Here is a 143,539-nt window from a genome sequence, read left to right on the forward strand (position 1 = left end):
ATATTTCCAAAGACACTCACCAGCAAGCAGGGAGAAAATGCAAACAGTAAAGCCCCACATGGTCTTTCTGAGACTGGTCTCCGGACTGCACAACCAGATATGAGGTTCTTTTTTTAAAAAGGGTAAAAAATGAGTTACCTCATCCTCTGATGCTTGAGCAGGATGTGGGATGGCCCATGGAGAATCATGAGACCTGAGTTGCACGAAGCCAAAGAGCAGGCAATCCCTGCCATCTGTGTTGCTGCATCCCACTGACTTCCCCAAAGCCACAAGTCTCTGTCTTCAGCTGGCTCCGGGGTGGCTGCATGCGGCAGATGAAAGGAGAGCGCCGCAAACTGGGTTGCCAACTTTCCAGCTGAACTCTGTGGCTCTGGCTTTCGCAGCAGCAGCTGGATCTGCAGGCTCCTCTGTAAAATAGGTTTGCCTGCTGATTTCTGCAGGTTTCGCTGTGATGAGGGACTCAAGAGGAGCTTTTTTTTCCTGGTCAGTTGGCACCCCTATCTGTAAATAATATTTATTCAAACTAACAAACAAACATGCATTCTCTGCCCGTCTCCAGCAGACACATATACCAAAACTGTGAATTAAGTCTTCCTCTTCTCTTGTTTCTCCTACTGTCAAAATGTAAAATATATTGCTCATTGGTGGCGAGAGGTGGTTTTTTATATACATTAAAAAAATATTATTTATTAAATTTCTAAACCATTCTTCATCTGAAGATCACAGGGCAGTTTACAACATAAAAAAACCACAAATATATATATCATGATAACAAACAAAAACAATAAGTGCCCCCTCCCCAGTTTAAAAGGCCATCAATTGTTTAATTAATTGTTTCATTATCTCTCCCACCCTCTGGGGGCCATGTTTGACAAGGTTGCCCAACTGTCAATCACTGGCTGTCACAATGATGTCAGGCAACCAGCTTTTGCCCACACAAACAGTGTCCATGCAAGAGAGCCAGTGTGGTGTAGTGCAGTGTTTCCCAACCTTTTTTGGGCAAAGGCACACTTGTTTGATGAAAAAAATCTCGAGGCACACCACCATTACAGCCCCGTGACGTCAGCGCGCAGCGTCACGCCGGGAGGGACGCACGAAAGTGTAAGTTTCAATTTTTTCCCCTCCCCCTTGCCGGGGAACCTCCAAGCTTTGGGGGTGGGGGGGAGGAGGCAGCAAAGCGAGGCAGGAAGGAGAGCGCGGCTTGGCTGGGTGAGCTTTGGCAGGGAATGAGAGCCGCGAGGCGGGCGCTGCGGACGGAGGCGCTGCCCGCCGAGCTCGCAGGCAGCCAGGCAGGCAGACGGCGAGAGCCCCGCGCTGGGCGGCCTCTCCTCGCCGCCGCCACCCCGCCTCTCGCCGCCCGACTCGCCCGCCTCCCTCCAGGCAACATCTCGCGGCACACCAGGCAACATCTCACGGCACACTAGTGTGCCGCGGAACAGTGGTTGGGAAACACTGGTGTAGTGGTTAAGAGCGGTAGTCTCGTAATCTGGGGAACCGGGTTCGCGTCTCCGCTCCTCCACATGCAGCTGCTGGGTGAGCTTGGGCCAGTCACACTTCTTTGAAGTCTCTCAGCCCCACTCACCTCTCAGAGTGTTTGTTGTGGGGGAGGGGGGGAAAAAACAGTGTCCATGCAAAATCATGCATAAGAGCCATCAGTAATTAGGTCCATTGGCCGGAGGTTTCCCATCTGTACTGTAGGCAGTACAAAGCCATCATGACCTTGATAGCCTTATCTGTGGTTTTATCTAATCCCCTTTTTAAAACGGCTTAAATTGGTGCCCCCTCAGCTAACCTACTGCCCTTCTATATCCAGAGAGCATTTCTGTCCTGTTGCCATTGATGAGCTGAGATTCTCTCTATTTAGTCTATGAAACGCTCTTCATTAAAATCAGTTCCAGAATGGGGTTGTTATTTCTTAACTTTTATATTCGCAGAGAAGCCTATCAAGACAAGTCGTGATAACTGGGTGCTACCTCCAGTAGGAAGGGAGTACACTTTGGAGTATGAGTTTCTGGAACCACAATATCATGGGAAGGTTTGCCTGCTGAACAGCAGCCTGAAGGGGGAGAAGGCAGAGGGTCTCCACCTGCAGCCGATCAGCCTTCAAGGACTCAAAGGAGAAGGTTCTGATGAGAACCAGCTGACTTCAGCCTCGGCCCAGTATACCTGAAGGAGCATCTCCACCCCCATCGTTCTGCCCAGACACCGGGGTCTTCTGGCAGTTCCTTCACTGTGAGATGTGAGGTTACAGTGAACCAGGCAGAGGGCCTTCTTGATGGTGGCGCCCGCCCTGTGGAACGCCCTCCCATCAGATGTCAAGGAAATAAACAACTCTCTGACTTTTAGAAGACATCTGAAAGCAGCCCTGTTTTTAATATGTGATGTTTTATTCTGTTTTTAATCTGTTGCAGCCACCCACAGTGGCTAGGGAAATATTTATTTATTTATTTATTTATTTGTTTGTTTGTTTATTTATTTATTTATTATATTCTTAAGCAGAGCTTCCAGCCTCAGTCAGATGCTGGAAGCACCGCTTGTCATTCCTGACCTTGCTGTTTCCTCCTCCTCCTCCTCCTCCTCTTCTTCTTCTTCTTCTTCTTCTTCTTCTTCTTCTTCTTCTTCTTCTTCTTCTTCTTCTTATCATTATCATTATTAAAGATTTTCTTGTTTTACAGAAGTGTAATGTCCCTCTATTTTTTCCATGTAACATTTTTACAAATCCATTTCATTTGTTGAGACATTAGGGGGAGAGGGGGGAAAAAAGAAGGGGTGGAAGGAGGGAAGATGGGTGGGGGTGGGGTCGGGTGGCGATGTTTCTGTTATGCTTAATGTATGTAGGGTTTGGTGTCAGCTTGTGCTGTTCACTTGTGTTCCTTTGGTGGTGAGAGAGGTTGGGGTTGGCCTAGGGTGTGGTTGTTTGTTTGTGATTGGCTGTGGTGATCTTTGTTTTTGTGTGTGAGTGGGGTGGGTGGGTGTTTGGTTTCCTGTTCAACTTGATCATTGGATTCCTTGACCTCTGGACTGTCCGACCATGCTGGGACTGCTGTTTGCCCAACCTGACTCTGGATATTGACTCTGCCTCAGGCAAGTACACCTCCAAGACTCTCATGGCTGGCTGGCCTCCCACTACCCTGAGCTCTGCTCCTTGTGTGCTCAGCACAGGACGATGACACACAACTGGAGTGTGTGCTGTAGCACTTGTGGGCTTCCCAGAGGCATCTGGCTGACCACTACGGCAACAGAATGATGGACTGTACATCTCTTTGGCCTGATCTATCAGGGCTCTTATGTTCTTAACACTGCTCAACTTGGCTTTTGTAAGCAGATTGTGGAAGGGTGTTTAGCCTCTGACACTGTCTGCCAGGGGTTTCCCACCTCAATTCCCTTCTGTTCATTCCAACAAGGGCTTGGCGAGGAGAAATTCCCAATAGATGGTGCGCCATCTGAGCTGCAGAGGGGAACATTGCTGAAACTTATTCAAGCACCAAGCTAGCTAGTTTAGGAAAACCCGACATGAATCAGCTTGCTGCCCTCCACCAGTTCAGAGACCCTAAACTTTCAGGAGTTTGACAAGTCAAGAGATGAGTGCTGGGTTTCTGTTTCTGTCATCGTTCCTCCTCCACCTTCCCAAATGTGAGGAACTGCAAAGCCCTTCGGTTGTTTATGGCTGCCTCCTACCCCTCCATTTCCTCCCTCTTCTCTGAGTAATGAGGTGAGAGACCACCAGAGTCACCCACAGCCCCTCGCTGTTCCCATTTCCTGTTCACGTCGCCAAGTGACACATCACTTCCCCTTGTTTTCAATGCATGCTATAATTACCGCTTCTATAAAATGCAACTTTTTAAAGTGAGGGCAAATCAGTCTGTCCAAGGCAGTTCATGTGGTGTAGACTAGAGTGGGGCTTTCTAGTGTGGCGCAACCAAGGCCATAAAAATGGTGGGCATGGACAGTTGGGACAGCAAATAAGCCTGGGAGAAGGTTCTCAAACCTGGACTGTCCTTCAGGAGAATGAGGTGATTCTGATGAAGAGGGCAAGTGGTAGAAAGTACTGTACCCCTGGGCACCTGCCTATAACCTTGAAATTATTGTCTGTCGTACTGCTGCATGTGTAGGTCAGGCCTAAGTCAGGAAAGAACTCTGTTAAGTGAGAACGGTGCCATGTCATATCTCAGAGGCATTGTTTGTTGTTTAGTCATGTCCAACTCTTCATGACCCAGTGGACCAGAGCATGGCAGGCACTCCTGTCTTCCACTGCCTCCCACAGTTTGATCAAACTCTTGCTGGTAGCTTTGAGAACACTGTCCAACCATCTCTTCCTCTGTCGTCCCCTTCTCCTTGTGCCTTCAGTGCCTTTCTCAGAGACATATTAACCCTCCAAAACAGTATAAAATAATTGGTGCATCATTCTATCTTCTGAAAATATAAACAAACAAACTGTCCCATAATACATTTGTTAATCTTTAAGATGTCACAAGATGGTTATTTTTGGTACAACAGACTAATGTGGCTACCCCACTCAAAATCCCACTGTTTGTGTCTAACAATTAGAAAATACAGGAACATTTAATGAAGCAGTTGTCAGCATCATGGGTTTATAGGCAACTTGAGAACAGAGATGGGGAAATCTGAGGTCCTTAAGATCTTGCTGGACTACAACGCCTATCAACCCCAGCCACTGGACACAATATAAGAAGACCTCTGTGGATAAGGTTCTCTGGTTCTCATCTGGTTCATCTGGTTCTCATACTGGCCAACCAGAGGTCAACTGGAAGCCTGAAAGCAGGTCCTGGGTGAAACAGCACCTTTCCCCACTTCTTTTCAGGGCCTTCCTCTTCCAACAAGCCTTTCATGCGCCTTAACTGCCCCAGTTTTGCCCTCACAGCTTCTGACTTGAAACCAGGCATCCTGATTTCAAGGCTTTGTTTCCCTCCCTCACAGCACTGCACTGGCAGCAAGTGAAATCACAGAAGCCACATGGGGCCTGACTCTCCAAAGTAGGTGGTTTGGATCTGATCCTCACCCATCCTGCCTCTCTGCCCCTCAAAACATGGCAGCCAGCTCCAAGCTTGGTGGTGCGGTCTGATGTTATTCACCAAGGTGCCACTGGGAGCCATAGGCAGAGAGACTGAGAGAGAGGCTTAAAGGGCCGCGGTGCAGATTGGAAACAGCAGCGGTGGTGGTTGAGTCTACAGCAGCTTGTGGGATCGGGGAGAGGTCTAGGGTCCCACCCAGTAACATGTGAAGTGATGAAGGAGTGGCAGTAGCAGCTTTAGGCATGTACAGATTGGGCGCACATGTATCCCCCCTCCCATCCTGCTTTTTCCAGAACCAAAAATACCTTGCATTCCTCAGATGAAAATATCCCAACTTTCATCTGAAAAGTTTTGGAGGGTATGGCCTTCCAAGCAGAGACTGTGGCTAAATATTTTGCTGCTGCATGTGAAACTTGGGCCAGGGACTCATTTTACAAACTTAGAATTTTGTTCTATACACCTGGCATTTTGCATTGCGATACAGTTATTAGCAATTCTGCCTTTACGTTTCTCTATCTTGTTTCGTTTGGTACTGTTCTGTATATCTGTGCAAAGTTCCCTTTTTTTTGTGGAACAGTAGTCATTGACCATATTCAAGAGATGGGTTGCTTGGGCAGAGATCTTCCCCAGTCGGAATTGCGTTGAGACGTTTTTATCGTTTGTGTGTTTGCTGCCCTGGCCCCCTTTGGGAGGAAGGAGTGGGCTGTAAATTTAATAAACAATCATAAATAAGTGTTCGAGAAAGGCACTGGACGGAGCTGGAATTTCTCTGTACACATCTGCCTAGGGGATTTTTACTTCAACTCCCTAGACCAAGGGCACATTCACAGGAATATACTGAGAACAGCCAGCATTCCCAGCACCACATTCTCTCTCTCTCTCTCTCTCTCTCTCTCTCTCTCACACACACACACACACACACACACACACACACACACTCCCTGGAATGATGCTCAGCCCAGGATACTGCAAATGGACGCCAGAAAGTAAGCCTGGGTGTCTACAGACCTGCTGCTGCTGCCAGTGGCAAAAGGGCTGAGGGAAAAGAAGCCTTGTTGTCACAACTGCTAACAGCGAGCCTAGCCCCTGACTGAGCTGTTGGGGAAATTTATCTCCCCACCCCGAATAAATTCTGTGAAATTCCCGCTGACCAACAGGGCTGAGAGTTTTGAGAAGCCGTTTGTGCCAGTGTTCACATAGTCCACCGGTTTCTCAGGAAAGGAGGAGAGCTGTTTGTGAATTTGAATGCATTTCTTAGAAAGTTCAGTGGAACAGAGTAGAGGTTCTGTGGTCAGGCTTGGTGAGCTGCCGTTACAGGTGGAGGCCTTATAATGAGTCAGACCCATTGGCCCATCGTATTGTGTACACTGCCTGGCAGCGGCACTCCAGCACCCCCTGGAAACGCTGCCAACTGAGCTTTCCAGGGCTCTACCAGTGAGCCACAACTTTTTCCAAGTCAAATGTTATACGGCAGGTGGCATGTTCTCTGGGGCTGTTCCTCCATATTCACTGTGATTATGCAGAAAATTCACACAAATATCCACAAGGTGACACTGTGGAGCACCACTTGCCTCATTACAAATTTTTAATCTATTTATTTTCTGTTGATTTCAAGCTGCTGAGAGCATTTTCCAATTCTCCATCAATCCTAGAAATTTGCCTTTAGAATTTTTTTATTATTTTAAACAAAGAAGAACATTCCTGGGTCCTGAAGGTGACACCTATAAAATACTCCATCTGCACTATGCACTTAAAGCAGCACCCTACCACATTAAGCAGCCGTGGCTTCCCCCCGCCCAAGGATCCTGGGAACTGTAGTTTGTTAAGTGTGCTGAGAGTTGTTACGAGGACCCACCCCCCTCACAGAGCTGCCGTTCTCAGAGTGGGTTTACAGTCAATCCCTCCTCCCAGGTAACTCTGAAAACTTCAGCTCTGTGAGGGGAATACAGGGTATCCTAAAAACTCTCAGCAACCTTAATAAACTACAGTTCCCAGTTCTGTGGGGAGGGGCTCGGGGAGGGCCAGTGGGGAGACTGAGTGATAAATGTCCCTATTTTCATTTGGGGAATGTTGGAGGTTATGCAAGAAAAGGCTGTCCAGTGTCACTGCTGCTGTTTACATGAGCAATAGAGCCTGTAGCCTCTTAGACATGAACCAGAGACACAGGGTACAGTGGAACCTTGGCTCTTGAACTTAATCTGTTCCAGAAGTCCGTTTGACTCCCGAAACCATTTGAAAACCAAGGTGCAGCTTCCAATTGGTTGCAGGAGCTTCCTGCACTCAAGCGGGAAGCCGTGTCTGACGCTCAGCTTCCAAAAAATGTTCGGAAACCAGAACACTTATGCCATGGGTAGGCAAACTAAGGCCTGGGGGCTGGATCCAGCCCAATCACCTTCTAAATCTGGCCTATAGATGGTCCAGGAATCAGCGTGCTTTTACATTAGAATGTGTGCTTTTATTTAAAATGCATCTCTAGGTTAATTGTGGGGCATAGGAATTTGTTCATTATTATTTTTCAAAATATAATCTGCCCCCCCCTCCCCACAAGGTCTGAGGGACAGTGGACCAGCCCCCTGATGAAAAAGTTTGCTGACCCCTGACCAGTGGCGTAGCGTGGGTTGTCAGCACCTGGGGCAAGGCAAGTAATTTGCGCCCCCTAACCCATGGATTTGCGCCCCCTAACCCCCAGATGTTGCGCCAGGTGCGGCCAACCCCCCTGCACCCCCCACGCTACGCCACTGCTCCCAACCTCTCATAGCTGAAGGTGCCGGCGACTCAACCTGGGGGCCTTTTGCAAGGAAAGCAGCGCTCTCCCATGCAGCCACGAACTGTAGTAGACCGGCTCTTTTGAGAAGCAAGGCAGCCTCGGCTGAGGGACGTGGCTGGTCTCTGCAGGGGAAGGAAAGGAAGAGACCGCGGGGTCTTTTTCTTCCAGGCATCCGTCCAAGAAGGAGCTTCTGCCTCTGGTTTAAACCTGAGCGGGAAAGCAAATGCGGGGGAAAGTCTCCTGAGAGGCGCCCTCCCTGCTCTCAGAATGGCGGGATGATGAGAGGCGCCCTCTAAGGGACAAGAGACCCGGGAAATCCACCTCCCACTGAACTGAGCTGGGGTGGGGGACTTAATTGGAAAGAGGATCGCAGCTTCCTCGAAGGGAGCCTTTGACCTTGAAGCTTGCTGCTGGCAGGGTGGCTTTTTGCGGTCGCCCCAATTTGGGGCGCAAATACCCGGCGGCTTCGCCCCCCAACCCCCGCGAAGATGCGGCTTGGGGGGCGCGCGAGCGTTTCCACCTGACTCTCTCCCTCGCCCCCTCCCCGGAGCGTTGCAGTGAGAAAGGGAGAGTCTCCCGCTCGGCTGCCGCTGTTTCTCTCCACGTGTCCGCCTCCAGAGGCAGCAGCGTCGGCGGCGGGCGGCCGTGCCTGTGCGAGCAAGTCTGGCGGCGGAATGGTGGCGAGGTGCTGCGGCTGCCGCCGGGCCCTGGAGGTGGTGCCTCCCGGCGCGCTCTGCCTGGGCGCGGCGCTCAGCGGGCTCTTCAGCTTCGGCTTCTTGGCCGTGGCCCTGGTGCTACAGCCTGCGCCCAAGGCTCTTCGGAGACTCCGGAGGCGGCGAGCGCGCCCCCTCAGATGTTGCGCCCGGTGCGGCCGGCCCCCCTTGCACCCCCCACGCTACGCCACTGCCCCTGACTTACGGCGTTTGAGAGCTGATTTGTTTGTCAACTAAGCCGTTCGATAAACAAGGTTCCACTGCACTGGATTAAGAAACGGTCAAATTAATATAGCGTTGCCTGTGGGTGATATAATGTCATCTCGGGAAAACCCAATACTATTGCAGTGTTGTGATTTTAATGTTATAGAAGCTTTTGGGCCTGTTTCTGAGTGTGATGAGAAGAAAAACAAAACAGAGGTTATTGCAATCAACCTTGATGCACAGGATAAACTACAGATCACGCAGTCATATGAGTTAGTTACCAAAAAAGCAGTAAAGTGCCTTGGGGTTAAGCTGGTAGATGATGTCAATAAAATTGGGAAGATCAATTATGATCCTCTGGGATAGGCGGCGAAGTCTGATATAGATAGGCAGAGTAAGCTGCAGTTATCTTGGTTAGTGCAGGATTAATGCAATAAAGATGAGAATATTACAGAGATTTTTTATTTTTGTTTATTACATTAGCCCTGCTGGTTGTCTCGAGAGAGCTGAAAAGCTGGTAGAAAAGTCTTGAGAATTTTATTTGGCAAGATAAGCATCCTACAGCAGATAGTAACAGCATGCATACATCAAAACGGAAAGGATGGCTCGCAGTCCTGATTCTAGCTAGATATTGCGAAGCAGCACAGCTATTACAGCTGAAGTTACGGATTTCCCAGAAGAAAGAGGAAGACCTGCATCAGTAAGATAGCTATTTATAGATTTTCCCCTCCAGCAAAACTAATGTGGGTATAAAGGAAGGATGGAGGGGAGGATCAGGGAGGGTGAAAAACCCCATAGTTCCTTAGAAATTATTTAAAAAAAAGAGGGATAAGTATGAAACAAAACTGAGTTCTTACATTTCATCCATGACATGGTGATTTGGCATTGCAGCTTTATTAGGAGAAATCGGATTTCTCGGATTGGTTGAGAAATGGGATGTTGTGCTGTGGTGAGTTTATTCCAGATGGATGTCTATTAACAAGACATGAAATATCTTTAAGTCCAGGGAGGTTGCTACCATCCTGGCATCGATATTTTCAAATGATGGTTTTCTTAATGGAGTTGCAGCGGCCTAGGTTGTCCCCCAGGCTGAAGACAGCATGGAAGAAGAGTATCAAAGCTGATACAAAGGGATCTGTTTCAAGAAACTATTAGGTCTTGATGGATACAAGAGAGTGAAATAGTCTGTGGACTGAGATGGGAAAGAGAACCAGGAAGCAATATCAGAGAGCCATTCTGGAATGAAGTGTGGAACCAAGTAGATAACTTATCTTTATCAATTAAAATAACATGGTATCAGCTGCTATTGAAATGGTATCTAATGCCAGCAAGATGGAAAAGAATTTACAGAGCTGACAACTTTAAGTATCGGAAATGCCAGGCAGACTACACACAGCAATACACACGTGCAGTGAAAATGTCCGTCCGTAACAAATTATCGGAGAAAAACCCTGCAATGTGTTCCAGATATAATTGGCTTTTGTAACAGGGCCCGCAATATTGCTGATCCTGTTGATAAAAGACAAATACTTTCAGTTTCTATCTTAAGAACAGCTGCAGAAATTGTTTGGGCTGGGAAATGGATGGGCAGGACTGGTCCCTAAAATGTATTGAACTGGCAGCTATGGATAAACTGTCAGAATCTGTTTGGAAGAAGGCATTGTACAAGGGGCAATCTTGAACGTTCTGAGGGATGGAACTGTTCGGTGGCCTATTAGAATGAGCTATATGGAAAGGAAAGGCTGGGAATAGACAATAAAATTTAGTACAGTAACAGTGTAATGCCACACTATCCTTGCATACTTGGAAATGCATCTTGTTGCTTTCCCGTGGGGCTGACTTCCATTTTAAGTGTGCATGGAATGTCAGCCATAACTAAACCGCAAACATATTAAGCTACTTGTTTTTAGGTTCTGACAGTCATGTATTGATTTGGACAGAGATGACTTGGCTACTCCATCCTCTGGTAGATAACCTTCAAACTGGGCCTGGTTCAAGGTGCTCCAATTGGTCTTTAAGCTGTAAACATCTTTGACCCCAGATACCTGAAAGACTGCCTCCTTCTCCACAGACCTCCTCAAGTGTTAAGATCGACAGAGGAGGCTCTCTGGGCAAATCACAGCATTCCCCCTTTTTAATACAGTGGTACCCCCCCCCTTTTTAATACAGTGGATGGGACGTGGGTGGCACTGTGGGTAAAACCTCAGTGCCTAGGACTTGCCGATCGCATGGTCGGCGGTTCAAATCACGGCGGCGGGGTGCACTCCCGTTGCTCGGTCCCAGCGCCTGCCAACCTAGCAGTTCGAAAGCACCCCCGGGTGCAAGTAGATAAATAGGGACCGCTTACTAGCGGGAAGGTAAACGGCATTTCTGTGTGCTGCGCTGGCTCGCCAGAGTAGCTTCGTCATGCTGGCCACGTGACCCAGAAGTGTCTGCGGACAGCACTGGCTCCCGGCCTATAGAGTGAGATGAGCGCACAACCCTAGAGTCTGTCAAGACTGGCCCGTACGGGCAGGGGTACCTTTACCTTTACCTTACCTCAGGTTAAGTACTTAATCTGGAGGTCCGTACTTAACCTGAAACTGTTCTTAACCTGAAGCACCACTTTAGCTAATGGGGCCTCCTGCTGCCGCTGTGCCGCCGGAGACCGATTTCTGTTCTCATCCTGAAGCAAAGTTCTTAACCTGAAGCACTATTTCTGGGTTAGCGGAGTCTGTAACCTGAAGCGTATGTAACCTGAAGTGTATGTAACCTGAGGTACCACTGTAATAATGATGATGATGATGATGATGATGATGATGATGATGATGATGATGATAGTGGAGATGACTTGCCCAGGAGGCTTGGTGAGGCTATTGCCTTGGGTGGCAAATTCGGGACAGCTGGGAGGGGCAACAGATTGGGCCTGCAAGGAGCATGCCACTTGCCATCTCCTGCATTTTCCTCCTCCGGTTTTGCTGCCAACTTCTCTGCTGCCACCCCTGCCTCCTCCTCCAGGGATGATAACAGTGACTCTGCCACTGCCTCCAGACCTCTTTTTCTGCCTCCTTTTTTTCTCAGAAGGTGGCAGGTAAGCGGGAGGGAGGGCAGCAGTGGCGGGGGAACCATCAATGTTGGAGGCAGTGGCATAATTTTCCCTCCAGTGGCAAATGTGCTGGACCAGCCTTGGATCAAATCTATGCTTCTAGGTGTCATAAGAAAGCTGCAGAGACAGTGCAGGATAGTGCACACCCCAGAAATTATCTCTTTCACCTTCTGCCTTCTGGAAGAAGGTACAGGGTTATAAAGACTAGGACTAGCCGTCTGAGAAACAGTTTCTATCCAAATGCAATTTTGGTTTTAAACGCAGTATAAGGTAGTCTCTATGGGAGTATATTGTATTTAATTATGGTGTATCAGAGTTTTTAGGGGGGCTAACCAGGCTGGGATAGCTGGGATAACGGGCTTGTTGGTTTTTGAACGTCTGATGTAGATTTTTTTCAATTTCTTTGTTCTGTATGGGAGACAATGACAGTAAAGATTATTGTATTGTATTGTATTGTATTGTATTGTATTGTATTGTATTGTATTGTATTGTGTCGTGTCGTGTCGTGTCGTATCGTATCGTATCGTATCGTAAAGGAAGCATTGTTCCACTTAACAAATATTAAAATGAACTATTGTGCGCATATATATATATATATATATATATATATATATATATATATTCTAAATAAAATTATATGAAACCAGAATGAATAAAAACTAAGTGAAGATTCAGAACCTCCCTTGCAAAATACAGCATTCTTTCTTAAAGATTTTTTTGCCTTCAGCCTCCCCTCCACAATATTTCTGGCTCTGTGGCCACACTGCATGCTCCCCTTTTTAAAAAGTGTGTTATTTCTAGACAGGTGGGAAGGAGGCGTGGTTCTCTTGAAAGGGGCTGTGAACCACTTCCTCTCGCTAGTATAAACTGAAGCTTTGCTTCCTCTTCATGAGCTCAAAAGTTCCTTTGTGAGACGGCTGCCTTGTGTCAGAAGCAGCAGAGGAAGGTGGCGGAGGAAGGGAAAGGGTCTGGTGCCCCACAAGGGCTGGAGATGGGTCTGAGACTACAGAAAGGTAAGTGGCAGATTCCTAAAGAAGCCTTGGGTTTTTCGGGGAGGGTGTAATCGGTTTGTTGACTGTTCTGGGGTGTAAACAGTCCCCTTTAGATGTAAAATAATTGCTTCAGCTTTTTTCCAGACAAGGCTTCTTATTAACAGCTGCAAGGCAGGCAATTCAACAGGTGACACTTTTCCTTAGGATGGGCTAAAAAGTTTCATTCGTTGAATTTCTGCCTGCTTTTGCCAGTGTTAAAGAGCACAGAAGCCGACTTTCACCGTAAAAACTTGCTAAAGGAAGAGCTAAACCAATGGTAATCTGGCAGTCTGGCATCTGTCCATGGGATTATGTCAATGCAAATAAACAGAAGCTAAATATGGCATAAGCTTTTCTCCAGCTCTGGGATAGACCTTGTTTTTCTACTAAAAACACAGCCGTAAACATTTTTGCCTTCCCTACGTGTGGTCCTGAGTGTGGCTGTTTCAAGCTTATTATTTTTGCTCCTGACGTGTTAGGACTACTGGATGCAACTAAATATTTGTATCAGCACTATTACTTACCTGCAATACTTGCACTCAGAAATCCATAAATAAACATTTGGGTGGGGGGGTGGGGGAGAGAATGCCAGCACAGAAGCCCTGCCAGAAAGGAAAGATTAGCAATCCTCACTGGCAAGCCTTCTTAAAAGATGGATTTGGTATACTGTAACATTTCACAATTAGAAGTGGACTCTCTCTCCAAGAGAAGATCATTGTGGGCTTTTCGATTAGCCCTATACTGCCTTGAGCTCAGTGCAGTATTTATGTCCATGCTGTGCTGGAGTTGCCCTCTTGGCATGCTAAGGGTATGGCTACATTTTGCAATTAGAGATGCAATGGGGGGTATACATGGCATGGAAATAAAGGGATGTGGGAAACTGACTTAGCCACCCTAAGAAATGCTTGTTCAGAGGTTCCAGTCCCCGGTAAGAGCATTTAAGGTCGCAGGCCTACTCTGCTGGAGGGTGAAGTCGCTGTTCGAAGTAACAAGAGCTAGGAAACAAAAGCGATGGTGTTCTTCAGAGGTGCCATCTACTTTCCACCCATCACGTTTTCATGTGACTCAGCTAGGGTGCCACACACTCTGGTGGTCTCTAAACAGTGATTGCCTGGTCCTGTCAATCTGGTTCCTCACTGCATGAAGGGACATGCAGTGGTGATTCACTGACATGCAGACACTCTAATGTCCCCCTCCTTTGCAGCCATGTCTGTTATGGGTCACATCCACACCATACATTCAAAGCACATGACTCCACCCCCCCAAAAAAAAAGAATCATTGGATCTGTTGTTTATTCCCCAGAGAGCTAAAATCCCCTGCACCCTTCAGAAACTACAATTCCCATGATTCTTTGGAGGAGGGAGTTGTGTACTTGAAATACAGTGGTACCTCGGGTTAAGTACTTAATTCGTTCCGGAGGTCTGTTCTTAACCTGAAACTGTTCTTAACCTGAAGCACCACTTTAGCTAATGGGGCCTCCTGCTGCCGCCGCGCTGCCGGAACACGATTTCTGTTCTCATCCTGAAGCAAAGTTCTTAACCTGAAGCACAATTTCTGGTTTAGCGGAGTCTGTAACCTGAAGCATATGTAACCTGAAGCGTATGTGACCCGAGGTACCACTGTATACAGTGTGGAGGTGACCCAGTGCCCTTTGTCCCCAAAGGAGCAGCTTGACTTTGGGAAATCACTGCTCTAAAATGACACATTTATAGTTAGATCAGGAGACTGATCTACGCTCTCACATGTCACCATGCGAGGGTAAAGGTAAAGGTAAAGGGACCCCTGACAGGTAGGTACAGTCGTGGCTGACTCTGGGGTTGCGGCGCTAATCTCGCTTTATTGGCCAAGGGAGCCGGCATACAGCTTCCGGGTCATGTGACCAGCATGACTAAGCCGCTTCTGGCGAACCAGAGCAGTGCACAGAAACGCCGTTTACCTTCCCGCCAGACCGGTACCAATTATCTACTTGCACTTTGACGTGCTTTCGAACTGCTAGGTTGGCAGGAGCAGGAACTGAGCAACGGGAGCTCACCCCGTCGCGGGGATTCAAACCACTGACCTTCTGATCGGCTCTGTGTTTTAACCCATAGCGCCACCCATGTCCCTCCATGCCAGGGTTACTGTTTCATAAATAAACAGACAGGCCTACTGCGGGAGGGCATTTGTGCTTGGGCTCCTAAAACTAGCAGATCAGAACGCAACTGCATTTGCCAGACAGGTGTGTTTACCTGCCGTACACAATTTCAAGTGGCACCAGCCCCATGGGGAGCCCAGTCCGGCATAAGAGAAGGAGCCTCTTTGCGCAAGCCACATTATGCAACATGAATTGCATCATTCTGACTCATGGCTTTCAGTGCTAAAATTAGAAGCACTGTGGTACCTTGGTACTTGAACGGCTTGACTCCCAAACAAATCAGCTCCCAAACACCACAAACCCGGAAGTAAGTGTTCCGGTATGCAAACGTTTTTCAGAAGCTGAACATCTGGCGCTGCTTCCGCTTGAGTGCAGGAAACTCCTGCAGCCAATCGGAAGCTGCGCCTTGGTTTTCGAATAGTTTCGGGAGTCAAACGGACTCCCAGATCAGATTAAGATCGAGAACCAAGGTACCACTGTAGTCGGGGGGAGGCTGGCCTTTCCTGGTGCCCCCTCACTATGCTTTTAAAAAAGATTATTTGGGGGGGGGTACATTTTGGCTATAATCGGTAAGTGTCTGGGGTTTGCCACAAACTGATTTCTACTCCGATTACACCCAGTTAAGTTAATGAACCAAATATCATCATTCCCATTAATTTCAGTGGATCTCCTCTGAGTATTGGATACAACCCTGGGTGTGAACCTAGTATATTTATTTCATTAAGGACCCTCTACTTCCCTCCTGCTCCAATCGCAAGTTGAAAAAGCTGCTGCTGTACCTTTAACGAGCAGCTTGATGTGTGCAGGTATTCAGGAGCTACTGTGTTGTGAAAGGCTTCAGGCTCTGCCACCTGCCATCCAGCAAAGTGTTGCCAAAGGCGTAAGAACAGATTGGGCTGTTGTGTTTGAGTGTCCTGCTTTTGGGGCAACTTGGCAACTAACACGCGCAAGGAGCGATGCTGCAGTAAGGACCCTGGATGTTGTTAGTCTCGGGATGCCCTCGGCTCAGCCAGGATGGCCGTCAGTGGTGGGTTGATGGAGTCCAGCAACATCTAAAGACCCACAGATTTCCCCACCCCCTGGACCGCTTGTGTATTCACAGCACAGCTGTCAGCAGGCACAGGAAGAGAGCTGTATCAGCAAAGGATGCAAGCGTGGGCCGTTGATGTTCCATTGATTGGTGGGGGGACAAAAGAGCCAGGACGCCTGGGTTCCTGCTCCTCTTGCTTCAGAAGGGACCTGGGCAGAGTCAGCCCCTTGAGATGGGTGGCTTCCCCCAGATCTCTCCCCCCCTCTCTCTCTCTCACACACACACCATCTCAAGAGATCGAGCCATCTGGCCACTTCCAAGAAGACAGGAAACAATCTGGGGTTTCCCAGTGACGCGTCGCTGGGGATTCCATTCTGCACGCGGCCTCTTTGCCGAGTGCGGGGGCTGATCACACATGGCCACACACAGCAGAACACTTTGTCTCTTTCCTGCCACCGGGGGCAGGGGGGCAATGGTAGTCCCTTGGCCAGAAAAAAAAAGAAAGCACTGGGCTCAGAGCCAAGCCCAGATGTCTGCCAGTCTGCTGGTTAACCAGAGACTCGGAATCCCCATGTCCTCCGGCTTCCCCATGAAAGCCCCTTGCGCTCTCAGGGTTAAGTCTGGGTCTCTGGGGTTTTGACTCCTCTGCCCGCACCAAGTGGGTGGAAGTTCTTCTCTCAAACCACAGGTGGTCCCTCTGTGCCGATTGCAACACCATCGTTCAAAGAATTGTAGAGTTGGAAGGGACCACGAGGGTCATCTAGTCCAACCCCCTGCAATTCAGGAATCCTTTGCTCAACGTGGGGCTCGAACCCACAGACCTGAGATTAACAGTCTCGTGCTCTGTCAACTGAGCTATCCAAGGGAATCTGTTGTTTCACAGACGCCCTGTAGGTTAGAAAAGTAATGTGGGAGGGAAGAAAACTGGGTAGAACCCATTGTCCTTGATGGGCTGGTTTTCTTCCTGCAGAGATTTCCTCCCCCACAAAACAGCAGTCAAAATTCACAATTGTTACCTAGTTTCCATCATCGCTGGCTATGCTGGCTGAGGCTGAAGACTGGATATACACCTGGATTTACAGCACATTTAAATATTTATGCCACCTTTACTCCAAGGAGCTAAGACTGGAAAAAATAGTTCTCCCCCCCACCCTTGCTCCACTAGGCTGTGACATAGTGACTGAAGTAAGGTCACCCAGGGAGTTTGCTGGCTGAGTAAGGCTTTTAACCCTCGTCCCCATGTCCAACTCTAACACACTAACCATTACAGTGCTAGACAAAGGGGAGATAGGTAGATTCTCATTAATACAGAAGCAAAATCAACTAATTAATGATACTCTATCTAATGAGAATCTCCCTAGTTCACACTTGGTGTACAGTTCAAGAACTGAAACACAGCTATCTTCTGAAATTCGCATTTCTCTGAATTTTGCAATGGAGTTCTCCAACCAACCAATGTTTACAAATGTGCATATACTGGGGGAAGTGTACATAAAAATGTATATATTAGTTAAAAATATATACAAATATGCATTATAATAGGGGAGAATGCTTGCAAGAATCTGTATATTAGTCAAAAACTGCATAGAAATATGTGCTTATTAGGGGGAATTTGCACTAAAATGCGTATCAATCTTCCCAATAAATCACAAATTGCTGTAGAACTGAACGTGAGATTGGAAAAAGGAGAAACTGAGAAAACCAAAATCAACAGATTCATCCACACCTATAAGACATACCAGCATGCAGAGGGGCACAGGTTTCCCACCGTAATAAAATATGCTATATCTGTTATATTGACCTCTTGTTCAACAATTTAAGACTAGAGAAAGACTGGCATTTCCTGCATGGGTAGCCTTGATGATACGAGACAAGGCAAACACTGTGTCTGCAACAGCTGCTTTTGCTAGCAGTTTGCAAACAACATAAAGTTCATTCAGCTAACGGATATTAAAATCCCTTTCAAATAAGGGCTCCTCCAGGTGATCTATTGAATCAGCATTCATAGCCATTTGCTTGTGCAAAGCTTGTGCACTGGGTAGCTTACATCTGGTCTTTATTGTGTATGGGTTCTGATTCATTGGTGGGGAGGTGATAAAGCAATGAGCATTCATCCTTATTTGCTTTTGTGATGGTTAAATGAATTCCCGTCGATCATTCTCCCCACACTTTGCAATACACTTTCCCCATCACTTTCCTAACTGCAAAAAAGTCCTCTCTCTCGCTTTCTCTCTTTTTTAAAAGTGGATTTGTTCTGCCAAGGTGACAGAGTGCTTAAACCCACTTGAATTATGCAGACCTACATTTCCAGCATGCACGTCAATCCCTCCCGCAAAATTCAGGCAGTCAGGAGGTGACCTTCCGTGTTTTAAGTTGGCACGAAAATAGAAGCAAGCAAAGGTCTCCAGGGAGATTATTCCATAGCTTTGGCACTGCCGCTTGATGGTTACTAGCTGAGATGGTTTTCGAAAAGAATTGAGCGATCTCAAGAGGGATAGGTCTCCATCAACAGTGATTAGCCAATGATAGCAGTGATCAGCCTCCTCTAGAGGCTGCTTTTGTAGAATAAGTTACCAAGGAAGGACCTTCTTAACTACTTCTGGGGTGGGGGCACCTAGAGTAGGATGAGGGCCACTCGAGTGGGCTAATCAATAATATTAAGATTATTTAATGATATAATTTTGACAGCTGCACTGTTGGGAACGCTTCCTAGCATCTACTCTGGATTAACAGTCTGCTAATTGGGGTCAAACCAGGTCATACATTAGCTTCAAACCTGTGCTCTGCTATGGCCCCAATCCAAATCAGGAGCCCTACATTCTCCATCCATACAGCGGTGGGTGGAGACAAGGGGAAGGCAGCGAATTCCATTGGAGTAAGTGAAAGAAATGTGGTGTTTTTTTTCTCTTTCCTATGCATTCTGCAGCCACAGCAGGGAGCCTGAAAGAGATCAAGACGATAGCCGAGGGCAGGGGGTTAAAGCCTTCTACTACCATGCTAAGCTCCTAGTCTGGACTGGAAGGCCCAGACTGCTGGATTGTGTTTTAACAACCCTGTACTTAAGAGCACAGATATGTCAGGCTAGTCAGCCTTGGTTCCCCAGATGTTGCTGGGATGGACTACAACTCCCATCATCCCTAGCTAGCTCACCCAATAGTCAGGGATGATGGGAGCTATAGTCCACCAACCCTGTCCGTCTAGTTTCCTCTGATGCAGTGGCATGGCGTGGGTTGTCAGCACCCGGGGCAAGGCAAGTAATTTGCACCCCCTAACCTGTGGATTTGCGCCCCCTAACCCTAACCCCCAGATGTTGCGCCCGGTGTGGCCGGCCCCCCCTGCACCCCCCACGCTACGCCACTGCTCTGATGGCTCCCAGTTCCAGTATAAAGATAGAGAGGTTATTCTCCCTCCCCCAGTCATGATTTACAATGGCGAATTATTGGAGGGCATTTAATCTGGCTCTCACATCTCTGTGTATACCACTTTCAATTCCTTTCCGCTGATTTATTTACCGCTTGAATGAGGCAGGCAGCCAAAGGAGAAGGTGGCAAAGCAGTCTAGATCACATTAGACTGTAGGTGGATGGATCTCCTCTTTTGAACAATGTCAGAGGTGGGGATTCATTTCCAGCCCAAGGGCCACATTCCCTTCTGGGCAACCTTCCAGGGGCCACATTACAGAGGTGAGCAGAGCCAGGGGCAAAACTGGGCAGAGCAATTAAAGCAAATGGTACCTTTGTGCATTAGGTGCACAACTCTCTGTGTCCTCCATCCAGGAAGCAAGAGGCATGATCAGAGTTCAGGGATCATTCCAGCCTGGCAAAATTCATTCAATGGCTCAAAGCCAGGCAAGTATGTGTGGCTGGAGAAGGGGTGTGGCCTGGGGAAAATTCCAAGGGCCAGATAATGGGGCTTTGAGGGCCACATTTGTTCCCCAGGCTGGAGATTTCCCACTCCTGGTTTATGGAATATTTGCTGCCATATTGGTCCACCATAATTTTTTAAAATTCAAAACACTGGCAAGATAATACTTCTATAAAGACCAAGAAAAGCCTAGTAGGACTTGTCTCCAGCCTGGATGTTTCCTGTGAGTGTGTAGGATAGCTGAAAGTGAAGGGGTATTTGGGGATATGGCAAGAATCCCCGGTCTGGGCCAAGATACAGTTTTCAGAACTGTTGAAGGTGGAATTTCTGAATTAAAAGCAAACGTTAATTTCAAGCTCTCAGTTAAGATATCATTTTCAGGAATCTAGATGTTAATTTTTCTTTCATGGTGCATGAGATTGTATGTGTAGGATGGGATTGTGTGCAGGAGGGGCCCCATTTTACTGCCTCCCCAGAATGATGGCAACTTGAAGTGCTGTAGCAAAAGAGGAATTTCCATCACAAACCTCCGTCTCCCAAATCTAGTACTCTGCTTCTACTATTTATCTAAACCAGCAAAGCTTGCTAGCAGGCCTTGGCGAAGTTCCTAAAGAGACTTGAAGTGGAACTCTAGGAAAGGCAAAAGGTATGTCCAAGAATGGACTAATTGTTGCCACCCTCAAGTCAAGCAGGAAAGTAGTGTTGCAGAGAAAACTCAATTCGGTAAACATTTAAAGGTGAACTTCTCAAATTTTCACTTTCCAAAACAGTAAGAGTATTGAAACCCAGACATCCTTTCTAAATTCAAACTTCCCCAAATTTAGCAATGTATGGGGGATAACCTGCCTCATTTAACCAACATGCTCAAGTCTATTTGATGCATAAAGGGGTTAATACCATAGAGTAAGCTGTCTTGCCAGCTGTCCTTAGCTGTGTTCACTTCCCTTACCTTAGAGCAGTGTTTCCCAAACGTTTTTGGGCAACGGCACACCTGTTTACCGGAAAAAAATCTCGCGGCACACCACCATTAAAGCCCCGCCCCGTGACGTCAGCGCGCAGCGTCACGCCGGGAGGGACGCACAAAAGTTAAAGTTTTTTCCCTCCCCGCGAAGCAACGAAAGAGGGCGCCTCAACACCGGGAGGTGGGCAGGGAGCGGGGGGAGCGGCCAGACGGGCTCCGCTGGGGGACTTTCGGCTGCCGGAGCCGGGGAAGGGGCGGCTGCAGCGGACCCGGAAGTGGTTGCGCCCATCGGGGGCGGTGGGAGCGCGCCGTGTGGGTTGGTGGGTGGGGGAAGGAGAGGAAGAGGAGGGGGTGGCGGCGGCGGCCGGAGGCTGGACGGATCCGCGCAGGGACGGCGCGCGAGCCGGGAGGAGGCGCGAAGAAGGAGGCAAGGCGAGAGCAGCGCGGCTCGGGATGCATTTGGACTGCCGGCTGCTGCGCCCGAGACGCGGGGTATGGTGAGCAGCCCGGAGCGCCCGCTCCCCCGGGGGACCCGGCCGGCGCTGGCCTCCCTCCTCCTCCTCCTGTTGCTGCTCAGGCGGGACGCGGCGGCGCAGAAAGGTGCGTGCGGGAGCCCCGCCGGGAGGGGAGGGACCAGAGCCTTCCCGCCTTTCTTGCTTGGCGCCCACCCAAAAGCCCGCCGGGTTTTCGCACCTTCCTCCAGTAGGCCGGCCGAAGCGAGCGGCGATGGGATGTGGGAGCTCGCTCGCTCGCCGCCCCGCGTGTGCTCGCCGCCGCCGCCCCGCCTCTCGCCGCCCGACTCGCCCGCCTCCCTCCCACGGCACACCAGCCGGTGTCTCACGGCACACTAGTGTGCCGCGGAACACCGGTTGGGAAACACTGCCTTAGAGGATATAGGTAATCAAGACTATTGTACCTCCTCTCAGTTTACCTGGTGATCTCGGTGTGTGAAGAGGCTAAGCTGGTTGCTCCAGCTTAGGTGAATGGCTTTCACAAGTCATTCTTGTGTTCCATACCAATAATTTACAAATTTTTGCAATTTTGGAACTAAACTAAGTTTTACTGCCTGTGCAACTTTTCCTGAATGTTGTATGGTATGGAAAAGCACATGAATCCGGCCTTTGGAGAGTTTGTAAGTAAACCATTTTAAACTTACCAGATGTGTGGGGTTAGAGGGAAGTTTTGGAACTCGCAGGGACATATTTTAAAGGCCTAAGCCCATATTTCCATGGTTTACTTTATTGCATATTTTATTATGTTTAAATCTCTGCTGGGGTTCTCTCATTGCAGAGTACTTGTCCCAGCCTTGGATCTTGGCATCCAGAATTTCTCCTTTTATACCTATATTTTTCCTTGCACCAACAATGTAGTTCCCCAGCCAAGTCATGTGTACATGAATGCATATACTAATGCAAAGTTTGTATTTTAGAAATGCATGTATTTGTGATAATAACATAGGGAAAAATGCATTAATTGGGGGAGATTAATTTTCCTGAACCCTTAAAAAAAAAAGAATCACACAAACTGATGTGGAAATGTGGAGAAATGAACTTTAGGTTGGAAAATTGAGAAACAGAGAGAATCCAAATTGGACATGGGCAAGACATACTGTTCAGACTAGGGACGGAATCCTGGATCTGCAGTACCTGCTCTGACCATTACAAAGGTGGCGCTGCAGCACGGGAAAGATCAGAACAGTAACTTCTTCCGCCCACAGGGATTTGAAGTGCTGAAACACTGCCTGCGCCCCCGATTCAAATTTCCCAATGCCTGCCTTGCACTGTTCTCCTCTTTCTATAATAAAATTACAAAGGCAGTCTGTTTCCTCCGCCCAACATTAAGTGTTATCTCTAGTCCAATGCTCCAACCACTACACCACGCTGTAGACTACAATTCCCATTGGCCTTGGCCATGGGTCATGCTGGCTGAGGCTGGTGGGGGCTGGAGTCCAGCAATAAGAGAACACTCCTTTGACTTACACACTTGCATCTGCACCAGGGGACTCACCCTGAACCTTGCAGGTTTAGGTCACATGATCCGGAAAGGAAATGTAGTTGAGTGGAGGAATAGCTCTGACCAGGAGCCCTTGCCGGCTGAGTTTTTCTTTCACATCATTTCCTTCACAGTGTCATGCCTTCCGTCAACGGAAGCAACGGCGCTGCAAGTTGCCTCGTTTTTTACACCAGCAGCCAGGACAACAACCACAGCACATGCCTTTGAGCTGGCATGCTGCCTGCCATTCCCCTCCTCCTCACATTGCTCTCAGAAGGCTTTTAACAAGGGACTGGGGAGGTGGGGGATGGCCACAATATCTGCGTTTGAGCATCACCTGCTCTGGAAAATATCCCTTGTGCGTCGAGAAGGGAAACCACAAGTGACGGAGATGAAAGGCCGAGGTTGGGTCAAAGCAGGATTCATGAGCAGCACAGAGCTGTTATTTTCTGCCAGCAGCTTTGTCCCAGTAGCAGGCAGGGCAAGCTCTGAATCATGTCACAGGAACGCTCAGGAATTTAAGAGGGGCCTTCCGAGACTTGTCACTATTTTGCAGGAGGAACCCGAGCATGTACTGAAACTTTAGGTCTCTGTAATAAAAAATTGGATCAAATCGCTCTGTCGCCCGAGCACAGGAATTTTCAAACTGGGGTCTGCAGACTTCATTCATGTTTCCCCATTAAAGATCCGCCTTGATTTTTAACTGTATTTTTATTGCTTCTTTTATTTCTTATATTGATCCTTAATTACCTTTTTATTGCTTCCTTATCGCTCTATGGTTTTTAATTGCTTCGCCGTTCCCTATGTCGCATTTTACAGCGTTGTATTTTGAATTCAGCGGAACTCAGATTGTAATGCAGTCAAATACAGCACATACGAAAGAAAAGAAACAATAGAAATGCAATTAAAAATCACACAGCACTCTGAAATTGCTACAATGGGCAGAAATGTTCCACTAAGACCCTCAGCAATTATCAAGTGCTCCATTGGTCAGGGGGTGGGGAGTTTGTAATTACAAATGTCCTGGTGCATTAATCTGTTTTTTTAAAAAAAACACATATATTTTGCACTTTGGGAAGGGAGGAGAACATGCACTGAAAAGTGTGAGGTGAAATAATGAATAACAGGAAGACGTCTGAAGACCCCAGAAACAAATCAAGACGAATGCAGGATAAATACTTGTTGTCCATCCCATAAACAAGTCAGAGCAAATGCTCAAAAAAGACCCAGCATTCTAGCCGCGCTGCAAGTTTTGTGCTAGCGAAATGAGGGTGAATGTTGAATATACAGGTTGCCTGGAGGAAAGATTAATTTGCTGTCAAGGCTTGGGTCTGGAATATATTGTTACTGGCACTGCAGATCCGCTGTTCCTTTGTTAGATTGCTGGTAACAGCCCAGAATGGTTTGCTGGTCTTTTTTTCAATGGGCTGTATGACATAGTCTCCGGGTAGCTAGAAACCTCTCTCCATTTTTGAATGAGAAACCAGAGTTTGGAGGAGGTGGTGCCCCACTGATGAGGCAGCTATGCATGTGAGATAGGGGAGCTGGCTGGTTGGTAAGGACAATGGCCATGTGTATAGGTGACAGACAGACAGACAGAGACACCACATGCAAGAATTTCTGGAAAGCTGAAACAGACAGTCTTTGAAGGATCTGCTTCATAGGAATATCTACTTTTGCTTTGATGTACTCTGCATCTTTACGTTGATGAATAAAGCAAATACTTCAAGGGCACTTCCGGACTGTTGCTATTCTTGAATGGGATGCAAGCACGTACTAGCAATTTCAGGTTGTGCAATTGTAGTTGAATTCTGCAAGAAAACTGCTTCCCCAAAAGATCAGGGTTTTTTATATATAAAAACAGAAAGGAAAGTGGTGGGGAAATGGCCTGGGAGGTATGAGATAACACTTTCGTTGATGTAATGTCATCTAACCTCCCCGCAAACAAATCAGAATGAATGCTCATTGGACAGCCATCATTGTCTAATCCTACAAACAAGTCATGACTTCCCCCAAAGGATTCTGGGAGCCGTAGTTCATTAAGAGTACTGGAAAAACCCTATTCCCCTCACAGAGCTACAATTTCCAACAGAATGGATGAGGAAGCCAGACCAGTCTCAAGACCACATTCCCACCATGCATTCAAAGCACTAGGCTACCACTTTAAAAAGTCATGGCTTCCCCTGTGAGCAAAGGATTGTGGGAGTTGTAGTCTTATATTATCTGGAGGGCCACAGGTTCCCAACCTCTGACTAGGGAAGGGGGAGAAATTTGATTCAGTTCACATTTAAAGGAGAACCTGCCTAATTCACACTTTCCGAAGCAATATGCAAATCGAAGCACCGCTGTCTTTCAAAATCCACACTTCTCCGAATTTTGCAATGCTGTTCTCCAGCCAAGTAATAGCATATTTTTCTGTGTATAAGACGCCCCCTATTTTTGGGAGCCCAAAATTAAGAAATTTGGCCAGAGCCTAAACCCAAACCCAAGCCCAGGCCACCTGCACCAGAGCCTGAACCCCTAATTTTTGGCTATTTTTTTAGCAAAGAACATTGTCTTATACATGGAAAAATAAGGTATGTACAAAAAGCATATACTGTGGTAAAGTGCATGTAAAAATGCATAAATTGGTGAAATAACATATACAAATGTATTATATTAAGGGAAACTGGCTTGCAAGAAATGTGTGTAGTAGGCAAAATTAGATACTGAAATTTTGTTTGTTGGAAAAATTCACACTGAAAGGCTGCTGAATTTTCATGAGATTAAAAAAAAATGCAGGCCAATATAGAAATGTGGAAAAGTGAACTTCAGATTGGAAAAGTGAGAAATGGAGAGAAATAGGCATTGACATATTGTTCACACATCTCTGCCCCTGACATGCTGAAACAGTGGAATCAGAGCAGTGTGAGAATTCTGCAGTTGCAATGTGAAAATGCAGTAATTAGCACTAGGTCCAAAATAGGATTTCTGTTAGTTGCAGGGTAGAGCTACTTTGCCCTGCAATATGCAGTGGAAGCAGAAAGTGGCAAAATAACTCAAGATGTGCTGGTCTGAAAATGTTCACCATCTTTTCTGCACGAAGTGCAGATATCAGCTTTTCTCAGTGCAAGGTTTGTGCTAGCTGGGTGCAGTTTTGCTAGGTGCAGACTATAAACAATTCTGGTGTACGTATGCCATTTAACTTTCCTTTTAGACTTTGTGCAGGGAAGTTGTTGCATCATAAGGAAGATGCTTATCCTTTTCTTGACAGGTTAGCTTTCTGCAAGCAGGGAAGCTTTGCGGTGGGTCTGTTTTCAGGTAGACCAGGGATGGGAAAATGGATTGGATTAGTAGATCAGATTCTTGGCTTCCTCATCCCCAGTCAGGCCAACTTTGACAGGTGTGGTCACCTACCTGTCAATCACCTGACATCCTCTGCCTGGCAAATGCACAGGGCTTTGAAAGAGCCAGCATTCAGGTGATTGGCAGGGCCTTCAAACCCCATTTTCAGTAGGAATTTACAGCTTTACCTCCCCTACACCTGACTGATATCATATGTTATATCAAGAGTGGTGTAGTAGGGAGTGCCATTTTAGCTGCTGAAACTTAATTTTTTCCAAATTTCTTCAGTGATGGGTCTTACAAATAGGTTTTGGGGTGTGAGAAATTCAGAGCTGTTATTCTTTTTTGTGACTGGACAACATTTAGCTTGAAAGTCTATGTTTGACAAAGAAGCACATGAGGCTTTCGGGAAAGCAAAAAAAAATCAATTTTGTTTTCTGAAAATGTCAGGTAATCCTTAACAATAAGAATAATAGGAATGTAATCTAACTTGGCAAATCATTTTTAATGATTTCTATGCAATTTTACACACCTTTTACTTACCAAGCAAAACTAAATTATGTTAATTTAACCAAAATATATTTTGAATTCCCAAGTCATGTTACAATGTTTTAGCACCCTTCGTTTTTTGAAATTTCAACATGCCCTAGTGGGGTACGTCAGTATGTCTTGGCAAAAATGGCCCCATGGGCCAAATGGTCAGGCCTGGTGGGGCTAACTAGGCTGTAGCTTCCCCACTGATGAAATAGACCAGGGGTCAGCAACCTTTTTCAGCTGTGGGCTGGTCCACCGTGCCTCAGACCATGTGGTGGGCTGGACTATATTTTTTGGGGGAGTGAACGAATTCCTATGCCCCACAAATAACCCAGAGATGCATTTTAAATAAAAGGACACATTCTACTCATGTAAAAACACACTGCTTCCCGGACCGTCTGCGGGCTGGATTGAGAAGGCGATTGGGCCAGATCCGGCCCCCGGGCCTTAGGTTGCCTAGCCCTGAAATAGACACTCTGAAGGTGGGATGCTTGCATGCTTTTAGGAAATGATCTGATCCCAGGCTAGAGCTGTCCTTCCTCTCAATCCTGACAACCCCATTTGCTCTCTCTGCTTTCAGGTTGCAAAGTTCCACGCAGCAGTTTAGCACCCCAGACTGTGCGGGAATTACTGGAACAAAAAAGGCAACAGCAGATGGTCCTTGGCCACAGCACTGGACCCCAGGTGAGTCATCCGCTGAAACCAGTTGTGATTGTTCATTGCTTCAAGCAGCCCCTTCCAGCTAGATGTCTCCAGGAAACTTCCCAGCAGGACAGCAAGGCAGCAGCCCTCTCCTGCTGCTATTGCTCCCCACAGCAAGCATTCAGTGGCTGTTGCTTCTGAGCATAGAGGTGTCAGGAGCTTGTCCTGCACTCGAGTAGGACCCTGGCAGAGACACATGCCCAACTGGCATGTTCTCTCCCTCCTGGTCAATCGTTCGGGAGCTTCAAAAGCTTTCTTCAGCCCAAACATCACAGCAACCGATGCCAACAGACATCAGCACCCTTAGGGATCCGCAGAGTCTTCGCAGTTCGTGTGACAGACCTCAGCAACTCAGCATTTTGGCTAACCTACTTTATTTACATATAAACACACATGGAGCACTGCAACATGGCTCCCTCTCTCTCTAGCATCAGACTGCAAAGAGAAAAAGACAAAGGACAATAGTCCCACTTCACAGAACACAGTAACACAAACATCCAGTCTCCATCACTTCCCACTTTGTGGAGTCAAAACATACACTGTCATGTGATAGACAACAATCCCATGACTGCAACCACGGAGCAGGAATTCTAACAAGAGGTTCCATGTGGCCATCATGACTGGTACCTATTGACAGCCTTCTCATCCAATGAATTTGCCTCAGCCTTCTAAGTTAGGGTCCATCACCTAGGCTAGCTGCACCTGCTTTGCATTCTTTGAGACGAGGGCTGTAGCCTTGTGTTAGAGCATCTGTCTTGCATGCAGAAGGCCCAGGGTTCAATCCCAAATAAAATCCCCAGCATTTCCAGGTCAGGCTGCGGAAAGATCCTGCCTGAAACCCTGGAGAGCAACTGCCAGTCAGTGGAGAGGCAGATGGACGAATGTTTCCCCCCCCCCAATAATTTTTATTAAATTTTCTGTTTTACATTTTAGAATATTCATTTAAACAACCTTAAAATATCAATGACTTTCCCTCTTCTCTTTCCATGGTTCATTTTGCATAGCATAAATCCCTCCATATTTTATATAAACTAAACCATTCAGTATTCCATTATTATTACATCCACCAAAACTTATTTACACTGTTGAATTAATCTTAATGCTGCCCACGTTTTCAAACATACACAATTTTCCCCCATATATTCAATAAACATTTTCCAATCTTCTTTAAACGTATGTTCTTCTTGTTCTCTTATTCTATATGTCCTTCAGTTTAAGTTGCCATTTTTCTTTAGCTGGGACTTTGCTCGTTTTCCATTTGGGGGCTAACAAAACACGGGCCACAGTAGTGGCATACATAAATAACCTTTTTTGACATCTGGGAATTTCCATCTGAATTATCCCCAACAAAAAGGACTCTGGTCTGTTTGTTTTTGAAAAGTACTTTTAAACATTTTTTCCCAACACTTTTACAGGTCCAACACGTAGGGTAGAACGTACCCCAAATGTTCATTCACGTGATCCCCAATTCATAACATAGGAAGAAGTTACCTTCTGCTGAGTCAGAACATTGGTCCATCGTCCATGAGGGTAGATGGACCATTGTTCTGACTCAGCAGAAGGTGGCTTCTTCCTACGTTATGAATTGGGGACCATGCAAATGAACATTTGGGGTCAGATTAAGGGGCAGCCTAGTCTAGGGTGGCGACCATAGCATGCTTGGATTTGGATTTGATATCCCGTTTTATCACTACCCTAAGGAGCCTCAAAGCGGCTAACAATCGCCTTTCCCTTCCACTCCCACAACAAACACTCTGTGAGGTGAGTGAGGCTGAGAGACTTCAGAGAAGTGTGACTAGCCCAAGGCCACCCAGCAGCTGCATGTGGAGGAGCGGGGAAGCGAACCCGGTTCACCAGATTACGAGACCACCGCTCTTAACCACTACACCACACTGGTCCAGACACAACTGCTTTATTACCTTTACCAGGCTCATTACTGATCCTCTTTTTTTACTCTTCCTCTGCAGGTACCCCCAGGAGTTTTCGAATCCAGCCGAACAGGTGAGTGCATATGGACACACGGGGATGCTTTTCTTCCCCCATAGAGTCGGTGCGCCTGTAACGGCTACTAACGTTCTGTCTGCACTGGTGGAGGCAGTATGCTTCTGCGTCCCAGTTGCTGGAAACCACAGGAGTTGTTCTTGAACTCGGGTCCTGCTTTCGGGCTTCCCATGGGCATCTGGTTGGCCCCAGTAAGAACAGGATGCTGGACTAGAGAGACCACTGGCTTGATCCAGCAGGGCTTTTCTTCTGCTTCTGTATTCTTTGCTCATCTGAGTCCCTCTTTCTTAGAGCCCTCCAGAGCAGCCGAGGGAAGAGGACCTACTCCAGGACAGACCGCCGCTCCTGAGTACCCGGTTGCGGCCTTTCCCACCTGGCAGCCAGACACCTCAAGCCAAGCGGCCTTCCCTGCCGACTGCCACTACCAGCCAGTGGACCCCACCAAGAACTACCTCCTTCCACCTCCAGGGCCCCAGTATGGCATCATCAACCCCTTTACTTCTTTGGAAGCCAGTGTTTATGGGCCTGCAGGACCTAGTACCACCGAGGCAGTGTACGGTTCCAAGATGGCGTCAGCGGTGGATTATGAGGTGAATGTGGAATTATGGGATGTGGGTGGGTGAGGAGTGGCTCAAACTGGAGACAGTACATAAATAAAGACACTCACAGGACTGAAATAAAACTCATAACATTTATTGTAAACATTTGGTGAGACCACAATATGTAATGCTGTAATATAATAAGGAATGTACAGTGGTACCTCGGGTTAAGTACTTAATTCGTTCCAGAGGTCCGTTCTTAATCTGAAACTGTTCTTAACCTGAAGCACCACTTTAGCTAATGGGGCCTCCTGCTGCCACCACACCGCCGGAGCATGATTTCTGCTCTTATCCTGAAGCAAAGTTCTTAACCTGAAGCACTATTTCTGGGTTAGCTGAGTCTGTAACCTGAAGCGTATGTAACCTGAAGAGTATGTAACCCGAGGTAACACTGTATGTCTAAAGTATAATAGAAAAAATTGTTAAGGAATTATAGACAATTATAGAATGTATATATAGTAATCACGCTTAAGTAAGAGCAATGTAGAGAAGCCAGAAGAGGGGTGGAGGGAAGTTAATTCGGATAAGATATAGATTGAAAGGAGAATAATATTGTTAAGCTGTATTGTGTTTAAGATATATGGGGGAAATTAATAAAAATTATTGGGGGGGGGGACAAAAAACAAACTGGAGACAAGGAAGGGGCTCATGCTATCATCTTAATCTGTTTTTTAAACAGCAGTTTTCCTGTTCCAAGAAAATCCTTGGGAATGTATCTCCATTCCCCGTTTGTGGAATGCTTGCCCCAGGGAGGTTCAGAGTCAGAAGCTGTTCCCAAGCCTAATTTGCTGCCAAGGAGTGTGGTGGAGTCTCCTTCTTTGGAGGTCTTTAAGCAGAGGCTTGACAACCATATGTCAGGAGTGCTCTGATGGTGTTTCCTGCTTGGCAGGGGATTGGACTCGATGGCCCTTGTGGTCTCTTCCAACTCTATGATTCTATGATTCTAATTTTGGTGGGAGGAGGGGACCCTGGAAATGCCTCTGTGAACATATATGTGCCCACATTGGCAACCCTAACGTATATCTGGGGGGAAATTTGGTAATATTGCAATGCTTCTTTACCATGGTTTCTTCCACACAGACGGCGGTCTCTGAAACCGGGCCTCTGGACCTCTTCCCCGCTCCTGGGGGTGTCTGCCTGCAGCAAGAACTGAACAACCCCTGCCTCCTTCCCGAGGAGAATTTCCCCGCCTCATCCCTGGAGGTGGATCCAGGGGAACTGGCCCAAGCTCGGGCGGAGATCCGGAACACAGAACTGCCTCTTCTGCTACATCAAGATGAGGATGGAGACACGTAAGTCTGTTGCCGGTGGTGAGGGCACTGATTCTCCCTCCTCCCAGGAAATCGCTTTGAATACCATCCCATTCGGGTGCTCACTTTGTCCCCTTTGAAGTAAGGTGGCTGTGTGTCCTATTTTCTAGCAGATAGTCCTCTGTCTGGCCCAGGGTCACATTCATTTAAAAAAATTGTTTTCCCCCAAAGAATCATGGGAGTTGTAGTTTGATATGGGTACCGGGAAATGCAGCTGTAGACTACAGTTCCCATGATTCTTTGGGGGAAGGCATGTGCTCTAAATGTATGATCACATGTGGATATGACCCTAGTTGGACAAATAAATACGAAGAACCCTAAGAAGGGAGAGTAGGGAAATTGCCCATGAACAACTTAGTGACTCTAAGCAGGTATGCCTCAGCACAGTCTTCCCCACTGTGGTGAAATGTACTCTTATTTCTGTTTATAGTCATTGTTTTCAAAATTTGTTTCTTATACACGTACAGATTGTTATATTGTGTTATTTGACATTTAGATGCCACCTTTCTACACGTGGTTCTGTCCCCAGCTTTTATCCTGCCAACAACCCTATGAGGCAGGCTAATTCTGAGAAAGAGGGAGAACCAGTGGCCCGTGTGAAATCAATGGCTGAGCAGGGATCAGAACCAGGGTCTCCTTAGTCCTAGTCCGAGACTCCAGCCACTATGTCAGGCGGTTCTCTCACGGCATTGCCAGGGGAGAAGAGTCTTGTCTGCCGATCGCCAAGTTCTTAAACTATTCCGTGCCCCTCTCCTCTTCAGGTTTCTGCATCTATATGTGGCCAAAGGACACCGGCCATTGGCATATGCTACCGCTGAGGTATTCCGGGAGTGTGGCCAGCTTGATGTCAAAGAGCACAGGGGGAAGGTGAGGATGAGGCCTGGGCTTAATTCTCCTTGCATGGAGGAGACACATGAATATCTTTCTCCAGCTGTCTCATAGGGCTGTCTCCAACTAAGTCCTATGCATAGAGTCATAGAACTGTAGGTGAAATATACTCGGAGTCTCGCAGTGATTTCATGCTCTTTATTGCAGCTTGTAAAACGGTGATTGGATTTCCCCCCAAACCTTACGCTTTTATATACAGTGGATGCTCGGGTTGCGAACGTGATCCATGCAGGAAGCACGTTCGCAACCCGCAGCGCCGCATCTGCGCACACGCGGTTTGCGATTCGGCACTTCTGTGCATGCGCAAATCATGATTTAGCGCTTCTGCACATGTGCAAGCGCCGAAACTCAGAAGTAACCCATTCCGGTACTTCCGGGTTCGGCGCAGTGCACAACCCGAAATCGCGCAACCTGAAGCGTCTGTAACCCGAGGTATGACTGTACATTATTTGCACGATGAGTCCTGTCTGACTGGCTGATTCTGCTTCCCTCCTGGAGCCTGATTGGTCTTCTCCTGCAGGCCAATCAGTTGTTGCATTCTAGGATCCTACCTGCCTATTGTTCTAGGATCCAAGCTTAGTACATAACAGTAGGGTTGGGAGGGACCCAGAGAGGTATCTAGTCCAACCCCCTGCAATACAGGAAAAACAGCTGACATATGGCCACCCAACTTCTGTCTTAAAACCCCCAAGGAAGGAGAGTCCATCACCTCCCGAGGGAGACCGTCCCACTGTCAAACAGCTCTTACCATCAGAAAGTTCTTCCTAATGTTTAGTCATAATCCCCTTGCTTATCATCTGAATCCAGCATACTCATCTGAAATTAATGGTTCTAAAGATAGGCTTAACGCATTAATTTGAATGGGTCTACTCTAAGTAGGACTAGCATTGGCGACAGCCCTATAGCATTTAGAATTTATTTCATAAGCTATGCATTTGCTATGGAATATATCCAAGGTCAATCAAACGCCAGTCCATGGAGTTATATCCATTCATTTCAGAGGGTCTGCTATGAGTATCTAAGATGAATATCACTCTATTCTTTCCTACAGCTATTTGTTGTGACTTTCACTGATTATTCTGATTTCTTTTCTTGTGTGTGTTTTCAAATGCACTTACTCTGCCATTCTAACAGTATATGTACTTCATTTATTGCTCATACATGTTTAGAAATTCAATTTATATTCTCTGTTATTCCATATTGCATCCCGCTGTGACAGCTATTTTAAAACCCATCAGGCAATTTATAAAATAAAGGGATAAAAAGTAAATAAATGTCAAAGAAAGAAACAACTATCTCACATTTAGAAGACATCTGAAGGCAGGCCTGTTTAGGGAAGTTTCTAAAAGTCTTTTAAAAGTCAGAGAGTAGTTTATTTCCTTGATATCTGATGGGAGGGCATTCCACAGGGCAGGCACCACTACTGAGAAGGCCCTCTGCCAGGTTCCCTGTGGCTTCACTTCTTGCAGTGAGGGAACTGCCAGAAGGCCCTCAGTGCTGGACCTCAGTGTCCCTCCCTGTGAGAAGCCAAGACATCTGAAGGTAGCCCTGTTTAGGGAAGTTTTTAATGTTTGATGTTTTATCGTGTTTTTAATATTCTGCTGGGAGCCGCCCAGAGTGGCTGGGGAAACCCAGCCAGATGGGTGGGGTATAAATAAATACAGTGGTGCCTCGCAAGATGAAAAGAATCCGTTCCGCGAGTCTCTTCGTCTTGCGGTTTTTTCGTCTTGCGAAGCAAGCCCATTAGCGGCTTAGCGGATTAGTGCTATTAGCGGCTTAGCGGGCTTAGCGGATCAGCTGATAAGCGGTTTAGCGGCTTAGCGGGTCAGCTGTTAAGCGGCTTAGCGGATCAGCTGTTAAGCGGCTTAGCGGCTTGGGAAAAAGGGGGGGAGGGAAAAAACCCCGCAGGAACTCGCAAGACATTTTCGTCTTGCGAAGCAAGCCCATAGGAAATTCGTTTTGCGAAGCACCTCCAAAACGGAAAACCCTTTCGTCTAGTGGGTTTTCTGTCTTGCGAGGCATTCATCTTGCGGGGCACCACTGTAAGTAAATAAATAAATAATGATGATGATGATGATGATGATTATCTCTCTGCTCTTCACTAAATGTGCCTCCTGTCCAGCTTCCCTGTAACACCTTGCAGTCCACTAATGCCTCTTGCTTGTTGGGATGGGTGATGGGTGTGCAGAAACTTAGCCTATGCTACAAAGGTGATATTTGCATTCATTGCTCCACCCACTTTTGCCTATGGCCCCTCCCACCGTTGGCATGTGGCCCTCAGAAGGTTGCCCAAAAGGAAATGCAGACCTCAGGCTGAAACAGGCTTTGCATGCCTGGTGTATATGCATTGAAGTAGCGAATGTTCCCTTCTGTCAACTGCTGCCTGTCGCCTATCAACTGCTGCCCTAGATAGCTGCCTAGAACCAGGCGCCTGGCAAGGCTGAGCTCTGCCACTCCCAGCCACAGCCACTCACTGCTATTCCTCTCTGTGTGCCCAGACTCCACTGCTAGTGGCGGCTGCAGCAAATCAGCCTGGGATCGTGAAGGACCTGATCGTGCTGGGAGCGGATGTCAACGCTGCAGACCAGAAGGGGCAGACTGTGCTGCACCTTGGCGCCACCTATGGGCTGCCCAGTGTCATTGAGGTGAGTGTCCCTATTGCATAGCCAACATTTAAGAATGATGGGAGTCGCTACCCAACAATACCTGGAGCGCCACAGGGGAAAGGCATAGCTCAGTGGTAGGGCACCTGCCTTGCATGCAGAAGGTCTCTGGTTCAATCCCAGGCATCTCCCCGTAGGGCTGGGAAATCAGGGTGTAGGAAGTGGGGCGTGGGAGGTGCGGTCCGCCCCGGGTGTCATCCTTGAGGGGGGTGACAAAATAGCACACCATGGGTCAGCACTTACCACGGGGCATGGCCTGCAGCACGTCCAAGCCACACGTCTCTCCTGGGAGTGACACAGTGGCTCGGGGCCCTGTGCTGCCCGAAACAGCAGCATGGGGCTTGCGTCCACCAGGAGGACTCTGTGGGCAGCTCGCCATGCCACCCCTGTGTGCGGATCACCCCGTCCCCGCTGCTCCAGGTGCTGGAGCAGCTAGCTATGCACCTGTGGGAAATATTCCCTGCCTGGAATCTTGGAGAGCCTCTGGCAGTCACTGCAGGCAATATTAATGGCCTGATTCAGTACAAGGCAGCTGTCTATGGTCCCATCGCTGCTAGCAACGCCAGCCCTATCATCAGGCAAAGTGAGGGAATTGCCTCAGGTGGCAAAAGCTCAAGGGCAGCAGCTGGGCCGTTCCTTCAGAAGAAGAAGAGTTTGGATTTGATATCCTGCTTTATCACTACCCGAAGGAGTCTCAAAGCGGCTAACATTCTCCTTTCCCTTCCTCCCCCACAACAAACACTCTGTGAGGTGAGTGGGGCTGAGAGACTTCAGAGAAGTGTGACTGGCCCAAGGTCACCCAGCAGCTGCATGTGGAGGAGCGGGGAAGCGAATCCGGTTCACCAGTTTACGAGTCTACTGCTCTTAACCACTACACCACACTGGCTCTCCACTATAGCACCCAGCCACCACCAACTCCAACTCCCATGAGCAAGCGGGGCCAACAGTTGGGGTTGGCGGGAGATGGGCCTCACGGTGCCTCATCGCAGAGTTCAAATTGCAGCAGCATTTCTGTCATTTGTTCCTTTTTATACTCCTGCAAATGTTAGCAGCACGATAGCACATACAGCAGGCCAATGCTTTCCCTTGATCTCCATGCATGGACAATGGGTGGCTCTCCATGCATGGACAATGGGTATCTGATAAAAAACTATTTATTCGTTTTGGAGTATTTATAGCCTGCCTACCAACTGATGTTCTTGAGGCAGCTTACAACGCCTTTAAAACACAATGAAACAGGCTGTGATGCAATAGTCACTACAGCAGGGGAAAGGTCTACAGTGGTAACTTGGGTTGCATATGCTTCACGTTACATACGCTTCAGGTTACAGACTCCGCTAACCCAGAAATAGTACCTCGGGTTAAGAACTTTGCTTCAGGATGAGAACAGAAATCGTGCTCCGGCGGCAGCAGAAGGCCCCATTAACTAAAGTGGTGCTTCAGGTTGAAAACAGTTTCAGGTTAAGAACGGACCTCCGGAACGAATTAAGTTCTTAACCCGAGGTACCACTGTATATATTTATAGTCGTCCTCCTGCCCTTTTTCTCTGCTTTTCCAACAAATACTGTTGAAGGAGCTAGGCATTAGAGCCACTCGGTCCAGGGCCAACATCTACTTGCTGAGCTTTCTTTAGGTTGGGATTTAATCTGTTCTAAGCACATGTCAGAATGACGATCTCTTCTGGATTCTTTCCCAGGCCGTCATGGTGACTGGTATCCCAGTCAATGTCGATGCCAGAAATTTCGAAGGTAAGATGATCGGAGAGTGCTGTGTATCCCCAGAAACATTTTCAAGTTGAGAATGCATATTATTTTGCACACTGCTAATGTGTGGAGTCTTTGACATCCCTTTCTGCACTGTAGGTCTGACCCCCTTGCATTGTGCTGTCATAGCTCACAATGCCGCCTTCCAGTCCCAAAGCATGGATCCGTTGTCTCAGCAGCAGCTCCAGAACTTCCTGCTCTGTATTCGCTTGCTCCTCGAACTCGGGGCCAACTACAAGAGCCAGGTAGGTGGGTGGGTGGGCTCTGAGGAAGGGTTCCTTCTCCCCAGGCCAGGAGACCAAGGTGGCCACTTCTGCATCAACCAAAAAGAGAGCACAAGAAGGAGACATAGCAAAGCATTGGCAAAATTTGGCTATTGTTGCCATAATTAAAATAGAAAAATAGATCTTGCCATGGTGGGGAAGAATGTGACCATGCAATGTATACCGCTTAGGGTGCTCTGTGATCCTCCAGATGGCCTGTTTATTGAGCATTCACCCTGATTTGTTTGCACAAAGCTTACAAGGAGATTAGACTGCGACCTGTCTTCACTGGAAATTCCTTCTGATTTATTTAACAATTAGCATTATTAATCTGCTAGTGTTTTCCCATTTGTTCCTCTCACCCTTTTCGGTGACTTCCCTCATCACTTTCCTAACTGCAAAAAGTCTTATACAAATGTGGATTTGTTTCACCAGGGCAAGACAATGCTTTAATTCACTTTAATTGCATAAATCTAGATTTCTCATGTACACTTGAAGCTCTCCCACTGACATCATGACATACTAACAGTATGGAAGCACTTCTAAACAGGACTGGCAAAGTGCCTTACCCTGAGTCAGACTGTTTGTTTATCTAACTCAATATTGTCTACACTGGCAGGCAGCTGCTCTCTAGAATTTCTCCCCCAGTCCTACCTGGAGGTGCCAGGGATTGAACCTGGGATCGTCTGCATGCAAAGCAGATGTTCTCCCACCCAGAACGGTTCAAAGATAAGACTCTCTTTTGTGATTAGCCAAGAAAGCTTGGCCAGCCCATCCTGGAGATTGCATCTGGCCTCCTGACAGTTTCCTCCCTTTTCTAGGAACTGAAGAGCAGCAAAACTATTCTGCATTTGGCCGTCCAAGCTGCAAACCTGCCTTTGATCCAGTTCCTACTCCAGCTGCCTGAAGGAGAACTCCAGAACTTTGTCAATATGAAGGTGTGCTTCTGGGTTTTCTCAGCTAGGGGGCGCTGTTGCCCAAGGTTGGGGATAGAAAGGAGTTTTTCCATTATGGTGTTGTTGTTGTTTTGTATCATGAAAGGCAGACGGGTGGGTAGAACTGGTGGCCCTCGGAGAGCAGATCAAGCCTGCTCAGCACCTTGCAGCAGAGGGCCCAGCTCTGAGAATCACATGTCACGTGGGTTCATTTGGGCCGTAGCAGCTGACATGCAGGTTTTTGTCTATGTCAGTTGCAGCTTTGGGACCTTAGGAAAGGGAGAGGGAAAGTTATATTTTTTGTTCCTCCCTCTCTCCCATGATGATCTCTCCAACGCTGCTCTTTGCATTGCGAGGGTTAGCGTGCGACTCTTAATCTCAGGGTGATGGGTTCGAACCCCACATTGGGCAAAAAGATTCCTGCATTGCAGAGGGTTAGACTAGATGACTCTGGTGGTCCCTTCCAACTCTACAATTCTATGCCACTGATGCCAATGGATGCTTCCCTTGAAAAGTGAAGAGGAATATTGGGGAGGTGATTCGCAGCTGCTGTGGCCCAAAGGCTGCTCCAGCTTCCCCAGGACTGATCCTGAGTAGCACAGAGGCTCAGCTAAAAGGGCAGAGGGAGAAATGGCATGTTAAACAAGTGTGCTGCTGAGGTGTCCTGTTCCTCAGGGATGTAAGAAGCCATCGTTTTCTGTTCTGCCCTGTACAGTCGTACCTTGGAAGTCGAATGGAATCTGTTCCGGAAGTCTATTCGACTTCCAAAATGTTCGGAAACCAAAGCATGGCACTGCAGGACACAAAGTAAACACAATTCAAGTGATGGGGGGGGGTTAATGTAATCAATTACATGTCATTTGTGGACTGAAAGCAACAGGAAACAGCAAATGCCCATTGTATTCACGGGACTGAGTTCCCTTCTGGCCATGGGATGAAGAAATGAACATTTCCAATTTCTGATTCCATTTCTTTCTTCGTCAGAATTCTCTGACATGTCCGTCAGCATTTTCTGGAACTTTGGAAAGAGTTGCAATGGACCTGAGGAACTGCCTTGACCATAAGCTGTCAATAAAAGGGAAAAGTTGACAGCTATGGCCTTGACCCACACATCCATGTCCAGCAATTGTACTCCCTAGATGGGGTACCACTGAGAGTACCCACATGCCCCAGAGATGAGCTGGGTGTGCCCTAGAGACCAGGATTTTAGTGTTGCAGCTCCAGCCGCCTGGAATCAGTTATCAGGCAAACTGGCAAACACCTAGCCTTTTAGCAATTAGGGGGCTATTGAAGACATTTTTTTTCTTTAAGAAGTCTTTCCCAAAGTGTGATGCAGTTGCTTATGTGAAAAAAACAATAGTTGCACAATGGTAGAAACTGCTTTACTGCTTTTAGCATCGCTGAGTTTGCAGTCTTTTTGCATTTTGTCTTATTTTATTGCACACTGCTTCAGTAAGTTTGGGTTAATAAATCTGCAATAAATGGATATTGTGCAGGCTAACTTGGAGGGGAAATCTCTGTCCTCAGGCCCACGGGAACACCGCCTTGCACATGGCCGCTGGTCTGCATGGACACCCCTTTCAGGAGCAGATTGTGCACCTCCTGCTGCATCACTGGGCTGATCCCAGTGCGCGGAACCTGGAGAACGAACAACCAGTCCACCTCTTGGCACCAGGCCCAGCAACAGAACAGGTCAGCTGGGGGCGGGTCTATGGTTGGTGGCAGTGGGCAGGGGGAGCTAAATTTAGTTCACTCTGCATTTTCATCAGGACGTACCAAATTTGCAACACGCAGCTCAAAATGCAGCTGTCCTGAGAAATTCGCGCTTCTCCGAATTCTGCGGTGGAGTTCTCCCACCTGCTCAAAAAATGCATATGTTAAGCGAAAGGGGGCATAAAAAATTGTGTGCTTAGAGGAACTAGCGTACCCCACGAAAAAATGCATGACATTAGGGGAAATTGCTTGGGGGAAAATCTGTACGCCTACAGAAATGTCTGCGTTAGGAGAAATGCACACTAAGAAGCTGATAGATTTTCAAGTGCACTTGTTGCAAAAAAAAAATTTAAATAAACTAGTAGACTGATGCAAAAAAGTGGAGAACTGAAGACTGGAAGGATGAGAAGCTAGGAGAAACCGAAATGGGCAGATCTGTTCATCCCTAGCTGCATCAGGACAGGGAAGAGCCCAAGAAGGAATAGCTATGCTTCATCTTTGAATGATTGTTGTCTCCTTCCCTCTGCAGCTACGCCTGTTGCTTAGGAGCCGCCGTTTGGGCCCTGGACCAGCTCATCTCCCCCCTTGCCCATGAAGACCTCCTGTCAAGCTACACTCCTCGGCAGAACACCGTCTCTTTTTCAGCCGCCCAGGAAGTGAAGGAGGGTCAATTTGGGGGGCGTTGTTGTTTATGCTGTTTTATCTTATGTGACAAGGAAACTTTGCCTTGTGCTGCCTGTATTTAACTAACTTATTGGATAGGGAGGGTTGTGTGCCTGACTTTCCTTGCTGATGCCGGCCAATAGTCTATCCCCAGTGGTGCCAGATTATCTCCCACTGCAATGCTGGCAGTGTGGAGGGCTTTGCCTTCCCCACTGTCACTGCATCCTTTCAGCCCCAGGCTAGTGATCAGGCAGGGAACAAAAGTACTCTTCCACCACCACCCAGCACCACTGGGCTCACCCTCATCAGCAAGGAAACGGTTCATGCTCCGAGTGCGAATTCTGTCAACCAGCTGCTTCTCCCACTGGAGTTCTAAGTGCTCCTGTTTGGTATCCTTGCATGCAAGGGAGGGGGAGGCAGCTGCCAGGTCCGCCCCTCTCTATCCTCTTAGCTGCCGCAAGTATCATTTCTGTGAAATGGATCGTTGTAATTGAACCATATTGGTTTTTGGCAAAATTTGGATCGTATAGTAGCACAGGGATGGCCTTTGCCGGAGGAATTACTTTGGTGAAACTGAGTTCCTGTTTAGGCCACCTCTGGTGTGATCCACTTATTGATGCTACGTCTTAAAACCTAAGAGAGTTCCTGTAACTTTTTAATTCAAAGAATTGCACAGAAGGGGGGAAGGAAATTCCACTGGTTGGAGCTTCTCGCGACTGTGGCATGGGAGTGATCTTCCAAGCCACAGCTGCCGAAATTATCCCTTCTGTGCAAATCTTAGGACACAGGCGGCTACCTTGTGGTACCCAGATGTTGTTGAACCACCACTCCCATGAGTGGAGTCCAGCCTGGCCAGAGATCAGGGATGATGGGACTTGAAGTTCAGCAACGTCTGGAGGGCTACGGGTGTCTTGCCCCCGCCTCCAGGTATTTCTCTACAAAATTAACCGGCTTAATTGTTGTTCCTTCTCTCTCCACAACCGGGGAAGCCTTGGAACTGTACTTCCAGTGAGAGGTCTTTTAAGAGGCGCCTCAGCTCCTTCACCCAAATGACAGTTCCCAGGAGTCCCTGTGTTGAGGCAGGAGCTGCAACGCTGAAGCCAGCCTCAAAACAACGTTGTGGTAGAGAACTGCCCTTTTAAGAAGTTAGAGGTGCCCTCTCAGGAGATGAAGTTGGCAGCCGACTTAATTACACCTCACAATAACCTGAGGCAAATGACAATATGCACACTTTTTCAGTGCTGCCCCTCTTGGAATCGGTTTGGAGGCCCTCAGGCAAGGTGGGGGCCTTCCGTGTTCTAAGCTGCGGGGATAAACACTGCGTGTTTTTTCTCGATTTAGGCTCCGGCCTGTGACGCACCCGCTCACAGCATCTGTGTGCAGAAACCTGTAGCCAGGTCCCTGGCTTAATTGAGAGAGCTCTGTGTAGCTCACACTCTTATCTCTGGCTCATTGCCAAGGAAGCAGTCTTTCTCTCTGTCTCTCTCTCTCTCTCTCTCCCCATGACTGCATCAGCTTGTATCCCCACAAAGTGGGGAAATTAACACACCTCCCCTTTCTTTTCCTATCCTCCCCACCCATCCCATTTCTTGGCGGTCTCGCCTTATTAAGCCATGCTGTCCCACCAATTCCTCCTCTCCACAGCTCTTTGAGGAGTTTGACTTTCTCTTCTTTTCCCCGTTGCTGGGTAGGGAGAAATCAGATCCTGTTTGCATTTAAAGGCAAGCCAACCTAATTCGCCACCTTCAAATGTGAATGAACTGCAAACTAATGCAGAAATGCAAAGAACTGACCTTCAGATGGGGGGAGGGGAGGGAAGAGAAACCAAAACGAGTAGATCTGCCCATCTGAAATTGCCAGACACCCAATCCAGTCTCCCTGGGATTTCTTAACTGTTGTGAAGAAAGGGAGAATTCTGGCAGTTGCAGCTTCTTCTGCCGCAAAATACTGCTGCAGATTCAGCTGCTGCAAGAATTATTCCTGCTCACTAACTAGGAAGGAACCATAGCTGTCAACTTACAGATTTGAAAATAAGGGACCAGCAGCCAAAATAAGGGATCAACAATTACTTTGATAAAATACATATTTTGTTGCGTGCAAATGGCTTTGGATACCTATTAAGTCCTCTAAATTACCATATAGCATATATTCAACACACAAAAACAGCAACAATTTGTTGTTGACAAAGGACAGCTGGACATAGAAAGGGCCCCATTACCTTCAGTAGCTTATTTAAGGGACATCATCAATAAGGGACAGCAGCGGGACATGGCCCTGGGATAAGGGACTGTCCTGCCAAATAAGGGACGCTTGACAGCTATGGAGGGAACCCTTCCCAAAGTGGTAGGACATCTGCTTTGCATGCAGAAGGTCCTAGAGTCCATCTCCCTGGAGGGCTGAAAAAAATTCACCCTGAAACCCTGCAGAGCTGCTGCCAGTCAATGCAGACAATACTGAGCTGGATAGACTCAGTGGTCTGACTCAGTAGAAGGCAACATCCTATAATCTTGTGTTTATCCCTCCCCTTTCCCATCTCTCTCTCTCTCTCTGTCTGGCAACCTTTCACATGCCCTCCTCTGTGTTCAGCTTTATAAACACTCCAAGCTTGTGCTAATGGAATATTTAAATGGAGGCGAGGACATGCCAGGGTTTATGATGAACCATATGTTATTGGAACAGAAGCAAGCTAATTGTGGCAATAAAGAAGCACACTTTTTAATCTTTTCCGCTGTCTCCGTCTCACACTGCCTACACTCTGGCCCCGGTGCAGAACCTGTGAACCCATCAGCGCCTGCCTGCTTCCGCTTTTGTCTCACTGCCAGCATTCTTGGACCACTCAGCCCCATGACCAAGGAAAAGAGGGAATAGAAACACAAGCGAGGGAAGGGTTGAGGTCTGCTATCAGAAGCGACTTCATGCCACGCAGCCAAGCCCCAGATAATTTGTTCATTTTGCTACCAGCTGTGTACCTGGTGCTTCTCAGAAACCCGGAGAAAGCAAAAGTGCAGTGTAGCTTTGAAATCAGCAGTTGAAATCAGGGCAGGTTTGAATGGGTCGGTCCCAGGCACACCAACTCTATGGGGCCGAGCTGTCTTTGGCCCCCTCAATATTTGTTGGCAGGGGACCGGGTCCCCTCAAGGTTCAGGGGGTGGAGGAGGCCAAACGCAGGGAGGAAGAGGAAGAGGAAGAGGCAGCTCTCCGTGAATGAAGAATGCCAGGAGCCAGGCTAAGGGTTTGTGGAGGGAGCATCTTGGGCTGCTAGCAAGGAAAGGGCTGTGTCAGGCAGGAAGCCACTGCCGCTGGAGAGCAGCAGTCAGGGTGTGGGACCTTCTGCTCCTGAAATGTACCTCTGGGATGTGGGGAGGCTGAGTAGAGCTGAGGTGATGCTGCTGCCGCCTGCATTCCCCCTCATTGCTGCCAGAGGGGGAAGGTCCAGGGGAAGAAAAGGAAGGTGGCATGTCCCTGAGGAGGTGGCAGTAGTAGCCAAGGAGCAGTAGGGGAGATGGAGGCACATGTGGAGCAGCACCTTCTCTCCTCAGGTCAGGTATGGGGGCAGTGGCCTCCTCTAGACAATGCAACAGTCACACACACACAACACATGCTGGGGCCCCTCCATATTGGGCGCAAGTCAGCGCCTCTTTTCAGTCCACCATCTTGATTCAAAATGGCACCTGATTGTATCCAAACGTAGATAGAAAGCTGCTCTTCAATCTCAGAGCCATCATCTGAAATTGGGTTGCGGTGTCTTCCAAGGTGTCCAAATTCATAGCGAGCAAACAAATCACTTTCAAAAATATATGGTAGATTTATTTATTGCAACCTTTCCTCCAAGGAGTTCACTTTATCCCCCCCCCCCCCGCTCCTCATTTTAGCCTCACAACAACCCTGCGAGGTAGGTTAGGCTGAGAGACGATGCCTGACCCAAGGCGTCACCCAGCAAAGCTTCATGGCTGAGTAAGGATTCGAATCCTGGGTGACGGATCAGAAGCAGCCTTGCTGCAGCTTTTGCTCAGACCAGCTCCCCTCGTTGCTCAAAAGGCAGCTCCCCATCCAGGGGCAGAAAATCTGCCACAGGGTCGTAGACCTGTGTCACTTCCGCATAGCCATCCACTGATCTTCTGCTTCGCTGATAAGCACCCTAGACATAAGGGAAGAAAGACCTGCTGAGGTTCCCTACCATCTCCCAACTGCAGGAGACAATGGGTGGAGGCCAGAGGTGTCAGTGACTCACCACCGCTGTAACTAAATGGAGCAGCCATGTGTGGAAGCACTCTACCTCTGAACACCAGCCACTCAGGCCAAACAGCAGGAGGCCATTGCCTACATGTCCTGCATCTGATTGGCCCAGGTTGACAAACAAGAGCTGGGCTAAATGGATTCTGGCCTCATCTATCAAGGCCAAAGCCCCAGCCCCCATTCCTTTCATGAGAAAGGGCACTGCTTGGTGGTTGGGCATCTCATCTGCTTTGTGTGTTCAATCCTAAAACAGAAAAATATAGCAGGTAAAATATCCCTGTGGATAGCTCAGTCGTTAGAGTGTGAGGCTCTTAATCTCAGGGCTGTGGGTTTGAGCCCCGCATTGGGCGAATGAATCCTGCATTGCAGGGGGTTGGACTCGATGACCCTCATGGTCCCTTCCAGCTCTACAGTTCTAGGATTCTAATCCCAGCCAAGATGTGGCAAGACTCCTGCTTGAAAGCCTCAAGAGGGGCTGACTGTCAGTGTAGACCAAGAATGGGGAACTTGTGACCCTCCAGATGCTGTTGGACTGCGACACCCATCAGCCCAAGCTGGCACGGTCAATTATCAGGGATGATGGGAGCTGTAGTTCAACAACCTCAAGAAGGCCACAGGCTCCCCATTCCTTGCACTGACCATACTGAGCTGATGGACCATTGGTCTGACTCTGCCTGAAGCAGCTTCCCAAGGAGGCAGGGCTATAGCTCAGAGGCAGAGGGCACCTTCTATGTGCAGAAGGTCCCAGGCTCCACCCTGGTATCCCAGCTAAAAGGACCTGGGGTGGTGGGAGAGACCTCTGCCTGAGATGAATCACTGCCTGTCAGTGTAGGCAGTACTGACCTGACTCAGTATAAGGCAGCTTTCTATGTTCCAGACCTTGTTTTTCAATCTGAAAAAAAGTTTGTGGGGTCCTTTTTTCTACCAGTCCAGCAACTGCCAGTCTACTTCCTCTCGTCATTGGAAAATCTGGTTGCTGGTAGAAAGGTCCCAAATTTAATCCCTGGCATTTCCAGATAGGGCTGGGAGAATCTCCTGCTTGAAACCCTGGTGAGCTACTGCCAGTCAGTGTAGACAACACTGAGCTACATGGACCAATGGTCTAACTCAGTACAAAGCATCTTCCTATCTTCCTGTATGTTGTACACTATGGGGCTAAGATGGGACACTCTCTGAGTTCCTTTTGGGTGTCTGTTTTTAAATGAGGAAGATGGAGGAAACAAGGGGATCCATGACTCACAATGAAACATACAAGAGAGGACAAGTCCTGTGGACTTGGTTCAGAAAGAGAGTCCATTGTGACTCTTCCCCCACCGTTAAGCCTCTTCCCCAGGTACTCACAGCATACTCATAAATCCACGGTTCCTCCTGAGGGTACCATCTCTCATACAGAGGCTTCATTTCTTCATACTGCCGGGGCAGCCTCACTTCCTCGTACTCGTGCTGACCTGGAGAACCAAGCCCTGTGGGTGCAATATCGGGGTCTGCCGTGATGAAGGAAGCCTGCCTTCAGGGACCTGAGATTGTTCCTCAAGAGCAAGGATGGGGCCACTCTCTGCCCTTGGAATTCTCCCCAGGCCCCACCTCTCAGTGGTCCTGCTTCTCCCCCTGAGCATTTTGCCTGGTTGGAATGTATCCTTGAACTCTGATGGTTCCTCTTGCTTGTTTGGATGAAGACAGCGAGAGAGAGTGTAGCCTAATGTACAAAGGCAGAAACTAAATGTGCTGCTTCTCCCACCACTGACACATGACCCACGGAAAGTTCCCCAGATGGGAATGTCACCCTAGTGCTGAAACAGAGCACTGATATTTGGGATTTGCTGTGAATTCAGATTATGGTACTATGGCCTAGAGGAAAAAGCGGGCAGAGGAGAAATAACATGTCAGCACCCACCCACCTGTGACACTAGCATCCATCTCACTGTCAGTGTGGTGGCCTGGCTGGGACCAGCCCCTTGCAGTAGCCTCAGAGCCGGTTGATGTTGTCTTGGGAGAGCTGCCCTGCAGAGAGAGAACAAACCAACCAGCTCTATTCCCAGGAAAAAGGACTATATCTACTGCCTGTATCAGGTCCACTGACCCCCGTCCATTGTCCCTTCTTTGTCGGCTTCCAGCCATCTAACTTTCATACAGGGGACTTCTCACGTACTAGGCAGTTTTTCAATAGGAATCTATAAGAGCCCCTTGTTGGCAGCTCAAAATCCTGTCTACTGTGATTTTCCCCCCCAAAGCAACATCAAATTTCTCGCACTCCTATGAAGGTTGACCCTGATGGTGGAGAGTCTGAAAACCATGGTCTACAACAGCCTTGGCCAACCTGATACTCTCTAGATGTTTTGGGACTGCAACTCCCATCAGCCCCAGCCAGCACTGCCATGCTGGCTTGGGTTGATGGGAGTTGTAGTCTAAAACATCTGGAGGGCACCTGGTTGGCGAAGGCTGGTCTATTGGGAAATGACTCTCTTTAGTATGAAACTATCTTGCTGCATTTTCTACCCTACAGTATTTTGCCTGTGTCCTCCTTGCCGCTGCATGGAACATGGTAACAGACCTTTGAATCTGTAAGTAAAATATTTTAAATTTACCCACACAAGTGGGTAACAAAGATTCATACATTTAATTGCCTCCCACAATTTGCGCTAAACTTCACTGTCTGGTGTAAATTATCACTATTACAGAAACTGAATTGACTGATGCAGAATTCTGAAGTCCCTGTAAAACTGACTGTGAATTGTACCCAACGAAGGGTGGAACCATTGAAATGAATGGGCCTACATTACTCATGTCCATTAATTTCAATGGGTGTCCTCTGAGTAGGACTAACATTGAACACAACCTTGTTGCGCAACACTGCAATGTTTACTTTTTCGGGGGCTGAAGCCTTGATGTTGAATGGGTTTTACCAGTGAGCAGAACCAGTTGCCTTTGTTTCAATGTCAAGTTTGCCTCCCTTGGGGGAAAAAACAGCAAACTTAAAAAGAAGCTCTGGGAACAAAGGATAGAGCTGTTCCCCACCCCCACCCCGATGGATTTACTTTTCTTTGTGGTTGTTGTATTCCTGGACTCTTGTTGCCATGGTTGCTGCTTTTTGTACCAGCTTCTGCACCCATGCATCTCCAGACCATCTGCAGACCACAACAGGCAGTCTATATTCTCTGTATCATGAAAAAAATTCACCTACTAATCTCAGCCAAGGAAGATATTGCTGAAGGCACAAGACTAGACCTGGCTGGGTTCTTTTCTGGTCCTACGTGCTACCTGGATGTTGTACCCACAATTCCCAGGCCCCAGAGAGATGTGCTTACCTCAGAGCTGTGCTTCTCCAGCTGAGCTGGCCGTGTGCCGAGTTTCAGCCACTTGCTCACTGCGTAGTTGTTCCCAAATCTCACCTTTCCCCTGAAATAGCAACAACATTCTGGGGAGGGTGGTCAACTAGGGTGAATGGGGAATGCCCCAGTAATCTCAGTCTGCCTTCAGTCAGCCCCTGCCTGCCCGTCTTACTTACAACCAATCAGAGGGTGGCTCTTCCTCTCATTAGCTCCACCTCCAACTCTCATTGGCTCTGGATCCACCTACCAGTGGTTTCACCGCCTTCAATCCTCTGAGTCCTACTGAGCCACTAGCTACCACTCAGTGCCCTATAAGCCTTTTCAGGCTATGGCACTGGTGTCTAGTGGTCAAAGCAGTTGATTTCCCCTAAAAGTTTTTTTTGGGGGGAGGGAGATCTCCTGGGCCCTTAACAGCCACATAACCAGGAAAGAAAATTGGTCAGTGCATTGTCCCTCCAGACATGCTGCTGTGAAAGGTTTCACCTGAAGAGCTGTTCGATGGTGGAGACTGACTCAAGAGGTGGTGGAGGCATTTAAAGCAGAAGGTTGACCGCCACCAGTCAGGGATGCTCTGGTTGCATCCTGCATTGCAGAGCCTGAATTTAATGGGGTTAGGCTAGATGACTTCCACATCCCCTTCCAACTTGATGGTTCTATGCAGCGTCTCCTAGTCTCACTGTTGCTATATGTGCAAAAGATAATTCTGGGGGAAGTGGTGGGTACTCCCCCCCCCCATGGCCTCCTTCCCTCCTGCCCAGTTAATACTTACTTGACTTCTTCTTGGGTTCCATCAACTGCAAGGAGAGAGAGAAACAAAAGAAGGGTCATACAAAGACAGGCGGTGGGGGGGGGGAGTCAATGGAGTCCAATGGAGTCAATGGAGTCCAACAACATTAAGGGGAAGGGGGTGAGTTTAGAGAAAATGCACATAAGGGAAATGGATGAGGGAAACGAGATTCAATTTGCATCTAAAGGTAAACCCAACTAAGTCACACTTTCTGAAATTATCCCAAAGCAAAATGCAGACATTCTTTGACATTCACCATTCACTGGGTTTTGCAATATACCACGCAGGACATGGGTACAAAAATGCATATACTGGTGCAAAGTGTGTGCACAATGCATACCGTATTTTTCGCCCTATAGGGCGCACTGGCCCATAAGATGCACCTCCTTTTTGGGGGAGGAAATGAATAAAAAAAGAATTATTTCCCCCCCAGCCGCAGAGCTGGGGCGGGGGAAGCCCGAGCTTCCCCTGACCCCAGCCCCCAGAACAAGGCTTGCGGACACCTGCGCGAAGCACGGGGCGCCCTCCGGAAGGCACCCTGTGCTTTGGGCTGCCCACAAGCCTTGCGAGCCCGTGGGAACTCCTGCCGGGCTTGCAAGGCTTGTGGATAGCTTCCTGAAGCCTGGAGAGTGAGAGGAGTCGGTGCGCACCGACCCCTCTCGCTCTCCAGGCTTCAGCGAAAGCCTGCATTCGCCCCATAGGATGCACACACATTTCCCCTTCATTTTTGGAGGGGGAAAAGTACATCCTATAGGGAGAAAAATACGGTATATCCTTGAAAATAATAGATTATTTTAAGGGAAATTCCTTTGCAAAAAATGTATATCTCAGGAACAAGATGCATAAACACAGGTGTCTATTAATATAAATTCACACTAAAATGCTGATGAATTACACTGGTCAACAACAAATTTGTTGTCTGCATTTTTTCAGCTGATTTAGGATGAATCTGATGCGCTGAATCCAAAAATCACATTGGTTTTGCTCAATCAGGTCAAGTTTTTGAGCTATGGCCACATGTCTTTTTTTACGTTTTTGTTCACATGTACGCTTGTGTGGAGCATTTTAGAAGAAGTTGGTGGGGGTAAAATGCCTTGTCAAATAATTGTTTTGATTGGAAATGATTATTTTAATGACAAGAAGTATTCAGGTCCGATAGTTCTGGGTGATTATGTCAAAAAGGGATCAGTTTGATGTCATAAAACCTCAAAATCTTCCATAAATTGGTCCAGCAAAGCATAAAGTTGGGGGATCAAAACTAAGTTAATGGGGCAGCCGCCCCACGAAGTATCCTGATCTTCAATCAGCACGTCGTCCTGTAGCTCATTGTGATGAAATTCCAGTGCCTATCTTCGGAGAACTTCCTGACATTAGTGACGAAGATGCCTCCAGTGTTGAAGGACATGAAGAAGAAGAAGTGGTTCTTGAAGATGATGCTCCACATCCATTTTCCCAAAAGGAGTTGAATGATCTAGTTCACGACCTCAGCTTGTCAAAGGACTCTGCCGAACTGTTGGCATCCAGATTGAAGGGAAAAAAACTCCTCTCTGACAGTGCTCGCATCAGCTTCCTCCTCAACAGGCATCAAGAGTGCCTCCGTTTTTTCTTGGAAGAGAAGGACTTGGTGTACTGTGCAGATATTGCGCAGCTTCTGCTCAAGCTTGGAGTGCCACAGTACAAACCCAAAGATTGGAGACTGTTCATTGACAGCAGCAAGCGATCACTGAAATGTGTTCTGCTACACAACGGCAAACAGTTTGCCTCTATACCCCTGGCTCATTCGAGTACACTGAAGGAGAACTATGAAGCGGTGAAGTATGTGCTGGAGAAAATTGGTTGTGATCAGCATAAGTGGTTTATTTGTGTTGACCTGAAGATGGTGAACTTTTTGTTGGAACAACAGTCTGGCTTCACCAAGTACCTAGGTTTTCTGTGCATGTGGGATAGTAGGGACCATGGAGAAGTTGAAAGCTGGCATCTTTGACGGTCCTCAGATCCGTCAGCTCATCAGAGATCCAGAGTTCGGAAACTCAATGAACGAAGTGGAACTGGAAGCGTGGAAGGCATTTGTTCTGGTAGTGAAGAACTTTCTTGGCAACAATAAGGCCAGAAACTACGCAGAACTTGTCAACAACATGCTGACTGCTTTCAGAAACCTGGGCTGCAACATGAGCATCAAGATGCACTACCTATTTTCACATATGGACCGGTTTCCTGAGAACCTGGGTTCAATGAGCGATGAGCAGAGGGAGAGATTCCATCAGGACATGAAAGAGATGGAGACCAGGTATCAGGGTCGCTGGGACGCAGTCATGATGGCTGACTACTGTTGGACTCTGAAGAGAGACCTCCATGCTGCTGAGCATTCCAGGAGTTCCAAGAAACAGAAGTTCAAGCCCTGAAGTTTGAAAAATGGTGAAGCAACATGCAATTTACGTGTACTTACCTTTATCAATGCCCACCATTCAGTTTACAGAAAACCTGACCTGATGGACAGAAACGGATGCCATTTCCTGATTCAGCAGTGCAGAAATACCCTAAATCAGTTGTAGAAATCTAGACAACATTCAAAAAGTAAAAAATTGTTGCCCAGTGTTATCATTTGGGCTTTAAAATGACATCACAAGCTGATGTGAAAACAGGGAGAGCTGAACAGAAGACTGGGAAAATGAGAAATGGAGAGAACCTAAAGTGGACAAATTCACTCCTTGCTACTTAGGTGGGACATGATAGAGGTGTATAAAATTATGCAATGGCATGAAAAATGTGGATAGGGAGCAAAAACCTTTTTCATGTTATTAGAACTGGAGAGCCATCCAATGATTCTGAATTTACCTTCAGTGCCCAGTGTTTCCAGGGCTCTTATGCAGAGCAGACAGTGTGAATCTCCCCATGCCCCATTCCTTAGTAGTGAGCTATGGGTTTGCTTACCTTTGAGAGTTTGGACCTGTCGCCGGCAGAGTAAACAGCCCAGGAAGGACAAGTTGGAAACTATCAGAAGAACCCCTAAGGTGCTGAGGAGCCCAACAAGAGGAAGAGGCAGCAAAGGGCTCACTGGGGAAGAAGGAAAAAGTTTAAAAGGTGAGGGCACAGAGGAAAGCAGCTCCCTCGCCACTACCATGATGATGATGATGATGATGATGATGATGATGATGATGATGATAATAATAATAATAATAATTTATTATTTATACCCCGCCCATCTGGCTGGGTTTCCCCAGCCACTCTGGGCGGCTTCTAACAGAACACCAAAATACAATAACCTATTAAACATTAAAAGCTTCCCTAAACATGCAGTCCTCCTTTTACTGCAACCACCTCCATCGTTTTACTCCACCTCCATCATTCTGCCAGGACACTGAGGTCCAGTGCCGAGGGCCTTCTGGTGGTTCCCTCGCTGCGAGAAGCCAAGTTACAGGGAACCAGGCAGAGGGCCTTCTCGGTAGTGGCACCCGCCCTGTGGAACGCCCTCCCATCAGATGTCAAAGAGAAAAATAACTACCAAACTTTTAAAGAACATCTAAAGGCAGCCCTGTTTAGGGAAGCTTTTAATGTTTACTAGGCTATTGTATTTTAGTGTTTTGTTGGAAGCTGCCCAGAGTGGCTGGGGAAACCCAGCCAGATGGGCGGGGTATAAATAATAAATTATTATTATTATTATTATTATTATTATTATTATTAACAGGAGAAAGGACCCCAAAATCTTGAAACTCCCTCACCCACGAGTTAGAATCTCCTTCCAGATTCTTAAAAGTCAAAATTAATCCCACAATAGAAGAAGAGTTTGGATTTGATATCCCGCTTTATCACTACCCTTAGGGGTCTCAAAGCGGCTAGCATTCTCCTTTCCCTTCCTTCCCCACAACAAACACTCTGTGAGGTGAGTGGGGCTGAGAGACTTCAAAGAAGTGTGACTAGCCCAAGGTCACCCAGCAGCTTCCTGTGGAGGAGCGGGGAATCGAACCCGGTTCACCAGATTACGAGTCTACTGCTCTTAACCACTACACCACACTGGCTCTCAGCAAATAGCCTTTGCTGTGCACAGCAGATTTGGACAGAACTGTTAGGGCCGGTTGTACCATGAGACATTACTCGGGCAGCGTATCACAAGGAACAGAGCAGGATGGGAGAAGGCAGAGCTGTCCCATTGTCATGTGCTGGCCCTAGGAATAGTTTTACTGCAGCCTTCCTGCTGTCTGCCCCTCTTCCCCCCAAACCTGAGTGTCTCATATACTCCAGCTGAGGAGAGGGAGAGGGCACAGGTTTGAAAGAAAAGCTTTTTTTTTTCCTTAAGGGAAATTAAAACTACACTGGTTTGCAAAGTGGTATGATAATGCGCTAAGTGATACAAGTGGAGAAGAGAGAGAATTTTGATTTCATTTGCATTTCAGTGAGAAACTGCCTACATACCAAAACGATATATTATAGGAAAGTGTGCACATTAAATGCATATATTCATGAAAGCACATACAAAATGCATTGTGCTGGGGGAAATCACTTGCAAAGATGTGTAGGCTGGTTAAAACCGCATACAAAAAATATGCTTGCTAGGGTTGCCGTTTTTCGGACAGCCGAAAAGAGGACTCATTTGCCGACTTCTGCTTTTAACTATGGATTGCTATGATGACTCTCAATTTACACACCCGGGGAAAAAGAGGGCATGTCCTGGAAAAAGAGGATATATGGCAACCCTATGAGAAATCTGCACTGAAACCCTTACACGTTTTCACGTGGAATTCAGTATTTTTTAGAAAAATCTCGAATGGCTGCAGAAAGGTGGAGAAGTACATTTAGGGTCAGAAAAATGAGAAACTGAGAGAAACCAAAATTGACAGATTCATCCATTCCTAGTGGTAATTGACTAATGACTGGTTTATCAATTAAAAAAAATTTCCTGCTGGTGCCAGCGAGGAGGTTTGCCAACTGACCATACAGTCTGGTGTGGCCTGCTTCTGTGCTTTTAATCTGTGTGTGACCTACAGAAATCGTCACGTGATATTTTACACAGTATGGAGCATTGTCACTTGCTAATGTCTACAGTTCCCAAAACTGCCTGGGGGGAGAGGAGCAGGTGCGGCTGAAAACGCTGGCAAACCTAGCCAACATACTTGCATTTCCACATCCCGCACAGTAGACTCTGATCAACCATTGATCCATTATCTGGCAAAAGCAACCTGTATAAAAGATTGAAGACTGCCTGGAAAATGCAATATCCCTGCAACAGGCTCACCGCCTCGAGCATATCGATGGAGCGTGCACATCAAATGGAAACTTTTACACATTCATTGTGCAATAAACTAAATGTGCCAGAAGCCGTATGCAATCGACAATCAAAGCTGTTTGTACTCGGTGCCAAAATGAAACCGAAAGCAAAATCCAAATTGCAGAGAGAGGGAGAGAGAAGACCTGGAAAAATATCAGCATTGTGTCTTTGCAAATTTTCTATTGTTCTGCTTCTATACTAAACACTGGGGACGTCACAGGGCTCAGGCTTCAACTGCTAAGCTCTTCTCTCACTCAGGCTCCCTCTGCATTCCAAAATATTCCTGTGTACAGTGGTACCTCGGGTTACATACGCTTCAGGTTACAGACTCTGCTAACCCAGAAATAGTACCTCGGGTTAAGAACTTTGCTTCAGGATGAGAACAGAAATCTTGCTCTGGCGGCGCAGCGGCAGCAGGAGGCCCCATTAGCTAAAGTGGTGCTTCAGGTTAAGAACAGTTTCAGGTTAAGAACAGACCTCCGGAACGAATTAAGTACGTAACCAGAGGTACCACTGTATTAACATTGTACGGCAAACCTATCTCTGTAGACTAGAAACATAGGTTTGCATCTGTTGCTGTTTTAAGGAACACAGTGGTTGTTGGGATACTGACTGCTGTATCACACACCGACATTTTGACTTGAGCAATTCAGCAATTGTTAATAGATAACTAGAGGTGGAAGGTACCCTGAGGATCATCCAATCCAACCCCCTGGGGACTGAACCTGCAACCTTGGCATTACCAGCAGCAAACTCTAACCAACTGATCTATCCATACATTCAGCCCTAACTGCAACAGAGCATCAAGGCAGAGAGGGCCACAGCAGGAAATGGCTCTCTCAACAACATGGACTTCAACTCTACTAGTTGTTAACATTTTTGTACCTGGTTCAGGTAGAGATGGTGTTTTGGGTTCTCTGTCAATTGGTTCTTCCTCACTCCCTAGAAGAGAACACATTAAACCACGATGGAACATAGTGTCCAGATTCTGATAGCATTAGAACAGGACTAATACAAGGATGGCCATATCAATGTGGTGCTATAGGCTGGATCAGGAAGGGGAAGTAAAATCCCATACCTTCAGGAAAAAAGAATCGAAATCACAGAAATCTGCCACTTTCCAGTACTTGAGTCACTGCTAACCCGCTCTTCTGTTGTGACCCAGCTCTACAGCATGCTTAGCACAACAGTTAATCCAGGGTCATTTTGCCACTCTGTTTCTCACTTTTTACATGCTTATACTTTCCTTTAAGGATGTGGGTGGAGCTGTGGTTAAACCACAGAGCCTAGGGCTTGCCGATCAAAAGGTCGGCGGTTCGAATCCCCGCAACAGGGTGAGCTCCTGTTGCTCGGTCCCTGCTCCTGCAAACCTAGCAGTTTGAAAGCACAAAGTGCAAGTAGATAAATATGTACCGCTCCGGCAGGAAGGTAAACGGCGTTTCCGTGCGCTGCTCTGGTTTGCCAGAAGTGGCTTAGTCATGCTGGCCACATGACCTGAAAGCTGTACGCCAGCTCCCTCGGCCAATAAAGCGAGATGAGCACCGCAACCCCAGAGTCATCGCAACTGGACCTAATGGTCAGGAGTCCCTTTACCTTACTTTCCTTTAGGAACTCAGAGTAGTTTACCTGACTCCCTCTCCACCCCTTCCCATTTTATTATCCTCACCGCAACCACGAGAGGCAGGCAAGATTGAGAGAGCAACTGGCGCAAGGTCAGAAATTGATCACTGGACAGAGATTTGAACCTGGAGCTCTCCAGTTCAAATGCAATGCTCAGTCTACTACACAGCACTGCCTATTGCTTCTTGAAGTGCAGGCCACTGTTAGGGAGAAAGTGGGAGTGGCGTTCAGAGCATGGGCAGCTTCAGCTGGAAGTGCCGATAAAAGGAGCACTTCTGTTTTCACTTTTTGCAGACGACTGACCAACAAGTGCTGTCTGCAAGCTGCTGCGTCATGGCTGCTGATAGACTGTGTCTGCCTACATCGTTGCTAAAGAGAAAGAGGGACTGAAACATTACAGCTGTTGCTATAATGAATGTAAACAGTGCTACCGTGATGCGTTTATGACCAATCAAGCAATAAATCACTTGACTGAGTTTTACGGCGTCTCTGAGTGTTTCTTCTCAAGGTGTAGCTTCAGTTGCTGACCACTGCTTCCAGAAACTCTGCTAAATGGTTGAAAGCTTCTAACGAAGTGCCTACACACAAGTATACTCACGCAGTGAAAGTGTGGTTGAATGTGACCTTTAATAGCCACACCCTTGTGCTGGCTCCATCCTTGCTAAGCAGCACGGTGCTCCTTACCTGTAGTGGTGACACTCAGTCCTGCCCCACCATCAGCAAAGTCACTTTCACCAAGGGCATTGCGGGCATTGACGGAGACATTGTAGATGGTGTTTGGGCGCAGGCCCATCAAGGTGAATGCAGGAGACTGCGGCGGGAAGACATCCACATACCTAAAGCTGGGAGCTGCTGGCCAGTGGTACCTGGATGGAAGTGGGCGAAAAAGAGGCGCAAGTGGAAAGTGTCATTTAATGTCCAACATCTCCATAAGAACATACAATCAGCCTGCTGGATGAGGCCTCTTTTAAAGCCATCCGAGTTGGTGGCCGTCACTGCCTCCTCCCTCCTTCCCATCATAAAACTGATGTGGTACTTGGTTCAAGAAACATGCTCAGGTAAGTTATTTTGCTTTTCAGGCAGATAGAGGAACACACAACTGCAGTTCTGGCTTGCTTGTCCTGACTACCAATCAGTTTCAAACCCAACTCAAAGGGTTGTTTTTGACCTCTGAAGCCTTGCATGGCTTGGGACCTCAAGGACCACTTTTTCACCATATGAACTACCTAATCCTGAGGTTGAGATTTAAGGCCCTTCTCTATGTGCTCCCTCCAAAAGATGTTTGGAGGGTGGCGATGAGAGAATTGTCAGTTTGCATTTCTTAGTGCAGAAGGTATTGATCTGATGTGTAGAGGTCTTTCCTATTCTACTTCATTCAAGCTTCTCTGTGTGAAAGAAACAAGCAGAAGGTTTGTGATGTTTGGGTTATTCCTTCAGGGAAGCTGAGTACAGCTGGTTTACACTGGTTCTGTTATCTCTTTCAGTCAAGGTCATGCTGACTGCAATAATAGGCCAGAAGGAGCCTGGGTCTTCACTTTCTCTTTCTTTCTTTCTTTCTTTCTTTCTTTCTTTCTTTCTTTCTTTCTTTCTTTCTTTCTTTCATCTCTCTTCCTTCTGGTGTGGTGTTCTGTACATAGTGTTAGGGTTTAGTCTTATATAAGTTATTGTAAGTTTAAGTTATGTCTACTGCAACTGGATTTCTTATGGACTGTGCCAATCCTGAATGTATTGGATTTGTGACCATTATGCTCTTTTGCCTTCAGTAGCAGTAAAGCTCTGCTGGATGAAATACAATTGCCTCTGGTCTATTTTTGGGGAATCCTGCAACGTGTTTAAGTTGTTACTCTGCTAACGATACATTGGAATCTACTCTGAATCAATACTGAGTATTTTCTGCAGTATCCCCACTACTGTGGAATGCTTTCCCCAAGGAAGCTGCTCTGGGATCGACTTTGTCATCCTTCTGAAGCCACACAAAGATATATTTACTTTTGATCTAATAGTGCAAGGGTGTACACTGTCATTTTGGCTTTTTTTTTTTTTTACCAAAGCTTATCCACAAGGGAGTCTTTGGAACTGTTAGGGAGCCAGGGGATCTCCTCACCAAACCGATTCCCATAGTTCCCTGTTTTAAACAACGGACCTGTTTCATTTTTAAAGATTCCCATTTGAGTAATGTTTGTGGCTTTTGCCAAATGACTCCTACCTGACACGAAAGCTTTGCTGAAGCCCTCCGTCGAAGCCAGGGCTCCACTCCAAAGCCAGCCAGTTGTGGGCAACACCTACAACCTTTAGCCCTGATGGTGGGTCAGGGCGGCCTGGTGAGAAAGAAATGAACTGTTTAAGAACTTGTAAAAAGGGATAGTGAGTCTTTGCCCCTCATATTCAGTTGATACACAAGCCAAGTCTACAGCTTAGATCTTAGCAGCCCATATGTCCTTACTGGTACTAAGTAGCTGGATGTCAAGGGTATCTGTGCCCAGTTCATTGCTGGCTGTGCAGGTAAAGGTGGCATAATCAAGAACGGCGCTCACATTGGCAATGGTTAAGGTGCCGGTGTGCACGGAGCCCTCATGTTCTGCAGCGGCAGTATACCTGGAAGAAGGTAATGACGGCAAGTGATCAGGTAGAAAAGAATAATAGAATCCTAGAATAGTAGACTTAGAAGGGACCACAAGGATCATCTAGTCCTCCAGGCATGAATTTGACAACGAGTGAGTGCCCAGGCTCTCCAGGGATATCTACTCTCTCCAGGGATATCTACTCTCCAGGGAATCTGCCAGCTGGACTTCCAAGAGTTGCCAAACCTGCTGTTCATCCACCAACAAGTTTTCTGTGAGTCTTGCAGGTGACCAGGAGAAGTTCCCCACCCACCCAGCTTTCGGTCACTGCTGCTTCTACCATTCCTCAGCTACCCCTTTAAGAAATCATAGAGTTGGAGTGGTTTAGGTAGACTAGCGTGGGGCTCAAACCCACAACCCTGAGATTAAGAGTCCCATGCTCTACCAACTGAGCTAGCTAGGCAGTCTCCTACCGATTGACAATCTTTCCAGATCTTTCATAGAGGATAGCGGTATCAATGGCTACCAGCCACGATGGCTATGTTCTCCGTCCATAGTCATTGCTCCCTCAGTGCCAATTGCTGGGGGTCACAAGTGCGGGCCGTGGCCGTTGCTCTAAGTTCCTGCTTGCAGGCTTCCTGTAGGCACCAGTTTGGCCACTGTGAGAACAGGATGCTAGGTGGGGGTTGGCCGTTGGCTGATGCAACAAGGGCTCTTCTCAGATTTGTACTTCAAGATCAAAACACAAATGATATCTCGCCCATTGAAAACAGAAGCTGAAGGCAAGTTGCAATGTAATGAAGCACTCTGTCAATAAGAACTCAAGGACTTCATTTTCTGCGGGGACGGAGATCAAGAGCTACTTTTACAAAGAGAGAAGAGTGTGTCCTTCTGCACTGCTTCTGTACTGCTGATCCCCCCCCCTCCCTTATTTCTTAAGACTTCACTGTTAGATGTGTATTAAAGTCAGGGCTTTTTTCCAAGTTGGAGCTCAGTTCCGACAACTCTCATGTGGGCGCCATTGTCATTATAACAAGGGAAGGGTTTGTGGTGAGTTCTGGCACCTCTTTTTCTAGAAAAACAGCACTGATTTAGTTGTACCTGAGATGAGTAGGTAATAACTTAGCTTAGGAGAATCTGTATTTTAGCATCCATTCCTTTTTTAAAAAAAATAATTTTTATTGGTTTTTCACCTTTTATGAATACATAACAGACACAGAAAAGACAAAAAACAAAAACATGTATAATTTCAGAAAATCCTACTTTCTTAACCTTGTTCCTTAACTTCCCCCCACCCCCCTTCATGCATCCCCATTCCCATAATTATGTCAGCAAATTGGTATTTCTCCTCTTAACCATCTTAATATTACCTCTTTTATTAAAGAAAAAAAGTTTTTCTAAGTTGGACTCAAATTCCCTTCCGTCGATTTCCCATTTTGTCTTAGGTAAAAGTCAAATTAACTAAACCCAAAAGTCCTGAGTGTTTTTAACGTTCTATTCTTCCCTCCCTCCCCTCCCCGGTTTTCGTCCCTTCCCCAGTACATGTCCAAAATAACAGTTCTTAGCCTGGATTCCTCACGTCCGAGGCTTTCAAGTCTCTTTCAGTCCCTCTCCGCCGGTCTTGTTGGTAGTCCTTTATATTGGTCGTCGAATCTCGAAGGAGTTCTGTCCCCATCAAACCAGGTTCTCTTCCCACAAGGACATTTGAAAACAACTGCTGCAAAAGTTCCTCAAGCCATGCATCTTCAGAGTCAGTGTGGAGGCCCCAAACATATTTATTCTTTATTTTGAGTTCTTGTATTCCATATACTCCCGGGGCCTCCTCCTTCGTCTTTTGCATCTTTCGCAGATTTGTAGTGAATGTAATCCAAAAGTCTCCTTGCTTATATTCCACTGGTGTAAGCTTCTGGTTGGTACTTTCCATCTTTGCTTTCAGTTCTCCTTGTTTAGTCTCCTCCACTTCTTGAGTTATCATTTCCGATTCAGCTGCAGATTCTTTCTCATTCAGGTCCTCAATACATTCAGCAGAGCTGCTTGTTCCAGAAGTCAAGGTCATGAGTTGTTTATTCATAGCCAGACTCTGCTCTTGTAAGATTCCCACCAAATGAAACATTCTTTCGATTTCCACTAGTAACTTTCCATCCACAGCCATTGTAATGTCACAGAGTTCCCCCTAGAGGGAATCTGGTTACTTAATAATCTTTCTCCAATAATCCTTTGACTTGTTGTTATTACTTTGTTTCCAACAATTTTAGTTCAATTTTAACTGGTTTTAATCCAGAGGGATCTTAGATAACAATTTTTCAACTTTAAACTGTCCGTTTGACAGCTTTGACAGCTGTCAAACTCCGCATTCCTCTTCCACAAGCTCCAATACAGGACGCTCCCGGGCCCGGGAGGGGGGGTTGCATACAACAGAGAAAAGGCTTCTAAAATTCCACTCTTTCACTCCAGCTCAAAATTTCTTTTTGCCAAATCTTGGAAGTTAAAGTCTTTTTAACTCACCCCACAAAGGGTAGGCTCTCCAGCTTAGTTCTTCTATTGTTGCTTTAGATCGTCTGCAAGAGGGGGGGTGCGGACTTCCTTTTAGCACACACCCCGGTCGTCTCAAATTCACAGGAAAATATTCTTAAAGTCCAATTTCATCTTACTCACGGGTTATTCTTTTCAGTCCAAATTTCAAGGAAGGAAGTCAGCACTCTCCAGTCATGGCTCGCGGCTCCGCTCAACCGAGGTAGCGATCGACTCTCAGCGCCACGCCACCCTCCGTACCCTCTCCGCAGCCTTTAAAAAGGCTCTTCGTGGGTCGGGGGGGCGCTTAAGGCACCCACCGAGTCTTCTAGTCCGCAGGCTTCAGCGCCTGCGGTTTCTAAGGGTCCCCGCGTCGCCGGCGCGGCAAGACCCGTCCTCAGTTGAGCCGATTCCCTCCGCAGCTCGGAGGGAATCCGCCATTTCCAGATCGCGCCAACCCGGAAGTCCCATTCCTTATACTTATACAGTCATACTTCATGTTACATCCGCTTCATGTTATGTTCCTTCAGTTTACGTCCCGCGGCGACCTGGAAGTACCGGAAAGGGTTTCGCCACTTGCGCATCCGCAGAGGCGCAAAATGACGTCACACACATGCGCAGAAGCGGCGAATCGCAACCCACGTGTGCACAGATGCACCACTGCTGGTTGCATTCCTTTCATGTTGCAAACAGGCCTCCGGAACGGTTCCCGTTCACAACCAGAGGTACCACTGTAATTGCATTTGCATGTCAGAGCCCCCAAGCCACCCCCATGAGAATAACAACACAAGGGCACAGAATTTTAGGTTCATGTTAATGGGCGCGAGGCTGAAGGGGCGATTCAGCATCACGCCGTGGTTTAAATTGGCCCCGGCCACTCCCCCCAAGCCGCCTTATTGGCCCCTTGGCTACCTGGCATGGCTGGGCCTCCCCAGTGTAAGGCGGGACGCTGTCCTGCCACCACACTGAGGGGGGAGGCTTGGCGGCTCACCCGCAACGCATCCCCACAAAGAGGTGGAGCCGATTTATATAACTGGTTTGAGGATATTTTTGGTGTCGTATAGATATAATGCTAATGGGACGCGGGTGGCACTGTGGTCTAAACCACTGAGCCTTGGGCTTGCCAATCGGAAGGTCAGCAGTTCGAATCGCCACGACAGGGTGAGCTCCCGTTGCTCAGTCCCGGCTCCTGCCAACCTAGTAGTTCAAAAGCATGCCAAAAAGTGCAAGTAGATAAATAGCTACTGCTGCAGCAGGAAGGTAAACAACAATTCCATGCGCTGCTCTGGTTTCGGTGTTCCATTGTGCCAGAAGCAGTTCAGTCATGCGAGCCACATGACCCGGAAAAACTGTCTGCGGACAAACGCCGGCTCCCTTGGCCTGTAAAGCGAGATGAGCACCACACCCCCAGAGTTGTGTGTGACTGGACTTAACTGTCAGGGGTCCTTTACCTTTACCTTTTTTAGATACAGTCATACCTCGTGTTACGGACGCTTCAGGTTGTGCTTTTTCGGATTGTGGACCGCCGAAACCCAGAAGTATCGGTACGGGTTACTTCCGGGTTTCGGTGGCCACACATGCGCAGAAGCACTAAATCACACTTTGTGCATGCGCAGAAGTGCCAAAACTCAACCCACGTGTGTGCAGACACGCCGCTGTGGGTTGCGAACGCTGCAGGTTGCGAACATGCATCCCGCACAGATCACGTTCGCAACCCGAGCGTCCACTGTATAATGTTATGTTTGCACATATATATATTTGTTATGTACTATGATGTGAACTAGGGGACGCGGGTGGCGCTGTGGGTTAAACCACAGAGCCTAGGACTTGCCGATCAGAAGGTCGGCAGTTTGAATCCCTGCAATGGGGTGAGCGCCCGTTGCTCAGTCCCTGCTCCTGCCCACCTAGCAGTTCGAAAGCACGTCAAAGTGCAAATAGATAAATAGCTTCCGGCGGGAAGGTAAACGGCATTTCCGTGCGCTGCTCTGGTTTCGCCAAAAGTGGCTTAGTCATGCTGGCCACATGACCTGGAAGCTGTACGCCGGCTCCCGCGGCCAATAAAGCGAGATGAGCGCCGCAACCCCAGAATCGGTCACGACTGGACCTAATGGTCAGGGGTCCCTTTACCTATGTTGTAAACTGCCCTGTAGTTTTTTTGACAAAGGGCAGTTTATAAATTTTAATCATCATCATCATCATCATCATCATCTGGATCAGGCCAGTGGCCCATCTCATCCAGCCTCCTGTTTTTACAGTTGCCAGCCAGATGCCCAGGAGAAGCCAAAAGTAGGACCTGAGAATAGCAGCCTCCTTCTCTCACTCTGAGGTATCTAGCAAATGGCATTTGGAAGCACACAGCCTCCAGCAGTGTAGGTAGAGCAAAGACATCTGGGTTAGTAGCCAACAATAGCTCTTGCCCTTAAAATGCCTAAAGCAGGAAACAGGATAAAAATTGCTTCAAGGTTTAGGAGTGGAATTTGCCTGAAATGTTTTTTTCAAAAAATAAATAAATAAAATAAAACCCCATTTTTAATTTATATATAAAGCATGAACTTACAGATAAGTGTTCTGGTTATTTTTAATTTCAGACATGCTTCATACTATTTATGGGTTATGGCTGACATTTAGCTGGAACAAATTAGACGTGTTAAGCTGCTCCACCCCCATTCTGCTATGCAAATCAGCACAGGAACATTAGTGGTATTTTAAACTTTTCCCAATTCAATGAGAACTGGGCCGGTTCCAGGTGACTACCAGACCTCTTGCCAGGTCTTTATTTGCTTCGACTGGCCAGCATCCATGTCAGAACAAACTTCAGGCCAGAACTGAATCTGAGCCAGAACTGAACTGAACATTTTAGTAGCACGGCTCCCATTATTCTCCTTCTGTTTCCCTACAGCAGGGATGCAGCCCTTTGGATGTCTCTGGACTGCAGCTCCCATCATCCCTGACCATTGGCCATACTGCATGGGGCTGATGGGAGTTGGAGTCCAACAACACCTGCAGACCACAGGTTTTCCTTGCGCTCCCCCCTTCTGAGATGAAAACAACTCGGGTCGCATGAGCATCCCACACCTTCCCCTGAAATAATGTGAGGGTCCTATACACATGCTCAAGAAACCTCGAGAACACCTGCCATCAACAGCATATAAATTTTCCCTTGGCTTTTTTGCTAGCCCACATAGGACCAGCATGGATAGCTGGCTCAGGTGAATATCTGATGTTTCCTCCCTTTATGGTCTTGATTTGTGGGCTACACTAAAATGAGGCTGCATTTTAAGCTGTATTTTAAGCCGTATTTTAATTGTTTTTGTTTTTTTCTATTATGTTTTATTGTAATTTATATTTGGTGTTAGCTGCCCTGAGCTGGGGAGGGCGGGGTATAAATAAAAATCATCATCATCATCATCATCATCATTATTCCTCCTTCTGCTGTGTCAGGACAGAGGAGCTTACTTTGGAGTAGGTGGAAGGGGGAGACAACAGAGGCCTGCAGGATGAAGGTAAGCCCAGCCCTGCAAGCAAGGCAGCGTTCCCCAGGATTGGCGGAAGGATGTTTGTCACTAGATGCTTGCCCCTGCAACACCTTCGAATCAAACAATATTTGACATTTCAGATGCATCTCAGAAGACTTGCGCATTAGGCTCCTGCAGATGCCAGGGTTATTGGGGCACTTAACTAGGAGGGCACCAGGGGATGAGAGTGTGAGATGATGCTATAGCCTTTACACTATAAGACAAACTAAGGACATTGGGAAGGCCATGATGCAGCAAGCCAAAGATCCATCTACTCCAGCATCCTGTTCTCGCAGTGGCCAATCAGATGACAGAACAACCTAAGAGCAGGACATGAACCTCAACAGCATCCTCACATATCAGCAGTGGCCCACCCAGCGGGGGCAGACCCAGCACACGAACCTCCCATCAGCAGCGTTGCTGGTGTGTACCAGAAGGAGAGGGGGGAATTGGCAGAAAGGTTGGGGCGATGCAGATGCACCAGCAGAGCCGATCTAATGTGCCCACCAGGGCATCTGTGCAGCCGTGTCCTCGCCGCTGCCCTCACCACAGCCCCTTCTTGGCATACAGCAGCAGCGCTTTCACCAGGAGGTTGTTGTTGTGGCTCTGTCTCACAGGATGAGCCACTCCTGGCTAAAGATGGGAGGAGAAATTTCATTCAGTTCGCATTTAAAGCCAGATTTGCTCCTTCCGAAACACTACAAGAACCAAAACACAGGCAGGCCTTGAAATTTGCACTTATCTGGATTTTGCAGCGCAGTTCTCCAAACAATTTTTACAAAAATGCATATATTTGGGGGAAGTGTGTGGATATGCAAATGGGCATTATATATGGGGGAATTTTGTTGTTGTTGTTGTTGTTGTTGTTGTTGTTGTTGTTGTTGTTGTTGTTGTTGTTGTTGTTGTACCTGGCTGGGCTGCCCCAGCCACTCTGCAAATTGCTTGCAAAAATGTCTACAACAGTCAATACTGCATACAAAAATGTGCTTATTAAGTGAAATTTGCACTGAAAGGCTAAAGAATTTCCATGCACTGTTTTTCCTTTTTTAAGCAGGGGCGGGGGAGCAAATTGCTACAGAAAAGTGGAGAACCAAGTTTAAGATTGGAAAAATGAGAAAATGAAAGAACCAGAATTGATGGATTCGTCTATCCCTTCTCATGCCTGTTATCAGGTTCCCTGCTCATGTACCTACCTGTTCACCTGCGAACTCTCACCTGGGGCTCTGAAGGTCAAGGGACACACCATTCTTGGCCCAGCTAAAGTGCACAGTGGGAACACCTTGAGCTCGGCACTGGAGCGCTGCCTGGCTTCTCCCATCTCCTGAAGCAGCCACTTTCCTCAGTCCAGGGCTCTTGATGATCTCTGGTGGGTCTGGGGTACAAGTGAGGGGAGTAGAACAAGGAAGAAATCATGAGAGTATTTGCAGCATTCATAAAGGAATGATCTGTGAGGAGACTGAGCATATTTGCAATGGCCACCAGAGTTTCAGCTCCAACTTCAAAAGCAATAAAACCACAGTATTTAATTCTTGTTTCAATTTTACTGCGTAAGTTCATGTAAATCAGTGGGTATTATGAATTATGAGTTGTGTCCGATGAGAGTCCTACACAGACCCACTGAAACTAATGGGCATTTCCAGTGGACCTACTCTGCGAGCTCAAGGGGCTGGATCCCAAGTTAGTCTGAGTGGACCCTGTAAAAGTAATGGACACAAATAACCATTCATTTCAGTGAGCAGAACTGAGTTGAACACAGTGCTATGTATTGTGGAGTTTTATTACATGGGTTCAGATTTAAATTTTGTTGCTTTTATCTGTATCTTTGGTCATTTCATAACACATGTTCATTTTAAAACAAAAAGGAATGTTAATTTTAGCTGTAATTTTTGATAAATATTTCACACCATTTTATGACAACTGCTTGGGGGCTTTTGCTTTTTTTTGATTAAGCAATCTATACATTTTGTTCAATAAGTAAAAAGCCCAGCCGGCCTGCATAATTTTGAGCACTGGGTTGCTCTGTTACTGTTTGCAAGCCTCCTACTATTATAGATCTTGATGGGTTCTAGTCAGCTACTCAGGGTAGGCCCATTGAAATGAACGGACCCAAGTTAGTCATGTCCAGGAATTTCAGTGGGTTTACTCTGAGTAAGACCAGCATTGGCTACAACTCAATATCTTTATATCTTACTCTTTATATAATTGGAATGAAATAAGTGGTGGACATCGGACACAGGGAAGGTGGGGCAGGGCAAAATATAGAGGTTGGGGTTGCAGAAATACTAAGTAGGAAACTTACATCGAACAATCAAGCGGGCGCTACTCCTTGCTGCTGGGGAGATCCCATTGTCCGCCTGACACTCGTAGAGTCCGGCATGGGCTCGCTTTGCCTCCTGGACTCGAAGTCGCCCTATCAGCCCGTCCGACAGCAGTTCAATCCCCAGCTCTTCCAGGCTCTGCTCCAAATCGTTCTGGGTACAATATCAAGATAAGAGGGATCAGTTCTTGGTGCTGACTGGAGCACACTTGAGAACTGAAGCCTCTCTCCACAGAAATCCGGACTGCATTCTGGATATTAGTTAGTTGCTATCCTTCAATATCACTCATAAGAATTTTAATATTTAATACTCATAAGAATTTTAATATTTTTAAGGCAAGGTGCTTTGCAAGCCCCAACACTGTGCTTACAAAGCCCCGTGCACAGCACTTTGCAAGCCCCAATGATCAGCTTCTTGTCAGAGCTTGCAAAGCCCAGCCCACAGCTGGCCTGCAAACCCTTTGTGGCCCAGCTGCATCTTTACCTGCCCATCTGATGTCATACACATTAGGTATAGGACAGGTGAACGTACCTTCATTGAAATAGCCTCATGGAACAAAGGGGGAGGCTCCCTGTTAATCTGGGCCCATCTAGGCTTGCATTCTCAGCCATTATAGAAATGTTAATGCACACCATGGTGCAGCCATAATGGATGAAGGTGGACAACGCCATCACCCGTCTTCATCATTTTTGTGTAAGCTGCCTGGACCTTTGCAGAAACCTTTGCTGCTTTAGGCACTTTGAGTGGAGAGTCGCAGCAAATGGCCCCGAAGCCAAGGCAAAAATGAAAGGCAGCTATTTTGGCAAGCCAGGGCTGGTATCAGGAGCCAGAGTCAGGAGCAGCTCAACAATAAAACACCTGGGACTCAGCTACATTAGTAAAAAAAAACACCAGTGATTTGAATGTGTTATAAACATGCAGCACCAGATGGTGCTAGAGAGCAAAAAAAATTCTAGGCTGTTTTCCATAGCAGTTTTTTTCTTTTGTTATAACTACTAGATTTCTGACTAACTTATTTCTCTAGTCAAAGAAATCAAAACAGCTCAGGACTAGTGATCACAGCAGCTCTTCCCAGTAGGTCTTGGCCCAAAGAAGCAGTTGCGAGGACCAAAGGTCTCCATCTTCCCATCACTCTCTAAGACTCCTCCCCTGGTTTCTTCTCCAGCACACCTTCGTCTTATATTGCAATTTTATACTGTGAACCACCCTGAGATGGGGAAGGGGAGGGGAGCTGATAACAGCAGCAGGAGGAGAAACACCCCCCCCCGGCTTCTTCACTAGCCTGACTCATCTCTGCCTCTTGCCCCCCCTCCCCACCCTCTACTTCTGCCCCTCATTCTGGACTGTTCTCTGCCACAGCCTCTTCCCACTCACTAAACCCTGTTGCCTCTTCAGCTTCTGACACCTCCTTCTCCTCCCAGTCTGCTCCCTCTTTTCCCTCTGACCACTCATCATCATTCCACCATCAATTCCCTGGCTCTGAACCTTCTTCCCCTGGAGGTTTCCTTGGGGGTTCCCAGTCAGCCCATGACAGTTGTCATATGCCCATGTGCCCTGCATGGAGCACAAGTGATACAGCAGGTATCTCAATTACACTCTTTTTTCTTCCCCCTTCCCAAGTAGATTATGGCCATTCATGTTCCACATCTTATGACGATCTGCCTACACAAGTAGTGAAATTGTGCAAAATTGATGGAAAAGACCAGCCCCATTTCCAATTACTGATTGATGCAAAAATGTCTATATGTGGGGGGGAGGGATTAGTTAGTTCTTTGAGGGCATTGTGGGAAGGTTGGTTGTATGATTTATATTTCTTCCTCTTTCTTTCTGTCTCCCGCCTATGCACCTTTGTGTGTATCACCCAGCTGAAGTCTGACCTATTGTCTTGGACTGGTAGCTAAGAAATTTATTGATCTACTATACTATGGAATAGTTTTAGAACTAGGTGGAGGGGGTTAGGAGGAGACCGTGTAACTTGCTCAGATCAGTTGCTTTCTTGGTGCTATTTATTAGCTCACGCTGGTACTAAACTGTTAATTAATTTATGCAAGTGACATCAAATTGCTTTACATTTCATCAAATGTAAATTGCTTTATTTTTGGACGTTCTATTTTATATCTTTTGTTTTATTTTCTGTAAGTCCTATAAACTTTCAGAAGAGCATTTCATAAAACTGTTCAGCTTTGTACAATAATAAACCGAGCTATTAGATCCAGTCCTAATCTTGAACCTGTGGGTTTTGCTGGTTAAGCTTTACTCCTTGCTCCTCTGGGTCGCCACTGAGCAAATTCAAACCTTGACTGGGGGGACCCAATGAGGGCTAGTGTATTGGACAGGGTTTGGCATGGCACTCACTGGCCTCGACTGGGTCACCAAATCAACAGTCCGTATCACTATTTTAATTGTACTCCAAAGCATCTGGGGGGCACCAAGTTGAGGAAGGTCCTACAAAGCAAATGTGGGTAACCTCTGGCCCTCCAGATGTTGCTGGACTATGATTCCCATCAGGCCCACCAAACATGGCCAATAGCCAGGTATGATAAGAGTTGTGATTCAGCAACTTCTGGAAGGCCAAAGGTTACCTACCCCTGCTATAAAAGAATATCAGGTCACACAAAACGACACCATATCCTTGGAGCCTTTCCTGCCTGTTAGCTACAAAAACTGACTTGTCACTTTCACTGGCAATAATCCTTGCCCCTCACTTAAGAAATGGGGTTGTGTCAACAGGCTAGGAGTTGCAGGCAAAAAAATATATAATTCCATTAAAGTAAGCATCTTCCAGCTGTCAGCACCCAGGAAAGAAGCATGCACAATCGTAGAAATATACTGTAGAAACTATTTTATTTTATTTTATTTATTTTATTTTATTTATTTTAGTCCATAGAGCCTGCAATCTTTTGTTTTATCTCATTTGATCTTATTATACAGCACTTATTATACAGAGCTTTTGACTGTGAAGTGGTTTATAAATAAATAGATCTACTATACATTTTGGAAAAGGGGTTGTCCATTGGTTCTCTATATGTTCAGCTGCCTTTCAAGATACCATCATCAAACTCAGCACAAGCGTTCCCAAGATGGCGGGGAGTGGTCTATGTTGAAACTTGGGTTCTGGGAGCCGTTTGAATCAAGATGGCAGAACAAAACATGACTCTGGTGTGACTTTGCCCATTTTTTTGCAAGGGTTTGCCCCACCTCCAAGTTATTGTAGCAAAACTTGACATGAGGCTTCCTGGGGTGAGGGATGGCAGTCTTTGCCAACTTTGGAGTGCCTAGCACCGTTCTGATTCAAGATGGTGGACTGAAATGTGACTTTGGCATGACTTCACCCATTATTTTTTGCTATGATGGGTCTAAGCTTACAAATTACACTAGTCATTTTAAAATCACAGTATTTTGGGGTTCCTAAATATTCCTTGGCAGTGCCAGACACTCCTCACTAATCTGCAAAATAAGAAAGAAAACCAGGTTTACTTGCTATTAAGTTAGGCAACAGCTTGGAGGAAAAGTATACCTGAAGGAGCGTCTCTCCCCCCCCCCCTCATTCTACCCGGACACTGAGGTCCAGCACCGAGGGCCTTCTGACGGTTCCCTCACTGCAAGAAGCCAAGTTACAGGGAACCAGGCAGAGGGCCTTCTCAGTAGTGGCGCCCTCCCTGTGGAACGCCCTCCCACCAGATGTCAAAGAGAACAACAACTACCAGACTTTTAGAAGACATCTGAAGGCAGCCCTGTTTAGGGAAGCTTTTAATGTTTGGTGTATCACAGTATTTTAATATTCTTTTGGAAGCCGCCCAGAGTGGCTGGGGAAACCCAGCCAGATGGGCTGGGTATAAATAAAAAAATATTATTATTATTATTATTATTATTATTATTATTATTATTATTATTATTATAATAAAAGCTCACCTCGCTGAGCAAAGCCACATCAGCTTAACAGGGTAAGAACTGTCTGGTTCTCTGCAAAAGCAAACTAACCATGGTGCAGTGGGTTTCATATTTTTTTACCGCCGCAACGGAGCTGTCAATATTTATTTGTTTATTTATATCCCTCTCTTCTGCTAAAAGTACCCAGAGCGGCAAATAACCTAATAATAAAAGCTGCGCAATACAATCAATATGAATGCAAGTGCGATAAACAATTTCTAAAAGCATTAATGAAATGGAGAGCAAACAAACCCACAAACCTATTGGCATCGAGAGTAAAAGATGCTGTACATTGCATCGGCGTTCGGTATATATTGCAGTCAAGTGCAGAAATAAATAGTCTGGTGAGACTATTGGCTGACAGAATAAAACAGCTTAAGGTTTTGTTGCTGGTGTACTTTGAATTCATGTCTTATGGACCCTGAGTGTGCTGATGAGTTTGTACCATTCCTAGCCTGAATAAAGATCTCTCTCTTACTCACAAGTAACAGCCTCTGTTGTGGCATTTTGGATGGCAGTGAGGACAAGCAGGGGTGGAGGACTTAGAGACAGCCCAGCCTGTTTTGCCGCCTGAAGCGAAACAGGAAGGTGCCGCCTCCAATCCCCACCACTTCCCCCTCTACTTACCAAGGTTGCATGGCAGGGACTTCTGGTGAGATCCTACACAAACTCCACAAGCCGCTTTAACTATATGACTCTGGCAGTGGCAGAGGAATTATCCACAGAGGCACCACCCTGAGGAACTCTGCCGCCCATGGCAGCTGCTTCAGTCCATCTCATGGGTAGGCCAGTCCTGTCCAGAACCTCTTCACCTGGTCCTCAGAATTTTCTCTAGGCCACAAAACCACACCCTTTACCAGCCCTGCTCCATACCTGCCTTCAGTGCTCTTGCCTGTCTGGACTGTGTCCTCAAACTGTTGACACAGTTGAACTCATGTCTCTTGCTCCTCTGCATCAAGGATGTTTGAATAGCTGGAATGTCGATTAGAGTCACATCCATTTCTCCACCCAGTTTTGGCTTTGGGTGCACCTAGGACTGTCGTGTGGCCCCTATAAGGTTACCCACAAGGGAAGTGCAGCCCTTGGACTGGAAAGGTCAGGAAACTGCAGCCTTCCAGATATAGTTGGACTCCAACTCCCATGAGCCCCAGCCAGCATGCCCAACGGTTGGCAATAATGGGATTTGTAGTCCAGCATCATCAGCAGGGCCACAGGGTAAAAGCTTGAAGCAAACAGAAAGTCTTTTTCCACCCTTAACCTCAGCTTCTGGTCTAGACTAGCCACTTACCAGCCATCTCCACTGGAACATGTTTGCAGGTGTGGGGTTGGCATCCACCTGGCACTCAATCTCAGCTGTGCCCCCCAGGTCCACATAGGTTGGGTCTCCAATGCTACGAATGGATGGCGAATCTGTTCACGGGGTGGGGAGGGAGGCATGTGGCATGCTATCAACAGGCAAGAATTTCAATTTGGTCCACATCTTAATGCAAACCTACCTAATTCACACATCCTGAAACAATAGTTACTCCCCCAAAGCAGCTATCCTGCAAAATGCACACTTAGCAATGCAGTTTCCCAACCAAGGAAGCGTCTAACAGGGGAAAGTATGCACAATAATAAATAAAGAGAATTCATAAACATTGCATATGAAAGTGAATTACATTAGTGGCCAAAATGGTGGAAACCTTTTGGGGAAAGTGTATTTCCCAAGTTTGATTGCTCAAAACACCTGACTGGCTCTCTAAACACTCACCCTCATTGGCTAGACTCAGATGAAGGAAACCTACTGCATATCAGCCTAAGCAAGTTGTGCTTCCTTTTTCTGGTTATTCGGCTATACCTTTTTATAGAATACAGATAACTGAACAAACTTTGTTGTATTACATTATTCATTAAATTATCTTTCCATTGATATGTAATTTTATGGTATTACTTTTTTTAAAAAAGTGGTGTTATGAGCCATCAAACCTCAGAAATACACTTCTTCCAAAAGGTTTCCACAATTTTGGCCACTAGTGTACATTAAGGGAAATTGCTGGGAAAGGTGTGTTCATTAGGTAAGATGGCATTCAAATATGTGTGTATTAAAAGAAGTGAACTCCAAAATGCTGACAAATGTCATAAAGAGGAGAGAGAGAGAGAGAGAGAGAGAGAGAGAGAGAGAGAGAGAGAGAGAGAGTGAGTATACGTTGTTGGCATCCAGCTGTTCAGAGAGAGAATGGAGCACACCTCTGGGAGTGAACTCAAACCACCTCTCTGGGGCAAAAGCCTGACCAGGGTGTATGGAGGTCTTGGGCTACCCAAATGTTGAGAACCCCTCTCAGCTTTGCTGATGTGGTCCAAAGGAAAGCAGAGCAATATGTCTGGCACTGGTTGGGCTTCAGGAGTTGCCAGAAGGAGGTGAGCAAGGCACCATCCGACCGCCTTAGGGATGCACGTGTGCGTGTGTGTGTGTGTGTGTGTGTGTGTGTGTGTGTGTGTAACGGGAAATGTGACAAATAGCACTTCAGATTGGGGAAATGATGGAAACTGAAACCGAAGGATTTGCCCATTCCTATGTTACACCACCGCACAAAGAGAGCGTGTGATGTAGCATTGGTTCCCAAGAGCAGGCATGAAGCTAAACCCAGGCCAGCTGCGAGAGGATGTGTGCTGAGACACCAAGAGAAGGAAGGCAGAGGAGAGCATGCCAGAGCTATAATCACAAAGGACAGAAAATCACAGATGAGGCCCCTCATCCTTCAAGTGACGGAATACATGGTATGCCCTCTCCACCTGATACTCACACTGCACATCCAACAAGAGGGCCGTTTCATTGTGGCCTTCTGGGTTCTCGCAGTAGATCTTGTACTTGCCAGCATCCGCCCTGGTCAGGTTCCAGATCTCTAGAGAGCCACCATCCCGCAGGTGATACCGTGGGGAACCCTCTAAGGAAGACAGAGAGGCGACCAATCTTAAGGAAAGCATTGCAGACAAGAAGAAGAAGAAGAAGAAGAAGAAGAGTTTGGATTTGATATATTGCTTTATCACTACCTGAAGGAGTCTCAAAGTGGCTAACATTCTCCTTTCCCTTCCTCCTCCACAACAAACACTCTGTGAGGTGAGTGAGGCTGAGAGACTTCAGAGAAGTGTGACTGGCCCAAGGTCACCCAGCAGCTGCATGTGGAGAAGCGGAGACGCGAACCCGGTTCCCCAGATTACAAGACTACCGCTCTTAACCACTACACCACACTGGCTCTCAGCAAGGGCCAAGGACAGTGGTGGCTGTTGGCTATTGGACCTGGTGGGACAGAGGTCAGGGAGCCAGAACCAATGACAGGGAAAGTGAACTAATTCTGGTTTTTTGTCCCTGTCTTTCGCCCAGCTGAGCTCTACAAAGGCAACCCTGAGACTCAGGAAGAGGAAGCTGATAGCCCTTGCAATTAAGGAGGTAAGCAAGTGAGGGCTAGCCAAGGACAGCTGAGCTTGGTGGGGCAAAGCCCAACTGGGCCTAATGGACCAGTCTTCACTGGGTTAGGAACAGGCGAGCAACAGACCAGAGAGAGAAAGAGAGCAGGCTGTCTGTCATGGACTGGCTGGATGCAGAGGAGTGGCAGGAGGCAGCAACTGGGGAACCCCCAAGGGAAGAAGACTCAGAGCCAGGGGTTGGTGATGGGACGATGATCAGTGGTTAGAGGGCTGAAATATACTCAGAGTCGCGAAGTGATTTCATGCTCTTTATTCAGCTCATAGTGGTGAGGAGGAATGAATGAATGTCCCCTCAAAGTATCTGCTTTATATACATTATTTACACAATGGGCTGCACATGATTGGCTAATTCCGGAATTCTACTGTAAGCCAATCAGGTTGTGGATTCACTTCTATCTGGAGCAGGATTGGGTGGTTCCTGCCAACCAATCATACTGCTGCATTGTTCTAGGACCAATCAGACTGCTGCATTCTGAATCCTATTGTTCTAGGACTAATCAGACTGCTGCAATTTGGATCCTATTGTTCTAGGACCAATCAGACTGCTGCATTCTGAATCCTATTGTTCTAGGACTAATCAGACTGCTGCAATTTGGATCCTATTGTTCTAGGACCAATCAGACTGCTGCAGTTTGGATCCTATTCAACTCAGTACATAACACCCCTCCCCTCTAAGTTCCAGTCCTGCCCAGGAGGTCGCATTCATAGTCCTCGAGGTATGCCGGCGGCCTACGTGTGCGTTGCGGCCTGGGGTGTTCCCTGGTCCGGGCTCCAGGTTCTGGCTCGTGTTCCAAGGATGCTGGCTGTGATGGGGCTGTTTGGTCTGGTGCAACCGGCTCGCTCAGTCGTGGTTCTGGTTCCGGTGTCCTTTCGGCCTCACGGGTCCTCTCTGTATTTACTGATTCTGCCTCTCCTGCTGGCCCCTCCTGCTCTATGGGCCTCACTGCCCCGCTGTTCCCTTGGGACTCCTCTGACCTGTCCTCCTCCTGGGTTTCTCCCGGGAATCGTCGCCGTATCTGGTCGCAGTGGCGGCGCCAGCATTGCCCCCCATCCGTTAGCACCTCGTACGACACTGGGCCAGTGACCCTGGTGACTGTGGCGGGTACCCATGCTGGGCCTGCCCCAAAATTCTTTGCGTACACTGGGTCCTGGGCCTCGAAGGTCCGGGGGTTCCTGCCTTCCCCCACCACTACCTCATCCTGAGCTCTATCGGGGTGAAGGCGGTCCAATCTGATTGCAAGGCGCCGACCCATTAGTAGTTCAGCGGGGCTCCGGCCAGTCGTTGAGCTGGGGGTGCTGTGCTGTGCTAGAAGGAATGTGGCAAGGCGGTACTCCCAGTCCCCTTGCGTCATGCGGCGAAGGGTGTCCTTGGTGGTCCGCACCATGCGTTCTGCTTGGCCATTGGTGGCAGGGTGGAACGGCGCCGAACGGATGTGGCGGATGGCGTTCTGTGCTGTGAAGCTTTGGAATTCTCCTGACATAAATGCAGTCCCGTTGTCTGAGACGAGAGTGTCAGGGAGCCCGTGGGTTGCAAACAGCCTGCGTAGTACCCGGATGGCTGCGGACGTGGAAGTGGACGGTACCAGTGCGACTTCCAGCCATTTGGTGTAGGAGTCCACCACTATGAAGAATGTTTTCCCCTGAAAGGGGCCAGCGAAATCCACATGCAGGCGTGACCATGGTGCTCGGGCGGACTCCCAGGACTGGACTGGGGCCCTTGGGGGATCTGGGCGGGATTCTTGGCAGGCCTGGCAGTGTTTGACCCAGGCCTCTATCTCTCCATCGATCCCCGGCCACCACACATAACTCCTGGCAAGGGCCTTCATTCTTACTACCCCTGGGTGTGTCTCGTGTAGCGCTGTGAGGACCCTTTTGCGGAGGGGCTGGGGAACGACGACTCTGCTTCCACATAACAGGCACCCCTTGTGGGCCGACAATTCATGTTTGCAGGTTGTGTAGCCGGCGAATTCTGGCCCAGGGCTGCTGCTGGGCCATCCCCTCCACACCCAGTCCAGGACTCGGGAGATGACCCTATCTTTCTTGGAATGGTGGGCAACTTCTTGTGCCTGAATGGGGCGGTCGGGAAGCAGCTCCAGGCTCATAACCTCTTGTGCAGGTGCTGGGTCAGGGCCTGTTTCCGGTAGTGGTAGCCTGCTGAGGGCGTCCGCATGGCCCATCGCCTTCCCAGGTCGGTGAATCAGTGCATATTGGTAGCTGGCAAGGAAAATTGACCACCTGAGGACGCGAGGAGACAGCACTTGGGGGGTCTGCTTTTCAGGGGCAAACAAGCCAAGCAACGGCTTGTGGTCAGTCACCACGGTGAAGGGCCGCCCGTACAAGAAATCATGGAATTTTTTTACTCCCTTCACGATTGCCAGACCCTCCTTGTCGATTTGCGAGTAGTTCCGCTCGGTTGCATTGAGTGTCTGGGAAAAGTACGCCACCGGTACCTCTCTTCCATCCGGGAGTTGGTGACCCAGGACAGCGCCAATGCCATAGGGTGAGGCGTCACATGCTAGCACCACCGGCAGCCTCTCGTCGAAGTGTGCCAAGACAGAGTTTGAGACAAGCAAGTCCTTGACTGCCTGGAATGCGGCCTCCTGGCGCTGGCCCCACACCCAAGGGGCCCGCTTGTCCAGGAGTCTGTGTAGGGGCTCCGCTACCGCCGCCTTGTGGGGAAGGAAGGAATGGTAAAAGTTCAGTAGTCCCAAGAAGGCCTGAAGTTCAGTCTTGCTCTTGGGCGCTGGGGCATCACAAATGGCCCGTACCTTGTCCCCAGTCGGGTGGACCCCTTCTGCGTCCACCATAAATCCCAGAAAGTCCACCTGAGGCACTCCTAGTAGACATTTTTCCCGCTTCACCTTGAGACCCGCCGTCTGGAAACGGTGTAGAACGGTGCGGAGGCGGTCCTTGAACTCCTCTGGTGTGGGCCCGGCAATCAACACATCATCGAAGAAGGGGGTGACGCCAGGAATCCCTTTAAGGAGCGAGTCCATTAGATTCTGGAATATGCCTGGTGCCACGCTGACCCCGAATTGCAGCCGCTTTACCCTGAACGCTCCTCTGTGCGTCACAATCGTCTGTGCCTCTGCTGTGGCCTCATCTACTGGCAGCTGTTGATATGCTTGGGCCAAGTCCAGCTTGCCAAAAATTTTCGACCCAGCCAGGGTGGCAAGGACATGGCTGACCACTGGTACTGGGTATGCATGGGCCGTGAGGGCCTTGTTTATGGTACATTTGTAGTCTGCACAGATGCGGACCGAACCATTAGGCTTGACGGGTGTGACGATTGGGGTTTCCCAGGGGGCATTAGGCACCGGCTCCAGCACTCCTTGCTCCACGAGTCGGTCCAATTCCTCGTCTATACGGGGTTTCAAGGCAAACGGGACCCGGCGGGCCTTGAGCCTGACCGGTCGTACTGCGGGGTCAAGCTGTAGCGCAATGGGGGGGCCCGTATACTGTCCCAATTTCCCATTGAAAACCCCTGGAAATTCCTTGCAGATGGCGTCCACGTCCACTTGTAAGGTAGTGTGGTTCACCCCGGTGATGGCTAGCCCCAGTGGTCCAAACCATGCCAATCCCAGTAAGCTAATGTAGGGGCCCTTGACCACAAGCAAGTCCAGTTGCCGCGTCCGCCCTCGGTATTGCACCCTGAAGGTCCCCACCCCCATTGTGGGGACCTTACGTTTCTGGAAGTCCCGTAGGGTGAATGGGGCCGGCCTGAGTTTGGGACCCCCAGTAGGACACAGTTTCCTTAAGGTCCTTGCCGAGATTATGGATAGAGTTGAACCCGTGTCAAGCTCCATGCGGCATGGGGCCCCCTCTATCTGTACCTCTACATAAATTTTCTCTACATTGGGGTGGGGCAACTGGTATACCTGGCAGTCCGTGAGCTCCGTCGAGTTGCCTTGGTGCGTTGGGCCCCGGGACCTGGGGCTCTTGGGTTGGTCATCTGATGCCTGGTGTCGGGTGGGCCGAGCCCGACACACCCGGGCGATGTGTCCCGATTTTCTGCACTGCCTGCACTCTGCGTTGCGGAAACGGCAGGTCCTCCTCTCGTGACTCTCCCCGCAGCTTGCGCAGTTTCCTCCTTCTTGTCGAGGCAGCTGTGGTTTGTGCGCTGCTTGAGTGCGCTGCTGTACTCGGTGCACCTCCTCCCTGTCGGATCCTGAGTCGTCGGTGAGGTCTTCGTGGTGGACCCTCGGTTGGGATGGCAGGCTCGGCCGTGCCTCTTGCGTCGACCTCTCAGCAGCTTCCGTTGCCAGGGCCTCCTCCAGAGCGACCTGGAACGTTAGGTCCTTCTTAGCGTAGAGGCGTCGTTGCAGCTTCTCATCCTTCAGGCCACCGACGAGGCGGTCACGAAGCATGTTCTCCAGCTCTGAGAAGTTGCAGAACCGGGCAGCTTGGCGGAGAGAGGTCACAAACCCAGTTATGGTTTCCCCAGGGGCTTGCCGCTTTGCGTAGAAGGCATTTCGACGAGCCACCACTGAGGGCTGCAGCGAAAAGTGTCCCTTCAGCTGTTCCATTATTGTTTTGTATGGAACAGTAGCGAGGTCTTCAGGTGCAAGGAGAGCCCGAGCTATTTCAAATGTCTCCTCTCCACAGATGCTGAAGAATATCGCCCTCTTCTTGGCGTCTTCTTCATCGGTGACCCCTTTGGCTTCTAGAAGGAAGGTGAAACGGGAGGCGTACGCTTCCCAGTCTCCAGATGCTGGGTTGAACGGCGAGAAGCTGCTGTCGGTTGCCATTCTGAGTTCCTTGTGTCCCGGAGCTGAAGCCTGGATACACGGTGCGAGGCAGCGGTGCGGCAGGTGGCGGTGCTGCGGTGCTGTGTGTGGCAGTCAGCTCAGCGGGATCCCATCCTCGTCGCCAGTGAAATATACTCAGAGTCGCGAAGTGATTTCATGCTCTTTATCCAGCTCATAGTGGTGAGGAGGAATGAATGAATGTCCCCTCAAAGTATCTGCTTTATATACATTATTTACACAATGGGCTGCACATGATTGGCTAATTCCGGAATTCTACTGTAAGCCAATCAGGTTGTGGATTCACTTCTATCTGGAGCAGGATTGGGTGGTTCCTGCCAACCAATCATACTGCTGCATTGTTCTAGGACCAATCAGACTGCTGCATTCTGAATCCTATTGTTCTAGGACTAATCAGACTGCTGCAATTTGGATCCTATTGTTCTAGGACCAATCAGACTGCTGCAGTTTGGATCCTATTCAACTCAGTACATAACAAGGGCAAAGCCTGGGAGGAGGATTGATTGGAAGTTGAAGAGCTAACAGGGTTTAGTGAGCAGGGAGAGTCTGGGGAAGATAGCAGTCCAGAATCAGAGGCAAGAGAGGAGGCCAAGAGGCAGAGATGAGTCAGGTTGGTGAGGAAGCCAGGGTGTCTCCTCCTGCTGCTGTGACCAGCTCCCCTCCCTCCTGGTCTCCCAGAACCAAAAGAGTTATGAAGAGGGAGGAGTGAAGACAGGCACAGCGACAGAATCTCAGATTACTTAGAAAGGACTCAGAGGAGGAGGAGACTTAGGCAACTGTGAGAAGATGGGGACCTTCAATCTCCACAACTGCCTCATAGGGGCAAGACCTACTGGGATGACTTGCTGTGCTCACTAGGCAGACCTTGTTTCCTTGAACAAAGAGTTAAGTTCACTGATGCCATGTGATTTATTGCTCTTGGCACTGGCCCACCCAGCTGTCATTGCACAATTTACCCTTCCACTGCAAGGCATTTTTTTCACCAGAAGGATGAAGCCCGCTAAGGATTCTAGGAGGCATATTAACTCAGAATGGAGAACCTGTAGCCATCCAGATATTTGTTCAACTCCAACTTCCTTCCCTCCCAGCTAGCATGGCCCATAGCCAGGGATAATGCAAAGTGTAGTGCAGCAACAATGTGTGAGCTGCAGGTTCCCTACCCCTGTATTAGTCAACAAATGTCTTTTCCTTCCGGTGCAAATAGCTTCAAAAGGAGAATTTTCCTTAGAACAGCAGCCAGGGAAGAAATTGTGAAATTCCTCCTGACTTGCTGCAAGCCAGGTGATTATCATAACTCACTGTGTGGATGCTATTTGCATTTTTTTTAAGTGCAAATTAAATGCAAAGATGTTCAGCGCCCCATCTAATTTGGCCGTTTGATTGGAAGCTCCTTGCAGCTAGGACCAGTCTCATTTGTCTGCAAAAAGACGGGCACACTGGTGACGAAATAACAGCAACAGCTTGGGACTTCACTCCAAGAATGATGCTGGACCCACCTGTCAAGAGTACCTCACCAAGGAAGGTCCAGCGATAGGTGATGTCTGGAGGGCTGGCCGACACCAGCAAGGGCAGCTGGACAGCTCCGTGCTCCACAGCCTGCACTACTAGAGGTTGCTCAGAGGAGAACTCTGGGGGAACTGTGCAAAAAGCAGAAGAAGAAGAGATTCTCAGATGACTTTCCCAGTGACTTTCCCTCCTGCTTCTTGCAGCCCAAAGGTGTCTAATATGAGCATATGGCAGGTTGTTGCCGGTACATTTCAAAGAGCCAGGCTTACATTTCAAAGAGCTTCCACAGAAACCCTCTGGGTAAACGTTGCCTTACATCCGCCCTGGGGACAACACATGCTAAAACTGTAAACAAATCAGCCATGATTTCAGCCCAATGAACTGCAATGTGGTCATGGAAGACACACATGAGTGACAGCTCCCGCCTCCTGGTTTTTCCTTCCAGTTTGCTTTCCTCATTTCTCCGTCAGTTTGCAAAATGGTTTTTGAAATCCTTGTGAAAATCCAACGGCATTTTATTTTACATTTCTCCATATACATATTTTAAGCAGTTTTTATGCTAGGTTATTTGCAAGCTGTTTTCCCTAATACAATGGATCTTTCTTTATTATTTTCATGCATTTCTATGCACATTTTACTCTAGCCTATGCACATTACAAAAATGGTTGGGGAACTGCAGTGCAAAATTCAGAGAACCATGCATTTTGAAGGGCGGATGCTTTTCGGTTCACACATTGTTTCAGAAAGTGTGGCTTAGGTAGCTTTGCATTAATTTTAGGTAGGTTCACCTTCAAATGTAAAACTGAACTGAACTGAACCTCCCCTCCCTACTTCATACTTACATAGGACAGTGAGCTGGTAGAAGGTATTCACACCTTCAGAGAGGACAGAGCTGTATGCATGGCATTCTACTCTCATCCCATGATCTGCAGATGACACCACTAGAGTCACATTTCCTGAAGTGGAAAACCCTCCAAATTCGGCTTTCTTCTGCTCTGGGTTAGTTGCCTTCAACCTGAAGAAGAAACACTACTAACAATAACTTATCAAGAACTTATAGGAACAAGAAAAAGCTGTGCTGGATCAGGCCATTGGCACATCTAGTCCAGAATTTTGTTCTCCCAGTAGCCAAAAATATGCCTACGGAAAGCCTCCAAGAAGGACCTGAGGAAAACAGCAACTCTGCCCACTTGTGACTCCCAAGCATGGTTTTTGTGGTGCTTATATAATAATAATACTATAATAATTTATTATTTATACCCCGCCCATCTGGCTGGATTTTCCCAGCCACTCTGGGCGGCTTCCAACAAATATTTAAAATACAATAAAACATCAGACAGTAAAAAGTTCCCTAAACAGGGCTGCCTTCAGATGTCTTATAAAAGTCAGATAGTTGTTTATTTCCTTGACATCTGATGGGAGGGTGTTCCACAGGGCAGGCACCACTACCGAGAAGGCCCTCTGCCTTACTTACAATGCTTATATTCATATGTAACCTACTGCAGTGTTTTTCAACTCCGGGTCCCCTGGTGCTGTTGGACTGCAGCTCCCATCATCCACAGCCAACTTAGCCAAAGGCTAAGGATGAAGGGAGCTGTCACCCAACAGTATCTAGAGATCCAAGGCTGAAGAACGCTGACCTACTGTAAACCACTTGGAGAACTTTGGATAATAACTTCTCTATAAGTGGAAATAATAATAATACACACAGGAAAACAAGCTGGAGAGACTTGGGTGTCCACATCACCTTTGTCCATGGCTGAGCCCTAAGATGTTCCAGCAAACTGGAGGAGCAAAGAGTGAGAGGTCAAAGGACACAATCCTGCCCAAGGTTCCAAAATGTATTGGACTAGCCCTGGCAGAAATGGACAAGGGCCTTTGAAGATATAGAGAGACCTGCAGGTGAAGCTGAAGTAGGATGGGCATTTGGGAAGTCAGACATCCTCTTACCTTTTCCCATCTTTGAGCCAGGTGAGGTTGGCGGGAGGGTTGCTGCTGCCCGATTTGCAGTGAAGTGTCACCGACTGGCCAGGCCTGACCTCCTTGGCTGTCACTGTAATTTTTGCACTTAGGGGCGGGACTGTAGAAAGAAAGAGGCTGGCTGTCAAGACTCAGGCTTCGGCGCCACCTCCTAGTTCTACCCTCCATGCCAATATTCCCCAACCAGCTGCCCTCCAGATGCCTTAAACTACAACTCCCATCAGCCCTGGCCACAGTGACCATGATGGGAGTTGTGATTCAGAAGAAATTGACGGGTGTGGATTGGGGAAGGTCATATAAGGTCTGTATTCAGACCATCTGCATTGAGGTACAGATAGGAGATATGGCTCAGTGGCAGAGCCTCTGGCTCACATGCAGAAGGCCCCGGGTTCAATCCCTGGCATCTCCTGATAGGGCTCAGAGAGCCTCTTTTCTGGAAATCCCAGAGAGCCACAGCAATCCAGTGTTGACAATACTGAGCTGGATGGATCAGTGGCGTGATTTGGTAAAAGGCAGCTTCCTATGTTCAGGTCCCATCTTGCCACTTGTGGTGCCACAACTCTTGGGGCCGAGTTTATCAATACACCAGAAACAAACAAGCCAAAAAGAATATTTCTTGCTTATGGATGCTATCACTTTAAAATAATAGAAGAGGGAAATCCCATATTTATGGGTTTCACCCATGTCGTAAATCATTTGCATTTGGAAAGCTAGCAGGTCAGGAGTTCTAAAGCCCAGTCTTCTTCCCAGGATGCTTGCTTGCTTGCTTGTGTCATCAATTTTATTTTATTTATATCCCACCCTTCCTCCCAAAGGAGCCCAGGGTGGCTTCCCAGGCACCCTCTACTAGACTGTGTGTGAAAGCTGCCACTCAGTGAGAGAGGGGCTTTGCATGCAACAGGTCCCAGGTTTAACCCTTGGTTTCTCTAGATAGGGCTCGAAACAGACTTATTATGCCTGAAACCTTGGGAAACCGCTGACCGTCACTGTCGACAATAGTAAGTTAGATGCTATAACTTGGCATATTGCCCTTGCACCCTGCACAATATACTGGTGAAGCTCAGCAGGCACCCAGGTTCCTTCAGAGGAGGGCAGGACCACGGACAGCTCACTGTGGTTCTATATACAGAGGCAGGATGGACACAAGGCACCTAAGAGCAGCCAGCTTGGAACATTGTCCCATCAATGGTTTAGTCTGGAGCAAACAATGAGCTTAAGCAGCCTCTCCATCATTGGGTGGCGGTCTCAAGCTCCATCCCCTCCAAGGAAACTGGTTGGGTTTAAAGGGGCTCGGACGTATCCATCAGGTCTCTCCTGCTGCCTGGTGGACCTGGTATTGTCCCACCCACTGGGATGGAGCCACTTTTCTGACATTGGCATCACTGCAGCCTGCCTGGATGCAGCTGGGGCAGGTGGCCACGAGGCTGGGGCTGTGCAGCCGCAGCAGTGAAGTGGTCAGATTGGCTCCACCAGTGGACTCAAACAGCCCCAGTCTTGCCTCTACGCTGCCTTGCCCCAGCCCCAGGGTGGAGAAGATAGATGGGGAACCACGTGGACATTGACAGACATTGCAGGGGGTTCGACTAATTCTCCCTTGAGGTCCATTAAAATTTTACAGTTCTGTGATTCTGCAGACAGTTACATTTCTCTTGAGCATCTTGCTCTTATTTCTCAGTCACATGTCCCCCCGCAAACATGCCCTCCATTCAGATCAAGGCCGGAAGGGTGCACATGTGTGTTGAAGCTTACACTGGACATGCAGACGAGTCTCTGCAGTGAGCGCTGGGGTTATGGAACTTCCAAATGCCTTGCAGTAGTAAGCAGCCATGTTGTCGCTGGCAGTCGTGGTGAGGAGCAGCTCCTTGGACACAATGTTCCCCGATGAACCCGGAGTTGTCCCGTCCCTCACTACTTTGCTCTTCTGTAGGAAGAATCCAGATTGCAGTGGGGGTAAGCGGAGAGGCAGCCACTCTAGGAGGGTTGGCCAATTGGGCACACATCGCTCTGTCCTCTAACAGGACTGGCCAACGGTCCTTAGGAGGAAGAGCCATGGGGTCACTTCTACTGCCCCAAGCAGCTACCATTTGTCATCTACCTCACTTTGTCTAATGCAATGGAGGGGAAACTCAGACCCAGGGGCCAAATTTGGCCTTCAGACCTTCCTACCTGTGTCCTTGAGACTCTCTCTGGGTGACAGCCCCTCCCCAACCACACCCTCTCACCCCAGACCATGCCCCTCACTGTCCTGGCTTCGCAACTTTTTTGCCTGGCTGTGAGGTGCCCTTGAACACTGATCATGTCCCTTGGTTGCCAAGAAGGAGGACAGCATATGAGGGTGAGTGTCTAGCAACAAGCATATTGTACAAAGATAAAATTTGCATTCGTTGTTCTGCCAAGTTTTGCCTCTGCTCCTCAGTCACCACCATTGACTTGTGGAGCAGCTCTCAGGCTGAAAAAGTTTCCCACCCCGGCCTAATAGTAGGGCTGTCCCTGGAGGCAGTAATGCTGGACCACCTTGTACCACTCGAGGCGAGGCAGAGGGTGTCCGCCGCTGGCAAAGCAGGTAAGCTTGACTACAGTGCCAGCTCGAAAGCATGTTTCTGGGGGTGGCACATCAATCCAGATCTTCTGAGGTGGATCTGAAGGACAAAAACAAGAATGGGGAAGAGAAGGAGGAAACAGATATTAGAAGGGGGGATTCAAAGCACGTCACACATGACAACCGTTGCCATGACACACACACAATCATCATTCCTGCTCACACTGTACTCGGAGGGTCACGGTAGCACTCTTGGCGTAGAGGATGGCTTCATTGAAGGCCTCACAGATCAGAGACAATCCGTTGTCCTCACGGTGTGCTGTGTATGTGATGTTAGACACCGTGATCATCCCGCCATGAGCTGCCTGTAGGAAGATAGCAATTCTCATTTTGAGAAGGGAGAAGAGGCAGATCTAAACAACTGGTTTCAAAATGGCTGTTTCCCTGATTTCCCAGCACTCTGAAAGTCCACAGGTCCCTCTAACTTGCTATTGTCTACACTGACTGGCAGCAGGGCTTCAGAGAAGAGGAAACTCCAAACCCAACCAAAGATTGAACCTGGGACTTTCTGCAGGAAAGGCAGATGCTCTACCACTGATCTACAACCTTCCTCAATGCTCATACAATGTTCTTACTTCCCCCACAATCTGGGACAGTACAATCTTCTCAGAGGCCCTTACTTTCCCATGCTCATGGCCCCTAAACTCATGCTTCAGGCCCTCCCTGTCATGATCCGAACCAGCAGATAAGTCTTGACATGGAGGCAATGGAATCCACTGGATTCGGAAGACCAGCGGTGGAAGTGGTGGACCCCAACCCAGGCTCTGATGGGCTGGAGCCTGTCCACCAGGAACCCATTGGCTAAGAGGCCCTGGAAAGAGAGTACTCTCCAAATTGGGACACCCTTAGAGAGAGTGTCCCAAAGGACTGCTGCCATAATGTACCGCCTCGCCTCCATTTTGTGCCCCCACATAACCCCCTGGATTCAAAAATCTCCTGTTTGTCTGGAAAAGTTGGCAGGTGACATCTAAAAGTAGGGAAGGGAGAATCTGTCAGAATCAGAATGGTTTTTCTCCATTCTCATTTTCCCAATCTCAAGTTCAGTTCTTCACCTTTCCACATACCACTTTGCACCAAAAAAAACACAAACAAACAAATAAAGACAAGTCCTTATGGAAACTCAGCAGCATTTTAGTGCAAATCTCTCTCAATATGCATATACAGTGGTACCTCGGGTTACATACTCTTCAGGTTATATACGCTTCAGGTTACAGACTCCACTAACCCAGAAATAGTGCTTCAGGTTAAGAACTTTGCTTCAGGATGAGAACAGAAATTGTGCTCTGGCGGCGCGGCAGCAGCAGGAGGTCCCATTAGCTAAAGTGGTGCTTCAGGTTAAGAACAGTTTCAGGTTAAGAATGGACCTCCGGAACGAATTAAGTACGTAACCAGAGGTACCACTGTATTTTTATACAATTTTGCCCAATACACACATTCTTACAAAGCACTTCCTCCTCACAGAATGCATTTTTGTCTCCTATTTTACTTACGCATGCCTTCTGATGCACATTTGACTCCAGGGTACACATTTTTGTACACATTATGTCCACTGCAACATTCATAGAAGTGCGAATTCCAAAGGGCAGCTGTGTTTTGGTTCATCTATCATTTCAGAAAGTGCAGATTAAACAAGTTTGCCTTCAAATTCCTGCCCCATCCTTGGCTCAGGAACAAGAGAGGATGAAATGCCCACTGACGCCCTCTAATTACCGTCCGCATAGGACCCATCTCACTCAGCCTCCTAGCAGGATGGGTCCCTGCTATTGCCTACCTCTGACACAGTGACCTCTGTGGCGTTGAGCTCCTTCCAGCCGAGCCACCAGCGCAGCAAGACAGGTGGGTTGCTGGCAGAGGTGGAACAAGACAGCGAGACCTCCTTGTTTTCCTCGGTGATGCTTGAGCCTATGATTTTCACCTGGTCGGGGAGAACTGTCATCCAAAAAGTAGAGCCCAGGGGCGGGGGGGTGTGAGAGAGAGAAGGATATTAGTCACCCAGTGCAAGACTTAGATGTGCCCATTTTTGTTTTCAAATCAGTGTGCCCTTCTTTCCCTTTCACCAGGAGAAGAAAGTTGGTTGCGGTTTTGTTTGTCGTTCCAAGTGCCTCTGGGAAAGTACAACATGCTTGACTTTTGCGAAGGGAAGCAAGGTTGTTGTTGTTGTTGTTTACAAAATGGACCTAGTGGCTGAGGCTGCATATACACCCTAAGCACATTTTTCGTCTCAAAGAATTCTGGGTGTTGTAGTTTGTCAAGGCTTGCTGGGAATTGTAACTCTGTGAAGTGTAAGCCACAGTGCCCGGTATTATTTGAGGGGGTAAATGTGCCTTAAAGGTTTAGTGCAGCAGTTCTCAGCCTGTGGGTCCCCAGATGTTGGTGGACTACAACTCCCATCATCTCTGAGCTCCGGCCTTGCTAGCTAGGGATGATGGGAGTTGTAGTTCAACAACATCTGGGGACACACAGGTTGAGAAAGGCTGGTTTAGTGGGTATGCAGAATCAGGGCCATCTTACCCATAGGCAATAGGGGTGCGGGGCACCCAGCTCTCAGGGGCTCCAGGCCTAGAGTCTGGGGCCCGAGAGTTGAGTCTGGGGAAGAGCCTGCCCATTGGTCGGAGCACTGCAGCGGGCTCTTCTGCTGTGCCGCAAGTTCGGGGGCGACTGAGCCAGCGAGACACTGAGGTGGCTGGCCAGCTCCACCCTCCTGTGCGCCTGGGACTGGGCAACTGGGAGGTGGGCACCAGGCAAATCTTTGCACCCCGGCACCGCATATGCTTAAGACAGCCCTGTGTAGGATAGTGTCTGCATTCAAACATAGCAAAAAGCTCTAGTTACAGGAAGGAGACACAGAGAGATTTGTGCGCATGTACTCCCCATCCCTCTCTTCTGGTGGAAAGGAGGAGATTGGAGGCTTCGCTTCTGTCTTAAAATAACCACAGTTTACCTTTCCATCTGAACCCTAAAATGCGCTTAATCTTAACTGTGGTTTCTTGGAACCAGTGCTGAGTCAAAGTATTTGAGCCCATTTAATTTTGCAAGTTTCGCAAAGGTGGGGAGGGGAAAATATGCTTCTGAAGACAAGATTAATTTTCAGGGGGTGAATTCCTAAGAACGTTCAAGGGGTGATATTACCTTGAAAGATATGTTAGCTGAGGATTTTGTCTTCCTTCTACTTCTTTTTTAAATAAAAGTTAATGAAACATTGCTCCTTGACCAATCTTCCCCTCCAAAAAGTTCCTCTGGGAATAACACTATCAAGAGGGAGCATTTTTCCCATTGGGGCATTTAATTCCAGGAATACCAGTGATCTACTGTCACTTGAAGTAATGGAAAGACTTACTGTATTGCAAAAAGAACACACAATTGTATTATACAATTGTATTGCAATTGTATTATACTGTATTGCAAAAAGAACACACCTCATACTTGAAAGCATGGCTACAGCACCCACAAATTAGCATTTGCTTGTCCCCTCCCCAAGTCACCAAATATTTCCCCCCTACACACACACTTCTGTGGGGATGAGTGGTCCCAGGAAAGGAAGAGCAGGATATTCAGTCAAGTCTTGTTGAAACCAGTCACCTTCATGACAAACTACCCAGGTATGTTTTGGGAAGGGACAGTCCCAACACTCACAGACCACGTGTAGAGTGATGCTGGCTTGCAGGGGAAGGGGCAAGACTTGGTTCAAGGCCTGGCAGCTGATTGTAGCCATGTTGTCTTCTGCTGTGATGCTGAGGCTGAGGGAGCTCCGGGACAATTGGCCGGCATCGTCTGTCTCCCAGTTCGTGGAAATCACTTCATCATTCTGTAAGGCACAAGCCCATATCTGAGATCCAGGGGGAAGAGCCTGGAAGCTGAAGGATGGGGACCTGACCAACCAGGGGGCGGTGTTGGCAAGATAGGGGAGGGGCCTGGCAGTGCCTAGTATACCTGAAGGAGCATCTCCACCCCCATCGTTCAGTCCAAACACTGAGGTCCAGCTCTGAGGGCCTTCTGGTGGTTCCCTCACCATGAGAAGTGAGGTTACAGGGAACCAGGCAGAGGGCCTTCTCGGTAGTGGCACCCGCCCTGTGGAATGCTCTCCCATCAGATGTCAAGGAAATAGACAACTATCTGACTTTGAGAAGACATCTGAAGGCAACCATGTTTAGGGAAGTTTTTAAAGTTTGATGTTTTATCGTGTTTTTAATATTCTGCTGGGAGCCGCCCAGAGTGGCTGGGGAAACCCAGACAGATGAGTGGGGTATAAATAAAGTAGCAGTAGTAGTATGCCAGGATAGGAGCAGAGGACAGATGCAGTTAGGCAATCAGTAACAATCTGCTGGCCCTAAGGCACCATGACTTTGGAGCTCAATGAGCACAGGGGCTGAGCAAATAGCAAACTTTATCAAGCCAACGGGGAAATAACATGCTTTGGGCTCCCAGACTTCTTTCCTTCCTTCTCTTAGAGGCCAGGAGAAGGAGGATAGAGCCTAGGGCCCAGCAAACCTTGTAACACCATATACAAATTGGACAACATGTGGCTTGCTGCCGCCATTCATAAAGCCTCTATGCAGCATCACTAGAAAACCTCAGGGATGTTGGAAGCTGCTTTCTAGTGCTTGTAAGACTCCTGGTCTATCTAGCTATACCCCTTGGAGCAGCCAGTCCAGAGTTTCAGGCAGGGGTCTTTCCTGTAGAAGGCTAGCATTGAATCTTGGGTCTTCTGTGTGAACGCCGTGTGCTCTGTGGCTCTTTCTCGGTAGAACAGCCACCATGTGGAGCAACTGCTGTATGCGGGCTGTTTCAAACCATGTGAGAACTGTAATACATTGAGCAATCCTTAGCTGCTTTGTCATCAATGAATATACATGAACATTCCAACTGATGAGAGGGATGGGCGAATCACAGAATGTTGAGCTACTGCTATAAAGAAGGGAGAAAGGGAACAGAAACACGGAGGGGAGACTGGGGTGCTGAAAGAGAAGAAGACCCACCAGGAACAAGGATGGAGGAGGCAAGGAAGAAGGCCAGGTGACTGGGGGGGGGGGATGGAGGCTGCAGCAAGTCAAGGAGAAGGTGGAAGAGGCCAAGGGCTAAAAGACAGGCAGAGTGGATTGAGGAATGTAGGGAGAGATCAAAGAGAACAGAAAGCTGAGCTAAAACTCCACACCAGATAATGGGACAGGAAGGGCTGTACTGTTGCTGATGTAGCAGAAGGGGAATTGTGGGGTCATATATAGCCTGTCAGAAAATCTGGCTGCAGGTCCCTCACTGGCTGCTAACAGAATAATTACCACCAGGTGGCACTCACTGGAACGTTTTTGCATTTACAGCCTGGAAGTCACAGAAATGTCCACCCAAATGTTAAGGAGAGCAGGAGTCATGATCTGCTGTACAGTATCCCAAGCTCCAGACACCCGGGGGGAGGATCTGGGCTTTCTCCAATAGCAAATGATTTGTCGTCCTGCTCACAAAAAAAGAAAAGAATTGTGCACACACAAAAACAGCTCTCCTCTCCCCAGAGCACAAGGGGGGGAGGGGAACTCAACTCATCAAACAAGTCAGTACAAAAAGACTAGCGCCTCAAAGTTCCCCCACTCACCTTTAGCCATTGCAGGGTAGCCAGTGGGTTCCCACTCAAAGAAATACAGGTCAGCTCTATCTTGTCCTTGGCTTTTACTGTGGGGGCATCGTATCCCTTGATGACAGGTGGCTGTGGTGGGACTGTCAAAGAGAGAAGAACGATATGGCTGAAACTCATAGGAGAGGAGGTCCCTAAGGCCACCAGTTCCTGTTTACCTACAGCAACCTTCCCTTTCCATAGGGGTGGAGAGGCAGTGTGGTGCAGTGGTTAGAGTGTCAGACTAGGGCCTAACTGCAGTTTCCAGGGCAAGCGCAAGGGAAGTCTCGCATAGAATGCATTGCGGTAATCCATTCTTGAAGTCACCAGTGCATCAACTACGGTAGCCAAGCTCTCCTTGTTCAGGAATGGTCAGAGATGTCATACCCATTGACCATTATGCTTGACCGCTGGCCAGACTGGCTGGGGCTGATGGGAGCTGGAGTCCAGCAACATCTAGAGGCCACAGATTCTGCACCTTTGCTCTAAATCAGTCAAAGGCTACTGAGTTATCATCGTCAAAATGATAGGGCAAAAGCTGGGGCGCAGGTCTGTTTTGAATGACAAGCGCTGATCCACAGAGGAAACTAAACACACCCAAATCAAAGAGGCTGTTTACAAGGACTTAGGAGGATGGCATTTGCCTGGCTGGGTTGGCCAGACCTTAAAGATTTAGGTGACATCCACACCATTATCTTAAAATGCATTTAAAGCACATGTATTCCTACAAATAAATCCTAGGAATTGTAGTTTGTCAAGGGTGCTGAGAATTGTAGCTCTGTGAACGGTAAACTACAGTTGCCAGGATTCTTTGGGGGAAGACGTGTGCTTTAAAAGTGTGGTGTGGATTGGACCTCAGCAGATATGGGCTATTTCCATCACATGCTGACCTTGTCTTGTTTTCAAAAGAACCTTTAAAAAAGAAAACCCAACCCACCCTTTAATTATCTCATACTTTCCCTTGTCCATTTGCTCTGTCATCGTCTCTTGTTTCTTCTGCCTTTTATTGCAACTGCCCTGGGTGATCTCTCGCTTCCTCCTCCACCTCCTCATTCCTTATCCTTTTGTGTTTGTTTGTTTTTATTAGGAAAGAAATAACAGTTTCCTTGGGCACTTAGTGGCGATTATGCTGACGGTTACCTTTAGCCCTGGAAAAGGGAAAGGTCTGACGAAGCATTCCAAGTGACTTACACAGGATATTCATGGTGAAGCTGACAACAACTGGGATTAAGGCAACTGGGTTAGAAGCTGCGCACGTCAGCCGTTGCCTGTTGTCTGAGCTCTGGGGAGTGATCCTGGAAGAAAGCAGAGGAGGAGACCACAGGAGCGATTCAAAGCTAGTAATTGTTTTTGGTGGGGGGTGGTCTGGTTTGGTTCACACAAACCTACATCATTTGCACTTTCCAAAGGAATACACTAAACCAAACTGCAGCTGCCTTCGAAATTCTCACTTCTCCTAATTTGGCAATACAGTTGTCCAGCTAAAGAATGGGTTAAAAAATGGGTATAGCAGGGGAAAATGTGTGCATCAAAATGCATAAGTTAGTGAAAACGGCGTGAAAAAATGCATCCCTTTTGGAGGGGAAATTGCTTTGCAAAAAATGTGTTGATTAGAGAATATTTGCATGCAAAAATGTGTATCTGAGGAGAATTTTTTTTGAACTGCAAACTGATGAGGAAAGGTGGCAAACCGAATTTAAGATTGGAAAAATGATAAGCTGAGACAAACCACAATGGAAGGATTTATTCTTCCCTAGCTATCCTCTCATTTGGCCCCTACTCTGCATGTACCCCTCTCCACATTCCTTCAGCTTTTGACTTCCACTGTAGAGCAGCCTTTAAAAAAAAGATAAAGGACCCCTGGACGGTTAAGTCCAGTCAAAGGTGACTATAGCGTTGCAGCGCTCATCTTGCTTTCAGGCCAAGGGAGCTGGCGCTTGTCCACAGACAGTTTTCCGGGTCATGTGGCCAGCATGACTAAACCGCTTCTGGTGCAACAGAACACCCTGACAGAAACCAGAGCACACGGATGCACTATTTACCTTCCCGCCACAGTGGTACCTATTTATCTACTTGCACTGGTGTGCTTTTGAACTGCTAGGGTGGCAGGAGCTGGGACAGAGCAACGGGAGCTCTCCCCATTGCGGGATTTGAACTGCCGACCTTCTGATTGGCAAGCCCAAGAGGCTCAGTGATTTAGACCAGAGCGCCACCCACATCCCAGAGCAGCCCTGCATACAGGCGACTGGGGGCTAGTGCTATAGAGTTCCTTCCATGTTCTTCGCACCTTAGCATGGCCTCTGTGCTGAAGAGCTTGTCGTTGGAGCCAGGTTGGATGCTGGATGACACATCTGTCACTTCCTTGTCACCTGGGGAGAAAGGGAAGATTGGTAAGGAGGATGCTAATTCCGTGGCCTAGTCAACCTTCCACATACCCCCATGGTAGCCCTCAAAAATACCCCCACCCCACCCCGCCAAGACTAGCACAGTATGAAGCAAGGGACCCTATGCTAGGAAGGGAAAAAACTGGCCTAAACTAGCTGGGTGCCCAAGGTGAGACCCTAGAATGGTACCTCCCTTCCCCACTAATAAACACACCTCTGAAAACCAGTTAGCAGGAGAAGGCCGCTATTCTGCTCAGGAACTGCTTGAGGGCTTCCCAGAGGCAACTGTGAGAACACAATGCAGGACTTAGATCTGATCTAGCAGGGCTCTGATTATGAGACAGGGGCCAGAGCTCAGTTGAAGAGCATCTGCTGTGCAGGCAGATGGTCCCAGCCTCAATCACTGTTATTTCCAGATTGCACAGGGAATGTCTCCTTGCCGGGAACCCTAGAACGCCACAGCCAGGCAGTGTGGCCAGTACTGAGCCACATGTACCAATGGTCTGAAGCAGAATAAGGCAGCTTCCTAAGTTCTAAGCACAGATCACCATCTTCCATGCTCTGGCACAGTTCCAGGACATTTCAATGACAGCTTGTGCAACAGAATTTCTATTGGGATAAGAGGGTCTAATTACCTAATGAAATCCTTTCGTATGCAGTGTGAGCAGCGTTTAACTAGTGAATCTTGATTAGAGAGTAGACTTTACCTGTTGCAATTACACAGAGAGAGATGCGTGTAGGGAAAGGGGGAGTTGTTTATTGTAGGAAATACATAACTCAGATAGAAAAGTTTCTAGTTCTAGAATGTGGTATATACCAGCCTCATTTAGCCAACATACTTAACTCTAAAGGATGCATGAAGGGGTTAAGACCACAGAGTAAGCTGTCCTGCCAAGCTTAGCTAGGTTATACACCCTCACTTTGGGAGGTAGGGTTACCAAACACTTTGTTCTTTTTCTTCCACCATGTGAACCCTTCTAATAAGGATATCTAAGCTGAACGTTCGAAGTCATCTTTGTGCTTCTATACAAATAACTTAGAAGCATTTCCCACTTTTTGAAACTAAGTTGTACTGCTTGTCTTTTCTTGCTGCTGTATGGAAAAACACATGAATCTGACCTTTGAAAAGTAAACTATTTTTAACTTACCAATCGTGTGGTCTCTTTCTATGCTAAGGGAAGAGCGGAGCTTTGGAAGAAACTTAGAAGGGGGTATTTTAAAGGTCTAACAGCCAATATTTCCACGCTTTACTTTGCTGCATGTTTGTGATTTTAAATCTCTGCTGGGGCTCTCTCACCAAAGAGTACCTGCCCCAAACCCTGGATCTAAGCATCCAGAGAATTTTCCTTCTATTTTATGATGTCTAGTATGTTCCCCTTAAACAAGCAACAACAACAACCTAACTAGTCTAGAAAACAACAAGGCATCCATGCTTGCTCATCTACTCTCTCAGAGTATAGTAAAAGATGACCTCTCCTCTTGAGGTCCAAGAATCAGTGGGAAGAGGAAGAAGCTGTAAACAGGATGCAACTGAAGACATATCAGTCTAAACAACAAGTAGATAGAGAACTAAGCTGATAGGCTAAAGGTACATGGATAGTATGGGAATGTGACTGTCCCTCAGTCTATTTGTCTTAATCCAATGCAAAGCTCTCTTTTTACGAATTGAGTTGCACCCAAACTTCCATGGGCCAAAACTCGTCTTGCCATTTGCTCTGCTACTTTTAATGGCACCCCGACAAATCTGATTGTGTTATTTTAGAGACTTTAAAATGTTCGCCAATATTAATATTTATGGTTCCGATAGGACAAGATTAGACCATGGTGAATGTATCTTCTTAGATCAGCTGATTGTATAAACAAACCGCTGCTGGTGTCTGGTGCTGGATCAAATGTATGTTGAAAGGCGGAGAAATGTTACATTTAAGTTTCTCTATAGTTTTATCTCTAGTTGACTAAGGAATTATTCATGCATGAGAATTCCTCATTATAACTGTGCAAAAGCTAGATTTCCTCCTCAATCAATGATGAATGCATTTGCACAGAGAGACGCTAGGAAAGCATTTCCTAAATAAATAAAACATTCAGATTATATCTCAATGTTTTCTGGGTGGGTGCCGTTTTTTGTTTTCATGTGTTATTTTTATTATTGTTATTATGGCCAGGGGGGCACAAAATGTGGAAGTGGCACAGGTCTCTCTGGACCTCAGAGAGGGCCTGTGAACCAGCCAGTGGAACCATTGTCCCAGAAACATCTCTTTGCTCAGTGAAAATGAGAAAAACTGGAGGATGATCCATTAGGGCAAATGGGCACTGCCCCACCAACCTGTCTGCCTTCATCCAAGCCCCACCTGCCTGCCTTCCTCTTTCTGCTCAGTCCACGGGGTGGCACTGCCACCGCCTCCGTCTTTGTGTTGCCCTTGTAGAACTCAGTGGGGAGAAGGATGGAGCAAATACTAGAATTAGTTGCCTCTGCCTGCCATGGGTTACAGCGCCACCTACTGGTTAGCCTCCCCGCCCTACAAGTCACAAAGAGCACCAGCAACCGCTGGCAAGGTTTATGACACAAAATCAGCCCCTGCCCCTCCCCTCCCAAAGAACAATCCCGCAACTTGTGGAAGGAACTAGGATTCATGCAACCTCCTCACCACTGCGGAAGGTAATCTCGGCTGCAGGCCGGGCATCTTCCACCTGGCAGTGCACCGTATATTCCATACCAGCCACCCAGGTCACTGTGCTGTTGGCTGGGTACTCCCTAATGAGTGGCCTCTTGGGGGGAACTATAAGAAAAGAAGTAAAGTGAAGAAGGGTGAGATGTGGTTGCTTTTCTCCACTCTACTTCCACCACCAGAAGCATCCTCCCCACATGTCAGGCTTCGGGGAATTGGCCCCCGTGGCCCTAAATGAGCAGATCAAACGAAAGGAATTCTTACCAGTTAGTTTCTTTAATAAACACAGCGAAGGACAAAAGAAAGCGTCAACCCAGAATGGTGGTGCTCCCAATTAAGGCTTACACTCCCTCCGTCCCTATTAATCTATGTCACTCTTACGTTTTGTAATCTGAGCTTGTACCCTCTGCGCTTTCTGTTCTGAGTCTTTCTGAGCTCTTCTCAAACTTGGGCTGTCCAGAGGCTGTGAATCTGTTAACCCTCTCGCTTCCAGTGTTTCTTCTCCTAGCTGTTCCCCATCCAGTATTTCCCAACTTCTGCCTTCTGAACTATGCCCTTCTGCTAACCGCTGTTCCAGATCTAGACTATCCTCCTGCTCCTAGGAAGATTCAGGAGCAGGAGCAGGGGGAAGGGGGGCTCCCACCATTCCTCCTCAGTGCATCCCTCCTCAACACGGTCCCTGACACCACACAGCACTTTCATAGCTAAAACCATTGTGTGCAAAGGGTTAATGCAGATTCAGTCAGATCAGGCGACCCTTTTCAGCTCAGAGGCCAAATTCTCTTGGGATCAACCTTCCAGGGTCTGCATACCAGTTCAGATGCAGAAGTGGGCAGAGCATTGGATGTGATGCTTCTCTTGTCCAATAGGCTTCATTCCAGCCATGTGAAACACAAAGGTTTCTATGGGCACACACACACACAGGCCCAGGCACCACACATCTCTCCCTCCTCCTCCCAAGGAAGAAAGAGGCATTGTCACAGCACAAGGGCACATTCCAGCCAGGCAAAAGAACCCAAAGAGGGTGTGGCCTCTGGGAAAGGGTGTGGTCCGCAGAGAGTCACATGGCTGTTTCTCAACCAGTTCTGGAAGAGGGAATGCAAATGAATTGATTAGGAGAGGAGCCGACCGTGAGCTCCCAGATTCCTTCTGGCACTTACTCAGCACAGAGAGCAGCACACTGCGAGAGATGATGCCTCTGCTTTTCTCCGAAGGTCCCACCTGGCACTCGTACACGGCATCGTCTTCCAGTTGGCTCCTTGTTATTTGCAGGTTAAACTTGCCTGAAGTATCAAAAGGCAAGTCGAAATGATATTTTCCCCCATGTTTGGTTCAAATTATTCTCATTCTGGGACACATTCTCCAATCCTGCTTTGGGCTTGCTAGTTATCAGACACATGGCACTGTTACCCATCCAAGAGGGTTCTCCAATCCTCTCCCAGCTATTTCACTATACAGTGGACACTTGGGTTGTGAATGTGATCCGTGCGGGATGCACGTTCGCAACCCGCAGCATTCGCAACCTGCGCAGGTTGAGATTCAGCGCTTCTGCACATGCACAACTGCTGAAACCCGGAAGTAACCCGTTCCAGTACTTCCAAGTTTTGGCAGTCCGTAACCTGAAAAAAACGCAACCTGAAGTATCTGTAACCCAAGGTATGACTATACTGTGTCACCTTCTCCATAACTATTAATACGCTGGTGCTGTCCTTCCTAAAGCAGGATTTGGTGTCCTAAAAATGCCATTTATCAGTTATTTCAGAAGCACCAAGTTTCAACTTCATTTCAGTTTTGTTTTATTTAAATAAAGAAATTGCCACCGCTTCCCCTCTAGAAAAAAAAATCCTACATGATTCCACAGGAAGAACACTTAAGTCAATATCATAACCATTTAAATCCTCTCCAAAAAAACAACAACCCCAAAAAAATTAAAACAGTAGGATGGCAGTGGATGAAGCAATATATCTTAGCACCAATGGAATATACAACATCAGCACGTTCATACAAACCTAATGTGAGGAGATGGGTTTTTTTCGGTTTCACAACAATTCCTCCCAACATAAATCTTAGTCAGTTCCAGTCTTTCCCCCAGAACCTGACAAATGTCCCCATCACTCCTATCGTGGGTCTGTGTTCCCTAATATAAATCACAAATATGTTCCTAGCTCTCATGATTGCTGGCAAATCATGAGACTGGAGATGTCTCCATGCTTTTTCCCTTCCCTTCCTTCCTTGGCAATTTTCTTGAAATTATTTGAAAACCTTATTCACAAAAATAGAGCTGAAGCAGTGTTGCAAAGCAGAACCAGACGTCGGAGGACAGGGAATCTGTGGCCCTCTAAATCAGGGGTGCACAACCTGCAACCCTCCAGTAGTTTCTGGACTACAGCTCCCATCAGCCCCAGCCAGCATAGCCAGTGATCAGGGATGATGGGAGGTGTAGTCCAACAACATCTGGAAGGCCACAGGTTGTGCACCCCTGCTCTAGATGTTGTTGGACTCCAGCTCCCATCAGCCCCAGCCAGCATGGCCAGGAATGATGGGTGTTGTAGTCTAGCAACTTCTGGAAGGCCACAGATTTCCCAGCCCTGCCCTAATTGATAGTGGCAGCTAGTTGGAAGTGGCAGCTTGGTGGAAGCTAGTTCCAATGACCCCCCCCACAAAAAACCTGGAGACTTCTCACCTTGGCTAGGATCTCTCACCATGCTGTAGCGTGGGAACCTAGGGATGTCCTGGTTGGGTCCCAACAAAAGCCCATCCTTCACCCACTGCACAATGCCAGATAGGTTGTCCACCTCACACCTTAGCAGAGCTGTTTTCCCTTCATGGACGGTGACGTTATCCGGCTCCACACGGAAGGCCTGTTGAAGGTTCTCAGCACAGCAACCTAGGAGATCCACAATATGAATGATGGCCAACAGCTATGCTCATTCAAAGTCTGCCTATTTCCTCCAATCCAACTACATGCAAATGTCCACTTCCCTGAAACTCAGCAAAGAAAAGGGAGGCTATCAGAGAACAGCTCAAATGCAACTACACCTTTCCAAACAGGTGGCTGTCCAGTCGGTGCCTCAACACCTCCAAGCAAAAGAGAGCCCACCACCTCCTACAGCAGCCTCTGTTCCACTCTCAAACAGCTCTTGCTGTTGGGAAATTCCCCCTCATCTTTAGCTGAAATCTACTTCCTTGAAATTTCCATCCATTGGTTCTAGCCAAGGCTGCTTGAACTTCTGCATGACAGCCCTTCAGATATTTAAAGACACTTGTCATGCTTCTCCTGGGGAAGGGTGGCAGGTCATGGTATATGTATAGCATATATGTATAACATCTGCTATACATACAGAAGGTCCCACATTCAATCCCTGGCATCTCCAAGAAGGGCTGAAAACATCCCCTGTGTGAAAATCCCCTGCCAGTCAGTGTAGACAATGCTGGACTCACTGGACCAGTTGTCTAACTCAGTATAAAGCAGTATCCTTTGTTCCTCCCCTAATCTTCTTTTCTCCAGGTGAAACATCTCCAGCTCCTTCAACCATTCTTCACAGAACTTGGTTTCCAAACCCATCACCATCCCAGTCACCCTCCTCTGGACTCTCTTAAGTTCCTCAATGCCCTTATTAAAATGTGGTGACCAGAACTAGATGCAGTACTCTAGATGCAGCCTGTCCAGCTCAGAATCAGGTGCAATTATTACTTCCCAAGATCTGGACACAAGATCTGGGTAACAGAAGCATTGATACCCCTTTGGAACTGCACCCCATCCTTCCTTATATGACCCAGCGTGTCAGGAGCTCTAAGCTGTCATGTCCTACTGTGAAGGATTAGGGCTTTGGGGTATTTTATATTGCATTTTAGGTTGTAAAACTCAAGTTGTAAAATGCTTGCTTTTTGCTTTAAAGGCTTACTTGCACATGAGGGTCAAAAGTTCACAGAAGGTCAAAAGTACAGGAGGAATGGTTTGGCACAGCCTGAACCAGTTAAGTCCAGCAGGTTATTTAGTGGAGATAGCCAGAGAATAATCAAGATATCCACTTGGCAGCAATGGTGAAGTGAAAAGGAAGGAGGGGTTGGTGTTCTTCCATTTCCTCTCACAAGGCAGGTTACAGCCCATGCCACCTCGCCTGCTTAGACCCTTCCTGGAGTCATGCGACTGGCCTCTGGGCAAAACAGACCAGCAGACCAGATAGATCATTGGTCTGGACCAGCAGTGCTCCTCTTAAGTTCTGTATGTCTCACCTTGGTTGATCAGGTTGAGGAGGAGACGGATGAGCAGGACGCCCAGGCACCAGGACACCATTCCTACCTGCTGTCACTCTGGAAGTAAGAATCAGGGTCTCAGGGTCTTGTAAACCTGCAAGCGATCATCACAGAGATGGTTGTGAGAGATGAAGGTAAGGGATAGTGACGGGGCCACTGGCACCTTTACCCTCATGCGAGCGGATGTGGATGACGTTAGACTTAAATATGAAGGAGAAAAAGACTTTTTAAGAACATAAGGAGATCATCTGGGAGATCATCATTGTGCTGGATCATCCAGTCAGTGATGCACGTAGGTAGTTTTAGGCTCTGGACTTAATGGTCTAGCAGCAGAGGTGGGCTCTTTAGAGAGTGATGTATTGCTTTATTTGCTTCAGAATGTGGGTTTGCTGCATTTGGGTGCCCTCCTGCTCATTCTGCAGAGCAAAGCCCTGGTCTTCTGCGCCCAAAGTCCTTCCCTAACAGCACCACTGCATCTAGTCCTAAAAATATAGAGAGATCCCTGCTGGATCAAAACAAAGATCACCTAGTTTGGCACCCTGTTTCCCATAGTGGCTGCCCAGGTGCCTCTGAAATGCCCATCCATCAACTGGTACCCAGAGGCATAATGCCTATGATAATGGAGGTAATATACAGCCCTCGCGACTAGCAGCCTCATCCTCCATGAATTTATCTAATTGAAGTCAATGAGCTACATCAGAGGTTAGCGGACTCCATGGCTCAAATGTGCATTGCGTAAAGAAGTGCTTCCAGCATTCAGCTTCAGTGTGTGGCCCTGGATCCTAGTATTATGACAGAGGGGAGGAAACTTCTCTCCGTCCATTTCTCCACATCACACAATCAGTGCCATTGTCGTGGGCCAGGGGTCAGCTTCACCTGCTGAACAGCAGCCTGAAGGGGAGAAGCTGGAATGGCTCCACCTGCAACTGATCAGCCTTCAAGGACATGGAGAAGAAGGGTAGTGATGAGAAACAGCTGGCTTCAGCCTTCTTAAACAGAGCTCTCAGCAGCACTCAGATGCTGGAAACAATGTCTGTGGTTCCAGGCCCTACCTTGCTGCTTCTTCCTCTACATCTGGACCCTTGACTCTGTGATCACCTGGATTCCCTGACCTCAGGGCTGTTTGACTTCATATGTGGATTCTGCTCTCAGGCAAGTGTTCCTTAGAGACTCCTAGCCCCAGCTTGCTCAGCAACGGGACTCGATGGGGCCACAACAGCCATTGGTGACCCTGGGCTTTTTTAAATTATTCCCATCAGTTGTCTTTTCCCCCAAACTTAAAAGTCTCAAACGTTTAGTTTTCACTGTCGGGAAAGTATCAATAACTGGTTTTATTGAGAATTTTGACATTTTAGTTCATAGCTTTAGAGGTGCTGTGGTTCCTTTTTACAAAGAAGTGGTATATAAATGTTGAACAACCATTAAAGCTTTTCTTTATCTTCTTTGCTGTTCTTTCCCAGCTGTCAGATCTCCTTCTGCCCTCTCCAGAGCAACAGCAAACATCTGTTCCAACTTCTGCCCATCCAAGAGTCAGAAGACAGCTATCATGTCTCCCTTTAATCTTCTCTTCCCCGAGCTAAACAATTATTTATCTTACTGAACAAGATTTATATACTGCTTGATTGTAGGAAACGCTCTAAGAGGTTACCATAAATATTAAAATTATCAATAAAAACCTTGAAAAACAATTAAACTCAACAGCATAAAAGATTAAGACATATCAACATCTCCATGTCTAGACAGGCTTGCCTAAATGAAAATGTTTTTCAGCATGAACTAGTAGAGTGAATGCACCTGCCTGGTGTCAACAGACAGGGACTTCCAAAGTATAGATACTGCCACACTAAAAATTTCTTACAGCTGCAGAGCAAGTATCAAGTGATGCCTGTAACCATGCCAGTTTGCTATATTGAAGCAGCCAGGTGGGTTTATATGGGGTAAGCAAGTAAACTGGTCCCTGGCTGTTAAGCAAGTCAACATGCCCAGGTCCTTCCTCAAGTCATAGGATTTGGTTTCCATACCCAGCAACTATCCTAATTCCCCTCCCTGGAAACTCTAAAGCACTTCAATGCTTTTAAAATGTGAACTGGGTGCAGTACTCTAGGTTCAGCCTGGCCAGCAATGAAGAGAGAAGAACTATTACTTTTTGCAGGCTGGACATTAATGAAAGCATTGATCTCTCTCTCTCTCTCTCTCTCTCTCTCTCTCTCTCTCTCTCTCTCTCTCACACACACACACACACACACACACACACACACACACACCATGATCTTACCTTGCTCCAAGTGCCCAGTGTCCAGAGATTGACTCTTCTGAGCCTCTCCTGAAGTAGGACTGCCGAGTCAGTGAGATGGCTGAGATGCCAGCGCTGGTCCCTCCTCCACAGCCGCCTGCTAAGGAACCTGCCCACTTCATCGCTTGCGAGCACCTAAGGAAAACAAGCAGAGGCCAGGAATCCACCCCATTCTCCATGGAGGAGGGCAGTGCTGACTCCACGATTTGGGTGGGCTCCACAGAATCCTGACTGGGAGGGGAGGCCTTAAACGGGAATAAGCAGGGCATGCGAAATGAATTTCCTGGTCTTCTTGAATACTTTGTGCAAAATGGAAAACGATAACACAAAATGGAAACAATGGCACTACGTACCAGTGGGCCCTGATATTGGGGGCTGGGAATCTCTTTCTAACCTATTTTCCAGAGGCAACAGTGGCTGAATATACACACCACAAACAGTGACCCGTCTTTTGAACTTTTAGGAGTTTGAACTTTAGACCTCTCTGCAGTCTAAATTAGCCATTTTTCCTAGTAGGTCGGGGCTGCACTAAAGGGGCAGTGATTTCTGATCACATGAAGATCTTGCATTACCCAAACAGCATCTTCGGCTCCTTTACCAGGATGTTATTATCCTTCTGCTTGCAGTGGCTAAAAGCAATGCTCTCTCACTTTCACATGAATAGGTGTGATGATCACAGGTCTTTAAAAGTTCAAGGGTTTGCTGTGTGAATACCTGGGCACATTCGAATCCGCCCAAAGTCAGGCCAGCTCTTACCAGCAGAGGGCAGCAGCATCACACACACTCTGCGACAAGGAGGGCGCTCAGCCCCCTGGAAACAGCAAGCCTGTTTAGGGACGAGGCAAGTTCTGCAAACACGGTCAAAGTCAAAAGGACAGAGGAAGCCACCGGCATCTGTGAAAGTTACCGAAGCAAAGGTAAAAGGGACACCCTGATTTGGGGACTGCCCTCCAGAAACGTTTCACCCTGATAAATCACCACTAGCAACAGACACCTTGCCAGGGACAAAGGGTCTAGTTTTCCTTGCCAGCACCTGCACTGACCAGAGGCTGTGCGCGCACAAATGCCCATTTGCATTGGGCGCGCCTTGGCAAGGATTGCCTGCACGCCCCACTCCGTGCTATCAGGCAGTGTGTGTGCCAGTTCACGACCAATGTATGCGATCTGCATTGCAGCACAGGCATAATCTCAGGTATAATAGCGATCGGAGTGGATTGCAGGAAGAGCAATGGCACCAGGTCATCCTGCAGCGCAACATATTAGTATGTCGGGCCATGCGCCCTGCTGCCGCTCTCGTTCGCGTTGGACCTACAAGAGCCACTTGCAAAGGCGCTGGCCTTTGGCTTGTCATCCCAGGCTCCCTCAGCCAAGTGTCCTCAGAGACAGCAGATTTGGCACTCGGCGGAAGGGACATATATTTTATAGGGGTCTCTTGGCAGGTGGCCTTCAGACACAGCACAGGAACACAGGAAGCTGCCTTACACAGAGTCAGATCAACAGAGCGGCCAGCCAAAGAAGAGAGTGGCTCTGGAGGAATAACCATACTGCTGCCTCCGAGCATCTGCCGCCTGAAGCAATTGCCTCGCTCTGCCCAATGATAGGGTTGGTCCTGCCTGGCTAAGCAGAGGTGGGGAATATAGGGAGCTGCCTTGTACAGACACCATCTAGCCCAGTTTTGTCTACCCTAACTGGCAGCAGCCCTCCGGGATTTTAAGACAGGACAATCCCATCCCTACCTGGTATCGAACCTGGGACCTTCTTCATGTGAAATGGATGCACTACCGCAGAGCCACAGCCCTCCTCTGCATGTCTTCAGCAGAATGCGAGCTGGTTTGTCCTCCAGCTGCATGGATTCTGCCAGTTTGATGGCGTCAGAGCACTCTGCGCATGAGTTGGACAGAGACAGGGGTTTTCTAGCACTGTCCTTGCTCCTGCTTCAGCATAACTTATGGAAAAGCCAATGCACACAGACTATGGACCCGCATGGAGGCTTTGTATGCACCATCGGGGGGGCTGTCCTTTTCAGGGGGGTTGTGCAGCCGCATGCTTTTATGTGGACATCCTCCTTCAAAAGCTGAAAACACTCTTCTCTCTAGGCCCGCTGATCATGAAAGAGGCTTCTTGCAGAAGGGAATATTCCCTGTTTCCAAAACCCTTTAGCAGAGCACACCAGCCATCCAGCTCCATAGAAGTCTTCAGGGATGCCTCAGTACATTTTGCTGCCCGAGGAGAAGAGCAAAAATGGTGTCTTCCTCCCCTCCAAACTCCAGGTACAGAAGTCAGGCTCACAGCTAATTCTGCTGGATCCTACTGGGATAGCTCAGTCGTTAGGACATGAGACTCTTCATCTCAGGGTTGTGGGTTTGAGCACCATGTGGGGCAAAAGATTCCTGCATAGCAGGAGGTTGGACGAGATGGCCCTAGTGGTCCCTTCCAATGCTACAATTCTGTGATTTTTATTTCAACTGTGGAGACGGAAGAGCATCCTCAACCAAACAGGAGGGCAGCAGGCTAGCTTAGGGGGCACAGGGCAGGCTGAATGGCAAACAGAAACAGCCCTGTCCTCCAACAGAGGGGATGGATACAGGGCTTGGGGAGAGCGACCATTGCTCTTTGACACACACACACAAGCATTTAATGCAGGATACATTGTCAGAGTTCGAGAACACACCTTCCATCCAGGCAAAAAGACTCAAGGCGGGTGCAAAAATCAGCACAAATGGTAGACCCATCTCTGCCCTATTGCCATTCCTTGCTCTGCAGTCTCGAATAGTGAATTGTCCATCATGGGAAGAGGAGTGGAAAGGGGATGGTCTGTTGCAATGACCCTGGTGGCTTCCTGGTGTGTAGGGAGGCCTACGCTCATATAGGACCCTGGCAGAGATACATTCCCGACTGGCATGTTCTCTCCCTCCTGGCCGTTCATTCGGGAGCTTCAAAAGCTTTCTTCAGCCCAAACATCACAGCGACCGATGCCAACCGACACCAGCACACTTAGGGATCTGCAGAGCTTGCGCATCATGCATGACAGACCTCAGCAACTCAGCATTTTGACTGATCTACTTTATTTACATATAAACACACACGGAGCACTGCAACATGGCTCCCTCTCTCTCTAGCATCAGACAGCAAAGAGAATGAACAAAGGACAATTTCCCACTTCAAGGAACACAGTAACACAAACATCCTGTCTCCGTCACTTCCCACTTTGTGGAGTCAAAACATATACCGTCATGTGATAGACAACAATCCCATGACCGCAATCATGGAGCAGGAATTCTAACAAGAAGAAGGTTTTGTTCCTCCTGCACAGGCACATCATAGAATTCTACAGTTGGAAGGGACCCCAAGGGTCATCTAGTAAAAACCCCCTGCAATGCCGGAATCCTGCCCCCAGCCATCCCTGGATGGGCTCGAACCACCAACCTTTTGGTTATGAACCAGGTGCACTGACCCACTGCACCAGCTTAGGGACTCCAGTAACGTGCTTTAATTTTTCTCCCACCCCAAATAAGACTGAATAGCATCCATTAACAGCAGACAGTGAAAAGCTGCGCTCTGGAACCTTTGAAGGATAAGAGCTAAACCAGCGCCCCACCCCCAGTGACCACAATTTCCTGGGGGTGGGGGTGAGGAGGACAGGTCTTGCCATTAGACCAAGAGCCCAGTCTGTTGCCATTCGTATTACAGTACTTAAGGAGGAGGCCTCAGCAATGAGAACTGATCTTGTTGCTATCTGCCTTGCTAAACACCTCCATTGGTTTGCACCTTGAGCTTGTTGATTCATGAAAAAAGCATGAGCCAGCTGTGTGATGCAGCTGCTTAAACACCTAATGCAATCATAGGCTGCCTACTCGGAATCACAGAGTACCAGACTGCAAGCCCAAGTTGCACACTGCTTAAATTGGTGCCCAGAAATGGACACTGTATTCCAGAGGTGGCCTGACCAACACAGAACAGAGCAGAACCTTAAACTCTTGCCACACATTAGTCATCTCTAGGGCATAAAGCAGAGGTTTTCAACCTTTTGGGGTCCATGGCTCCCTTGATCAACTATGTTCTTTCTGTGGGGCTCAGGAGCCCAGTTATGTCACCCCTTTCCTGCAGAGCTGGCAGCCCCTCACCCCTTTTTGAACCTTCCCTTGTGGAGTGTTCCCTCAGCCGCCTCTCCTCTCCTCTCTCCTTGGGAGTCTTCTGAGCACCTGGTCTCCGAGCTGCCTCCCTGCCCCAGAGAGAGGTGCCTCCTCACGCTGCCCCACAGGGGCCTGAGAAGCACCCCCTGGCCAGCACCAGAGACACCGTTCACCTAGGGAGCTTGTAGCAGGGGCTGCTGCAACAGACAGTTGTGCAAACCTTTGGGAGGCAGAGATGCGAGAGGGCATCAGAGGAGGGAGGGAAGAACAGAGGGAGAGGTCAGTGTTGCCGGCGGCACCCCAGACCATCATTCTAGGCACCCCAGGGTGGCCACGGCACACTGGTTGAAAAACTCTGGCATAAAGCGTGGGGTGGGAAGCCTGTGGCCCAGGAGCCAAACACAGCCATCCTATTTGGTTATTGGGACTCTCCCCAGCCTACAAGAATTCCTCAGCCACGCACTCTCCTCAGGCCGCACCATTGACCAAACCTGGTTCCTGCCCTCCTTGAGTGTTTTTGCCTGGCTGGAATGTGTTTCAGAATGCTCTTTTCCTACCTGGGTGGAGAATACAGAGAGAGGTGTATAGAAAATAGCCTGCTAGATAAAGGTAAAAATTGCATGAGTTGCACCACTCACTTTTGCTTCTGCCCACCACCACCACCACTGGCATGTGGCCCCCACAAAAGTTGCCAGAGTAACATGGCCCTTGGTCTGGAAAAAAGAAGAAGTTCCCTACTCTCCTGGCATAGAACAAGAATTAGGACCATGATTTTGCCCCACCTCCTATGTCCTTGTTCTCTGTTCCTCCCAGGGCTATATGTAGAACCAATGAGTGGAAAATGCAAGGAAGCAGATTTCAGCTAAAGGTCCCATCTGCACTATACATTTCATAGAATTGTAGAGTTGGAACCTAAGAAGAAGAACTGTGGAGCAGACTGTCTCGGGAGGTGACGGGCTTTCTCTGGAGATACGATATCTCAGGGATACTTCAGTTGCATCTTGCACTGCAGACCCTGCATTTAACAGGGGGTGGATCTACACATGGGGGCGGGGGTAGAATGCTATAAATAAGTCAGAAATTAAATCGAAAATCGCTATGGAAAATCGCAAATAAATTTTGTTTGCTCTCCAGCGCCATCTGGTGTTGCATGTTTATAACGCATTCAAAACGCTGCCTTTTGATGAATGTAGCTGAGTCCCCAGTTGATCTAGACAGCCTTCACGGTCTCTTCCAATTCTTAACAATTCTGTGATAGCCCACCTTTTCTCAAAGGAGCTCAAGGTCGTGTTAATGGTTCTCCCCTCACCCCATTTATCCTCACAACATCCCTGTAAGGTAGGGCCCAACGGCTGAGAGGTCGTGACCAGTCCATGGGTGCAACCAATGAGCTTCATGGGATAAACTGAACGTTGGTCTCTCCAATCCTCATTGGACACTCCGACCACTAGGCCACGCTGCCTCTGTTTCCTCATGGTTGGGCAGCTCTGCCCAACTTCTGGCCCCACCATAGTAAAGGACGGACCACGAACCACGCAACGTAGCTTTGCCAGGCGCTCGCAGACTCCCGCTGCCATGGTTTTCGCAGCCCTGGGCAGGCATCCAAAACCAGCAGTTTATTGGGCTCCTGGAGGGCTTATTGCGGTGTGAGTTGCACGGTGCTTGAAAGGTCACAAGTTAGCTTGGCAAGGCATTACCCAGGAACTGTGGAGGAACTGCTCTTTCTTGTCGCTAGGAAAGAAAATTTATACGGAAAAAAATCCAAATCATCTCTCTCTTCCTCCCTGCCCCCGCCCTCTCCCAGCAAATAAGTAATGAAACAGAACTAATACCCCAGCAGGTGTTTCTTTATAGGATTAATGGGTGATTATTAATTTCTGCAGCACTTCATGGGATTCAGAGCTCTTTGTATCTCATTTCATCCTCGAAACAACCCAGTGAGAAGGTGAGGATTTTTCCCAGCGCCGCAACACTTACGTGCTGCATGGAACTGGGCTGAGATTTGGTTCGGCCAATCCCTTGTGTAAACCTAGCACAGTCCATCTTGGCATACTCACCAGTGGAGTCGCATGGCCAGTCAGACTTGACTGACAGAATCAGGACTGGCACAGGACATTTCTGCTGTCCGAAGCATCGTCCAGCCGGCACCCGAACCCACCCCTCGTACGACCGATGCCAGTGGCAGGTGAGCCCAGGGGCAAAAGTGGATGTCCATTTTTACTTTGTAAAATAGGCACACATCCGTTTTGTCACTTAAGGTAGTCCAAGAAAGCCCCCATAGATATAAGCTGCAGGAAGGTAGGGGTGGGAAACCTTGATGACCCCAGGAGCCACTTTCCCTTCTGAGCAACTTTCTGGGGGCCACATGGTAGTGGTGGGTGGAGCCCAATGAAAAAGTGAGTGGAGCAACACATACAATTTTCACCTTTGGACAAGCGGCTAGTTTCTTCACACATTCTCACCCTCCTTATCTATCCTTCACCTAAACCAAACAAGAGGCCTTATCAGAGGTCAAGGATACATTCCACCAAGCAAAATACTCAGGATACCAAGCAAGGTTGGCAAGAGAAGGGGCCTGGAAAGTTTGGAGGGCCAGGAAGTAAGCATTGGGGGGCCACATCCGTTCTCACTGCCTGAGGTTCTGCAGCCCTGCCCAATGCTTTCAATAGTCTTGCTGCACCCTTTCAGTGATAATAATACTTTCTAAACATGCCTCTATCCATATCAATTAACATACAGATATCTGATGCGAATAAATATTGGTTTCTTTTTTGGCGATACCTCTTCCTTCCTTCCTTCCTTCCTTCCTTCCTTCCTTCCTTCCTTCCTTCCTTTCTTTCTTTCTTTCTTTCTTTCTTTCTTTCTTTCTTTCATCATATCCCACTTTTTTAATATCCCACTTTAGAGACTCGGTTTCCCTCAAAGAATCCTGGGAGCTGTAGTTTGTTAAGGGTGCTGGGAGTTGTTAGGAAAACCCCTATTCCCCTCCCAGCGCTATAGTTCCCACAGTCGTTTAAACAACCAGTCCTCCTTCATAGAATCATAGAATCATAGAGTTGGAAGAGACCACAAGGGCCATCGAGTCCAACCCCCTGCCAAGCAGGAAACACCATCAGAGCACTCCTGACATATGGTTGTCAAGCCTCTGCTCAGGGAACCCTGAGAACTATAGCTCTGCTAACGAACGTAACAAACTACAGCTAACAAACGTAACAAACTACAGCTCCCAGGATTCTCCCGGAGCAAGCCATAACTGTTTAAAGTGGTATCATAGCACATTATACGTATGGTGTGGAAATGGCCTAGTAGGCTGGGCTGGCTGAAACCTCTTGACGTGGCAATCTTCGAGGGAACCCTCCTCCTCCCTTGCGCAAAGACCTCAGCCTGGCTGTTTATCCATGTCCTACTTTTGATGGGCTGTGTGCGCAGATCTGATGAGTTAGTGCATTTTCCATAAGGTTGCCAGGGAGGAGGGGGTGCGCACTGGGGATAGAGCGGCAGGCCACACTTTGCTCCTCCAGCAACCTCAGCCGCAGGGAGCGACCCTCCCCTCGCACACACGAAACTGGGCGCCCGGACAGATTTGCATGCGCGTTGCGCTGTGCCAAGCTCTACCCGGCAGAGGGTAGCAACAGGCCCTCCATGCCCCGGCTGCGGCGTGCACGCACGGATGAGCATAATGGAGCAACATATGCCCTTGCAAGCAGCTGAGGGTCTAATCCGCCGGCAGAGAAGGGTTTAAAGCCTTGCCGGTTTAAACCTCCCAACCGTGTGAAAATCCCACCTCGCTCACAGATGGGGAACGGGAGATCATGGGGCGGCATGCGCCATTCTGCATCTGCAGCCGGAGAAGAAGCTCTGCTCAGGTTGGTTGTTGCTTCTACCGGCGGAGCAGGGCTGCCTACAAACAACCCCTTCCAAGCACAGTCAGAGCAAATCCTTTCCCTCAAAGAATTCTGGGCTCTGTAGTTCAAGCATCGCAGAGTTACAATTCCAGGCAGCCCTTGACGGACTCCAGGGCCCAGAATTCTTTGAGGGGTGAAATGGGCTTTGGCTGTGCTTCAAAGGGATGGCGTGTGCGCAGCCTCAGACACTGATGCCTGTTTCTTTCAAGACTTCAAAGCAGGGTTTGTTCTAGGGATGGATCCAGGACCACATTGCAAAACATCTCCCTGTACTTGAGGAGAAATAGGTGCCTGCTTCAATATCAATCCTAACTCCTTCTCCAAAAGTGGGGCGTTCATCTCTTTCAGTGAATTTCAAACACACTCCCAGTGGTAGACCTATATATGGGGTCCCTGAAGCTTCAACTGTAATGGGGGTCCCTTCACAACCAGCAAGAAGATCTGGGCAACCACTGTTATCTTCTTCAGTGGGGTTGTTCCACGACAGATCACTGCAATATTATTATTTTTTTAAATGTAACTACTACATCTCAGATTTTGATTACAATTCCTGCACTGGATTATCTCCTATTACATGAAGCACATTTAACAAAATAGACTTTATTCCGGTTTCTCTAGCAACATATTCATATGCAGTTTCATCCTACGAGAGCTTCCTCGCGATGCCGTTTTCCAGAGACAAAACACATAAAGAATTGGCGTTCTCTTTAGCAGAGCAGCCAACTTACCGTGACACTTTTATCTTTACAACATCTGTGCTACAGATTCTCAGACTTTGGGGTTGTTGAAATATATACAGCCCAAAATTAATCAACTTGAGTCGTGCGGCTCAAATTGGGTCTACTAGACCCAATTTTGGGGAGGTCTATCAGACCCAATTTTGGGGGGTCTACTAGACCCATTTTTAAGTAACGTGGACTAAAGCAATGTGGGGCCCTTCCAGGATTAGGGGCCCCAAAGCTTAAACGTCATTCGTTTCATAGTAGATTCACTCCTGCACACACCTCACCCCTGTACCCAATCTCTGAAGCCTGCTCACCAACTGTTTTGGGTTTTTCCCTTCTTTTTTGCCCTGCATTAGCCTGGCTCCTTTCTCTTCCCCCTGCCCCATATATACTCTCCCTCTCCACAGTTTTCCTCATACTAACAATACCAGAGTCTGTGTTGACCCAACATTGCCTCTCTTCTCTCTCTACACACACACACATACTGCCCAGTCCCCCCTCCCTTCTCCTTTTCTAATTAACTCAGGAGCTATTTGGCAATTAAAGAGCTCTTGTTAATGAGATAACAGGATTAGCTAGGGGGACACCATCCACCCACTCGCCCACCCCCACCTCCTTGGCAAAGGTTCGGCAAACACCTGCCAAGATTAGATGGAAGAAGCAGAGCGGGGGGGGAGGTATTGGTCTGGCCCATTCTTGGTTCCCCCCACCCAAGACTTTGGTTGGGCTCTTGGCCAAGATGAGACTATGGAAAGGAGCTGAGCTCTGGGCAAATACCATGGCATCCCCAAGCAGACACAATCCCGTTGCCCCAACATAGCGGGGTTGATAATGGACTGCTTGTTCGGAGGCCCTTAGCTGGAATCTGATACAAAGGAGAAGGGGTTCGTTGAAGAATAAGGAACATAGGAAGCTGACAGATATCAAGTCAAGCCATTGGTCCATTTAGCTCCATATTGTCAACACTGGCTGGCAGCATCTCTCCAGGGGTTCAGACAGAGGTCTTTCTAGAGATACTGGGGATTGAACCCTTTGCACATGTAGTAGTGCTCTGCTGCCAAGCTGTCTCTTCATACCCACCAAAGGCCTTGCTATAGTTGTCATAATCGCCACCTCTCTTGAAGTTACATTTCTGAGGGTCAGAATAGGACCTGGGAGGTCAGGGTTCGATTCCCCACTTGGCAATGAAGCTCACTGGGTGACCTCAAGCTAGTCCAGGCACAGGCAAACTCGACCCTCCATACGTTTTTGGGACTACAACTCCCATCATCCCTAGCTAACAGGACCACTGGTCAGGGATGATGGGAGTTGTAGTCCCAAAACATCTGGAGGGCCGAGTTTGCCTATGCCTGGACTAGTCACTGCCTCTCAGCCCAACCTTGCAGGGTTGTTGTGGAAGAAGGAGAACCACATATGTTTCCTTGAGCTCCTGTTGGAAAATGGTGCATTATAAATGCAGCAACAAATAATTTTTACAGAACTAGGCAACATCGTGTAGAAATGTGCATAGATTTGGTGGTCATTCACATGAAAATGTGTACGGAATTCCATGCAGGCTTTGGAAAGAAAATTGCAAATGCGGTCAGGGCATGCGAAGTGGGGTGCATAGGGGCTCTGCCACTCCTAAGGATGGGGTGGGACAGGGCAGAGTTGAGGGCAGGGTGGCGCTGTGGTCTAAACCACAGAGCCTAGGGCTTTTCGATCAGAAGGTCGGCGGTTCGAATCTCTGTGACGGGGTGAGCTCCCGTTGTTCGGTCCCTCCTCCTGCCAACCTAGTACTTCGAAAGCACACCAACGCAAGTAGATAAATAGGTACCGCTCCGGCGGGAAGGTAAACGGCGTTTCCGTGAGCTGCTCTGGTTTGCCAGAAGTAGCCTAGTCATGCTGGCCACATGACCCAGAAGCTGTACACCGGCTCCCTTGGCCAATAAAGCGAGATGAGCACCACAACCCCAGAGTCGGCCACGACTGGACCTAATGGTCAGGGGTCTCTTTATCTTTATATTTATGGGACATTCCCCTGCCCCATCCCAGCCCTGGCAAGCAGCAGCACCCCACAGCCAGGAGGACAGCACAACAGCAGCATCTCCCTCTTCCACCACAACTATCCAAACATATGCAGGAATGGGACAAACTCCTCCGTTACTCAATGGCTTGAACATCTTACTGCCCTTTCTGTGGCTGAACATATATCTTATAACTGTTAATCTCATTTGGAAAGCTATTAGGTCATAAAGACTGCCGATATATATGTTCAAATTAGGATTTATGGGTAAGGTGAACTGCCATTGGCTGCAAACACGCTATACATTCAAAGCACATTCCCCATGCCAACAGAATCTTGGGAACTGTAGTTTGTGAAGGGTGCAGGGAATTGTAGTTCTTTGGATAAAACTACCATTCTCAGAATTATTTGGGGAAGCCCATGTGCTTTGTACATGCAGCTGTTTTCTTTCTGCTGTATTTGCAATAAAGAAATGGGGGAAATTGAGCTTAAGATTGAAAAAACCGAGAAACTGGGTGAAACTGAAATTGACAGATTTCATCCATTACTAGGAAAAGGGTTTCCACAGCATCCTCCTTAAGCACACCTCCTTATTTTCATCGATAAAACGCTGGAGAGCATGCAACGCTAGTGCTACAAATCTTTGCTGCAGCTCACGGTTGGAGAAGGGAGATCTTAAGCACAAGTCGGGTTTAGATGTCACCATGCGAAGCTCACGTCTTGGCTTAGCTCAGCATGTTGTTGTTGTTGTTGTTTAGTCGTTTAGTCGTGTCCAACTCTTTGTGACCCCATGGATCAGAGCACGCCAGGCACTTCTGTCTTCCACTGCCTCCCGCAGTTTGGTCAAACTCATGCTGGTAGCTTCGAGAACATTATCCAACCATCTCGTCCTCTGTCGTCCCCTTCTCCTTGTGCCCTCCATTTTTCCCAACATCAGGGTATTTTCCAGGGAGTCTTCGCTTCTCATGAGGTGGCCAAAGTATTGGAGCCTCAGCTTCACGATCTGTCCTTCCAGTGAGCACTCAGGGCTGATTTCCTTAAGAATGGAGAGGTTTGATCTTCTTGCAGTCCATGGGACTCTCAAGAGTCTCCTCCAGCACCATAATTCAAAAGCGTCAATTCTTTGGCGATCAGCCTTCTTTATGGTCCAGCTTTCCCTTCCATACATCACTACTGGGAAAACCATAGCTTTTACTATACGGACCTCAGCATAGTGAGGATGTAAAGAAAAGGGGAGGAGCATGAACCCGCAATCGCAGAAAACGAGAGTTTGGCTCACCATGACATGTGAACCAGGCCAAAGAATACGAGGCAGGATTGTGCGGGCGGAGGCAGGATTGTGAGGAAGCTAACATGACAAATGTGTGCACCAGAAAAACCAGGCCTGAACGGCCCATTTGCAGTTAAGGATTTCAGACAATTCCAATGAACACAGAAGCAGGAGCAGCAATCGCAGGTTTCCACTTATTTGCCCCGTGCCCAGAACAGAAATCAATCCAGCAAATACAATCAATATTTGCTGCTGTTGATTTCAGTCCGCAAAATAATATGTAATTGATTACGTACCCTCCCCCCAAACACACACACACATTTGCATGGTGTTTCCTTTGCACTGAAATTAATGGGGGGTAGAGTTTTGACCACATGCGTTACGCACTTTACGTAAATTTGCATTTGCTTTGCTTTGCTGAGCTTCACAATTGCATTTCCTTGATTGCACAAAACATTTTTTTTTTAAAAAAAATGTATTTTAATGCAAATGACAATATGTCAAACCATTTTTCCTTCAGGCTGGGATCAATGTCTGGATAAAAGTGAGGCTTCTCCCTCTAGTCAAACAAAGCCTGCATCCCAGCCTCCCCACACTGAAGCCCTAGATAAGATATGAGCCCGGAGGGGATCTTAAAATTGCAACAGCTCTCCAGCTTCTCCCACACATCCTCCTGGGAAGGATTCCGGGCAGGTGCTGCATGCAGCGATGTTACTTGAGCCTGCAAAACTCTCTCTGGCTCCTCCAGAAGAATTTAAAAGGCATCTCCTATCATCTGCATAGTTCCTCAGATAAAAGAGCCCGGCTTGTGTAATGGACAATAAAGTGAGTTGCCTTTTATCCTCAGTCAATTCCAGGGGATTAGCGTTCCCTGAACATCTGCATTAAACACTTCCTGGATCCAGGGCACAGCCAGTGAATGGCTGCTGTAGCTTTGAGAGCTCCCCTGCTGTCCCCGTCCTCCAGACTGGCCCCACCGTGGAGGAAACGGTGCGTTTGCCGCTAATGCTCTCAGCTCCACAGGTGGCGCAGCAGCAGCCCAGCGGTTGAGCGGCTCCTGCTGCCCATTGAAACTGGTTGGTTGGAAGGCAGGGAGCCCAACAGTAGGGGGAGCCAGAGAGTCAATGGCAAGAATCAGAGCCCAGAGCCTGCCTGACGTCTAGCCCCCAAAGGCTTGGGTACCTTACCCAGATGGGCCTCAGCACAAGGCATGCCTCTGAAACGCTCAGGTCCTTTTATTACACATGGAAGGACAACTCTTCGGCCAATAACTCTATCATTGTGAAATCCTTGACATCTCCAGGTGGGCTGGGAGAGTCCTCTGCCCTGCAGAACCATTGCCACTCAGTGTAGACAATATTGAGTTAGATGGAGCAATATATATTGGTATAAGGCAGCTTCCTAGGTTCCTAAATACAAGAAAGAAAAGAAAATAATCTCACGCAATGCTCTTCTAATCTATTCTCTCTTTTTGAAGGATGGGGGAGAGGTGGTGAATATGATTTTTGAACGCATCCATGAGCGGGTTTTGAACTTGGTTGAATTTCCTTATCCGCTGACTGTTTCCCCAGTCGCAGCCACCCACAGACACATTGAAATTCAGACTATTCAGGTGCATTTGGAGATAACATTATGTAATGCTGGGCAAGGGGATTGCTCTCGACAGCAGAAGAGCCTGGGCTCAGAGTAGGCAACAGCTGCTCTCAGAGTAAGCCGGGGCTTAATTTGAACCCGGGTTCAACAAAGGCCCGTTCTCTGCAGCTTGAAAATTCAGCTCTGGGAGCTTCTCAGCTCTGGTGTGTAAGGAATGGGAACACAAGGAGCTGCCTTGGAGGAGTAATTAGATTCAGTTTGCATTTAGAGGTGAACCTACTTAATTTGCACTTTATGAAACATTATACAAATTGAAACACAGCCTTCTTGCAAAATGTCCACTTACCTGAAATTTTCAGTGCTGTTCTCTAGCCAAGTAATGAGTGCAAAAATGCATGTGTTGGGGTACAGTGTGCATAGAAATGCATATATTAGTGAAAATCACTATTACCATTGTCATCTTCAAAATAATGTACAACAATGCATGATATCAGGGGAAAGTGTTTTGCAAAGAATGTTCATATTAGCACTAAAATGCTGGTGAATTTTCATGAGGGATTATATATATATATATATATATATATATATATATATATAATCAGGAACTGATGTGGAAATGTAGTGAGCTGCATTTCAGACTGGAAAAAGGAGAAACTGAAAGAATCTGAAACTGAAATTTTGCCCATCCCTACCTTATACCACGTTAGACCACCTTCCCATTTAACTCAGAACTCTGCACTGAAAGGAAGGTATTCTCCCAGATTTCAGACAGGAGTCTATTCCAGCCTTGCCTAGAGGAATCAGAAAGTGGAACTTGGGACCTTTTGCACGGAAAGTGTGTATTTTACTATCAAGCTACAAAGTAACAAAGACAAGAGAGCCTCTGGGCATGTGTTGAGTTCATTTCCCTTGTCACTGACTCATCTCCACACATCATGGATCAGAAGGGAAAGCTTCTGTCTCAGGAGATTCTAGACCCCCTCACCTTTCTCCTGTCACCAGGGTCTAGTAAAGGGGGATTAAGGTCGTTCCTTGGTTATCGAATGGCTTAGTTGCCGAACAAATCGGCTCCCAAACCCGGAAGTTAGTGTTCCAGTTTGCAAATGTTTTTTGGAAGCCGTATTTCTGACACGGCTTTCCACCTGAGTGCAGGAAGCTCCCGTGGCCAATCGGAAACTGCTTATCGAACAGTTTTGGGAGTCGAATGGACTCCCAGAACGAATTAAGTTCGATAACCAAGGTACGACTGTAACTTCACCATGAACACTGCACTCTGGAGATCAGGGACTCCTGCAGATGCCAACTTCTCAGGAGGTCCAGAACGTACAATGTAGGAATCAGGCCCCTAGTGTCATTGTGCCTATCCTTTGAAATCCCCTCCCCTTAAATACCAGACAGGCACCATCTCTGTTGTCTTTTAAGCACCTGTGGAACCTCATCCAACAAGCCTTTTAAGCATAGCCTCCAGCATGCTGCAGAGGAAAACCGGGACGTGCATCTTTCGGGGCTGCACTCTCATGGGAGACAGGTGACTCGCGAGAGAGCACGGCCCCCCCCAAATGCACGTCTTTGGGGGCCAATCTCTCATGGGACCCAAGGATAGGATAGAAAAGTGAGCAAGTTGTCCCCTGCCCCCAAGTCCTTATAAGCCCACTTAAATATAATGAACAAAACTTTAAGGGCGTTTTCAACCCTGGCAATTCATACATTCTTTAAAGGGGTCAGCAAACTTTTTCAGCAGGGGGCCAGCCCACTGTCCCACAAACCTTGTGGGGGGCCGGACTATATTTTGGAGAAATAAAATGAACGAATTCCTATGCCCAACAAATAAACCAGAGATGCATTTTAAATAAAAGCACACATTCTACTCATGTAAAAACACCAGGCAGGCCCCACAAATAACACAGAGATGCACTTTAAATAACACATTCTACTCATGTAAAAATACGTTGATTCCCGGACCATCCGCAGGCCGGATTGAGAAGGCGATTGGGCCAGATCTGGCCCCCGGGCTTTGGTTTGCCTACCCATGCTTTAAACTGTATTCACACGGCCACCCCATAACGTAAGTTCTCTGGGTGGCTCAAGATACAAACATAACAATCGCTGTATTATACAAAACCATTAAACCTGTAAAAAATTAAACTACACATTATAAAACTAAGAAGACTGTACCGTAAACTGTAAATAATTTTAAAGGTTTCTGAACTTCTTTTACACTGCTGCATGCATATTGGGAAAGAGGAAGTCATTTGCGAAAATGTCCTAAGAGGGTTTCTAGGGCTTAGTTGGAGCATCTTTGATCCTTACAGGAGTGCACAGACTTCCAAGTCACACAGATCCCTTCATCAGGCCAGCCCCCCTCCTGACGAAGAGCTTTGCGTTACTACGAAGCGTGCGTGTACGTCTTTAACGACAGTGCGATGGCGAAAAATGATATTATTCTCTGGAGCTCGCGCAGCAGCGTCTGCCTCTATCAGAACAGATGACAGAAATGCACTAAAAATGAACATAGGGAGCAGGTAGACAAGATTCCCGTGTACCATCTCAGCTTTCCAACGGACGGGAAAATTCCAATAAATGAAAGGAGCCTTCCGTTGAGAAGCGGGGTGCAGCAGAAGTTCGGGGGGGGGGAGAGGCAACGGTTGTAATATCCCTTCCCCTCCCCCCCACCCGCACCGCCAACATGTCAGGAGGGAGTAAACACGGCAGAAACAGATGGTGCTTTTGTGACCTTGGTGGGGGATAATGGTGGGGCTGCTGGGAGCGCGGGGGAGGGGACTGTGTCAGGCAGGATTAATAGACTATGCAGGAATGTCCAAACCACACTTTTAATGAACTCCGATAAAGATTTAATGAAGCAAAACACAGAGAGACAATAAGGGTCTCCGACCCCAGTGGGGGTGCAGGGGTCTCCATGGTGAAAAGAGCACCCTCCCGCCTCAGCAGAGATACACAAAGCCTGGGGGAGGCCTCACACTTGGTTATAGATTAAACCAACTGCCAGGCTTTAGACTGGGAAGGAGGAGAGGGGGAAGGTGGGTGGAAGAGGACAGCCAGGGATTAGATGGATGGATAGATGATAAGATGATGATAGATAGATGGATGATAGATAGATAGATGAGAGAGAGAGGGGGGGGCTTTTTCTATTAAAAAATGTTTAGGGGTACTCTCATTTTCCTACTCATATTGCAATACTGCCCCTCAATGAGGCCAAACTTAGATTCAAAAAATATTTAGGGGTATGCGTACCCCTGCGTTCCCCCAGGAAAAAAGCACTGGTTAGATAGACAGACAGAAGCTAGATAGATAGATGATATAGATAGATAGATAGATAGATAGATAGATAGATAGATAGATAGATGATAGATAGATAGATGATAGATAGATAGATAGATAGATAGATAGATAGATCATAGCTGTCAACTTTCAGATTTGAAAATAAGGGATCAGCAGCCTCAAAAATAAGGGATCATCAGCCTCACCTGTCCCAGGGACAGTCTACAGGATATCTAACACACTCGGATAGCAGTGGGAAGCAGTGGGAAACGGTGTTGGAATAAGGGAATTTCCCGCAAAGAAAGGGAAGGTTGACAGCTATGAGATAGATGGATAGATGGATAGATAGATAGATAGATGATAGATAGATGATAGATAGATAGATAGATAGATAGATAGATAGATAGATAGATAGATTTCACACAAGGTGGCGGTTCCCCCTGCCCTCACGATCCACAATCCCCAAATTTCCTGATTATTAATTTTTTTAAGTACATTCCTAGCATTTGTAAAACCTGAGCTATCCTTTACTTATTTCTCTCCTATCCCGTCTTTATCCCAACACAGGACCCATAGCATGAAATTAAAACCAATACAGCTCAAAGCACAGATATGAGACAAAATGTGCAGAAACAATTCTTCTCATTTTTTTGAGTGCAAATTTAGCCTGCTTTCTCCTCCCCACCGCCCGCCAACCACCCCAGTTTCAGTTATTTGCTTTGCACCAACCCCCGGAAAAAATCCCACCCCTGGAAAAATTCCTGCGGTTGCCTGTGGATGGATGGATAGCTGGATTGTACCGTCTTCGCTCTGGATCAATATGGGCTTTATTTCAAATTCCTCATTGCTTTAAACACATGTAGGGAAGGGGCAGGGAGTGCCAGCCAATTCCGTTGAGATTAAGCCAGAATTTACTCAAAACAGCTTGAACTTAAAATTCTCCACCTCACCTTTCTCTCCAAGGAAAATAAATATGGACCACCAATGGACGTCCAGACAGTAAGAGGGATTATAGCTATTAGGTTTCCTCTTTCTCTTTTTTCTAGTTTAAGAAAGCAGGGACCAGAACAAACTGGTATCAACTGAGTCTGTCTTGCATTCTGGTTGATGAAGACTCTAGTGTAGCTTGCAAGCTGGCGCATTCTAATTTCAGCTGACGTTGGGGAGATAAGCAGGTGTCAGCTTATATAACTAGCTTATTCTGAATGAAGTAAGTCTAGCTGACTTCAATGGGCATATACTGTAGGACAAGGGTCAGCAAACATTTTCAGCAGCGGGCTGGTCCACTGTCCCTCAAACCTTGTGGGGGGCTGGACTATATTTGGGGGGTGGGATGAATGAATTCCTATGCCCCACAAATAACCCAGAGATGCATTTTAAATAAAAGCACACATTCTACTCATGTAAAAACACGCTGATTCCCAGACCATTCATGGGCCGAAATTTAGAAGGTGATTGGGCCAGATCCGGCCCCCGGGCCTTAGTTTGCCTACCCATGGAGTAGGATTTCAAGAGAGGGGTGGGGGTTTTGTGGCCCTGCAAGTGTTGGGATCCAAACTCGTATCCACCCTGGCCAGCATGCCTCATGGTCAGAGGATTGTAAGAATTGTAGTCCAATACAATTTGAGGGATTGTAGCCTCATCACCTTGCCAACAAAGGTCCGTATAGTAAAAGCTATGGTTTTCCCAGTAGTGATGTATGGAAGTGAGAGCTGGACCATAAAGAAGGCTGATCGCCAAAGAATTGATGCTTTTGAATTATGGTGCTGGAGAAGACTCTTGAGAGTCCCATGGACTGCAAGAAGATCAATCCTCTCCATTCTTAAGGAAATCAGCCCTGAGTGCTCACTGGAAGGACAGATCGTGAAGCTGAGACTCCAATACTTTGGCCACCTCATGAGAAGAGAAGACCCTGGTGTTGGGAAAGAAAGCACAAGGAGAAGGGGACGACAGAGGACGTGATGGTTGGACAGTGTTCTCGAAGCTACCAGCATGAGTTTGACCAAACTACGGGAGGCAGTGGAAGACAGAAGTGCCTGGCATGGTCTGGTCCATGGGGTCACGAAGAGTCGGACACGACTAAATGACTAAACAACAACAACAACAAGCCTCAATGTGTTTCAGGTCCAACAATTGCCTTCATATTTGTGTGGCTTCTCCGATGGGAAAGTAAGAAATCAGCGACCCCCTTTAAGATGGGAGGCTCAGGGGTGGGGGGTACCCCGAAAGATAGGATACAAAATGCATCATATAAAGTAAGCAAACACTGAATTACAGAACATCAGCAGCTCCACTAACGGAAAAAAACATTGGGAATCATCAATCGGCTGGCGTTAATGAGGTACTAAAAACGAAGGCATTTTGCCAACTGGGTAGCAATCTGCTCATTTCGCCACTTTTTCGAGGGAAAATGACTTGGAGCCATCAGGGACACATATTCAAACAAACCACTTTGATGTGAATTAATTTCCCAATTCTTAGAGCAGTAAATGAATACTCAGCCAAGGAGTAAAAAGGTGGGAGGTTTTTGTTCTGCCTTCTTCAAAGTAGGCTCACAGGTAAAGCGGGGACTCTGGAATCCTACCTGTGCCAACTTTGAGAAGTAGGTCCCTCTGGATTAGGTAGGAAGGTATTCTCAGTTAAGAGGGTCTATAGCAGGGATGGGGAACCTGTGGCCTTCCACATGCTGTTGGGCTCCAACTGCTTGCATGATCATTGATCAGAGATGATGGAAGTTGTAGTCTGAGGACATCTGGATGGCTAGTCACAGGTTGCCCATCCCTGCTTTGATGTGTGAGCTACATTGTGGGCTACACAAACCATGGGTCCCCCATGAGAAATAGATCATTCTGATCATATCCTAGAAGCAGTTGAGAGCTACCTTCTGGGAGATACAGTATGTTTGTGCTCTTTAAAGTTAGAAGAAAGCAAAATGAAACATCTCATATATATCACAAGACTAAGAATCTGAATGACCACCCTCTTTTGCAGAGAAATCAAATGCAGATCCTTGCAAGTCTGCCCAGCCCAGAGGAAGGAGATGAACCGAATGACACATTGAGCAACTCTCACTGACGGCATTTTGACAAGGCTACAATAGGGACATTGTAAGGCGGGGGAGGGGGCTAATCTGTGGCACTCCAGATGTTGTTGGACTCCAGCTCTCGCCAGCCAATGGTCAGGGGATGAAGGGCGGTGTGTAGCCCACACGATCTGGAGGGCCACAGGTTTCCCACCCCGAGGGACAGGATATACCTGACATCTAATTTACATAAGTTGCTGCAGCTATGAGAACCAGGGAATGGCAGCTACAGTGGTACCTCAGGTTAAGAACTTAATTTTTTCCAGAGATCTGTTCTTAACATGAAACTTTTCTTAACCTGAAGCACCACTTTAGCTAATGGGGCCTCCCGCTGCCACCGTGCTGCTGCTGCTCAATTTCTGTTCTCATCCTGAAGCAAAGTTCTTAACCCGAGGTAATATTTCTGGGTTAGCGGAGTCTGTAACCTGAAGTGTCTGTATCCTGAAGCGTATGTAACCCGAGGTACCACTGTATTCTGCATTAGTCAGGCTACAACCCCAGACCCTCCAAGTGTCCCTGTTTTCCAGGGACCTCCGTGATTTGGAGAAGCCATCCCGGTTCCTGATTTGATCCCAGAATGTCCCACTTTTCCTTAGGGCATCCCTATTTTCACTGGAGAAATGTTGGAGGGTGTGGTAGGATGTACCTATTATTATCAGATAAATATTGGAGGGTATGGAGTTATCCAAACACCAAGCTGTCTGAAGGCAATCCTGTATAGGGAAAGGGTTTTTTAAAATGTTTAATGTTTTATTATGTTTTTTATATGTTGGAAGCTGCCCAGAGTGGCTGGGGCAACCCCGTAAGATGTGTGGGGTATAAATAGTAAAATGGAATAGGACGTCCCATTGGAGAAATGTTGGAGGATATGCAACCCTACGCACTCTCAGGGAAAATCTCTATTGAACATTGCTCGAGTTTCACATAAACAAATATGCATAGGATTGCACTGGGTGAGTATCAAAAAGCCTGACCTTGAATATTTGGTTATGGACCACAGAACTCCAGAGATATGCCCATGTTGAAAAGGGAAGGTTTTCCATTTCAAAAAAAATTCTGCTGTTTTTGTGCCAAACCATGGCGCAGATTCAGCTTCTGGCCTGCTGCAACTTGACTCTCCTATTAATAGATCACTCTCTCTGGACCCTCCCTCGGCCCTCTCTGGTGTCAAGTTCATAGCAGCAAAGTTAGAAAGAAGAGGTAATTGTGGCGGGTGTGGGGTGGTGAATCATGTTGCTGATAAAGAGTAACCAAGGTGACTCACTGCATGGCTACATTGCTGCCTCTCAGCCTCAGTTCCCCATTTGTAAAATGGGAACAATATTGGTCTAGCTGACCGGCCTATTGTGAGGCTGGAGGAGACAGGAGGATGCCCTTATCCAAACAGAGCAATGTATGTTTATTTTAAAATGCACCTCCCTTAATATTTTCCCCCACTCCTTTTTACTTCGTTAAATTTCACCATGTGCAGAAACGTGTAAAGGTGTATTGTTGTTTAAGGAAATAAATCTATATCTCCGTTAGACGTGGTCCTTCCTGTTGGCTTCAGTCTCTAGGTTTTTGCTGAGGAGGTTGTTCTGAATGTTTATAGCATTGTGGGGTGGCTGTGCTCAGCCTAATGAGTCACAAGCTGTGGAGACTCAGCATAAAATGACGAGCATGATCACACCTCTGAGTATTATCCGTGAGTGGGTGGCTGAGCTGCTGTGATGTCACCGTGTGGGCCTGTGCTAAGGGGAGGTTCACAATTTCTGGCTGACATTGGCCCACCTATTCTGATGTCACAGAGGACTTAGTCAGCCGTGGGACAGGCAATTGGCACGATGAGGAGAATCTAAATGCCTTGCCTTGAAAAACCTCCGTATAAAGAGAGCCCACAACTTCTCTAAGCAGTTTCTTCTCTTGGGGGGGGGGGGTTGCTACTTAAGATCTCCCTAATATTTAGTCTAAGTGTTATGTTTGTCATGAATTCATCCTTATTTGTGCTCATGATAGTGCCAGAAGTGGTTATACACACTTTCAAAACAACCTCAGTTTCAAAAATTTCAGAGCAGACGTTCTGATTCTTTCCCAGTTGGTAGAAGTCCAGTAGCTTCCTGCTGAAATCCTATAACTTTTCATACCACAAATGTTCCAGGTTAGAATCATAGAGTTAGAAGGGACCCTGAGGATCATCTAGTCCAACCCCCTGCAATGCAGGAATATGCAGCTGTCCCATACGGGGATCGAACCTGCAACCTTGGTGTTGTCAGCACCATGCTCTGAGCAACTGTTGAGCTGTAGCAAAAAAGTGCTCCTCCAGATGGCAATACAGTGGACGCTCTGGTTGCGAACGTGATCTGTGCGGGATGCACGTTCGCAACCCACAGCGTTCGCAACCCAAGTCTGCACATGCACGGGTTGCGATTTGGTGCTTCTGACATGCGCAAAGTGCAATTTAGTGCTTCTGCGGATGCGCGACTGCTGAAACCCAGAAGTAACCCATTCTGGTACTTCCGGGTTTCGGTGGTCCACAACCTGAAAAAATGCAACCTGAAGCGGCTGTAACCCGAGGTATGACTGTAATGCAATAACCTTGGGTTATATAACAGGATAATCATTAAAGCAGGAAAGTGTTTGGACGCCCCAGTAAAAATCCACCACCGATGTGCTATTATTACCTCAATGGCATGTTGCAGAATACACCTGGGGGAAAACCCACCACCAGTCTGGAGGGGACCCTATATCGGGGAAGTGTGTTGCTTGGCGAGTAAATGCAGCCCCCAGGTCTGGCCTGAGACACTTGGCTGCCTGAGGTGAAGGGCAAGATGGCTCCCCCCAACTTCCAGGTACGGAAGTCAGCTGTCTGGAAGATGGACCTCAGTTCAATACTGGCAACAAGACAGCAGCCGCCTCTGCATCTGAAGGCAGCAAGCTGGCTTAGGTGACTGTTCCCTACCCGCCAGCATCTGCTGTTGCTTCACTCTGTCTAATGGTTGGACCGGACTTAAGGACCAGGGCAGTCTTACCCATAGGCTCTAGGGGTGCGGGGCACCCAGGCGCCGGGCTCTCAGGGGTGTCAGGCCGAGAGTCCGGGGCCCGAGAGTTGAGTCCAGGGAAGAGCCCGCCACAAGTTCAAGGGTGACTAAGCCAGCAGGACGCTGAGGTGGCCGGCCTGCTCCACCCTCCTGCATGCCTGGGACTGGGCAACCTCTGGGGGTGCCGGGCGGATCTTTGCACCGCATATGCTTAAGACAGCCCTGTCAAGGACCATAGGATGTTGCCTTATATCTGTCCAAGTTAGATGACTTGTGCATCTTTTTTGCCCAATATTGCCTGCTCTAAGTAATGGTGGGTTGTACCCAATGTCAGTCCTACTCTGAGCAGAGCCATTGAAATTAATGGGCATGCCTAACCTAGGCTGCATTCACACCTTACATTTAAAGCCAATTTAAATGGTCATGACTTTCCCCAAAGAAATCGGGGAGTTTGTTAAGAGTGCTGAGAGTAGTCAGGAGGCCCCACTATCCCCCTCACAGAGCTACAATTCCCAGAGTTCCCCGTGAAAAGTGATTGGCTGTTAAACCACTCTGAGCTCACTCTGTAGCTATGTGAGGGGAATAGTGGGGTCTCCTAATTACTCTCAATGGTCTTAACAAACGACAGCTTCCCGAATCCTTTGGGGGAAATCATGACTCTTTAAAGTGGTATCATAGTGCTTTAAATGCATGGCCTTGGGTCTTTTAATTTTCATGTCTGAATATAACTCTGTGTCTGAATATTACAGTAAGAGCTGTTCAGCAGTAGAACAGACTCCCACGAGAGGTGGTGGACTCTCCTTCCTTGGAGGTAGACAAACCCCAAAGTTGTTGGGTTTATTTTTTTTTACCACGCCAAAAACCCCGAATCTTTCGATTGACTTGCCTAAGATCCAGGACAAAGCACACACACACACACACACACACAGAGAGAGAGAGAGAGAGAGAGAGAGAGAGAGAGAGAGAGAGAGAGAGGTCAATTCCACCATTGAAATCCCAGTAATGTCAGCCCTAGCCATCAGTCATGGATGTTTTAGCTGAGATTCCTGTGATGCAGGAGGATGGCCTAGATGACCTAGATGCCCAATATTGCCTACTCTAAGTAATGGTGGGTTGTACCCAATGTCAGTCCTACTCTGAGCAGACCCATTGAAATGAATGGGCATGCCTAACCTAGGCCTCATTCACACCTTACATTTAAAGCCAATTTAAATGGTCATGACTTTCCCCAAAGAAATTGGGGAGTTTGTTAAGAGTGCTGAGAGTAGTCAGGAGGCCCCACTATTACCTTCACAGAGCTACAATTCCCAGCGTTCCAACTCTAAGAGTTCCAACCCGTCCAACTCTAAGATTCTGTGATTCTCTGTGCTTCTCCAGAATCTCAGGCCGGGAACGGTCTTTCACCGCTTCTTCTACCTGGTCTTTCCAACAGGAGATGCCGAGGACTGAACCTGGGACCTTCAGTATGAAATGCCCCAGCTCTGCCACTTTGCTTGGGCCCCAGACAAGCAGCAAAGCCAGAGGGCTTGTCTTTTACCAGGTCCCCAGCAACCTGCCCTTCATAGCTGCTAGGCTGCCTTCGACTCCTGGGGTCACACGAGTTGCGTCGCCCTGACCTAAATCCACATTCCGAGGAAGCAGGGCCCTTTTTGCACCTGAGTGGAAAAATCAATATCTCGCACATGCACATAAACAATAAACACGCACACAAAGAGAGATTTGTTTGTGTTTTGTTTTTTTTTAAGAAAAGGCAAATAGAGATGCAGGTTGGAGGCATGAAAAACAGTGCACCCTCTGGAATCGGCTGTCGCATGAAGCAACTGTTTCCCAAGGCCTCACGATAAGCTTCGCAGCCCTGCCAGGCAGGTAAAAGGCCATCCCTAAGGTATAGGCCATTCAAAACAAATAGAGCATAAGCAGCCACAAAAAGAAAAATCCAAGCCAGAGACTAGTATCATGTTCAGGAGAAGAGAGGGAGGAAGAGGGCTTTGGTGCCTTTAAAGAGTTGTAGAAAACATGGCCTTTCACCAGATGTGAGTTTTTTGGGGGGTGCAGGGGTACAAAAATGGAGCGTCTACTAGAACCCCTCTTTTACATCATGCTTAAAATAAAAGCTATTACGTGTGAGTTAGCTGAGATAAGCAGAGATACAAAGCAAAAAAGAACCGTATTGCAGTGGTTTGCCAAGTTGTCCTACTAGTCTCAGGTTCAAAAGGCCACTCGGCAAGCAAAGCTCAGAAGGTGACATTCGGCCGGTCCCTCTCCCACTCTCTCCCAACCTAGCCTGCTCCCTCACAAAGTTGTTGTGAGAATAAAACGGAGAGGGGGCAATCTTGCACACTAGGAGCCAGCAGACTTTTGTTGCCCCACCCCCAAGGTTCAGACACAGCCAGGGGTGCCAACCTGAATAAAATATTGGGGGGTCCCAAGTAAGCAGATTGAAAGCACGTCAAGTGCAAGTAGATAAATAGGTACCACTCCGGCGGGAAGGTAAATGGCGTTTCCAGGCGCTGCTCTGATTCACCAGAAGTGGCTTAGTCATGCTGGCCACATGACCCGGAAGCTGTCTGCGGACAAAACACTGGCTCCCTCGGCCTATACAGCAAGATGAGCATGCAATCCCAGAGTCGTCCGTGACTGGACCTAACAGTCAGGGGTACCTTTACCTTTAAGTAAGCCCTGCCTCACATAATCGATCACAAGGCACTGCGGCACATGCACACCATTTGAATGGCAATGCCCACTGACTTTGAGAGGTCCCTGGCCGCCTCAATTTGGGGGGGGGGGAGCTGAAGAGACCTCAACTCCTAGGATTTCGCTCCTATGTATGCAGCTGTAGGTCAGGAGATGCACGCTATTGGGTATGGCTGGAGCTGTTGGTGACAACAACACAAACAACTTAACAGGCTGTACAGTGGTACCTCGAGTTAAGAACTTAATTCGTTCTGGAGGTCTGTTCTTAACCTGAAACTGTTCTTAACCTGAGGTAGCACTTTAGCTAATGGGGCCTCCCACTGCCACCATACGATTTCTGTTCTCATCCTGAAGCAAAGTTCTTAACCTGAGGTACTATTTCTGGGTTAGCAGAGTCTGTACCCTGAAGCGTCTGTAACCCGAGGTACCACTGTATGTAACTATATAAATTCTTTTTAAATGCAATTCAACATATCATATCAAAATATATGGTTCTATAAACCAACTTATCATATAAACGAAACATATTAATAAGTTGGTCTATAGAACCATATATTTTGATTTGATGTGTTGAATCGCATTTAAAAAGAATTTACATAGTTGCATGCAGCCTGTTACATTGTTTGTGCTGTTATCAGTTTTGTATTAACGTGACAAAGGGTTTGGTAGTGTTTTGGAGCTGCTGGTGAGCAGTACCAGAACAGGCAGTGGGAGTGGCCTGGGCTACTGAATAGGTGGGACCCCCACTTCCCCGCTGCCCCATCAAACCCCCTTCCCCCTTTTCAGTTTATTTAGGGGGTTTTTTAAACATAATTTGTATGACACTGCACTACAAATTGCTATGATCCATTGCTGATCTTCCTCTCTACTCTTTCTATTCACTGATTGTAAATAATTTAAAATACCACACATACGAAAATGCCATAGATTGATATACAGAGCACACATATAGACTCACAAATGCACACAAATGTGCACATGCTGAGAGCGGACCTCCCTATTTGATCTAGTCCTGTCTTCTGAGGCAGTGGATAACAGGTATTTTGAGGTTTGGGGGACTGCGAACTTGGCAGAAAGGCAGTAAAATTCATGAGTGGAGCAAATTTGGCGACAAGGTGGCTCGGTCACCCATGTGGTCCACCCAGAAGGTACCTGACAGCTGCAGGCAGCCTACAAATTGCCCGCATGTTTTGCCTGCTTCCTTGAACTCCGTAGAGGAAAACATGGCTCTATATGTAATTAATAATAGCAAACCAGCTTATTTCCTTTCCCGGGACACATCTTTCTTTACTTAATCTTTCTCAGCCTCGATCCAGCTCTCCAATATTCAGCTATGCTGAATATATATGCATCCATCTCTAGACAGACAGACCAGGGCCTATAATGTGAGCTGAATCGTGGCCCCTCTCTCTCTCTCTTTCTTTTTTTTTTTTTTTTTTGTTTCCCCAAATTTATTGCGTCCATAATCAATACATCCCATAATTTATACCCCCAAGCTGTCTCTTTTTTTGTAGTCGTGTTCGATTTCCATCACTGAGTTATGAGCATCCGTGCTTCTAACAGCATGTTTTGTGCAAACTTTTTACCGGAGTAAGTGATGTTCTCTTCATTAATAGATCCCAGCAACAGGGTCAGTGGCTGGAATCCCAACCTTTAAATCTTAAAGGTACAGGAAAGGTGGAAGGACTTGGGTATGCTTAGCCTGGAGGAGAGGGAGGGAGGAATACATTTTGCATTTAGACAGTATAAATAGTAGTGACCCTATACATCTGGGATAAGGAAGCTCAGGCAAAGGCTTCGCTATCTAGCCCTCAGGACTCTCCCCAGACATCCCAGACATGGCCCCTCTCCCCAGGGTTGGCCCAAGACATTTTAGCACCTGAGGTGAACCACAAAATGCACCCCCCCTACACACACACACACAACAGGGAAGAAGGGGTGAGTGAAGATCTACATTGAGAACAAGGAGGGGAATCAAATCCTGGGATAGCTCAGTTGGTAGAGCATGAGACTCTCAGTCTTGGGGCTGTGTGTTCGAGCCCCACGTTGGGTAAAAGATTCCTGCATTGCAGGCGGGCTGGGCAAGGTGAGCCTTGTTGTCCCTTCCAACTTTAAGGGAAAAGGTAAAGTTAAAGGACCCCTGGACAGTTAAGTCCAGTCAAAGGTGACTATGGGGTTGCAGCACTCATCTGGCTTTCAGGCCAAGGGAGCCGGCATTTGTACACAGACAGCCTTCCAAGTCATGTGGCCAGCATGACGAAACTGCTACAGGCTCATGAAGGACCATGACGAGTGCCAGAGCGCACGGAAACGCCGTTTACCTTCCCGTCTGAGTGGTACCTATTTATCTACTTGCACTGGCATGGTTTCGAACTGCTAGGTTGGCAGGAGCTGGAACAGAGCAATGGGAGCTCACCCCGTCGCGGGGATTCAAACCGCTGACCTTCCGATCAGCAAGCCCAAGAGGCTCAGTGGTTTAGACCAGTGTTTCCCAACCTTTTTTGGGCAAAGGCACACTTGTTTGATGAAAAAAATCTCGAGGCACACCACCATTACAGCCCCGTGACGTCAGCGCGCAGCGTCACGCCGGGAGGGACGCACGAAAGTGTAAGTTTCAATTTTTTTCCCTCCCCCTTGCCGGGGGACCTCCAAGCTTTGGGGGTGGGGGGGAGGAGGCAGCAAAGCGAGGCAGGAAGGAGAGCGCGGCTTGGCTGGGTGAGCTTTGGCAGGGGCAGGGAATGAGAGCCGCGAGGCGGGCGCTGCGGACGGAGGCGCTGCCCGCCGAGCTCGCAGGCAGCCAGGCAGGCAGACGGCGAGAGCCCCGCGCTGGGCGGCCTCTCCTCACTGCCGCCGCCCCACCTCTCGCCGCCCGACTCGCCCACCTCCCTCCAGGCAACATCTCGCGGCACACCAGGCAACATCTCGCGGCACACTAGTGTGCCGCGGAACAGTGGTTGGGAAACACTGGTTTAGACCACAGCGCCACCTGCGTCCCCTTCCAACTCTATAGTTTGATGAACAGTTGACGTGTGAATCAGAGGCTGTTGCAGGGTGAGGAGGGCCTGCTCTGAATCATACTGAGCCCAGGAGACCCCGGAGGGCAGCCCCCACAATTTCCTCCATAGGGGGGAAGCAGAGCAGCCACACCTATTTGCCAAGAGGCCACTGTAGAGGTGGCATTGGAGGGGGGCTGCCGAGGTCGTGGCAGCTCCTTTCTCAGGGGAGAATGGCCCCCACAGATCCTGCCACCTGAGTTGGTGGCCTCACCTTGCCTCATGGGTGGGCCAGTCCTGCCTCTGCCTAAGCCAGACCCCTCACCAGCGCTGGGTCACATCCTCCCTGACTGGAATGTGGCCGTTCTTCTTGCTTACCTGGGTTGGGGATAGAGAGGGCCATGCAGAAAGCAGCCTACAATAGAAAAGTAGAATTTACATTTGTTTTCTCCAGCCCCTTTTTCCTTTCGGCCCCAACCACTGCTGGAATGTGGCCCCTAGAAGGTTACGCAGAAGTGAAAGTGGCCCTCAGCCCAAAAAGGTTTCCCAGTGCCTACTATGGCTCCTTACATCTTAAGCCAGTGGTTCTCAAAGGGTGTGGCAGGAAAGGGTGCCAGGAAGATTCAAGGACAATCCATATTATATTTTGGGAATGACTCAAGTTTTTATGTAGCTGCTTTGTTTTATATTATCTGGATGCCCCACGATCATATTATAAAGTAGTTGCGTTCTGCGTTCTGTCTTTTTGGTTTCTCAATGGATTTATTGAGAGTGCCGTGAGCAAATTTTTATTCTGAAAGTGTAGTTTGAGAACCGCTAGCTTAAACTTACGGCTTCTTGAACTTCCCTCAGCAACAGAATGGAGCTGCGTGTTTCCTTTTCTTTCCGGCATCCCTCTAAATATTTCAAATCTGGCAACACACCCTCCCTTTAATTTTCTTGTCTGTGGGCTGAACATGCCCACTTCTTTCGGTCTGCCCTCTTTGGCATGTATCTTCTAGACTTTTGACCATCCTCCTCATCACTCATCTTCTGTGAGATGGTCCCAGCAGCAGCTTCCCCCGCAGCTGATAAAGTGCAGTAGTGCAGAATTAGAAGTGGGTTGTGGGAAGATCATGTCAGCGAAGGAAAGCTACAACCGTAGGAGACGGCAAAGGGAAGGTTCCACTATTCTTGCACCTTTGGAGCTGAGCTCCTGCACTGATCCTGCTACTCCACTGCATGCTTTCTATTTAGATTACAGTGATCAGCATGGGGAGGGAACCGGAGGACTAGTTAACATATTCAGCAAGATTAATTGGTTAAGTTTTTAGTGGACTGTACCCCTATTAAGCACGAATAAATCTGTCAATTTCAGTTCTTTCAGTTTCAACTTTTTTTCCACTCTTAAATGCAGTTCTCCACACTGACACAGTGATTTGTTGTTTATTTATTTATTTATTTTAAAAAATCTTATCTAAACCCATCAACATTTTAGTGAAAATTTCTCCTTAAAAAGCCTACATTTTTGTACACAATATAATGCCTTTTTGTAAGTTATTTTCACGAACATATGCATTGCTATGCATGCTTTCCCCTAACTTGTGCGTTATGGCATGTCTTTTATTTTTAAACATTTATTTCCTCCTTGATTGTAACAAAACCTCTGTGGGTTGTTTTGTATGCATTGTTCGGGCGGAGAACTGCTTTGCAACATTTGGAGAAGTGTGAATTCTGAAGGAAAGCTGTGCTTCAATTTGCATACTGGTTCCAGAAGTGCAAATTAGTGACTTCCTCACCAAAATGCAAACAAAACCAAATGTCCCCATCTTTAACCCTTATAGGCTGGGATGGCATGTTTAAATACTCCCTGCACATAAAAAGCTAGCATGTCAGGGGGGCAGGCTTGCCACTTCAAGGGCAAAAAGCAACTTGGGGTGGGGTGGGGGGGGTCGTTTCAGCAAGAAAAAGGTACAGGGAAAGAAAGTTATGCCCCCTCCCCAGCACCACATTCCCGAACCAGATGAAAAGCCCTCTTCATTTTTAATCAGAGAGAGAAAATAGAATCCCAAGTACAGGATTCAAAGGCATCTAACCTTCTTCCTGACTTGCTACTTTTCTATGCTCAAGGATGTTTGTTTCCTTGCTTGCTTGCTTGTATGGGGGGGGGATTTTTCAAACACAGACCCTTCCTCAACTGCAGCCTGTTGTGATGCAGAGACAGCCCGCTTAATTGTGCTGTATAGATGAACTGCCTCCGACACTCCGAATGCCTGATGTCTGAAAGTGCCTTTAGTAGTCCAGAGAGGCAGCCTCTCTCTTCCCCACCCACTCTCCTCCCCCTTCTTCCCCTTGATCAGACAGAGCCCGGGGAATTTACCAAGCAGCAGGAATAAGCACATTGGCCTGGATCCCTGGAAACGCCACTAGACCGAGGAGTGAGTTAAGTTCCTCACAGTGGGAGCCCACTAGCCCAGGAAGAACAACTGTGAGGCTTCCAGAGGGTTGCAATGAACCAGCCCCTCCGTTCCTATCTTAGACATTTCTTTTACACACACACACACACACACACACACAGAGAGAGAGAGAGAGAGAGAGAGAGAGAGAGAGAGAGAGAACTTTCCTTTTGTTTTATAATTGGCAGGCTGTGCATTAAAGTTGTCTTAAACCTTTTCACAACATACGATTCCTTCCTTCCCCCAATCCTGATTTGCACATGCCTGTCTTGTAGATGGCACATAGTAAGCAAGGACCTGACATTTTTTTCCGATGGGGGGGGACACATGCTACAGCGCCTAGCACATTTATGTGCAGCAATAACAACTGCAGTAAAGCTGCCCGTAAGCCACCGTTAGGGCTTGTTTGAGCCAAAAATGTCTGGTTGTAAATTAAGAAGAAAGGAAGAGGGAGAAGCTATCTGGGCCATGCTGAACACTCAGAAGAGAGCATTGCTAACACAGCTTGGGAACCATTCATCAAACTGCACAACAGTATTTCTGCAACGTAAGTTCCTGAGCAAGTTACACCAATCGCCTGTCTCAGGCCACTTCCAAACCGCCTCCTTGTTCAGCACACATCCTGATTTGCTTGCGAAAAGTTTGCAGGGAGGTTAGACGGCAACAGGTATTTGTTAAACATTCGTTCAGATTTGTTTGCGGAGAGTTTAGACGACGTTGCGTAAAATGCAGGTTCAGGTTGCAATTAAGGCAAATCGGCCAGATCCACCCTTTCCGAAACAAGATGTGAGCTGAAATAACCCTTTGAAATTTGCACCCCTTCGAATTTTGCAGTTCAGCCAAGTGTACAAAAATGCCTAAGCTGGGGTAAACTGCGCATCGAAACACACAAATTAGTTTAAACAACATACAAAAAGTGTGTTATTTTCGGTCCCATTGCATTGCCAATATGTGTCTGTTAGGCAAAACTGCATACAAAATTGAGCGTTTTGGGAGAAATTTGTACGAAAAGGCTGGTTAGGACTTCTTTTTAAACTGACATGGAAATGTGAAGGAAATGAGAAATGGAGGGAAACCAAAATCGACAGATTTGCCTCCCTCTCACTTCAAAGCAAGTGTTAGCCCACATTCCCCCACTACCTTCCCCACATCCAGCACTTTCCTTAAAGTTCCCAACCTGAATTTGCCAGTTATGTGACTGAAATTAACTACAGTCTGGAAGCACTCAGAGAAGAAGCTGCTGGGACCGAGACGATTCCAGGACCTTCACTCCCCTGCCTCTTTTCCAAATTCAAAACCATCCATCAGCCTCTGGCTCCCACATTGGTACAATAATTTCCCCCCACAGCTCAGGAATGGCATATTGCACAATTCTCATGAATAGAAATAATAAGGCCAAGCCGACAAGCACCGTCCCCTCCTTTATCTCAAACCCCCCTCCCTGCCCCATGGATCCCCGGCAAAGATGGCTGCTTAGACCGTGGAGGAGGAGAAACCCCATCTGGAGCGGCCTGCAACATGCCATCGCCAACAGAGAGGACAACTCTTGCCAGGCTGTTCCCGTATGGGAAGCAGATGGGTGACCGGCCACGTACACCGTCCATCATCCGGCCTGTCACGGCTCTATGGAAGCACTCGACAGGGAGCAGGCCACAGGCAAAGGTAACAAGGAGGGGAGCAGAGTGCACACTGGAACAGGGCAAAGGAGACAGCAGAGAAAAGGGGACGCTGTAAACAAGCTGAGCTATGCAACTCGTGTCCGTTCCTACCCTCTCCCCCTCCTTACAGCTTTCCTGCCCAGTAGGAATCCAAACACGTTGGAGGTAGTCTTAGGGCGGCCACTTGCACACAAGGACGGGGAAAGAATTTGATTCAGTTTGCATTTTAAGGTAAACTCACCTAATTTGCACAGTGTGGAACAATGCATGGACCGAGAAGTGGCCCGCCTTCAAAATTCACACATCTCTGAATTTTGCAATGCAGTTCTCTAGCCGAGTAATGTGCTGAAAAAACACATATACAGTGGTGCCTCGCAAGACGAAATTAATTCGTTCCGCAAGTTTTGCTGTCTAGCGAATTTTTCGTCTTGCGAAGCACGGTTTTAACGGTTTAACAAAGTCGCGAGACGTTTTCGTCTTGCGAAGCAAACCCATAGGGAAATTCGTCTTGCGAGGCAAATCGAAAACGGAAAAACCTTTCGTCTAGCGAGTTTTTTGTCTTGCGAGGCGTTCGTCTTGCAGGGCACCACTGTACTGGGGTAAAGGAATGCCTATATTAACAATAAAAGCATGCAAAAATTCATTATATGAGTGTGGAGCAACCTGCTTTGCAGCTTAGGCAAAATTGCATACAAAGTGTGTGTGTTAGGAGATATTCACACCAAAATACTGGTCAGGACTTTTTCTCTTTTTAAAAAAAGAAAAAGCAAACTAATGTGGAAGTGCAGGGAAAGGAACTGAAAATTAAAAACATGAGGAACTGGCATTGTTAGATTCACCCATCCTGATTTTCATGTCACCAAAAAAGAAAACGCTGATTTTCATAACATTTGCATATGCTAAGTTATAGGGAGAACTAAAAATCTAGACATCAAGATAGACTTTAGAGAGAAACCCCAAGCATCTCACTAGCATTGAAAAGGCTACAGTCAGGTGAGTTGTACACCTGCTCAGCCTGTTGTCCAGGTGCTAAATGTGGATAGGCAACATCAAGACCCCTCCTGCTCTCCTTTCTTATGATTTGTTATCTTCAAAACTGACATGGACCCAGGGCCGGCCCAAGACATTTGGCACCTGAGGCGAACCATAAAATGGCACCCCGCTCCCGACTGGGGAAGAAGGGGTTAATGAAGATGTGCATCAGAAACAAAGGGGGGGGATAAAGAGCTACCCCGGGATCTGCTGCCCCTGTGGATCCTGCCGCCTAAGGCAATCGCCTCACCTTGCCTCACAAATGGGCCGGCCCTACTTGGTCCCATCAGGGCTCCTTCAAACAGAGGACTGCCCTCTGGAAAGTAGGACATGTGGCCACCCTAACCAGCCTCACCATTAGGCAGAGTGAGGTGACGGCCTCAGGCAGCTGATTTTAGATGTTAGGAAAAGGTAACAAATTGTTTGTTGGTTATTATTAGGGCATTTTTCCTGACAGGGAGGGCGAGAGGCGCTAATGAGATTTTGAGCCTCAGGTGCCAAAGGACTTGGCTGGCCTTGGGTACTGGGCACCTTGACTTTGCGTCCTGCTCCCACCCAAAACATGCAGGCAGAGGCTCTTACTTGTAAGCAAGAATTGTGTGGCTATTCCCTCCCCCCCCCCACAGGTGGAATAAATAAAGACAACGGACACAGCGTTTTAGGTTAATGGGCGAAAATGGCCACAACTTTATTGATTACAGGAAATGAAGGGTATTGGCTTTAGGCATTGGCCCCTAACTGACTATCCGGTCTGACCGGGAAGGGTTAAACACCAACAGGGGGAGCCACCCGAGATGCGTATCCCTAGGCGCTCCCCGAGGGGTTACCGCTCGGGGGCGCGCTTTAGGCCCTAGCCTCCGTAGGTTTCGGACGAGGCGTCGCCCCTCGGAGTCCTTTAACGAACTACCCTTCAAGCATTGGGGGAGGTGATGGCGTTCCTCCCCCCCAACCTCATCTGCATGACAATACCCCGGCCAATGCCTACCGCCAAAACCGAGGGAGTTGTGACGATTTGCTACGAGGTAGGCGAAAAAACCAAGTGGCTCACAAAACCAGCCAATTAGCCAAATGGAAAAACTCCTACCAGGCCCCTTGCGGCGACCAGCCGAAGCCCATAGCAATGTCAGTGGCAAAACCTAAAGGGCGGGTGGGTGGGAAACCGCGTCGTCTCCAGGGTGAAAAGGGGCAAGCCAAGGGCTGCCCCGACCTTAAGTGGCCTTTCTAAGGCCCGCCCCTGCCGCCAGCCGATTGGCTGGCGCCACAGGGGATGCTAATTGGGGGAATCCCTGCCTCCCGCAAGGCTGGCACCAGCCTCGGGAGAGCGAGAGTGGGCGGGGTCGTGATCCCACAACCCCCCCTCCTCCTGACGATCGGAAGGGGCATTAGATCTTTCTTTGGGCAAGTAACAGCACAGTCCCAATGTACACTTGGGGGGCGGGCGTTTGCTGCTCTATGTCAAGCAGAAAAATGTCTTGGACTGGCCCTGGGCAAACCAGTTGGCTTTTTTTCAACAGGCAGCACCAAGATTCTAAGTCCACGTTTCACTTTAAGAAGAAAAAGGGAAAGAACAGCCTACTGCTCATTGCATTTCAAACTGGTGTAAGCACATCACATCTAACCCCTTTGAAAGATGTAAATTCACAAGGTGTGGACTTCAGAAATGATGCTGTGCATCAAGGATACAAGAATGGCAAAGCAGCTGGGTAGCTACAGGTGACCATTTGGCTGCATATCAATGTCTGATGCATGGGGAAATCCTCCTTACCACTCTTCTGAATGTTTAAATTTTATTATAATTTCAATGCTTGCAATGCTATCTCACTTTGTTTATACTGATACTGTGTATATGGATACCATTTATGTGATTGCTTTTTAAATGTAAATCACCTGCATTGTTTCTGTTGTGCACACACATGCACGCGCACACACACGCACGCACACTAATAATAATAATAATAATAATAATAATAATAATAATAATAATTTATTATTTATACCCCGCCCATCTGGCTGGGTTTCCCCAGCCACTCTGGGCGGCTTCCAAAAGAATATTAAAATACTGTGATACATCAAACATTAAAAGCTTCCCTAAACAGGGCTGCCTTCAGATGTCTTCTAAAAGTCTGGTAGTTGTTGTTCTCTTTGACATCTGGTGGGAGGGCGTTCCACAGGGTGGGCGCCACTACCGAGAAGGCCCTCTGCCTGGTTCCCTGTAACTTTGCTTCTCGCAATGAGGGAACCGCCAGAAGGCCCTCGGCGCTGGACCTCAGCGTCCGGGCAGAATGATGGGAGTGGAGACGCTCCTTCAGGTATACTGGACCGAGGCCGTTTAGGGCTTTAAAGGTCAGCACCAACACTTTGAATTGTGCTCGGAAACGTACTGGGAGCCAATGTAGGTCTTTCAAGACCGGTGTTGCAACTCAATGTGTAAAACAACTAACCATGAATTGGTACTTTCCCCCTAGCCTTGTTTAATCGCCCAGCCTCTCCTTCCCCTCATTCAACAGCAGTGCTTATCATTTCAAGTCCCCCCACAGAAACTTATCCAGGTTAATTAAATAAAAAAGTCCTGTGCCTCTTGTGGTTTTTACACAATTATTATCCTGCCAACTTGAGAGGGCAGTACAGATGTCCAAGCAAAGCCACTTCCTGGGGTACTTTGTCTATCTCCGTGAGCTCTCAGCCTCTTCCAGAACCAAACCTGCATGAAGCACAGATATCAACTCTTGCAATGGAAAAAATCTCCACTCCCGTGAGACTCTCAGGTTATTATTGTCTGGAAAAATTGAGCTTTAATTAGCCATTCGTTAGCATGCTGTTTATTTTTCTTGTGTTCGTACTCCTGTCTCCCTTCTACAGCTGCTGTCCAGGACAGAACCCCAACCCCATTCATGGCACTGAGGATACCTCCCACTGGAGATAATTATTGCCTTGGCTCTACCTGCTTCCTTCCATGAGCTCACCCAGCAATCCCATTAGGCCCCTCGTGGTGCTGGCACATAAACACAGGCACGTGTATGTGGGCAGGAGCAATTTAGTTAACACACTTTTACATCTTACAGGGTTCTTTAGGGCCTTTTGGGCAGCCTGGTGGCCCAGGTCATTCCATTCCCACACGTGAGATGTAAAGTTCAAAGCACTTCCTCTGGATTTATGGTGGCCAGTTACCAAAAAAGAAAAGGAAATAGCGGTTGCATTATCATTAGCAGCAGTATCCACACACACCCCAAAAAAGTGGGGGGGGGGGTGCAGCAAAAAAAAAAGTAGAAGGCAGCAATTTGCTAAAAAAGGTGGTTTGCATCACCAAAAAAGGAAGACAGCAATTTGCATATAAAGCAGTAATTGATATGTATAGCTGCCAATTTAGGAACAATGACTATAATTTAAATAGAAATGCAATACCTCTAACCGTAGTGGGTAAGACAGCAGGTGACTTGCATGCAGGCTTAATCTGCTGACCAAGTGCTGCAAACTGGGGGTGGGCAACTTCAAAGCTCCTGCTCTTTCTCTGGTTCCTTATCTTTAAACCAGACTACTAGGCAGTCCTCTGACTGGTGGCCAGTTACCGCCAGTCCTCTGACTGCTCTCCAAATTAAAGGGCTGCTCTCTGTAAAGCAGGACACCAGACTACCCTAACTGTATGAGAGCCGCTGAGCAGAATCCAGTTCCCTTCAGTGCATTTGCTGGGTGATGGAAATACAAGCTGCAAGTGCGGGGGGGGGGCATTTTCAGGGGAGAAACAGCAGCTGAGAGTGGTTTCACCCTTCCCCTACGTGTGATTTCCCACCCCCACCCCACCACCACAATGTCTTCTCCCCTCGCCATCCTTCCCACGAGCTTACTTTTGATCTTAGAGCCAGCTTGGGTGGAGGGGGGGTTACAAGCCAATAGAGGCTGGGTCACTAGGGCATTGCCCCATCAAACTCAGTCTGCTCTCGGCCAGCCCCCACCTGCCTGCCTTCTTACTTCCAACCAGTCCAAGGTGTGGCATTGCCTGTGTGCTTCCACCTCCTTGCTCTCAGTGTTGCCCTTCTAGAACTCAGCATCAAGGAGGATGAGGGCAAACCGAGAATTACTTGGCTCTGCCTGTCATTGGCTCGTTCCACTTACTATTGGCTCCCCCTACTGTTGCCCCATCCTGCCTTCTGCCCTACTAGTCCCAAGGTGGGGGGCGTTATTGGGTTGTTGTTTTCATTCTGATTATATATTTTGTGGTTTTATATTTTGATTTTGTTCTGTGAACCGCCCTGAGACCTCCAGGTATTGCTGTTGTTGTTGTTTAGTTGTTTAGTCATGTCCAACTCTTCGTGACCCCATGGACCAGAGCATGCCAGGCACTCCTGTCCTCCACTGCCTCCCACAGTTTGGTCAAACTCATCCTGGTAGCTTCGAGAACACTGTCCAACCATCTCGTCCTCTGTCGTCCCCTTCTCCTTGTGCCCTCCATCTTTCCCAACATCAGGGTCTTTTCCAGGGAGTCTTCTCTTCTCAAGAGGTGGCCAAAGTATTGGAGCCTCAGCTTCACGATCTGTCCTTCCAGTGAGCACTCAGGGCTGATTTCCTTAAGAATGGATAGGTTTGATCTTCTTGCAGTCCATGGGACTCTCAAGAGTCTCCTCCAGCACCATAATTCAAAAGCATCAATTCTTCAGCAATCAGCCTTCATTATGCTCCAGCTCTCAATAATAATAATAATAATAATAATAATAATAATAATAATAATAATAATAATAATAAGCACCAGTTACCACTAGGTACATCCCACTCACATTCAGTTTATTCAGTCTATATGTGGTAGAAACCGGTGCCTGCTGATTTTAGCACACAGTTCTACCCCAAGGTACAGAATTAATGTCAATTTGATTTCTGCACCATTCATATCGGTCATCTAGCACACTTCACCAATCTGACATTGTCACTATCTTGTGCGCAAGACCTCCAACATCACGCAAAAGCTATGCATGTTGATTTGGCAACGTGTGACTCCCCCGTTCAGGCTATCTGTTTGTGCACATTCCCTGCTAAATATATACACAGCATTTACTGACCCTCTTACCCAAATTCCTAGGCTGGCTTTATTGCATCGCTGACACTTGATGTTTGACACCTACTTACTTTTCAACAAGTCTACAGGAACAGAGGAAATTACTGAGAGCAGAGCTGGAGGAGACAGGCTTTTAAGGAATTCGCAGTGTGCAATCCGCTTGTAAGTTTGCCCAAAGTGTGTTGTATTTTCTTCAGTGGGGCTTATTAAGTTCCGTGTTGCAGCCACACAGAGAAAAAAAGGTGAGAAAATGCATTTTGCAGCTGGCTACAGATCACTGAAGCAAATCACGTCAGGCAGGAGAGCAGAAGGGTGGGGACTGGTGGTTCCCCACATTGTAAATGCTTCTGCACATGTTTTAGCACATGTTTTGATCATCATGGGGTTAGCAAGCATCAAACGTCAAATCTATTGGAAGGGGAGGTGAGAGTGGCTAAGGGCAATGATTGTAGGGCAGGGTCTCCAGCCCTGAAGCAGAAGGAAGAAGCTTGCTCCTATGGGACAGTTATCAAGGCTTGGATAGCTGCTTTGGTCTTAAAACTTTGATGTGTTGTTGTTTTATTGGTTGTAAGTACGCCATTCTCTTTTTAACATATTGTAAAATGCTCTGTGGTTTTCGATGAAGGGTGGCCCATAAAGGAAACAAAATTAAATTAATAAACCATTAGCAAAAGACTCAACCTGGTTTAGACTCAGATATTACCTAAATCAGAGATGCGGGTGGTGCTGTGGGTTAAACCACAGAGCCTGGGACTTGCCGATCAGAAGGTCGGCAGTTCGAATCCCCGCGACGGGGTGAGCTCCCGTTGCTCAGTCCCTGCTCCTGCCAACCTAGCAGTTCGAAAGCACGTCAAAGTGCAAGTAGATAAATAGGTACCACTCCAGCGGGAAGGTAAACGGTGTTTCTGTGTGCTGCTCTGGTTCGCAAGAAGCGGCTTTGTCATGCTGGCCACATGACACGGAAGCTGTATGCCGGCTCCCTCGGCCAGTAAAGTGAAATGAGCGCTGCAACCCCAGAGTCAGCCACGACTGGACCTAATGGTCAGGGGTCCCTTTACCTTTACCTTATTACCTAAATCAGGACTCAGCCCTGCAACATGACAGCCTGTGTGTGGTAATTGTTAAAGCGTCAGACTAGGATAAGAGTAAGACTTGGCTTCAAAATCCCCACTCGGCCATGAAGGGTGTCCTTGGGTCAGTCACTGAATCTCAGCCTAACCAATCACATGCAGGATTGTTACATAGGGGATATAAAAGGCAGGCAATGTGTGTTGCCATGAGTGCCTTGGAGACATGGCAGAATGTGAAGCATAATAAGAAAAATCATGCACACCATACAATTAAAGAGAAAAGAATCCCGGGAACTGTAGTATGCTAAGGGTGCTTGGAACCTCTGTCAGGGGTAAACTACAGTTCCCAGGATTCTGGGGGAGGCAGAAGATGTACTTTAAATGTGTACACAAGACAAAAACAGGGACGTGGGTGGCGCTGTGGTCTAAACCACTGAGCTTCTTGGGCTTGCCAATCAGAAGGTCAGCAGTTTGAATCCCCACAACGGGGTGCACTGCCGTTGCTCTGTCCCAGCTCCTGCCAACCTAGCAGTTCGAAGGCACGCAAGTAGATAAATAGGTACCACTGTGGCGGGAAGATAAATGGTGTTTCTGTGCACTCTGGTTTCTGTCACAGTGTCCCGTTGTGCCAGAAGGGGTGTAGTCATGCTGACCACATGACCCAGAAAGCTGTCTATGGACAAACACCAGCTCCCTCAGCCTGAAAGCGAGATGAGTGCCACAACCCCATAGTCGCCTTTGACTGGACTTAACCATCCAGGGGCCCTTTACCTTTTACCTTTACCTTACAAGACAAAAAACCTCATGAGCATAGGGAGAGCATCATTACCTCCCCACGTAGAGCAGCCAGAACAGGCTCTCATTCATCCAGGATTTGGTGGTACTGCTTCTGGGTCAAAGAACAGAATGCAACTCTGAGAAAGTGCTTCATCTCTCTTGTAAACCTGAGCTGGCTGTGATGGAGGGGATGCTCTGACGCTCCTTCCCCCCAACCCTTCCGGCATCCCAACTGTCCCACCTGAGAAGGCAAACAGCTGCTATGTGATGGCACTCTGAATGTAGGCTGTTTTTCATCCTTCTTGGGAAACTCCATTGAGCAGCAGAGAGAAAGAGAGAGAATGGGTGGGAATGCATGTTCTCTGAGCGACAACAGCTTCTCTGAACATCACACACCCCTCTTCTCAGGGATGGGGAGAGAGCATTGAATTGTTGTTGTGTTTTTTTTTAAAAAAAGTGGGGGACGGGACATTCAACCTTCCCAGCTCATTCATCCCCTGGGACTCCCTGTTGCGATTATCTGTGAAAGGGCCTGTGAGTGCCAACTGCCAACCGGCGCTTGGCAGGCCAGTCGATAAGGAGAGCCCCACATGTGAACAAGTGGCGGGACTCAAGCAGCCTTGGGTACCTCGCAGGCCCAGGAAGGGCCCCCGGTCCCCACCGGTGGCACTTGAGCTCTGTTTCTCACCAGCTTCCTCCGCTCCCACCTGCCTCGAGTTCGCCCACCCGCCCTGCTCAGCTCCTTCTCGCCCTGCCAAAATGGAAAGGGGGACTCCATCAATTGGCAGAGGCATCAGAAAAAGCTGTCGGAATTCCCAGGCCCAGCGAGAGGCGAGAGCCGAGCACAGGCCTCGTCTCCCTTGGTTACGCAGCCTGCTGTGTCCCTATTGAGGGAGCAGCAGAAGGGGCGGTGGTGTGTGGCGGGGCTGTTGTTGTTGTTGTGTGTGTGTGTTTTCTTCCTGAGGGGGGAAGAGAGAGAGAAAAGACAAAACTTGAGAGGGATGTGTGAAAAGGCCAAAGCTCCTCCCCTCCTCGCCAACTTTGTTTGAAGGCATCTCTTC

The 143,539-nt window shown here is 47.8% G+C and overlaps 3 protein-coding genes across 4 annotated transcripts in view; 1 reads left to right on the forward strand and 2 right to left on the reverse strand.

The window, feature by feature from the left end:
* The window catches only part of HCST (hematopoietic cell signal transducer), a 16,846-nt gene extending 16,601 nt beyond the window's left edge, over positions 1 to 245 (reverse strand). Inside the window, exon 1 of one of the 2 annotated variants that reach the window (XM_081203645.1) lies at positions 21 to 218. In XM_081203645.1, coding sequence (XP_081059771.1) covers positions 21 to 60 — 40 coding nt within the window. In that variant the 5' untranslated portion in view covers positions 61 to 218. Of the gene's footprint in view, positions 1 to 20 lie in introns of both variants that reach the window. The other variant, XM_081203646.1, reaches the window with a different exon arrangement.
* An 8,229-nt stretch (positions 246 to 8,474) lies between these two features.
* On the forward strand, positions 8,475 to 42,896 carry NFKBID (NFKB inhibitor delta; the record flags this gene model as incomplete). The annotated part of the gene is made up of 14 exons (XM_081202309.1): positions 8,475 to 8,591; positions 11,778 to 11,787; positions 12,696 to 12,815; positions 27,253 to 27,356; positions 29,342 to 29,375; positions 29,667 to 29,965; positions 31,055 to 31,266; positions 32,046 to 32,151; positions 34,671 to 34,817; positions 36,532 to 36,583; positions 36,698 to 36,843; positions 37,683 to 37,799; positions 39,324 to 39,488; positions 40,039 to 42,896. The coding sequence occupies 14 exons, from the start codon at positions 8,475 to 8,477 to the stop codon at positions 40,102 to 40,104; spliced, it is 1,695 nt and encodes a 564-aa protein (XP_081058435.1). The 3' UTR covers positions 40,105 to 42,896.
* A 1,134-nt stretch (positions 42,897 to 44,030) lies between these two features.
* On the reverse strand, positions 44,031 to 101,880 carry NPHS1 (NPHS1 adhesion molecule, nephrin). The gene is made up of 30 exons (XM_081203510.1): positions 101,749 to 101,880; positions 99,453 to 99,567; positions 97,900 to 98,103; positions 96,377 to 96,499; positions 95,196 to 95,327; positions 92,451 to 92,532; positions 91,355 to 91,458; positions 90,146 to 90,267; positions 88,195 to 88,366; positions 86,333 to 86,490; positions 84,725 to 84,866; positions 84,474 to 84,601; positions 83,712 to 83,880; positions 81,933 to 82,062; positions 80,825 to 80,997; positions 79,973 to 80,113; positions 73,029 to 73,169; positions 71,531 to 71,652; positions 66,294 to 66,465; positions 65,210 to 65,366; positions 57,851 to 58,002; positions 57,614 to 57,725; positions 56,092 to 56,273; positions 54,673 to 54,729; positions 51,456 to 51,578; positions 48,507 to 48,531; positions 47,714 to 47,804; positions 46,307 to 46,409; positions 45,750 to 45,871; positions 44,031 to 44,310 (listed from the first exon to the last, which is right to left on the reverse strand). Exons 2-30 carry the CDS (start codon positions 99,511 to 99,513, stop codon positions 44,182 to 44,184), a joined length of 3,729 nt encoding a protein of 1,242 aa, XP_081059636.1. The 5' UTR covers positions 99,514 to 99,567; positions 101,749 to 101,880; the 3' UTR covers positions 44,031 to 44,181.
* Between the last annotated feature and the right edge of the window lie 41,659 nt (positions 101,881 to 143,539).

The sequence above is a fragment of the Podarcis bocagei genome (assembly GCF_964188305.1).
Source record: "Podarcis bocagei genome assembly, chromosome: 7".
Taxonomy (NCBI): Eukaryota; Metazoa; Chordata; class Lepidosauria; order Squamata; family Lacertidae; genus Podarcis; species Podarcis bocagei.

Excerpts from the sequence above, each read along its gene's own strand:
- NPHS1 (XM_081203510.1), bottom strand. The coding sequence starts at position 99,513 with ATGGTGTCCTGGTGCCTGGGCGTCCTGCTCATCCGTCTCCTCCTCAAC. Across the intron at positions 96,500-97,899 it reads GGTGAGAGATCCTAGCCAAG|GCAAGTTTAACCTGCAAATA; the intron begins GTGAGAAGTCTC and ends TTGATACTTCAG. Across the intron at positions 71,653-73,028 it reads CCTCTTGTTGGATGTGCAGT|ATTCGCCATCCATTCGTAGC; the intron begins GTGAGTATCAGG and ends CCCCGTGAACAG.